Source organism: Chelonia mydas, chromosome 27 (assembly GCF_015237465.2).
Source record: "Chelonia mydas isolate rCheMyd1 chromosome 27, rCheMyd1.pri.v2, whole genome shotgun sequence".
NCBI classification, from domain to species: domain Eukaryota; kingdom Metazoa; phylum Chordata; order Testudines; family Cheloniidae; genus Chelonia; species Chelonia mydas.
The window spans coordinates 9144664-9287137 of NC_057860.1; the positions used below are offsets into that span (position 1 = coordinate 9144664).

A 142474-nucleotide genomic window follows, 5' to 3' on the forward strand; every position below is an offset into this window, starting at 1 on the left:
TGCTTTCTACAGGTGTACCAAGATTCTGCATTGGTATTTCCCAAACCTCTGGCTTTAGTCTGAAGAAAAGCAAATAGAACATCCCATGCTGCTAAATGCAGGATGTGGTCCCTACACAAATCCCTAAGCAGAAGGCAGAGCTATGGAAAAGGGCCTGTTGGAGTTAAGGGTTTCTTTTTAAAAGGGGGAGGGAAGAGAACATTCCTTGTGCTGGTGCATGTTAATGGAAACACAGCAGATGCTCCTTTTTAAAAACACGAGGACTGAGAACCTGCAATGCAGTCTAATTGTAGTATTTGTAGATTGGGGCGGGGGGAGGGAGGGTGATTCATCTGTGGGCATGTGATAAGCCCTATGTGAGGGTGGGGAAGGTGGCTATGCTTCAGGGTAGGATGTACACCTCGCTGAAGGTTAAGAGAACTGTCAGAGCTAATCCCACTTGCACCCCACCTGCAATAGCCCCTATGCACTGCTGGCGAACAGCTCTGTCATGAAACCTCTCCTGTGAGGTGTCTCGGGAGGGGGGGGGAGAACAGGCCCTATGCCTGCCCAGGCTCTCCCTTATGAGGGTAATGTCCTAGGGCTGTCTTATGCCTGTTTTGTGACCCCAAAATGAACATCATGTAAGCAGGAAATCCCTTCTGCTTCATATCTATTTTCAGTTGTGTAGGGGTTTAAAGCCCAGGGTTAGGATTTGCCTCTGTTCATTTGCTTTCTGGACAAGACCTGATGCTATACATGAATAGGGTAATATGTACCACTTCTAGATGTACTGGACTAGACTCCTTACATAGGTAATGATGCTTTGTCTTTAGTGCCAGTAGCCTCTGCTTTTGGAATAGGAGAAACTAGGTTCTGACCCCAGCAAGACAAGAAGTGAGTAGTGGACTGAACTTCAAGTGACCTAGGTTCAATTCCTCTCTCAGCGAGACTTACTGTGTGAGGTAGGCAGGTTACTTTATTCTGCCCTGATTCTTATCACCAGGGGAGAACTATGTGCAACAGAGGACTTTGTTTTGGGTTGTTTTCTAAATGTCCCCCGTGCTCTGGCTGTAGTAGAGATGGCAGCCTGCAGAAGTGCACCTGGCAGTTGGGGTAGAAGATGGTGCGGGTTGGGAAAGTCCCTCTTTCCTCAGGCAGTTCACACTACAGCCTCAGAGCAGCTGCTGGGAAAGCTCTTGTTTTCTACATCAATGAGCTTACTGTGCTGGCTGGAAAACTTCCATGGAGCTGCTGACCACGGGCCTCAGCCTGCTGCTTTAGATGAGGTGGGCTTAGTCCACAGGCGGGGCTTGAAGGTGACTTGCTCTTCTGTGAGGAAACTACTGCGGGGGGCAGAGCCCAAGTTGCTGAGGTCACAGGCTGCAGGGTCCTGTACTACCTACCCTGCCCCCCCAGCTGCAGCCTGGGGGCTAGTGCTTCACTCCTTCACAGGGATGCAGGGGAGGCTGAAGTTGTGGCCCAAAGTGCGGTACGGTGAATGTGGGGGCTGGTGCTGCTGGAAAAGGATGCGAGGTCATCCCTGCACATGCTGGCCAGGGCATCTCACGTTGGCGGGGGGGGCTGTCAGGGCATGTGGTTCTACCACTAAAAAAAAAAAAACACACCCAGGCCCATGCACTAAATGGATTGTGGCCCAGACCACAGGGGCCTTCTACAAGATCTACCGCCCCCCCCGCCCCCGCCTGCCTCTTCCTCTTCCCCCCCGGCTTTCTACCGCCCCCCCCGCCTGCCTCTTCCTCCTCCCCCCGCTTTCTACCGGCCCCTGCCGCTTCCTCCCCCTTACAGGCTCCCAGGACAGAGGCTTCCCCGTAGCATCGCCTCTAGTAGCTGCTGCGGCGCATGCGCCCGGGCGGGGTCAGAGAGGCTCCGGCAGCCTTTGCGTCCGGCTGACGCTAAAACCAAGCCAGGAACCGATCTCCTGGTTCCGCCTTCGAGCCGGGGGGGCCAATCCGTGAGCTCCACATGCGAATACGTCACCACAGCGCCCTTGCGCTATGGAAGGGCCCCCGGGCTTTAGGGAACCTAGGCGCTGCCTGATCAAAAAGCTGCTGTATTGGGGCTCGGCTGCGGGGAACAGCAGGCAGTGACGGGCGGATTGCCCCGTGTGGGCCAGCAGCGCCCTCTCGGCCCGGCAGCCGGGACCACCGCCCCTTCCCCTCCCGCTCTCCCTGCCTCGCCTGGGCCGGCAACGCCGCGGGCAGCCCCAGCCGGCCGCGGCGGGTCCCGGCAGACTGGCTGTCCCGAGCAGCTTTTATGAGGCCCCCTGCGCCGCCGCTGCGCCCGGCTCCGCTCGGCGATGTGCGCCTGGAGGTGCCGCCTGCCCTGAGCGGGCCCCGCGCCGCCGCCATGGGAGCGAGCGGGAGCGGCCCCCTGCTGCCCGAGCGGCTCCGCCTGCCGGTCTGCTTCCTGGGCGTCTTCGTCTGCTACTTCTACTACGGCATCCTGCAGGAGAGCATGTGAGTGACCCCCCAGCCCCCCCCCGGGCCCCCCCCGGCTCCCCCCCCGGCATCCTGCGGGAGAGCATGTGAGTGACCCCCCCGGCTCCCCCCCCGGCATCCTGCAGGAGAGCATGTGAGTGACCCCCCGGCCCCCCCCCGGACCCCCCCCGGCTCCCCCCCCCGGCATCCTGCAGGAGAGCACGTGAGTGACCCCCCCGGGCCCCCCCGGCTCCCCCCCCCCGGCATCCTGCAGGAGAGCATGTGAGTGACCCCCCCCGGTCCCCCCCCGGCATCCTGCAGGAGAGCATGTGAGTGACCCCCCCCGGCCCCCCCCCGGCATCCTGCAGGAGAGCATGTGAGTGACCCCCCAGCCCCCCCCCCGGGCCCCCCCCGGCTCCCCCCCCGGCATCCTGCGGGAGAGCATGTGAGTGACCCCCCCGGCTCCCCCCCCGGCATCCTGCAGGAGAGCATGTGAGTGACCCCCCGGCCCCCCCCCGGACCCCCCCCCGGCTCCCCCCCCCGGCATCCTGCAGGAGAGCACGTGAGTGACCCCCCCGGGCCCCCCCGGCTCCCCCCCCCCGGCATCCTGCAGGAGAGCATGTGAGTGACCCCCCCCCGGTCCCCCCCCGGCATCCTGCAGGAGAGCATGTGAGTGACCCCCCCCGGCCCCCCCCCCGGCATCCTGCAGGAGAGCATGTGAGTGACCCCCCCCGGCCCCCCCCCGGCATCCTGCAGGAGAGCATGTGAGTGACCCCCCCGGGCCCCCCCCGGCCCCCCCCCGGCATCCTGCAGGAGAGCATGTGAGTGGCCCCCCCCGGCTCCCCCCCCGGCATCCTGCGGGAGAGCATGTGAGTGACCCCCCGGCCCCCCCCGGCTCCCCCCCCCCGGCATCCTGCGGGAGAGCATGTGAGTGCCCCCCCCGGGCCCCCCCGGCTCCCCCCCCCGGCATCCTGCAGGAGAGCATGTGAGTGACCCCCCCCCGGCTCCCCCCCCCCCCCGGCATCCTGCAGGAGAGCATGTGAGTGACCCCCCCCGGCTCCCCCCCCCCGGCATCCTGCAGGAGAGCATGTGAGTGACCCCCCCCGGCTCCCCCCGGGCCCCCCCCGGCTCCCCCCCCCGGCATCCTGCGGGAGAGCATGTGAGTAACCCCCCCGGCCCCCCCCGGCTCCCCCCCCCCGGCATCCTGCAGGAGAGCATGTGAGTGACCCCCCCGGGCCCCCCCCGGCTTCCCCCCCCGGCATCCTGCGGGAGAGCATGTGAGTGACCCCCCCGGGCCCCCCCCGGCTCCCCCCCCCGGCATCCTGCGGGAGAGCATGTGAGTGACCCCCCCGGGCCCCCCCCCAGCATCCTGCAGGAGAGCATGTGAGTGACCCCCCCCCGTCCCCCCCCGGCTCCCCCCCCCCAGCATCCTGCAGGAGAGCATGTGAGTGACCCCCCGGCCCCCCCCCCGGCTCCCCCCCCCGGCATCCTGCGGGAGAGCATGTGAGTGACCCCCCGGGCCCCTCCCCGAGCCACCCCCCCCGGCTCCCCCCCCCGGCATCCTGCAGGAGAGCATGTGAGTGACCCCCCGGGCCCCCCCCGGCTCCCCCCCCCGGCATCCTGCAGGAGAGCATGTGAGTGACCCCCCCCCGGCATCCTGCAGGAGAGCATGTGAGTGACCCCCCCCCGGCTCCCCCCCCCAGGCATCCTGCAGGAGAGCATGTGAGTGACCCCCCCAGCTCCCACCCCCCCCGGCATCCTGCAGGAGAGCATGTGAGTGACCCCCCCGGGGCCCCCCCCGGCTCCCACCCCCCCCGGCATCCTGCAGGAGAGCATGTGAGTGACCCCCCCGGGCCCCCCCCCCCGGCTCCCCCCCCCCCCCGGCATCCTGCAGGAGAGCATGTGAGTGACCCCCCCCGGCATCCTGCAGGAGAGCATGTGAGTGACCCCCCCCGGCATCCTGCAGGAGAGCATGTGAGTGACCCCCCCCGGCATCCTGCAGGAGAGCATGTGAGGGGCCCCCCCCCGGCATCCTGCAGGAGAGCATGTGAGTGACCCCCCCGGGCCCCCCCCCCGGCATCCTGCAGGAGAGCATGTGAGTGACCCCCCCGGGCCCCCCCCCGGCATCCTGCAGGAGAGCATTTGAGTGACCCCCCGGGCCCCCCCCGGCTCACCCCCCCCCCGGCATCCTGCAGGAGAGCATGTGAGTGACCCCCCCGGGCCCCCCCCCGGCTCACCCCCCCCCCGGCATCCTGCAGGAGAGCATGTGAGTGACCCCCCGGGCCCCCCCCCGGCTCCCCCCCCCCCCCCGGCATCCTGCAGGAGAGCATGTGAGTGACCCCCCGGGCCCCCCCCCCCCGGCTCACCCCCCCCCAGCATCCTGCAGGAGAGCATGTGAGTGACCCCCCCGGCTCCCCCCCCCCGGCATCCTGCAGGAGAGCATGTGAGTGACCCCCCGGGCCCCCCCCCCGGCTCACCCCCCCCCCCGGCATCCTGCAGGAGAGCATGTGAGTGACCCCCCCGGGCCCCCCCCGGCATCCTGCAGGAGAGCATGTGAGTGACCCCCCGGGCCCCCCCCCGGCTCCCACCCCCCCGGCATCCTGCAGGAGAGCATGTGAGTGACCCCCCCGGCTCTCCCCCCCCCCCCCCCCGGCATCCTGCAGGAGAGCATGTGAGTGACCCCCCGGGCCCCCCCCGGGTCGTCCCCCCCCCCCCGGCATCCTGCAGGAGAGCATGTGAGTGACCCCCCCGGCTCCCCCCCCCCGGCATCCTGCAGGAAAGCATGTGAGTGACCCCCCCGGCACCCCCCCCCCCCCCCGGCATCCTGCAGGAGAGCATGTGAGTGACCCCCCCCGGCATCCTGCAGGAGAGCATGTGAGTGACCTGCCGCCCGGCTCCTGCGGGACAGACCGTGAGTGACAACCCCGCTCTCAGCCCAGACACTGGGTCCTGCAGTGACCTGTATTTGTAGATTACACTGGTGTGTGTGTGCGGGGGGGGGCATCTGTCTTTCATTTGTGGGCATGCGCTGAGCTCCCCCTATGCAAGGCCTGAGGGTGGGAAAGGGGTGAGTGTTTCCCCTAGCCTGGAGCTGCCAGGGGCGATGTACTGAGTGACCCCTGCCTAGTGCCTCTTCTGCCCAGGCACTGGGGAGCCCCTCAGCCTGCATCTTGCAACAGAGCATGTAAGAGCCCCTCCCAGCCTGGACTGTTTACAGCAGAGCATGTAAGTGACTCCTATTCCACGGTATTTGGGTCTTACATGAGGACATGTAAGTTGCACCCTTCCATTGGGAAGTCCCCTCGCCCAGTCTGGGGACCTCCCCCGCTTTCTGCACAATGGCAGAACCTGGACATTTCTTGCTTTCTGGTAGGATGCCCAGAAGAGAGGACATCTTAGGATCTGATGTTGGGCTGGAGTTTCTTTCCCAGCTGTGTGACTAGGGTTTGGAGAAGTCTCAGTCCACTGCAGGCTGAGAGCAAGCACAGCTGAGTGGAAGGTGGGGGGACTGGCAGGTAAAACTGAGGGCACCGTTTGCTACACGTTTGTGTAAAAAGGTTGGTAGCTGTTGGGCTAAGTCACCTGGGAAGAAAGCCTGAGTAAATGTGTGCCATGCCTTATGCTGTAGTCTCACTCGCTGTATCTCTCACCCTCCTCAATCTCCTGCTTCGTTCGTTTGTTCCCACAGAACTAGAGGTAAATATGGAGAAGGTGCCAAGCAGGAAAAGTTCAAATACGCTTTGTCCTTGGTCTTCATTCAATGCGTGATTAATGCCGTCTTTGCCAGGTTAGGTAAGTGTTCCAGAACAACCGGTATGTCACCCCTTGCTTTTCCGCACCAGGACCTCTTTGAGCCTGACTCCCATCCCACTTCCTTCTCCTCTGGGCTGGGAAGGGACTCTCTTCCAGAGTCGGGGGGCCCACCTAGTGGTTACCTGTAGTCCAGGTCACACTCCCAATATCAACGGTTGCCGAAGTCACAGCTTCCAAGGGACTGTGAGCTTTTGCTGAGCACACAGTGGCTTTTCCATTTGTTTGCAGAAACATTGCACTAGTGCTGGCTAACTTGATTTAATAAAGAATTTTATAAATGAAAGACACTGCATAAAACCAGATTCTAAATTTTTTTTCATTCAGTGTGGTTTTATTGTTGGGAAGGGTCAGAGTAGACCACTAGGATGTCCGAGCTTGTGTCTCCTGTAAGAGGTTCTATACATATTCCCTTGGTTTTTTCCATCTTCTTTCTGCCCCAGCGGGTTTCAGGAATTCAATATACCTCCTTTGCCTCAGAGAGCATGTGAGCTGAAAAGATGGAGTGGTCTTAAACTCTCCAGATCTCCATCTCCCCTCTGCTGTAGATACTTTGTGGCTTTTGTATCTCGATGGCATTATAAAATAACCTTATGATGCCAATGTCCAGTCACATCAGCTTGTGTGTGTTTCTAGTACATTTTGTCTTCTCCACAGTGATCCAGTTTTTTGACGCCGTCAGGGTTGATCGGACCCAGAACTGGTTGTATGCAGCTTGCTCACTCTCCTATCTTGGTGCTATGGTTTCCAGCAACTCAGCTCTGCAGTTCGTCAACTATCCAACCCAGGTGAAGAAAGGCAGGAGGACGAGTGTTAGGGAAAAGGTTGCGTTGTAAAAATTCCCTTTTACAGATTTGCCCTTTCCTTATTGAGGACTATTCCAAATTCTAATTCTGCACTCTTGGTATGGAGGATGCTTACATGATCCATCAATGCACTGTGATAGGAAACCGTTCTAATTAAAGAGTAAGTCACTAAAAAACATTGACCGTGGAGGATGCTGCAGTTCTAACCCTTGTTGCCCTGCAAGAGTGGCAATGAGGAGGACGGTGTTCTATTGCTTTTCTTTTTACTCTATCCCCACAAGGCCAAGTGGTGGTGGAGTTAGTGATTCCAAGAGGGACTAGCCATCCACATGGGTAACAGGAAATGCTTAAAAAAACAATCTGGGAGAAGGAAAAATCCTCATGTTTCAGGGCTTAAGCCAGTGTCAGAAACCTGCACTGGGGAGGGGGTAGCTGATCCTCCATCTGCCTACTGCGAGGTTTCTGATGCTGACCACCATCAGAGACCGGATACTGAACTAGATGGACCCTGGGTCTGATCCAACATGGCAGTTCCTGTGTTTCTGTAGCCGTCTTGCCTGGTGTGGGGGAGGCTGTAGCATGCAGCTAGTTAAGACACTCTTTCTCTTACAGGTCCTTGGGAAGTCCTGTAAGCCCATTCCAGGTGAGCTGTGTGTGTTTCTCATGCCATGAGCAGTCTATGGATTGCATTCCCAGAAACAGTCCAGCTGCTCACACAATAGCTCCACGCCAAGTAGCGCGGATAACAAACTATCTGTGCACATCCCAATTAGATCCAGAACTGGACACAGAGTCATTAGATTCCTAGTAGAGGGGTTTTGGGAGCACTTTACCATATCCTCTTTTCTTTTCAGTCATGCTCTTAGGGGTGACGGTGCTGAGGAAGAAATACCCATTAGCCAAATACCTGTGTGTCCTGCTGATAGTTACAGGCGTGGCTCTGTTCATGTACAAACCTAAAAGGGGAGGTGACGGTGAGGACGGCCACATCTTTGGCTATGGAGAACTCCTCCTGGTAAGTACTGAGCTGTCGAAGCATAAGTAGTTCCAAGGTTTTGTCTTGGTGAAAGGTACAAGAGGAGAAAACAATTACTGGTGCAGACTTCTGTCTGGATCTACCCACCATGAGGGATTGGCAAAGCCAGCGTTGGAATGCTTGGGTACCCTCTGGTGCAAAGAGGGACATCCTTGCACATTACCACATCGTGATGTGGGGTGAAACACTGGTGCCTCCTCAGAATGCCCTCTGAACTGTTTTTAAATAAGCAGGTGGAAGCAAGAAACCTATAGAACTTAAATGCTACTCCTGGGGGGATTCTGCACCACTGCACATGTGCAGAATTTATGTCCCTCGTAGATTTCTTGCTTCCCCACAGAAAAATGACTTTCTGGCAGGGAAGCAAAGGGAAGCCACAAGAGCAGTCATACAGCCCTCCCCAGCAGTATGTTTTGGGTGCCCAGGGCAGCCGGCAGAGAGGTAAATCACTGTGAGGCAGGGGGCGGGACTGGGAAAAGATCTGGCTGGTGGCTCCTACCCTGCACCAGGCTCAGCTGCTAGTCAAGGCTGGGCTGGGGAGGATGGGACTTCCTCTTCCCCTGCATGGCATCTGGGGCTAGGTCAGATCCACTCCCAGATTTCTCCCCCAGCTGCAGGAAGCTCTTGTGTGTCTAGACTCTCCTGCCGAGCCTCAATGCCTCCCCCACTCCCCCTGCACCTGGACCACCCCAATGAGCCAGCCAGCTCCCCACCCTAATGAGCCCCAACCAGTTGCATCTGGACCCCCCCCGACTGAGCTCCCCACTTCCAGACCCCCCTGCCGAGCTCTCTCCCCCCCAGACCCCCCGCTGAGCCCCAACCACCTTCACCTGGACCCCCCTGCAGAGTCCCATTACCGTTGCACCCAGAACCCCCCTGTGCATCCTGATTTCTCCCCACCACACACACCCAGATTCCCCACAGAGCCACCTGCACCCAGATCGCCCCAAACAGAACCCTCAACCCACACCTGGATCCCCCCATACTAAGCCTTCCCCCTCCCCCTCCACTTGGATCCTGCTTTGCTGAGCCTGCCTGCACCTGGCATGGAGGGGCAGGGCTGGTCCTTGTGCTGTGTCAGGGTTGGGTGCAGCCTCAGTGCTGAGTCCATGTCCTGGGGCGGGGAACTGCAAAGTGATCTCCCACCTCAGTGTAGCCAGTGGCCAGTGCTCCCCAATGCCATGCTGGAGCCTCCTCATTTATTTGACAAATAAAATATGCAGAATTTTGCAAAATTTTAAAATACCGTGCACATAATTTTTAGGCACAGAATGCCCTGAGGAGTAATTAAATGCATGTGCCAGGAAGGGAGTAGGTGGCAGAGAGTTCTCTTCTGGTTTTCAATCTTTTTTTTTTTTTTCCCCCCCCCCTCCTCTTAGCTGCTGTCACTGACATTGGATGGACTGACAGGCGTGTCTCAGGACCATATGAGAGCTCATTACCAAACTGGTTCCAATCACATGATGCTAAATGTTAATCTATGGTCCACCTTATTCCTGGGGGCTGGTAAGGAACATCTGAGGAAGCCCTAGCGACCTGGCCTGAAGACTGATTTGTAAGATCCTCTAGGCAGGACCCTCATCTCTTGTTCTAAAAAGGGCCTAGTATGTCTTGCAGAGCTGCTTTTTGTTTGTTTTAAACCTAATCTGTGGAGATTTTATTGTAGTTTCTTAAATTGCCACCAGGGGACACTGCTTCTCCTAAAGCGCTATTACCAAAACTGCATTCACTTCTGAAACGTTCCTGCTTTCAGGCTGGCTCAGTAGCATAGATTGTAGCTTCCTAGGCTACAATTTGGTGGCTCTCTTGTTTTGGCAAAGACTGGGATCACATCTATTTCTATTTAAGGAGTGTGTGTGAGTGAGATTGTTGGTGGCTGTCTTGAGAATCGGGATACATAGTGCAAGGTACAGTCATCTTGTCATGAGAGTAACACTGACTGTGATGTTTGTTTCATCTGTTCCATTCATAGCTGAGGCCAAGTTTAAAAGTGTAGATGACGTGGAATGTGAAGGACATGTTCCTTGCTAAGATGACATTCTTACATCCTGCTGTAGCATCTGATTCCTCTCACTGATCTCCAGGCACCCCGTATGCTGGCTGCAAATGCAATGAGTTTAGGCTAAGTGGGTACAGGAAGACAGCAATTGTGCATAGAGCTGCAAAACTGAGGCAGCAAAGTGAACTTAACTCCTTGATGTTACTTGTTTAAATCCTGAGGGGGTAGCCAACTTGCTGTTTTCTCTTCCAAAACAAGTTATCTGGTATGGTGCAATGACTGAAAGTTCTTTGCCACTGGTATTCTCTGGGTGGAGATTAGTCTTCGCTGTCTGTATCTGTTGTCTGATCAGTGAATGTGAGCTAGGAGTATGATTGCTCCAGCCCTGTCTGCCCAGGATGTCTCTGGCTTGAGTTCATCCTGCTCTCTTAAAACTTTCTGCAGGTATCTTGTTCACTGGAGAGCTCTGGGAATTCGTGAGTTTTGCTGAACGCTACCCCAGCATCCTCTACGACATCCTGCTGTTTGGCCTGACAAGTGCACTGGGTCAGGTAAGTAACTTTCTGGTTCCCTTACCCCAGGCACTTGATGACCAAAGAACATTGAATGTCCCAGATATTGTTTACTTGTGGGACAGAAATATGAAGTTGTCTGGTCTTCCTGCCACATCTGATTGTTCCTAGCTCACTGTTCAACCAGCATTTTCAGATGAAGAATGTCTAGGTTGTGTACAAATTCTTGTAAGTCGTCTTCGGGTTGTGGTTGGGATTTGTTCTTTGCCAAAAGATTCCCTTAAAATGTTTAAGATGGATCTTCCTGTTGGAGATCTTGCCTTCTCAGACAGACTGAATCTCTCTCTCTCTCTCTCAGAGTTTCATCTTCATGACTGTGGTATACTTTGGACCCTTAACTTGTTCAATCATCACCACAACCCGCAAATTCTTCACCATTTTAGCATCCGTCATTCTATTTGCCAACCCAATCAGCATGATGCAGTGGGTGGGGACTATCCTGGTATTCATGGGTAAGTCCTGGAAGCCTGGCTTTTTTTTTTTTTTAAAGTCTTTTCCTTATCCATTAGAGTGATGGAGTATAGACTGGGGGGATGGGTTGACAGGATTTTGGACAATGGATTTTCTTGGACAAGCTTGCTGGCAAAAGCACTATCTCAGTGTTTTGGGGAGGGGAAGTGGGAGGGATGGGGATATCTTTGAGGCTGTTGCTATGGTCACAGATCCAACTGATTTGGGAGACCTTTTTTGGACTCTTTAAAAAAAATTTCAGTTACCCACTGTCTCAGGTAATTCGGCATCAGTTAGATCTGGAGCTATAGAGAGGTCTGATTGTACTTATTTAAGGAAGGTCTTGGGCTTTCCCTTAGAATTTTTTTCTCATTTATCTGCAGGTCTTGGACTTGATGCCAAATTTGGGAAGGGATCAAAGACGACAACACATTAGGAAGACTTTTGAACTCTGCAAAATTGGAATGAACTCTTTAACTTATTGTCTTGTACCTCAGCATCTGTTATGAAACTGGACTCAGGATGGGTGCCTGGGGAAAGGAATGGGTATTGTTTTTTAATTACGAAGTGTTTTAAAATATGTTAATTTTAATCAAGAGTTTAGTGCTTTTTTTTTTCTGTAATCAGAATTGCATTAATGGATCCCAGTAGCAGGAAGAAATTCAAGTCTTAATGGGAGAAACACTTCATACCTTTATTAAAGAAAAGGAGACAAGTCACTTTTTTGACCTTTATTTCAAAGCAGTCATCTGATTGTTCTCGGAAAGCCTTGTTCTCTGCAACCTTGCAGCCTTCTCAGTGTTTAGAAATATTACAGTTAGCATTCCTCCTCCACCATACTCCAAAGGAAAGTGCCACTCTTTGTTTCCTCGGTCTGAGTTTGGTGCAGTGTAGCAAAAGCACAGGATTGACTGACAATATTGAAAAGAGAAATCCCACCTCCCCCTAGGAGAATGGGTCTCCAGAACATGGTTGGTGAAGCAATCAGAGAGGTTCTAGTTATTAATATACCCAACTTGTACAGCCTGTAATCTTCTCTCCATCAGCACTATTTAAAATAGAAAGAGCAAATTTAGGTATATGTAACAAAGTCCTAGGCTCTGCAGTTTTCATCCCATCTGCTTAACCACTTGGGGCCAAATTAATTCTCTTTCATCCCACCCCCTCTGCTGTTGAAGAAACAAGACCCTCTGCTGCTAAAACCATGCCAAGGTTTTGCGACAGCAGCTTCTAAATGTCGAAAGTGCCCTTGTTAATTAACCAGCATCACTGAGAGCTGTGGAACGCCTGCTCCTGAGTGCACAGGCTGTCTCTCAAGTGTTGTAGGGGGAGGAGCTATTAGCATAATGATGCCCTCAAAGTTGGAGAGCAAAATTCTCCAAAGAGCAAACTTTACACATGAAAGCGTGTTTCCACCAGCTGTTGCTTCGTTTCCATCTGTTCTGTGACTTGGCCTCTTGCCCCTCCAGATGGGATCTTGATCGGCTTCCTGAGTGACTGCTGCAAGACTGTTCTTCCCCACACCCCCTGCAACCTTTCTGGCCGCAGCTTGGCTTTCATTAATCTTTTTAATGTCCCACGGCTCTTCCCAAAGGACAGGTTTCTTTCAAAACTGAACTTTTTAGGAAAAGATATTAAAATTCATCTGGAAGATTTTTCCTCCGTCACCCACTCCTCAGTAGCTTCCTATTTCCTTAAAGATCGACTGATGAATAGCAAACGTTCTCTGTAGTGGAGGATCCCTGATCCAACTCTCCTGCCATTTAACTGCGTGAGTCCTGTGCTGAACTTGATATGCTGGTGTCTGGTCCTACGTATATGGCTATTCTTAGGCCCTGTGTAGACTCTGACATCTCCCATGTAGGTACAGCTTTATCCTCTTAACACCCCATTTCTACAGTTCAAGAAGTGAGCCATAAACTGACTCAGTTCATTTAGGGAGCCTCTAGCAGAGCTAGAAATTGGACTTAGCTCTCCTGATTTTCAGTCCAGTACCTTAATTACAAGGCCATCCTTCCTCCTTTTAAAGAGAAGACAAGCATGAGTGGTGGGAGATGGATATGGCCTATGCACCTTGAAGAAACCTGTAGCTAAAACTCCTTACATTTATGCTGGAGGAAACTGGAGCAGCAGCAGAATTGTTCTATGTTGGCTTCATGTTCTGATAAAACAGTTTCTTGCACTTGCCCCTTTAAAATTACTGTTTAGATTGGTGCCTGAACTCCTTGTGCAAACAATGCCTTATTCCCACATAGCTCAGGCCCACGTAGCTGTAGGGGTTTGTACTACTAACATAAACAGGGTTTAGTATCATACTGCTTGCTCAACCACTGAGCTCAGTCCAGTCAGGGCTGACGTTCTATCAGACAAACCCAGCCCATTTTTGGGATATACAAGAATCAATCTTAGTAACAGTGAATTTATGCCTGGTGTACACTGTAATTCAAAGGAAAACAAGTCAGTTTTTACCATACCTTACCTAGACACCAATTTGTTGTCAGGACAATGGAACATCTTTAAAAACAAACAAACCTCTTCTGCAAGGCTGTAAGCATTACTCTCCACCGCCCAACCCTGCAGATAGTTTGATCGCTGGTGTAAAGAAGTCTATTTACCTGTTGGCTGACTTGTCAGAGTTTACTGAAGGAGAGTCACAGAAGGAAGACCTGTGCCTAAACTCAACCTTCTTCAATGTATTTGATTGTCCTGCTATACAGCTGGAAGAGGCTGGAAATGGAAATAGCTTTTAATAAAAGGGTGATTTTGCAAAGGTGCTGATAAATGCATGATTTAGACTAGAAAAAAAACAGCAAGTGCAAAATACAGTGAGAGCATCTGGTATCAAGGTGACAAGTTAGCAAAGGCCACATTATCTTCCTCCTGCTCCTCCCTTGTCTGCCTGTTCTGAGATTCATGTACTAGAGAGAAAGTAAAAAAAAAAATTTTATTTTGAGAACCAGCAGTTGCCACTAGGAGGCACTCATTTCAAGCATGTCAATATTATATATGAATAAAACAGCCCTTTTGGTTAATATACTTTTATTTCTAAAGTCTGTGGGCTCACAGCAGAAATAAAATTTGAGAATCAAGATCTTCCTTCATTATTATTCTGTTTGTAGAGTCTCTGACCCCCCCCGCTTGAGATGCAATAGTGAAATGTGTTAAGACCAAATACTGACTCTTCACTACATTTCCAGATGAGAGCCATTCTGGGGGTGTGTATGTACACTTGCATGTTGTCTTATTGTATAAGACAAACAGGTGGTTTCATTCACAACAGCAGCCACAGGCATTGTTTTTAAAAGCACTTCTAGCAGAATCCTCTTAGGAACCTTATCAGTTCTTGGCAGTTCCTGGGAGATGAGAAGAGTCATGCACATACACAGAATAAACAGCAGGTTACATTGCTGCAATGTTTGTGTGCAAGGTCCCTCTAGGAGCAACTGGTTGATGCAGCTAAGAAAGGTGAAGTTTTATTTTACAGCTGCCTGAAACACAGCATCCCCAAGGGGGGCAGCTTTCCTTTTCATCCTTCCCTGCTTTACTAGTGCCCCCTCAACGCCATCAGCCTTTTGTTTAAATAGTTACCGCTGTAACCTCTCTCCAAACAATGTGGTGGTATACAAATATACAATTCATTAAGGGTACATCTGGCTGTATAGAGTAGATACTTTTCCAGGCACAATGCAGTACATCATTAAATAGTCTGACAACTGTTTAAGGGATAATGAAGAGATGATTACCTCTGTTTATTAATTGCTATCTGATGGTTGCCATTTTTCAAAAGTGCTTAGTGATTTGGGGATTTATGCACTTATGTCTGGCATCACATTCAACTAAACAGGAGGCTAAATTTTTTTTAAAGGGAATAGTGATTTTGAGTTCCCAACTTACATGTACCTGATTTTCAGAAAGTACTGAGCACCTGAATTCTGAAAATCAGGCCCCTTTTAAAGTGTCTCAAGTTGAGCACCCAAACTCACTCGTCACATAAAAAAAAAATAATCTTACCCTTACATTTATAGCTGAGATGGGGCCAAGACTAGTAGTGACCAAGAGGCCCAACACAGAGAAGGTGATCCTCTCAGGGGCTCTGCAGTAGGTGAAAGAATGCTAGTGAGTCCTTGAAGATAGATGTTATAAGTGTAAACATATTTCCTTTTGTTAGCCATTTAGTGGTCAGACAACATACTGGTTTTAGATAATTGGCAGAGTTCCTTCTCTGCAGCCCACCACCTTCATCATGTGTACACAGATACACAAATACACAGATTACAGCAGCTGGGACTAAAAGGCCATTTGTGGTCCCTGGGAGCCATTTCAACCCATTGAGGCTCCCATTGGTTAGATCCATGCTCAGCTTATTCTCTGCTAAAATTGTAAAACTCTCATCCTGTCCCCCTTCCATTAATCTTTTACTCCCAAGGAGCTGATCCTTTAACCCTTTCTCTTTTAAGTGACTTGTGGTGTTTACTGCCCCAGTTGTGGACTAGAACCCCGTTGTGCTAGGCGATAAACAAATACAACAAAAAGGAAGTCTTTGCCCCAAAAAGCTTACAATCTTGCTGCTGTGCCATCTGTAAACAGGGTCTGTGTTAGGTATTTAGGACGAGGGACTGGTGTTGTCATCAGCTACCTAACCCTCTATCAATAGTGGCGTGTGCAGTCACTGCTTCCATTCCTGACAGTTCCAATACATCACACTCATTCCAGTTTTATTTTCTGAATTTCACTGCTTCTTATTTCAGAACCCTTCACACCTCCAAAGCTGGCAAAATTCTATACCTTTAAGAGGAGCAGCAGAGAGAGAGAATCAAAAAACTGGCACCCAGGACAGAGAGTGCAGAGAATGGAATTGTCTCTAATTTACCAAATTTCTCTTGCATATAATTCAGCCGCTTTGCTTTGCAGTAAGTGGTTGTGAGATGCCTAAAAAAATCTGGTTTAACTTTTTAATGGAAGTTTTTCCTATCTGAAGTTCAGGTTAGCTTTTAAGTGGCTCAAGAGTTAAACAAATGAAGTTATGTGTTGGTTCCCATGGTTCTATCAAACAGCTTCCTCACCACCATGCTACTGGGAGACGGTATGGAACTCCCTTTGGACTCTCTGTGTTGACACTTAAGAGTGATGTGATGCAGAGTACTTCCTCCTCAGAAGGTGTAAATTAATTGCTGATCCAAGAAATGAGAGACTGGGAACAGCTACCAAATGTAGCTATCCCATATGGCTCTGCAGAACAGTAACGTATTTTTTAAGAATTCCTATTTATTTCCACAAAATAAAGAATGCAGATGAGATCTTCAAAACAGCATGCAAAGGAAAGATATAAAGCAAAAGCCCCAACCGTTCCCAGAGAAGGCAAGATTGAGAGTCCAATTTCAAACTGGAATCAGTATTCCTGGTGATAGGGAGTACTGAGCATCTCACAGCAGCAACTGGGATGGGGATATATGCTTGAAACAGGTACACTCAAATGGAGCAGTTTTGTGCCTGGATTTATAGTATGCAAACTAATAAATATATGATTCAAACAAGAAATAATGAGCCAAGGGATGCATTTAAAATAGGCATGACAAAGATAATACCACGTACTTAACATCATACTGAGGTTGTGACAGCTGGATGTCACAGAGATGAGATATTAAAGGTTATAAATATTTTAAAGAAAAGTGAAATCAATCTATATTAAACCTCTCATAATTAAGAAACATCCTTTTCCTGTTTTCTCCACATTTTCCTGTGGTGTTTGTGTCTTCACTTTAAGAGTACACCTGCATGTATGCAACCCTTTAGTCTTTTTATTCTTCTCATTCTATTTTAGGTATTTATACATTAATAATGTGTTTCCATAGAAATTTGCCAGGCATTGTACTTGGTTCAGAGTGGTCATTTAAAAAACAAACTCAGAGTATGTTTTCCACATACAGTGTAAATAAATATACATAATTTAATATCAACTCACCTTTACCAGCAAAAAGGTAGAAGATATTCTGCAGGGGAAAACATATATATTATTATTTCTTACTTGTTTTCCCTTAGTGCCTAGGAGTCTTAGTCATAGACCAGAACCCAATTGTGCTAAGCACTGTACAAAACACAGTGTCTCACATAAGATACATCACAGGGACAGTTCTGCCAGTATGACAATAATGAGCTCTATCCCACCACATCTTAGTGGGAGGAATTCCATCACTGCAGAGTGGTGACTAGAGAAATGTGTTGGTTAGCCAAAGGGGCAAGGTCTGTGAAGACAAACTGAGAGAAGATTTCGATAAGTGTACTGATGAGTTTATATAAACAGTCACAGTAAAAAGTTTTGGGGATGACAAAGAAAGGTTTTTGTCTGGAGACAAGGTGTCCTCATATAATGTGAAGTCTTCCTAGAAACCCCAACTGCAACCGTCATTTTGCGTTTTCTCCTTTAAACCATCCCCATGGAGGAGCAGGACTCTTGGATGGGGGCTTGCCTCAGCCTTGGAGTAGGGGCCAAACTATGGCAGCATCAGTTGCCAGCAGAAAGCAATCCTATGAAGGACTACCTTCCATCAAAGTTAGCCATTTGGCAGCAATGCACTTCTGCTTTCTCATCTCACCTGCACTCACAATAGCTGAGTTCATTACCTCCACCTACTATTCCAGAAATGGGAAAGAGAGAATGGGAATTGAACTTGTATGATTTTACAGGCTTTTCACCTAATCCTAATCTGCTAAGAATTTTTAAAGCTTTTCTTAAATTTCCACTGAAGACAATGTATTGCTTCCCAGGTAATGCCCTGTCTTCCTTGCTTCTTATTAGCTGTGAGGATTTCTGCAACTTGTTGCCATTTTAAAAAGAATTTGATGGTTCCTGCTCAGGTTGATAGTGACTGGTGCTGTTTAATTGCTCTTTGGCAGCCTATGTGAATCGAGTTGTCAAATTTCTCTTCAGTTGCTAGTGGACAAATAGCCACATATACAAGCATCCTAATAGGCTGTAAGCTCTCATTTACTGAATGTATTATAAGCTGTCATTTACTGTATATTTGTACAGTGCCTGCTACAATAGGGCTCAACCCTGGTTGAGGCCTCTAGGTTCTACCACAAAATAAATGTAAAATAATAATTGGCACTAATTAACCCTTCCTGTCCATCTCAGAAGAATTATCATCCCTAGAGGCTGTCTCCTTAGGGCAGGAATGAAACATATAGGCAGGGCATTATGGGCATCCTTGCACTATTGCCTTCTCAGCTGAACCTGCTTAGAGGGTTTTATTCTCAAAGACTATCACTAGGTAAATCTTACATGCCAACCAGAGACTGCATGGGCCATCCCTGTAGAGCAACTGAACATGCTTCATCCTGGGCCTGCAGGGCCTGAGACTTTCCTTGCAATTGCATCTTCCAACAGCTGAGGGCCCACTACAGTGCCAAGCACTGGAATTGACAGCCATGCTCCTGTTCTCTGTGTTCTCCTGTGCTGGCAACCAGGACGTGTGGAGGAGGTGGTGACAACTACACTGGAATGCAGAGAAGCAAGGAAGGAGGGAAGAGGTGGAATGCCACAGTATGGGTAGAAGGACAGGGGGAGGAAGGAGAAGCCAGTGGGGGCTGGAGTTTGGCTAGGAGCAGAGAGAGACACGGTGCACAAGAGCTTTTAATCACTAAAGCATGCTTCCCCTACAGAACCTGGAATTGAGCCTGGGGGTCCTTAGTCTCTACATTCCTCTGCTGTCAGCAAATACTGCAAAGCCCACTGGCAAAGTATCTGTCTCATCTTCTTCTAATGACTATTCCATCTGATCTGGGAGATAACAGCCTAATACAGCTACCATTTAGTCCATGAGCACAAACAGCAGAAGTCTGAGCTGTGAATCTAAAGGTCCAAATCCTACTGATGACCCAAGCTGGTGAATATAGTTTCACATGATGGAATTTCTGTTATTGGGTTTTTTCAGTTTGTTTGGTTTTTTAAATTAGGAAACTACATTAGAAACATGACATTAAAAGAACATTAAGGTTGTGAAGTCATCCGCTCAAATATTATGAAATTTCAGAAATAAGGTTCCCTGTGAAAACTTAATTCAGCCTCCTGATATATAATATATATAGGCGCATGATGATAGTCTTTAATTACATGACTCCCTACTACTTTTTCCATAAGACCCCTTCCTCATTTAGTGCACAGGATGGAAGTTCATCTCAGCATGAATCAGGATTGTGTAGTCAGTGAGGCTGTTGTATGAATAAGGCAGGGAAGAGAGAGAGGACAGTCTCATAGTTAAGGAACTCAAATGTCACCCTAGAGAACTGTATTCTATCCCTGCCTGTGCCAGTGTTCCTATGAGATGCTGGGAAAATCACTTAAACCAAAATTTTCACAGGTGACCACTAACTGTATGTTCTTCATTTTACAGGTGCTCAATGTGAGACCCCTGGTCTAGAGTTGCAAAAAATTCTGAATGCTCACAACTGCAACTGGAATCAACTGGAGCCATGTTTTGAACAAAAAGTACTATGGAAATATTATGTACTCTGGAAAATAAGGCCCTAGGTGTTTCAGGCTGGCTACCGAAAATTCATGTACACGTTTAACAGTTTTTGACTTTAATCTCTCTCTGTGCTTCAGTTTCCCAGCAGTCAATTGGGATTAGTACTATTACCTAATCTCACACAGGTACTGTGAAGATAAACTCATTAATGTTTGTGAAGCACTCAGCTACTATGGCCTGAGCACCAAACAAAGGCCCATGAAGAAATTATTAATTTTTTATTCAGTTAAAAAAGCATGTATGATGTGTGTTAAATAAATCCTGAGGATACACACTCAATGTGGAGGATAAAAAGAAATATTAAATAGCTGCCCATTCACTGAAAGAAACAGGGTACTTGTGGAGAAAAAAATATATGTGATCATGTAATTAAAGATCATTCAAAGTGTATATGTGCATAGGGGCCAAACTGAAGTTGCCTGGAGAAATTTAATTCTGGCATTTCCGATCTTTAGAGTGCTTGACTTTGCAACCTTAACATTCTTTTAACATAATTATTTTGGATGTCATAGCATGTCATTTAACCTCTCAAGTTCTCTATTAATGAACTGCATTCTGTCGTGCGCAGAGGTATTCTTTCCTTAAGCTACGTTTGATAAAGGTGATGAACCGTAACTAAACATCTGAATGTTATATTGCCACCTTTTGATGGCAACAACCCAATGCCATTCCAGATCTATTGTAAAACATTGTTCTTGAGGAAGCAGAAACAAGCAAAAGCAACTGACTAGTTGAACATGGGGAAAAAAATCATATAGAGTCCTCTTAAAATGCTTTAAGATGGATGCTGCAATTCATAGTGCTCATTATAATTTGTACAAGAACAAATAAGTGGAAATTGATTGTTAATATGAAGTTTCATTGTTTTATTCTCAGTTAAAGGGTGTACATTTGCATACATGAAGCTTTTTCCATTAGTGAAAAAAAGTGGAACCCAAGTGTGCTCCTTGCATAGCTATGTACCTTGACACTATCACTTTAGGAGTTTAAAACCAAACTGAGTAGATTGTGGAAACCCTGCCTTCTTTCCATCCTGTTGTCCTTTATCCCTTTTTTGGTCCTGTTCCCTTTCCCTGCAAGGTGACTAGTCAGATTTCATCTTTCTCTTCCCTTAGTTCTCTCCACTGTCTCCTCCTTCTCAACCTAGATGAAATTTTAAATAATTATTACTCCTTTCCTAGATCCTCTCTCTTCATTGTCCCCTACTCCCTTCTCATCTCGTTCTTCATTGTTTCTTCTCTTAGCCGTTAATCAGGATTAAAAAAGGACAAGCTACAGAAGAGGGTTTCTGTTTAAGCCCCCTTTATCATTTTGTTCATTCAGGTCTTCCTGCCTCTTGTTATACTGGCTAAATCATTCTCTATTTCCAAGTCCTTTGTCCAATTATCCTTCTGTACCTGCAGAGGGGGAAAGAGCAGTGATAAAAACCCTTTAGATTCTTCTCCACCCAGTTCTACTTTTCCACTAAAATCGACTCCTTTTCTTTTTGCAAATACAGACTAACACGGCTGTTACTCTGAAACCTGTGATAACATTGAAGATTAATTTTTGTTTGTGGAGAGAAGCAGGTTTGAATAAATTGGAGGACTTTTGACAACATTTTGAGCTCCTCTGCTCTGTAGGTGCTGGCAGAGTTAACAGCATCTTAGAGAAAGAGAAATAGTTTTACAGACCATTAGGGCTGGTGGGAAGCAGCAGGATCAGGTTTTAATGAATACAGGATCAAAAGCATCCTAAAGAAAACCAGCCGTTGAAAACAAGAGCGAGGCTCATCAGGGAAGACAGGAGACACTTCTAACAAGAAACAAAGCACTGACTCAAAGACATCAGGGAGTCATTTCCTCATAATGGCACATTTTAAAGTATGATTTCCTCCACTAAGAAATTAACTTTCATAGTTTTCCAATAGGTGTAAAAATAGAACCATAAACTGACTGCCTGCAATTAAAATCTCAAAATCAGATTTTTCTCTAAAGGAGACTAGCGCTAACAAGATTAGCCCTCTCACAAATAAGGCTGCCAGTTCAAAACATAACACTAGTGCACTGGTTTGGGTATCCTGTGGTGTTCTGCAGCTAGGAAGGTGAATCCTTACAAGCAGTAGTGCACTCACATCTGGGTGTGTGATTTGGTACAGGGATCCTACTATTATACTCTGACCTAAGAGAATAGTGTGTATCTCATATCAGACTCAGACTACAAATCCTTTTGGTTTGTATTTTAAATGCATTTTTTGCACCAAGACATAAGCAGTTCTGTTTATTGCAAAGTAAGCTGCTGCAGCCCACCACATACTGTAATATTTTGTCATTATACAATGCCTTTAATCAGATAATTTCAAAGCACTTTAGAATCTGTTAATAAATCACAACAATCTTGTGAGATAGCTAATAATCCCATATTAGAGATAGGTAAACTGAAACAAGAGAGGTTACATGACTTGCTCAAAGTCACAGAGCAAGTTGGTAGAAGACCTGAGAATAAACCCTAGGAATTGTGGCTCCTGGTCTCATGCTCAAACATTAAAATAATGCAAAAAGAAAAGGAGAACTTGTGGCACCTTAGAGACTAACCAATTTATTTGAGCATAAACTTTCGTGAGCCACAAGTACTCCTTTTCTTTTTGCGAATACAGACTAACACGGCTGCTACTCTGAAACCTGTCATTAAAATAATGGAGTACTTGTGGCACCTTAGAGACTAACAAATTTATTTGAGCATAAGCTTTCGTGAGCTACAGCATCCGATGAAGTGAGCTGTAGCTCATGAAAGCTTATGCTCAAATAAACTGGTTAGTCTTTAAGGTGCCACAAGTACTTCTTTTCTTTTTGCGAATACAGACTAACACGGCTGCTACTCTGAAACCAACCATTAACATAATGTTGACCATCTCTTCACACATATAAAACCTCAGAACCTCTTCTTCCTACATCTAGAGTCCCAGATGAATGTCACCCATAAAATGCAATCTAGTGGTCTGTGCACAGGACTAAGTGCCAGAAATTCCTAAATTCTAAAGAAATCCTGAATCTGGTAATGACTTGCTGAGAGGCCTTGAGTAAGTTTCTGAATCGCTCAGCGGTTCAACTTTAAAAGGATAATAATATTTAACTTCCTGCCTCATGGGACACTGAGGATTAGTTAATATTTATACAGCATTCTGAAAATACAAGTGCTAATTACTATTCAGCTTCCCATGAAAGAAATGTTGGAATACAGGAGCCCTTCTATCTCACTATCAACTATTCTCTTATGAATTTAATTTAGGGGAAGGAGGGCTACGGAAGAAAGAGTTCACCAGTTTCCTTTCCTTTGAAAATCTAGTCTATAAAAGCTACAGGCTTGCTTGGGACAACCAGAATCTCAGCAGCTCTTTGTTATATCACAGATTGTGCAGACACTTGCCACATCTTGGTGCATTCAACCAGTTCATTAAAGCTAATTACTTATCTTGCCCGAAATTGTATGATGTGAGCTTTGTCTAGGGGTGAGGAAGGATCCTGCATTTCCAGAAGGATGGAGTGGACACCCTAATGGATGTTAGATTAAAAAAAGATCTATGAGTCTATGTTACTATTACCAAAATTTCATTGTGAAATCACACAACACCAGTAATATCAAGATTCATTTTTAAAACCTTTACTTTAAAAAACAATAACTGTTTGCTCAGAGCAAGGAATAAGCCCATCGCTGCTCATGAATACACTGAAGCATTCCTTTGGGATTACATTTGGAAAATGAGTTGTGCAGATTTCCCCCGGCATAAGGAGAAGTGAATGAAATAACTTCCATTGTGTGTTTGACTGCTGCATAGATAAAAGCCTCATTAAGTCTCTCCAGTGATTGGAGGTAGGTTTTGTTTGGAATGGTTTTGTTTGGTTTTGTAACAAAGATAGCAAATAGAGGAAATAATTAAATAACTGTTTTCATACCCTCCTGATCATCAGGAGCCTATATGAGTTTTTAATTAGTACTGCATTTTCAATCAGTTTGTATCTGTATGTGTTACCGATTATTTCCTGGATAACATGGAGATAATGATAAGAATCCAGTTTTTCAGTCTCACAAAAGATATATTTAATCATGATGTAGAAACACTGGCAGCTTTCCCTGAGCCCAGCCTCCCTCTAATTACATTTCTACATTTTAGTAAATTGAAAGGGAAAATATAGGAACACAATAATTAAAACCAAAGAGGAAGTGAATATTAAAAAGCAGAACTGTTTAAGATTCTTACACACAACTGTTTCAAGGAAATCAGTTTTATCAGCTTCATATCAAACCAAACATCTATGTACACAAAGGCTATAGAAACAGCACCTCCAAAGCCATTTCTACATTGTTTTTTCTGCATGAAAAGGTGCAGCAAATGCTAATCTGTTTCATATCATTCAGATGATCACTGGGAATTTATACCCCACACTTGTGCACTGGAGGGTTCTGTACTCCCACATGCACACTAGTGTCAAAACTCACATCAGTGCACCACTTTTCAAATTCTCAAGCTCTGAGCAGTTACAACATCTGGGAAATGTCCAGCACTCTCACTACAGTGTCCTCTTTTGAATATGTGCATATTTACTTCCACATGCACAGCCACAGCAGAGGGCAGGACTGACCTAAGTTAACATTTCATATGAAGGATAGAGGGAATTCCATCTTTTTCATTATTCAATTGGATTTAAATTCCCAATTATAAAAAACTGATATTTCAAACTTGTTTGACCACATGAAGAATCCATGTTTCCCAACATTTCCTAAGCTATATAAAAAGGAATACCTATCTAAATGACATGGATAATCCTGAAAGTGTGAGAAATCCATGTCTGCTTGATCTAACCAGAAACCTTTGGATCCAAATATAGTTGCTCAATCAGGTGATTGAGAGGAACATCTCCATTAGCTTCCACTATAAAGTGAAAGAGGCAAGCTTTTGAGCTTACACAGAGCTCTTCCCTAGCTCTGTGTAAGCTTGTCTCTTTCACCATCAGAAGTTGGTCTAATAAAAGATATTACCTCATCCATCTTGTGTCTCTAATATCTTGAGACCAACATGGCTACAACAACACTGCAAGCAATTCACTAGTAGTATTTTAGTCTTTCAGCACTCCCACTACAAGAAATTGAGATCATCACTGGAGACTCAGCATTTCTAGACATATTTGGAACAAAAGTCAGGTATCGGTCCATTGCAAGATGGAGATGATAAAACTGTATTCACTGCTAGTGTTATTCAAGCTACCTAGCTAAAAGTTAGCTCTGTTCTACACATACTGCAGTCACACTTTTGATGGAAGTGTAGACATACCCTACAATTAACTCTCATGCATCAGCCAGTCAGCAGGAATCAGAAAGGAACTCTTCTGCCCCCTCCCATCCCCCCCCGGCCTACTCCCTTGGCCAAATGTATTCTGGGTTTCCCCCCACCCTCCTTCTTCTGAAGCATCTGATATTGACCACATCTGGGGACAAGACACCAGATGAGGTGGACCAGTGCTCTTTAGTGATACAGAAAATCCTTTTTCTTAGATGCTTGACAGAGGTGTCTTGGTCATATACTCAGGGTTATAATGATTGCCAGATGTAGGGCTTATAAGGAATCTTCCCCCAGAGAAAACTGACAGGGACTCTGGGGGAGGGGGTTCGCCTTCCTCAGCAACCTGGGCTATTGTTTACCTGCTAGGATCATCTGAACACATCTCACTTAATTCCGCACCTCTGCAAAGGCCTCGGGCACTGGTAGTAGTTTGGTCTCTCCTGTTCTCTGCACGGGGCACAGAACAGTTTAATCTATTGAGAACTGAAAAGCTATGGTCTAATTAAAGTAATCAGGCTCAATATAGGGGAATTTGGATGATATTTAATGACCTATGATATGCAAGAAGTCAAATTAGATGATCTAATGGTTCCTTCTGGCCTTAAACTCTAAGAAACCCATCAGTCTTTACTGGGCATGTAGAAAGCGGGGCAAAGGGAAGGATTATAGTTATAAGAAAATAGTTCTTGGGGAAAAAGTAAGTGTGTCCTTTCCACATGTTCTGAATGCTAATTGCAATCCCATGCCATTCAGAATGCAGTTTTATGGCCATTTCTTCATAACAAGCAGCATGACCTGATGCTTTGTCACCTTGGGCAGCAGCTTGTGAAAACAAAAAACAAACAGGGTCCAAGGACTGATAATTACTTGGATGAGACCCCTGCAAAGAAAGGAAAGCCCAGCAGGAAATGATACAATAGACGACACTCTGAGTTAATACTGGACAAGTGTCCTAGTATGGGGCACTGTGTTGTTGATAGAAAGAAAAGGAGGACTTGTGGCACCTTAGAGACTAACCAATTTATTTGAGCATAAGCTTTCGGGAGCTACAGCTCACTTCATCGGATGCATTCAGTGGAAAATAGTGAAATCCACTGAATGCATCTGATAAAGTGAGCTGTAGCTCACGAAAGCTTATGCTCAAATAAATTGGTTAGTCTCTAAGGTGCCACAAGTCCTCCTTTTCTTTTTGCGAATACAGACTAACACGGCTGCTACTCTGAAACCTGTGTTGTTGATGATACCATCCTTCAACTAAGATAAAATGCCAGTGCTCTGATAATTTCCGTTTAATACAGAGCTGAAGTACTTTTAACGATGACAGGCACATTAGCCATGCAACCTGTTTTGCGGAATTACCTAATTATGCTTACAATTTTAATTAGAAACAGAATTCCTTATTTATTGTTGCTTACAATCCATTTAATCTCTGATAAGCACCTGCTGTGTTCCAGTGCAGAAGTACCTGCATTTCAGTGATAGAATAAACAATCCCTATTTAGAATAATCAAAAATGATAACTTACAACATTGTAGACTCTGTCTTAGCTGGCCTTCAGCTTTCATCTAGCCATTCTCTCCATTCACTGAGAAGTGGAATTTTTAAAATAGTCAGATAAGGAACTACATATTTCAGAGAATTAGAAACAGGATACAAAAGTGTATCCATCTGTAGGATTCCAGTTCAAATCGAGCCTGGGTTGGTAACTGGAAGCCTTCCTTCTCCTTGCACAATATCTCCCATCAAAAGCTTCCCTGCTTCCTTCCCTCAGGTGACGCCACAACAGATTTCAAGCTGCACTGTAACAACTTATGAATACGCTACATTGGGGTTGTTTTCCATATGACTGTATTAGTTTACAATAACAGGAGATTGTCTTAAAAAAAAATCACCCAGGCAGGAAGGAAAAGAATGGCTCAAGATAAGTTACTTCTCTGCAAATGCTTGAGTTGCTAAGGGACAATGACAGGACTATTAGCTTTGTTGGTTCTGCCGCCTCTCTAACTAAACTACAACACTAGTGTGGACCAACTCAGGAAAGGGCAAAAGATCTAAAGTCCTGGGGCAGGTTTATAAGGGAACATCGTCTGAAGAGGAGGGTGGTAATGGTTTGGAGGGAGATACACAGACCCGCTGGGGGTGGCTAAAGAAGTCGGGCCTGCCTGCGTTACCGGCAGCAGACAGGGACGCCTTTAGGGAAGGGCGAAACGCAGGTAAGAGGGTGGTTTTAGAACCCTTCTCTCTCGAGGTCTCGTTCCTGCCGCTCCAGCGAACCCGGCGTGCAGACCGCAGCCCGCTGGGCAGACTCCTGCAGGGAAGGACTGCGGGCGCCCGAAGTCGCTCGGTAAGGCAGGTCGATACGCGGGGGGACTGTAGCCCAGGGCCCGGTCGAAGGCTGCGAAAATCGGGGAACTCCCCCTAGCTTAGCTGGACCCCGGGGAGGGGACGCCGGTGCCCCTTGCCCTGGAAACATGCCAGGCACCTCCCCAAAATGGAGCCCAGCAGCCTCCCTTCGCCTCAAGGGCCACACCCCCAAACAGCAGCTTCCCCACACGATGCCCCCTCACCCCAGCCACCCTGCTCCCCCGACGCGCCCGCCAACAGCGGCCTGCCCCGCACGCGCGCCGCGTTCTCCCCGCTCACCCTCACCCCCGCGCGCGCGCCTCGGCCTCAGCCGCCACGCTCCCGCTTTACTCGACGCCCTTCCCGCCGCCCGGCACGCTGCGCATGCTCAGTGCGTCCCTCTCTCCAAACACACACACCCCCCCACCCCACCCCTCCCCCTCTCCGTCTCCCCGAGCGTGGCGTCGCGGCGCTGAGGGACGGCGTCGCGGCGAGGCCCGGATGTGTCGGTTTGGGGCAGTATGAGGAGACCACAAGGGGACAGCAACAACCAGCGGCGCAAGCTCAGGTGAGGTGGGAGGGGGAGACCGGATGGCGGAGTGGGGCGAGACCCGAGGATCTCCCCAGGGAGGTGTTGGTGGCACCACACCCCCTCCGGGAGTCGCATGTAGGGCAGCCCCAAGCCGGGACTGACCAGCTGGCTGGGAGTGAGAGAGCCGCTCCGGACTGCCCCTCTTTCCATACTGGCTCTTCAGATGGCACTGCGACAACGGCAGCCCGCTGCTAAATAGTGAGCTCTCAGTGTGGAGGGGAACAGAAGGAGAACAGCGCATGCGCCGCAGCGCTGCCAAAGTGTGAGCCGCTGAGAGCCGAAACAGCGGGGAGGCGCGGACGCATTTGTTGGGAGGAGGGCGCGCGAGCGCGGAACTCCAGTCGGTGTTGGGAAGGCGCGTGCGCAGCAACAGGAGGCATCCGCCAGAGTCCGAGATGAGGCAGTGTGCGCGCGCAGCCTCGATCAGGGTGCCGGAGGAGGGACAGTCAGGATACCACGCACGCGCACCTTGAAGGGAAGAGCCAGGAGCAGCAACATCCTGCTGCTTCGTGTGCTCAGCGCCTGCGCAGAACGTCGCTGCAGGGACCTGCGGAATAATGATCCTCTGCACCTGCGCGGGGAGCATTGGAGAAGGGAGACATGCTGCCAAATAGTGAGCTTTGGCTGCTTGTATTCTCACAGGGGGCTGGCTGCAGAAAGTGTGGGTAAGAGGCCTGGGGGAGGGGCTTTATCCTTTAGCCACTGCACCTGTCTGGGCCTGGGCCAGGGCCCCTTTGACTCGTTACTGTGCTGTAGAACAAAGCTGCCTACAGCAGTAGGGGTAACTCACTGAAGCCAGGAGGTAAGAGTCTTGGGGAAGGGGACCAGTAGTTAAACCAGTGAGGATAATGGCGAAGGGGGAACAAGCTGTTGAATCAGCAAGGAGCAAAGTGAGGGAGAGAGGTAACCACCCACTTAAGGTTTGGGTGGCAAGACCAGTAGTTAGGAGGGAAATAGTTCAGTCAACGAATTCGAGTTGGGAGAAGGGGGACAAGGATTAGCATAAGGAAAGTGAGAGGACCAGCAGCTAAACAAACAAAGAGAGTGTGTTGTTGGGGGTGAGGGGGTGGAAATGACCAGTATTAGCTAAACTAATGAGAATTGTGAAGAAAACAGCTAACCGGCAGGGAATGTTAGTTTTTATATCTGCTTAGTACTGCATCGTATAGGTATTGATATTTCTCTTAGCAGAATGTCCCAGGCCTCAGACTGTATTAGTGCATCATCACAGTTGATGAAGAGGCAACAGAGTTCCTTTTGCTCATGTTAAATATGTTTATAATATAAGCTGATTGCTAGATGTGTTGGTATTTGTTACTGGAATACCTTGATTAGTGACGTATGCTATTACAAGTGTAAAATAATTATCTGCATGGCTGTGGTCTGTGAGAAGGAAGGTATTTTTGTAAAAGGAAAATTTCCTTTTTAAAATGTGTGTCACTTGATCGTGTCTTCATATGTCTGTTACCAGAGGGTGTTAGATGTGATGTGATTTTGTGATGTCAGGACATCATCATGGCTTATGAAAAGGAATGACTTTTTTGTAAACTAATGTTTGCTGGTTTCTATGTGTTGTCAGTCTGAGATGGCTTGCTGTAAGCAGTGTGACAAATTATCGTTAGCACTGCAGATTTGTCATAGCATTTTTTTAAAATAAAAAAATCGTACTGCAGTCATGGTAAATCTAATACATGTTCTGGGTTTAGGAGGAAATGGTGTATAAAGTCACAGTGTGGGGAGGTCAGGTCCTGTCCCTGGGTTGGGAGGTCATTGGGGGTGAGGGAGGGGGGAAGAGAGGTGGTTTTCAGAATGAGTGCCCTGCTCTCAGCCCTCAGCAATGGCTCCTGTCCTGCAGAACTGACCCAGCTCTCTGCTCCAGCCCTTTGGTTCTCGCCACATTGTGCAGGCGGGATGCTCCCCCTAGAACATGTTGCCCCCACCCTTCCTGGCCATGGTGCTGCCAGATCACTTGCCCCAAGCTATGGTAGTAAACATGATCAGGCTGTGTCCCAGAGTTAATCAAAGACACAAAGAAAAGTCACAGACAAACAGAAAAATCACAGTATCTGTGACAAACCTGCAGCCCTAATTATCAATATTCATGGTCATATGCTTTATGAAAATGAATAGTTTCCTCTGGAAAAGTCAAGTACAATGTGTGGGAGCCTTGATTCTGTGTGTGTGTGTGTATGGTAGAATATATATTCTAACACCAAGTGATAGGCCTGAAAATGGCTTGGTTTGATGATGTGACTTGCATCATTGTAGTTTATGGAGTGAAGATATGTGGCTATGGGTGGTTTGTTTGTTTGTTTGTTTGTTTTTATCACTGGTGTATCTAGAGGCCTCAAACTTTGGCAGTATCAGTGCATCACTGGCAGCCTGTTACTAAATCAGAAATGGTCAGTAATAAAAAACACACACAGTATAAGCCTCAGTAACTACTGTAAAATCTGATGTATGGACTTCAGGAACGCTTATTCTTTATTCTGATAAAATTTGATATTGAAAAATCAACTTTTATAAACCACGTATTTTACTCTTTGGTATTTCTATTATCAAGGTGGTGATATACTTTTTAAAGCCATAATAGAAAGTTACAAGATGGTTTTGGCACCTTTTTTTAACATTACAATTATAGTAAATTTCTAAATTTCTTAGGAACATGCCCGATCATTTTATATGTGGTCAGTGTAGTCAGCAGTACCCCTCTTCTGTAGCTGGAGCTTTATGTATGATGTCATTGTACTTTATATAATGGAACTTCATCTTCAAATTGTGGTGGGAACTGTAGTTGGGACACTTTTTTTTTTTTTTTTTTTTTTTGGAAACAGTTTCCACGAGTGGTACCATTGCTGATCCTCATGTTAAGGTTGTGCAGTGTCAACAATGGGAACACTTACAAAAAATTCCCACTAGTTCAGTTGAATGGATGTTAGAACTGGTCCATGATCTAATGTATATAAGGCTCTAGCCACGAGCCTTTTTTTCACTACTGTGTCAGTTAGACCTGCTGAAAAGTAAAAACAGTTCCAGCTACCAGAACCATCCCTAGATTAGTGTTCAACTGAACCAGTGTTGGCGCTAGTGGAATTTTTTGGGGGGTGGGGATGGGAATGTACATTTCTGTAGCATAGCCCAGGCTTTAGATGTACAATGTTAGATTTGTTGTGGGCTGTGTGTCTGTCCTCTGTGAATTTTCTAGATCCAAATACAGTATACAATTGGAGGGACTTAGTAGCTTTATTCTTGGTATTCACCCTTCTGTTTAGTATTTGGCTCGTGTGACTTGCCATTCCACTGCCTCACACGTATTCTCAACCTGTACACTTCAAACTATCTGGTTCAGTTCTTCTTGGGTGTTTTATTTCTGTAAAAGTTTGACCCAGAGATGGCAAAAGGTATATTTATTGAACTAATAAGAAACAGTGTTGATCTTTGCTTGAAAGAGTGATAGAAGGCTCAAAATGACTAGGTTCAAATTGGTGTGTTTGGAAACGTGTGTTGATGAAGATCTGCACAGGTTTCTCTCCTCTTCCCCCCCCACCCCCAACCTTTTGGCTTAGTTCTCTGCACAATTGAAGTATTACATAAGATCCTGCTGTAATGCTCCAGCCTCTGATTACTGCTGCTTGCTGCTTAGCATGAAAAGGGAATCAAACAGAAATTTATTTATAATAGAAATGATTTATGTACTCAGTTTCTGATGCATTGCTTGCTGCCTCACTTCTAATTCAGAATCTAGCAGGATGCTACTGGGTTCTAGCAGGAACAGTGAACTCAAGAGACTTGTTAAAGCATCATGTATCCCAAGTTCTAAAGACACATGACAGTGCAGAAGGATAACATAAGATTAAAAATACTCAAGTCTGGGTTTAACATATGTCCTTTGTTGATCAGGCAATTTTAGTCTTCTATTTCAGAAACTCCTCTCCAGAGATTTAGCAGAGGGTGTCTCCTCTTCTTGGTTTCACATTCTTACTGTTGGCCCTGTACTGAAATCTGTTGGGACTGGGGGTGGAAGAAAGAGTGTTCTGTAAACCTATCTTTCTGTGCTTGTGATATGACGACGAATCAAGAAAATACATAGCAGACACTGAATGTGCTGTTTACTTTATTTATTTTTCCACATGTCTAGGACAGAAAAGATGCAGACCCACTGACTGTGCAGCAAATGCCCAGGAAAGACTTGGGAGTTCATTTTTACACTGTGAGTAAATTCTTTTGCTGATTACAGGAGTTGCATAGCTGCATTATGTGTGGCAGAGCTGGTCTTACAGCTTTGGGAGTGTTGGGTTAATAAAGAAGCTAGCAGCACAGAAGGAATCAGACATTCAAACAATAACCCTTAACTGGACACATTGTTCTAGCTACTGCTTTGGAAGAGGCTAACAAAATATTGCTAACTGCAGTGGTGTCTACCACTGTAGGAACAAGTATTAGAATTTCTATACTCTTCTGTAGACATTAGTGTTTTACTTCTTAGCCTGTAATGTGTATCATATTCTGTCCATTACACAGTACGGTTATAGTCGCTTCAAATTGCATTAGTAATAGACCCAGTGTGTACATTGTTGGTGTTGACTATCGTTTTTTGGTACAGAAAAGGTTGAATTAATTTGACCTTCTGTATTTCACATGGTCCATCTAAAGCAATTTCCAGTGCTCTTTTGACAAAGCTTCAGCTTTCTCTAATAACGTCTACATAAAAGGATTTTTTGTTATGTATGCAGACATTGGGAGAATGGACTACAAAATAAAAGCAGAATATTTACACTTAAAAATAGCAGATGAACATGCTCACTAGTTACTACTACAACCATTTTAAATATTTTGGAATCTCATTATTCATTAAATTGCACTTTGTCTGAAATATGGTAGAATCTGAAAAAGACTGAATTCTTGCAACTGTTACACTTTCAGGAGCCTCATAACTCAAATGTCGTCAGAGGTATAAATTTATTTAAATTATGACAAGGACTTCGAAATTATGGTATACTTAAAAAAGACACTGGGTTTGGGTCACTCTGACCCCATCACACATTCTTCTCTGTTGGGATTGGTGCAATTAAAATTGACAGTTGTACTGCTAGAGGGTCAGACCTCTCTGAAAATCCACAATAGATGTCTGCTATCAAATCTGAAACAACCCCCCACTGGCAACATCTACACCAGTGGTTCTCAACCTGCGGGCCACTTGTGACCCAGTCAGCACACCGCTACGGCCCATGTGACATCCTCAGGGCCATACGGGGGGGGGTGGGTGTGTGTGTGTGTGTGTGTGTATATATATATATGTTTATATTTTTAATTTTTATGAGTGCAGCCCATGTAACACACAGAGAGCTGGATATGCTGCCCACAGTGGTAGGCTGAGAGCCACTGATCTACACGAATAAACAGGCTCTTACAGATAAGTGAGGTGGTAAGTGAGACAGCTGAACTGTGATGTAATGGTCTTTAGCACTAGCACTTGTCATTTAAACATTGAAAAACCATTTTATCTTCCAGCAGAGTCAGAGATATAGAAGAGTTATACCATCTTAGAAACAAAGAATAATAACAAGTTAACTGTAAACCAATGCATTTTGAGCTGACACCCCCCCTTCCCCCCCTTTGAGTTACAAGTTTTGGTTGCACCCTCCCCCCACATCCCAGCCAAAAATAGACACATGTAAGGCTGGGTGGCCCACTGAGGTGAGTTAGGGGTTGGAGGTGGTGCTCCCTCCCCGAGCCCCCCTAGGGGACACGCCCCACAGTTTGGAAACCTTTGCCCAAGTAAAACCCAAGAAGAGAACCACTTGTGGGTTAAATATTGCTACTCTAGTGTCCTGTCTCTTCAGTTTCAGGATTGCATTACATGACACAATAGTCTTCGTGTTTTCACCACCTAAGCTTACACTGTGTATAAAGTCAGACCTCAAGCAGTAGTGCATAATAATTGAATCAGTATCAAAACCAGTCAGGTAAAGAGATTTTTAGAATCCATTGTGGAGCGTTTACAAACATCTGAAAACTGTATTGCAGTTTTTAGTTTGAATTTGCCTGCCATTTTTCACACTAGCTATTAAATGTCTGTCATTACATTCTGAAATATCTTCCACTGGGCAGAGAATCTTGTCTACCTTTTTTAGGTATGAGGAGCATAGTTAGTCAGTACAAGTGTTTGGAAGTCCAAAGGTTTGGTTGGAGTCTTGCTGGTACAGTTATGTAACTGCCTTATAGATATTTGCTCTCCTTCAGGCAAGACTGCAGTGCATTTGTATGCAAATTAAATTTCCAACTCAGAATGAAATGACATCCATTCAATTTACGCTACCTTTAGAATTAAGCAAGAAAATTAAAGTAAGTTCTAACCTGACCTCCTGAATAAAAGCATTTTAAAGTAACCTTAATTTTAGTGACTGCTCCTTTAAAAGGCAAATGGAACGTTCAAAGTATTTTGAGACTGTTTATGATGGACTTGCCCGCTATTGTCAAGAGAGCAGAAAGAGAGTTACAAGTCCTACTGCAACTGATAGTGAATGGAAACTTTTCTTTTAACCTATGTTTAACCTGATGTTTGCAAAAAGAAAAGGAGTACTTATGTGAGCTGTAGCTCACGAAAGCTTATGCGCAAATAAATTGGTTAGTCTCTAAGGTGCCACAAGTACTCCTTTTCTTTTTGCGAATACAGACTAACATGGCTGCTACTCTGAAACCTGATGTTCACAGTTGTAATATCTAGTCTCTATGTTGCATGTATGTGGTTAGCAGACATCTGGCGTCTATAGTTCTATATAACATGCAACATGGCTATATAACATTGGGACTTAGTGGGGTGTGAAAGAGAAGTAGGAAGAAGACATACAAAAGTAAAAGTAAAAATTCCTTCTGCTTTCTGTTTGAGAATGATGGAGAAATGGACTTTGAAGCCTTCTTTTAAAAAAAGAGCAAGCTGGATTGGTATGGGGCAGTCTTTTGAGGCTAGACGTAAGAAAAAAGGAGGAAAGTTTAAGTGTCACCCTTTCCCCCTTCCCCACCCAAAAAGAATCTGACTAAAAGAATATCACAATGATCTCCATGCTGTCTTTTTTGCTTTAGAAAGGTGAACTGAATTCTTTGTGCAGGCAAAAACTTAAATATATTTTAAAATAAAAATAGCTGGAAAATCAATTCCCCATAATTTAAATCTTGGCAGGTAAGGAAAGTCCCTTATTGTTTTCTATCCCTTCTACGAGTGATAATATCATTAATGCCAAATGCAGTATACAGATTGCAGCACCAAACTCTGCTTTAAGTGTTAATGATATAAACAGTTGCAGGAGAAATACAATAGTTTCTCTTGTGCAGTGTCTTTTGTGAAACTATCTAAAAATGCATTAAAGTAATACACACAGAGCATGTACTTCCTGAAGTCAGTTCTTACCTTTGTCAAGCCAGTTGGACACAACGTTGCTTGATTAGTATCTGCAAACTTGGATCTGTGTGAATGCCACAATTTTGTGTCAGTTGCAGAGTTCTTAATTCAGTTCTGAAATGTGATTATACATATAAACGTGTGGACTGGGCATTATACCCTAAAGTCTCGTTAGAAAAATTCAGGTTTTTTTAGCGAACATGGGCATACTTAAGATCCTTTGTGTAAGGAAAGCAAGACTACTGATATGAAGTAAATTCAGGAGGTTTTGAAGTGGAAAGTACTGGCCAATTTGATATTTTTCTATCTTGTGACTGATAAGGTCACATAAAAAAAAAAAAAAAAAGTACATGCAACCTGGGAGGGTGCCGCCCTCCCACCCCCCGGAAGGAACTCTTATGTCCTGTAAAGCAGAAGGGCCAACAAAGTGCTAGCTGATAGCAAATTGCAGAACTCTGACAAGCTTAATTTCCAGTCCCTGAAAAGCTCTGAATGCTTTTGATTAACGTGACATTGAGGGGTTTTCAGTGGCAGGAGTTTGTTGGGCATCTTGAAGGCTGATGTGTGGCTGAAGGTGGTGATCTTGCAAGGGTAGAAAGTTTTGGAACAATATACTGGAACCAGAGGAAGAGGCTGCTGCTACAGTATGTTTCCATACAAGGCCTCCCTACCACCTTGGGGAATATTGTGGTAGAAATGTGCTCTGGGGAAAACGAGTATCCTAGGCAATTTATGGACAAGATTTATTAAGATTTTTGTTATAAGCTTATATATAACATGGCAACATCAAGTAATGAATGTGTGTACTCTGCCCACACTTGATAATTAACAGCTAATGTCTTAAAACTTAATTAGAAACCATAGTAGCATTTTGTAGATACATTCGCTCACACATTTAACAGTAACACAGAAAATAACACAGCCCAACCCAAACTCTTTATTATTTTTTGAAAGATCCAGTCTCCTGTTAAACAGGATTCTCGTTTTTAATTGACTGCCCTTTTAAGAGGTGGATTGATATGTTGCTTAACAAGAGAAGAGAAACAGTCTGAGAATAGTTTGTGCCTGTGCAAGAGGAAGAGAATGTAACTAGAGAGTGTGAAATAGGAGACAAAAGTGAAATTGTCTCTCTTTAAAAGCCCTTACGGTCTGATCTCAGAAATTATGAGGAAGACTAAATTATGAGAGGGAAACAGTTTTGAGAAGACTTTAGGAGAAGGAGGCATTTTCCTGAGAGTGTTAAAAAGATTCAAGTGGATGAGCGTAGAAGAAAAAGGCAAATACCTGGTAAAAACAAAATAGTGAGTAAGCCCCAGAAATTCTTTAATGTTAGTTTTGAAACTTTCTTTTAACTTTTCACCATTCTTTAGGTTTTGATTTCTTTTTACTTATTTATTTGTGAGAGTAATGATTATGGTTTTTACTTCCTACTATGGTTTAGCCCAACAAAGCAAATATCTTCTAAGTTAACATTTCATCCTTCACTTTGCCTTCTTGTTCTTAGGTCTAGAAGAGAAGCTCGCAAGATTAGTGATGATACATACCATACGAAATTTACCTTTTCACCATTAAGAGCCTGAATTATTAAAAACATTATGTTCTGGTCAGAACTTCCTCCATTCTGGTTTATACCTAGAATGCCTAAATTTTACATTAATAATGTTCTTTGTACGTTTTCACTGGCTTTGGGCATTGCAGTTTTGCTATATGTTCGCTCTTATTGGTAGTTAAAGGCTTTTGTGTTTTATGTGGGGTGGTTTCTTGTGGCTTGGATTCCAAATATGATTTCTACTTCTTTCTGCTTGATCTGAGTTAAGGGTATATGTCACCTCCCCCAAGAGAAGGACTCAGTATTTTAATTCAGGTTTACTAGAATTCTTCTGGGAGCCAGATGTCATTCACTGTTAATTTTAGTAGAATGTTTCTCCAGTTTTTTAATGTGGTTTTTCATTTTTTAATAGTGCTACTATTTGATAATATTAACTTCCTTCTCTTTACTATATAAAATGAGACTGTTGCTTCTCCACTTCCATCTGAAGGAGCCACTGACCCTATGGTTTTCCTGGGCTTGGTTGTCCTGTGTTGTAGTATAAAATGTTTCTAAGAGATGCATTGGACATGGGTTACTTAAAAATATGAACACATTCTTTACTGGACTAATACATAATCAAATCATGAAATGCTTTGGGCCAGTGAGTCATTCCTGTGTTAGGTTTCAGAGTGGTAGCCGTGTTAGTCTGTATCCGCAAAAACAAGGAGCAGTCCTTGTGGCACCTTAGAAACTAACAAATTTATTTGGGTATAAACTTTTGTGGGCTAAAACCCACTTCATCAAATGCATGGAGTGAAAAATACAGTAAGCAGTATATGTATTACAGCACATGAAATATGGGAGTTGCCTTACCAAGTGGGGGCCAACGAGGCCAATTCGATTAAGGTGGACATTGCCCATTCCCAACAGTTGACAAGAAGGGCTGAGTATCAACAGAGGGAAAATTACTTTTTGAAGGGACCTGTCCACGCCGAGTCTTTATTCAGACCTAATTTGATGGTGTCCAGTTTGCAAATTAATTCCAGTTCTGCAGTTTCTCGTTGAAGTCTGTTTTTGAAGTTTTTTTGTTGAAGAATTGCCACTTTTAAGTCTGTTATTGAGTGTCCAGGGAGATTGAAGTGCTCTTCTGCTGGTTTTTGAATGTTACAATTCTTGACGTCTGATCTGTGTCCATTTATTCTTTTGCGTAGAGACTGTCCGGTTTGGCCAATGTACATGGCAGAGCGGCATTGCTGGCACATGATGGCATATATCACATTGGTAGATGTGCAGGTGAACGAGCCCCTGATGGTATGGCTGATGTGGTTAGGTCCTATGATGGTGTCCCTTGAATAGATATGCGGACAGAGTTGGCAACGGGATTTGTTGCAGGCGTTGGTTCCTGGGTTAGTGTTTTTTGTTGCGTGGATCTACAACCTATCCTGAAGGACGATCCCTCACTCTCACAGACCTTGGGAGACAGGCCGGTCCTCACTTACAGACAGCCCCCCAACCTGAAGCAAATACTCACCAGCAACCACACAACAAAAACACACAGCAGCTCTGGTCCTTCCTCTTAAAGGAAAAATGATGCCTTCTGTTCTGTTTCCCTGCTCTTTTCTGGCCCTTCTACAAAAGAGGAGCAGTTCCTGCAACCCTGATTTCTGCCTCCTTTCTGAAAAATAGCACATGGCTCAAGTGCCATTCTGCTCCTTTCTTCCTCCCATCTTTCAAGGGCGTTGATGGCTTCTCTAGTCCAACTCTGCCCACTCACCTGGGTTTTTCAAACTCTTGGTTAGCTAGGATTTACCCAGTGCTCAATCTAGTTATTGAAAAGCACTCAAACAATATAATCCAGATCCCACATCATAAGTGTAAAATGGATATTCATTTTATTTTGAACAAATGTGATGAAGAAACCACAATCTTTTTTTTGTTGTTGTTCCAAGACTGATCACACATTCTAGTTCCTGATTTAAAAGTTGTGATAAAATTGGTTTTGTGGACTGTTCTGTTTTTGTACCACTTCATGCAGTTATCTTGTTTGGTGCTTGTTTGAGAGAAGACTTGAGCTCTTGCAGATAGTTTTGCAGACACTTGCAGGGATATTTCTTTAGTTTGTACTCTGATAATATTTGTTTTGTTAGATGTTGATCAGCTCTGCCTGAAACTCGCTTAAATAGAAGATCTATTGGAAACTAATAGAAGGAAACCAGCAGCAATACCTCAGTTTGCTAGTTAGGTTTTGTTTGTTTCTTTGTTTTTCTAAATATTATAGACTTATTCTGCCTAATATCAATAGACTTCTGAAAACTCCTTTGTTAGTAGAGTTCAGTAGATCCCGAAGTTATGACATTGCGGGTGAAACAAGTGGCTTTAAAATTACCCGGCTCTTTGCAAAATTATCGTTCACAGAAAAAGTTTATAACTGAATTATTAGCTTCTAAAAGAGGCTGCCATTGGAAACATTGATGTAGTCTTAAGATCTGACTCTTTTGTGTTCAGATCCAACCTGGGAGAAAGGTGGGAGAGCCTCTTTTTTCTGTACTACATATAAGACTTACCACAGAATTTTAGGGAGTGGTAGAACAGTGCAGTAGCAGAAGGTAAACATCAAATTCTCTTAATATGTAGCTTTAGTTTGACTTGATTGTATCTGAGCACCTCCCAAGCATTTCAAAAGAGAAATAATCTATCTTCCTATTCTGTGGGGGAAATAGTTCAGTTAGTTTATATGACTTTCTATTTTGTGTGGGGAAAAATTCAAAGAAAAGTCACATCAATGAAATTAGTTTTAAGTTTAGTTCTAAAAATGGTCATGTTCCTGGTCATTCTTGTGCTGGAGTAAGTTCATGTAGCTCAGCCCCTGTAAATTCTGTCTCCAACACTCGCAAGCCTCCACCCTGTTGTTGTGAAATGTAGCTGTTGGGAGAGGTGATTTATTGGGTAACAGAAGCCAGTCCCAGGGAGGGGTTTGAATATTGGTACAGAGATCTTGAACTGGACTCTTAACTGGAATCCCATGCAGAAGACAGAGGTGTGGGGAGATACTTTAACAGTGAGTTGTGTTCTCATTTTGGACCACTGGATTTTTTTTATAGTGTTTTGCTTCATTCCTATATATCACTTTTAGTATTGTATTCCGAAGATCTTGAATGCATGCTGCATCATTGCCAGGTCTGTGTGCGATTGGAAGTGATGCACTTTTCTAGCCCTCTGCAACCAGTAGCATAAAGGAAACCAGAAAAAGCCCAAGGCTGTGGCTTAATTTAACAACTTGAGAAAAAAGCCCTTGCTGGCAGGATTGTTATAAGGAGGCAGGTTCCTTCTTCGTACCATCGATCTCCTCAGTCTTGCCTTAGTTTAGCTTTAGTCATCTGCTGTTCGCCCAGTTTTGATTTTAGTTAAACCCCAAGGAAATGAAGCTGTGGTGCTGTTTCCTTTGATGTAAAAGAGATATGGAATTTGGTCTTGTCTGCATACTCTTGTCTGCACGCTCCAACCTATGGTGCCTCCCCAGTTCTAACGAATTCATGTGACTTTTGAGAATTGAGCCTTTTGGGACTCTACAGATGGGTGCTTTGAAGGAAGAGGAGCAGTTAATAGAAAAGCTTGAAAACTTTTTAAAAAAGGTTTTTTGACATTCTTAAACTAAGTTTTTAAAGGTGGAAAACTAGCAAATGAAATTATAATGGGCTGTCAGTCTTTAGGACTGTCCAAGGAAACCCACATGTTTGGGTTCTGTCTTGATGATATTCTGGTAAATTCATCCTCTTTCCCTTCCTATGCTCTCTCAATAAAAAAAATAATTCTGTGTGTCCAGACTAGGTGGTGGCAAGAATTTAATGCAATGTATTTAACCAAATTACATGTGCTTGTTGCAGATTTTATTTATCTTAAAGTCACTCAGCTTCCAGACTCTCCTATTACCTCAGTAACTCAGCTGACTAGTTAATAGAGGAGGGAAACGTCTATCGCACACTACGCCAGGGACTGTTATAGAAATGAATTGGCATGGAGTTACTTTAAATAAATTAAAATAACAACAGGGTGTCTAGCCAATGCTCTTAAAGCACCGTTAACAATACAGAATAGCATGTATGAGCAGTTGTGATTTAAGGGCGCACCTTCAACTTAATCACATCTCTGAATATTTTGGACCTGGATAACTGTAACTGAAAGAAACTAGCACAAAAACAAACACATTGTGTAGTTTGTTCACTCTTCCTCCTGTATACTCAGTTTCTCCGTTGATGAAAAATCCTGATGTTTGTAGGGTCATTAAGTGTGTAAAGAGGAATATCATTAGCAAATGGTTCTGATTCGCTTATACATTCAGAGAGACTATTGGACTGAGACTGGCAACCAGTTCACTGGAACCTAGAGTGACGTGCAGAGGTTTTTGGTCTCTGAGAGAGCATTCATGTTTTGATTAATGCAAATAATCAACTGAATTTATTTTACATCCCAAATAGGAAGTAGTGCAATGCATCAAGGTGGAATGAATTTTCCAAAGGACACTTCTCTCCTTACTATGATGATATCACTTTTCTAATCTCTTCTTCTGCCTGTGAACATCACTATTGCCAACCTCCAAAGATTAAAAATCAAGAGATTGACCACAAAATTGTTTGTGTGTGTGTTGTCTTTTGATTATTTTTTTAACTCCCTCTGCCAATCCTGTGTGTGTGTAACAATTAGTGTTGCCTTCTCTTCCAAATTTATTGGGTAGGTGATTTTTGACTGTCACTGCAGGAGCTTTCACCACCTCATCCGCCTGTCCTTTGCCGAGAATTAATTTTGCCCCCCCCCCCCCGCCTCCAAATCAGTCCTGTCCCCACCGTCAGTTCAGCCCCCCAACCTCACTGCAGCACCTCCTGCAGGTTCTTCACCCCCCATCTCCCAGGCCTGAAGGGTGCTGCAGCAGGGTCCCTCTCCTCTTCTAGGTTTGGGGGGCAGCAGTTCCAGAGACTCTTCAGCCCCTTCTGACTCTTCCCCTGCTTGGTGTTGCCAGGAGAGAGTGAGGATGAGCAGAGGAGCCATGCTGACAGGCGTGGGGGAGGGAATAGATGTACTTTGAACTGCTTTTTCTCCTGCTGACTCCTCTTCTGTGAGAGAATGGCTTCAGGCTGCTGTGGGGATGGGGAGAGGGAGAGGAGGAGAGTTCTTCCTACATCAGTCCTGATTGGTGGCTCTGTTCCAGCGGGTGAGAAGTTGAGGAAGGCAGCCAATCGGAGGATGTTTTTCCCCCTCCCAGGCTGGGCTCAGATTCATGTTAGGGCCAGAGTTGCTCACGTAGTGATGAAGTGGACTCTAGCTCCAGACAGAATCCCAACACTGGTGGAAAAAATCACAAGAGTTGCCAGTACTGGAACACATTGGATGCAAACTCTGTATCTGTTTGCCTTTTGATTCCCAATAATTCTTCCTTGGTACTTAGTTAAGAAGAAGAGATCTGTAAGGTCTTCAGTGTTTGATTGTTACAGAATGCAAAGGAGGCTGAAGTGCAAAAAAAAAAAAAAAAAATTAAACTGGATTATCCAGCTCCTGTTTGACATAAATGGATCCCTCCCTCTACCTTAGAAAAGGAGGAACCCTAGCTGACATGGAAAGAGTTAAATTTCTGCACATCCCAGTTCCCTTATTTCTCCATAATTGGCATGTTTAATTCATAGAATTTTGCGCATTACTGTATTTCAGTTTTCCAGAAGGAAAAGTCTTTGGTTGTTAAAGGATGTTTTCACCTTTCTGAGACGTAGCTTTATATTAGAAGGAATAGTCTGTCTAATGTGGCAAGTGCTTTAAGGTGAAAAACTATCCATTTTATTAATTCAAAATGCTCACTTCCCACAATTTTCTCTGCATACCACCGTTACAAATGTTTACATGTCATGAACTCTAAAAATTACACAGCTAGAGGCTTACTACAAACTATTTATTCAAATCTGCCTTTTCTTTGCAGCAGGATTAGCCTTCCTGTCTGGTAGGAGAGGTTGTAATAATCATCGGCGGCAGCAGTGTCACTTGAACAGTCATTAGCAAAGACCGTATGAAAGCTTTGCTGCTTAATCCACGGTTGCTTTCTTCTGTGTGCACTCCAAGTGGGGAAAAGCTGACATTGTTTCAGCAATGTTTAAGAGCTACATTTAATTCTGAAAGTTCCTTCTCTCATTAGATAATATTGCATCCCACTTTCAGTCTATTCCTTGGCTTCTTGTTTTTTTATGGCACCAAGTTCAAGCTCCTCCTCCTTATTTTCAAGTCTGTGCATAATCTTGCTCACAATTATGTGTCTTTTCATTTGCTCCTACTTCTTCCAATCCTCTTGTCCTGTTGCTCCTGTTTTCTCCCATTCCTTCCTCTTCACATTGTCATTCTTGGAACATCCTTCCTCTTCCTGTCCACCAAGCATTCCCCCTCTAATTAAATCCATTTTTTATAAATCCTTCAGTTAATAGTAACTGTCCATATCCTCCCTTTTGGGTCATTGTTTTTTTATATAAAAACATTATATATAATATATGGAGGGGATTGGATTGGAATCTTCTCTGGGCTGGGAAATCTAACTGTTTGTAAACACCTTGTAAACGTATAGTGCCATAGAAGTGATTATCAGTGATAATTGATGTCTAAAGAAATACAAACAGAAACTGTTACTTGAAAAACAACCCCTTAGAGACGTTTGGCAGCCTTTTCTGGAATGATTGATTCATTTTGTTTGGGTTTTGTCCTCTCCCCCAGTTCAAACTTCCACTGTTCACAAAGTTAGTTTTTCTGCATGCTCCTCAGTAAATGGGTATGAGCTGCTGGGGTTTCTAGACACAGCCACTGGGTCAGGAGATGATCAATAGGTCAGGATGGCAAGGGAACACTTCTTCATGCTTTGAAAGAGATCAGTTTACAATTGCCTGTGAAAGTTTTTGCATCTAAAAGCAGTTGTGTACAAAGTGAGATCTATTCTGTATCTTAACCGTTGCACTGATTGTACTCTACTAAACTGCAGAGGCAAGTGTTGCTTGTTGTCCTTCTATATCCAAGAAAGAAGGATACTGACAGATTGTAAACAGGCAGCTCACAGGGGTCTCTAAGGCAGCATGAGCATTCTGCTGCTAACTCCTACGACTTGCCATTTGTTTGTGCGCCCTCCTTGTCTATCCCCTCTCTTGCCTGCCAGGGAAAGATTTGATGTCCAAACTGTTTATGAAGTGTCTTCCTAAAATTTCTGTGTAAGCAGAAGCTGATCCAGGCTTCATGGTGTATTCACAGCGCAAGAGACACCAGCATTGTTACTAAGCAATAGTGTTACATATTGGTGAGTATTTGTATAGAAATAAGCGCAATGAATGTTCTAAATGTTTAAAGATTTTGTATACTAAGTATATTTATAACATGTAGTTATAGCTCTTTTAAAAACTAGTTTTATATCTGGCTATGTCAGAAAACTGTTTACCATTGAATTTAAAGAGCTTGTTCCACCATCTGAAATAGGTAGACTTAAGGACATGTTTGGGTATCTTTGTGTGTTTTGTAAGCAAGAACAGTGGCAAGATTTTCTTACCTTTTTAACATCTGTTACTCAATTTTGTGGAGATTGTACCTGTTTTTGTGTTTTTTTTTTTTCTTTATGGTTTGCTACAGAGTCGATAAGTATGGGTATGGTGGGTTGAGCTAGGGGTGAAGTGCACTGACCCTGGGAAACTGGCTGTCTTTAAACCATTTAATTGGCATGCAGAGTGTCTTTAGAAAGATTCATATTTACAAATACCAGACTAAAACTGTTTCTGAAGTAAAGAGAAATCTAGATCCTTCTCCCCCACTGAGCCGTTTTAAAAGTATTGCAGTCTAGTAGAAGGGTTCTCAAGATGGGGTCGTGACCTCTCAGGGGGTCATGAGGTTATTACGTGGCGGGTCGTGAGCTGTCAGCCCCCACCCCCAAACCTCGCTTCACCTCCAGCATTCAGAATAGTGTTAAATATTTAAAAATGTGTTTTTAATTTATAAGGTGGGGGGTCATACTCAGAGGCTTGCTGTGTGAAGGGGGTCATCAATACAGAAGTATGAGAACCACTGATCTAGTAGGCCATTTGTTACAACTCATAAGAACACAAGAATGGCCATACTGGGTCAGACCAAAGGTCCATCTAATGCAGTACCATCTTCCGACAGTGGCCAATGCCAGGTGCCCCAGAGGGAATGAACAAAACACATAGTCATCAAGTGATCCATCCCCTGTCGCCCCTTCCCAGCTTCTGGCAAACAGAGGCTAGGGACACCATCCCTGCCCATTCTGGCTAATAGCCATTGATGGACCTATCCTCCATGAATTTATGTAGTTCTTTTTTGAACCCTGTTATGGTCTTGGCCTTCACAACATCCTCTGGCAATGAGTTCCACAGGTCGACTGTGTGTTGAGAAGAAATACTTCCTTTTGTTTGTTTTTAAACCTGCTGCCTATTAATTTAATTTGGTGACCCCTGGTTCTTGTGTTATGAGAAGGAGTAAATAACACTTCCTTATTTACTTTTTCCAAACCAGTCATGATTTTATAGACCTCAATCATATCCGCCCCCCTTAGTCGTCTCTTTGCCAAGCTGCGAAGTCCCAATCTTCTCAATCTCTCCTCATATGAAAGCTGTTCCATACCCCTAATCATTTTTGTTGCCCTTTTCTGAACCTTTCCCAATTCCAATAGATCTTTTTTGAGATGGGGTGACCACATCTGCACTCTATTAGCATCTTGTCATAACTTTATTACCCTGCTTGTCTAAGCTTTATGGGGGGAAATTATATCGTGTAAAATTAGCAGCTTGGTATGTAGGGCTATTTCACCTATATTTAGGTTCATGTGTTTGATGTTTAGTTTCGTGCTCTCTCTCTCGTATAAAGGCTACTAGATCTGATAAAAGATAAACAGTTTTCTGTAATAGGAGTGTACAAATAGCGTGTGTAATAGCAAAATCTGGTAGCATAGAGAATGACCAAGGTGGAACTTACTCCTCTCAAAGAGAGAAGGTGTAGTCTATACTTTGAGAAGGGGATTGGGAGTAAGGATTCCTGAGTTTTATTACTAGCTCAGCCACAGAATTGCTTATGTTTTTGAGCAAGTTGCTGATCCTTTCCCTATTGGTGAAGTGGAGATGAAACTGATTAAATTCATTTTAGGAATCATTTTGAGATACACAGATGGAAGATAGCTATATACGTTCTTGGTGGTGGTGGTGTCTTATATCTTTGCCCCTCAAATGGCTGATGCTTCAAAATGTAATTCTGCTTTTGGTGTTCATTACCTGGAGACTGTGGAACAAAAATGAACTTGAGCAGAAGAGCTTTAAAAAGTATTTCTGTGGAAACTGTATAACCTTAGAGGGGACCTCTACCATTTCTGGTGGACTTTACTAGCCATTCAGTTTTTTTTATCACATGAAAAGCCAAATCAGATCTATAACCCACTAAACCTCTTTTTTAATCTGGAAGGCCTTGCACTGAATAATACTCAATACAACAGGCAAATAAACAATGTTTCAAACTTAGATGCCTTATGACTATCAGAGATTCAGTAGCCTGCTACTTGTAAAAGAGCTGTTCCCCCTGTACCTGCCTTCTGTGTTTAATTATGGAGAAACTTACCAACCCCTTTCCCAAAAAATGCACATTGATGTTTACGTAGCTTTATGACACATTTCATTTTAAACTAGCTCTCTGGTCTGCAGCCTACGTTTTTCAAAATGACTAGTGATATTTAGGTGCCTAAATTTCTGGGTGTCCAATTTAAGTCACTTTTAAAGGAATCTGATTTTTCGGAAAGTGTTGGGCACCTAAAATCACTCGCCACTTTTGAAAATTTAGGACCACTTACTATAGTATCTAGAGGTTAATGTGACCTGTTTGCAAACTAAGAGGGCAAATAAATCAGTTCACCACCCAAACTCTCCATTCCTTTTAACTTTAAGAAAACACTTTTCCTTGTATCTAACCAGTGTAACTAATATATTCATAATATATATATCTAGATGTATTCTGCATGATACTCTCACATACAATTTTATCATGTTGTATCCACACTGTTTTCTTCTTTAAGAAAGCAATAAAATCTGTAGATAAAAAATTACTGTAACCAATGCTTTTCTCCACAGTGCAGATCTGTCAAAAGCACTCTCCATATTTAGTGTAACAGAGTTGAAAATAATTTTTTGACCTCTAGGGCCTCATTTCTGTCCTCTCCACTGTAGTTGGGATTCATGCTGACATGTTCCTTTTCATGTTGGCATCATCTTAGATGATGATTTTCTTAATGTCCTACAAGGCTAGCAGCACCATGGCCTTGTAATGTCACTGGAAAGCATTCTTTAGAGATACTTGTGTGGAGATTTCTGTTAACCTACAAGTTAATATCTTTACACTGTGGCTTCCGCAGTTGTGCTGTGAAGGTATATACAGAATACTATAAACTGCTTCTGAAGTCCCTTTGTAGAGAGGGGGAGCTATCTAGAGGCAGTAAAATGGATCGTTCTGGATTGAAGTTTGATGCTTAGCACTGAAATGTGAAATACTGATTTGGAGAGGGATGTGTAGATGTTCTTGGTGTCAATATTTAATATCAGTATCTGCTGCATTCCACAAAGTTATGATCTCTGTTTAAAAGGAAAACTAAACTGATTCTTTTTTCTCTTACTGTTTCAGAAGTGTGTTGGTCTTGTCTCAGCATGCCTTGAGCCTGTAGTGCATTTTTTATAATGATTGTTAACTTACAGTATTTCTCACACTGAGTTAGGAGGAAACCTACCCTTTTAAAAAAATTTCCTGCATGCAACTTCTGACAGAGGCTACTAAGGAATTAAAGTACTGTCAGTCTCTGTAGAAGCACTTTACCAATGGTGTCCAATACAAGTGAAATTAATTAGTGTGATTGTAGTCAACTTCTCCTCACTGAAGGCAAAGTGTTTGTTTCAGTCTAGTGAAGCATGCTTGTTTCATCAACTTCTGGCCTGAACATGAAAAAAGCGAGAGGATGAAGTCTTAAATTACTTTTTTTTAAATTACTTAGCTGTGTTATTTAATAGCATCTTAAGCTCTTGAAACTGAAGCGATTTTAAAAATCTAATTCTAATCACCTTTTTTATGTTGCTCTGTTTACCTTTTTCCCTTTCTTCTGATTGTATTATGAAATTAGACTGGTCTGTTAGTTTCATTTCCCATTTCTCATACATTAGAAGAATGCTACAGAACTTGGGTTGCAAACACACTCTAGAGGAGTGCTTAAAAGTGGGAGGGAAAAATTTGGAACTCTCCCTGCCCTGCGCCTCCCCACCCCCCCCACCCCTTTTATTCTGTATAAAGAAGGCATGAGAGGTTGCTGCTTTTTCAGAAAAGAATGGACAGGGTGTTTCTTGTTTCTTGTTGTTGTTACATTGGAATTTAAGGTTTTATCTGTCCTCAAACTCTATGGTGACTGGAGATCAGTGGTGCCATTACCAGAGTCACGTGAAAGTTGAGCAATTGAGTAAGGAAGGGCTGTTTAGCTACACTATTCAAAAATTATTTTTGGTTGTTAACATGTTTAATTTCAGTGACTGACCAACATTTTGGAGATATCCTTAATAAAGACTCAATCCCAGTAACCCTTTAATTAAGATGTGAGAGCACACAGTATACATCTTCTGAGACATTGGGGAAGTCAATAGTATGCAAGTCTTTAGGACAAATTTTGAAAGAAAGAATGAAGAAAGACATGGATGTAAATGAGATAAAATGCAATATGGGTTTACCAAAGTTGGGTCACATCAGACTAAACTGATTTTTTGATAACTGATTTCTTAGACAAGGAAAATGTGGTAGACTTAATCTATCTTGACTTCCATAAAGCATTCATATAGTAACACATGGGTAATTATTATTTAAGATGAAGAAAATAGCATTAGTACAAGTGAGGAAGTAGCTAAAGGGGGAGATAACAGTGGGTTTTGCTAAAAGGAGAATCATCAGCTGGAGAGACATTACTGCTACTCCCCCCCCTCCCCTTTTTTTTCAATGCTGCACTACACAGTGATCCCTTCCAACCACAATCATGGCACGTTTGGGAAGGTGTGGTTGTGTGACCCAGATTTCACCAAACGGGGCAGATTACTTGTTGAATTGTTTGCGGTTTAAGGGCCAGCATTGAAAACTTTCCCTGTTTCCCCTAGGTGACCCTGTGCGATATCACTCTCCTGGGGGTAACAGACACAGCAAGGGAGCAGATGCTGCAAGTGTCTGGGTACAGACCTGGTCCTTATGCTGAAATGCTGTGTGCTGCAATGATGCCAGCAGATGTAATACTGGAGTGGTGCCGGAAAGTGTCCTACTGTGGTGGACAAAGTAAGGCAGCCCTTCCCAGAGACCTTCTGCAAAGGATTGCAGAGTACCTCCATGAAAGCTTCCTAGAGATCTCCATGGAGGATTCCCGGGCCATCCACTACACCTACTTTTTTGTTCAGATTAATATTAAAAAATAATAACATGTAACCCCTACAGTTTGATTGGAAATGTTTACTCACCAGAGCTGCCTTCCCCAGCATCATGCTCCGCTGCCAACTGGTTCTATGAAGGGATGGGCTCCAGGTTTAAAAACAATTCCTGGCTGTCTGGGAGAATGGATCCTCTGCTTGCCTGCCTCACGTTCTTATCCTCCTCCTCTTCCTCGTCAACAATGTCCTCCTCATTGTTGCTCAAGATCGCCTGGGGCTCCTGGGAGGTATCGACGGAGCCTTTCGGGGTTGTGGTTGGGTTTTTTAATGATATAATCAGACTGATTTTTGTCATATTTTGGGTGTCATATATGGCAGACGCTGCTACTGAATGAAACTAATGTTGAAGAGCTGCTGGAAGCCTGGAACAGGGACGTAAATTATTATGTTGGTTGTCTTTGATTACAGCAGTGATAGTCAATGTGTCTCACTTGAGGCTCATCAAACATATCCATATTTTGTTCTTCTGCTTTAGTAAACAATTTTGTTATGGCGCATTTGATCTTGAATAAGCTGACTTCCTGCACTTCTTAAAGTGAGCAAGAGTCCCTTTTTAAGCTTGTTATTTAACACTTGACAATGTTTACATTTTACATTGCAAGAATTTTTTTTTGACTACAGTAGAATCCACTTATTAGCAACCTGTTGGTTCCCAGCAAAAAAGCTGATGATCTATCTAAAGGTTTCCAGTAAGATGAAGATAGATTTGCATGGCTGCAGCTAGTGAAGGAAGCGCTAGGGTGTGCTTTCCCTGGCTGCAGCCCTGCAGACTTACCTGCAGCTGGAAGGGGAGGCTGTGAGCAGGGCAGCAGTGAGGTCTGTGGGGCTGCAGTCAAGGAGGGCACATAGATTCATAGATATTAAGGTCAGAAGGGACCATTATGATCATCTAGTCTGACCTCCTGCACAACGCAGGCCACAGAATCTCACCCACCCACTCCTACGAAAAACCTCACCTATGTCTGAGCTATTGAAGTCCTCAAATCGTGGCTTAAAGACTTCAAGGAGCAGAGAATCCTCCAGCAAGTGACCCATGCCCCATGCTGCAGAGGAAGGCAAAAAACCTCCAGGGCCTCTTCCAATCTGCCCTGGAGGAAAATTCCTTCCCAACCCCAAATATGGTGATCAGCTAAACCCTGAGCATATGGGCAAGATTCATCAGCCAGATACCCAGGAAGGAATTGCTGGGATTTGCCTAACCCAAGGCCCAATTGCAAGAGCAGGATGCAGCACAGAGAGGTACTGTGTAGCCCTCTGGATCCCCAGCATCTGCTCCCCACAGAAGGTCCCAGCATCTGGGCTTCAGTCCCCCTTCCTACTGCTGCCCGGCCTGCAGCCTCAGGCAGGTTTGTAGGGCTGCAGCCAGGGAAGGCACATCAAAAAGTTGTCAGTTGGATACTGGCGACAGGCATGTGACTTAAGTCCCATTAACATTAGAGTCAATGGGAAGGGATTGGTTCCCAGCACAATGTTGTTCTTAATCAGTTGTTAATAATAGGATTATTATTAAGCACCGTCCACTATATAATCAATTGTTTTTGTTTTACCGCTTCCTTCAATTTCAGAGATGTTAAGTCAGATACATTCATATACTGTTTAGTGATTACTAAACGCTAATCTTCTGTTCACTCTGTTGACCAGCAGCTTCCATGTTTACTGCAATTAGAATGAGAAACAACCGCGTAGTGAATTCAGCCATACGAAAACTGAAAAATAAAGCCAGCTTTAAACAGAACTGTGGTTTCAAGTGCCCTGACCACCTTCTGGAAGCTTATCGATCCTTGCAAAGCAAGTTCTTGTAACATTTCCCACTCCTCTCTTGTGAACATTCAGTAACAGTTGAGTCCACAAACTGGCCATGCCCCTTCTCCAATCACTAGTACCTCCATCCCTTTTCTCTAAATTTCTTGTTAGTTGTACAACTTTCTCATTGTTTTTAATAAGCATAAGAACCACCCATATGTCATTACCACTTCTCTCTCAACTTTTCAGAATAATTTCAATCTGTGAATGAAAGCTAGATCCTATTGTTTCTAGTATTAAAAATAAAAAAATGAAATACATGTGTTAATGCAAATGTTTATGAAGTAAAGTTCTGGTGCATTTTTTTTTTTTTTAAATGAATCCTACCAACTGGGTCCCCTCCCCACCACACAAAAAAAGAGAAAATCCTAATTAAAACCTAGGGGATGCAAAACAAGTGGGTTGTTCATTTACAGAACAATTCTGGGTTTTTTCATAACCCTGTACAGCAGCTGAGTAAATTCTGCTGACCCATCATGGTGGTTGTGAGTTGTGAACTTCACCAGCATATAAAGGTGGGGGGGAGGGTGTCCCTCTAAGCAAAGCTTTGAGAGAAAGCTTAGGCTGAAGTTTTTTGTGATGTTGGTGCTTCAACCACCAATAAAGCCAAACCCCACAATTGGAATAAGTTTGGACTATGTACTAACTTCTGTATGTTCTACTCAGATCAGGAACACCATTTCTCACACAGCCGTGTATCAGTTTGGGACTGTGCCAGAAGAAAAATGAGGAGTAAATGTCAGGGACCTTAACTGATAGTCTAGGAGAATCATAGAATATTAGGGTTTGAAGAGACCTCAGGAGGTCATCTAGTCCATATGAACAACAGTAAATCCAGGTCAAGCAGGGAGTGCCGTGCCCTAGTCTAGGAGTAGGGTCCATATTCTGGTTTTGTTCCTATCAAGAGTTCATATATTGAAAGCACGAGTGAATATGGTCTTTGTCTCAGATTTCTCTCTCTAAGCGTATGTCTACACTTCAGTCAGAGGTTTAATTGCAGCTTGGGTAGACATACCTGTGCCAGCTTTTTCCGTATCTATACTGCTAAAAATAGCAGTGTAAATATGCTAGCATGGGCTTCAACGTGAGCTATACAAGCACGCCAAGGACCCTGGGTATGTACTTCCATTGCTAGTCCACGCTGAAGCTCATGCCACTGCATCTACGCTGCTATTTTTAATAGTGCTGATATGTCTACTCAAGCTGCACTGACACCTTGGATGCTACGTAGACACCCTAACCATGCTTCTGTCTAAAGATGTTGAAAGGAGGGGGTGAGTGTGACTTCTTGTTTTGTTTATACAAATGTCCGGCAAGTTCTAATGGATCGGCAAGTTCTAATGGAATTGCCCTTTTCTTCTTTTGGGGGGCCAGGTAGAGTGAAGACAGTCTAGCTATTTCTTTCACTGAATTGTGAAATCCTGTTTAATCTTCAAACTGGCGATGTCAAGGGTGCCGAGTCCTCCTCCTCCGGCAGAAATGTCGAGTGGACCTGTAGCAGAAAGCTGGTGCTACACTCAGGTAAATTCACAGTGTGCTCAGATGGTCAGTTTACTAAGATTACACCATACAAAAAGAAGCTTGGTGATCTAAGCAAATTTAGAGCCCAGGTTTTCAGAGGTGAAAGTCTAATTACCAACTAACTAAACCAATGCAGCTAGGACTACATCCGATTTTAGATACAAATATTTAGACTGCTTCATCTCTAAACTCACTGTTTTTTCTTGTGGATCTGCCTGTGAATGGAAGCAGCATGGGCTGAGTCAAGTCAGAGGGAGACTAATGTGTCTCTGTCTCCTTCCTTCTTTCCTGTCTCACTTTTATGGAACTTCCTGAGGTAGACTGAAAAAGTTGTGATGGTCCATTTTGGACATGCAGCTATTATAGAATTAGATTAGTTTTTGCTTCCCTTGGGTTACTTTTCACATACACAAGAGGAAGTCAAGTGCCTTGGCAGAATCCACCGTAGGTTGCTATGCAGTGCAGTCATGGGTGTGGGCAGATCTTAATGATGTCCTTGGATTAGTAATATAATGATGTGGTTATTTCAGTTCTTCTCCTATACCTGTTCATTGTGCATAAGCATGAACCTGAATTGCTTCCTTGTTTTGAATCTTCAGATTAAGGTGGTAAAGTTTTCATACATGTGGACCATAAACAATTTCAGCTTCTGCCGGGAGGAAATGGGTGAGGTCATCAAAAGTTCAACCTTTTCATCAGGAGCCAATGATAAACTGAAATGGTAAGAAACATAGCAGAAGATACTCATCACCCAGCATATACAGACCGGAGAGATACGTTAATGCCCTTAGCAGACTGGGAAACATCAAGCTTATCTAAACTGCAGAGAGGTCCCGGTTCCTTTGGGCACACACAACATACACTCAGGAAAAAGAGAGTGTTGCCTTGGCACAGTGTTTGGGTGCATACAACATAGACATCAGGATCTGTCTCTGTAGTTTATGGTCTTTATACTTTGCTAATGGAGACCGTTAATAAGTATGTAGCTCTTTCATGATTTTGAATTGATTGTCTTATAGATAGGTCCAGAAATATGAATCTATCTAAGTGCCGATACAGGATTTGTAAATTAGAAGAAATATCACACAGTGTTCTTGTTTTGTTTACCGTAGTCAATGATCAGTGTAGCAGAACTTATTTGCTGTACACTTTATTGTGTAAACTTTATAATACTCTTCCATTGAAAGCTGTGAAGGTTTTGCCAGAAAACTGTTCCGAACATCTCATGCAGATGTCTATTTCTACAGGTGTTTGCGTGTGAACCCTAAGGGCTTGGATGAAGAAAGTAAAGATTACCTGTCCCTTTACCTATTATTGGTTAGCTGTCCAAAGAGTGAAGTTCGTGCAAAGTTCAAATTCTCCATCCTCAATGCTAAAGGAGAAGAAACAAAAGCAATGGGTATGTGTAGCTCTTATCTGTTTGGGTCACTTACTTGTGTTCTATGTTTGTTCATGCTAACAGCGCCAGCAGTTGTTTGAATCAACATATCTGTCTTTCAGAGAGCCAGCGAGCATATCGATTTGTACAGGGCAAGGACTGGGGATTCAAGAAGTTCATTAGAAGAGACTTTCTCTTGGATGAGGCCAATGGACTTCTTCCAGATGACAAACTCACTCTCTTCTGTGAGGCAAGTCTCTTTGTTCAGCTGAAATACTAGCAATTCTATTGGCTTCAGATACTTACAACTGTCTTTCAGGATTGGTTTTTTAGGCGTCACAGGTGGACCCCCTGTGGGGGAGGAGTGTTGGCTATGTTTACAGTGCTGTATGGGATTATTTATTTTTATTTTTATTAATTTGTGACTGACCACAATATTGCCCCTTCATTTATTTTTGGTTGCTGTGTTTCTGAGGTTACCTGCAGAGGTAAAGGACAACAGCCAAACACATTCAGATGCTCCTTGTCATTCCAGCTCTGGTTCTATATCAACAACACATGATTTGACACTCACTGGAATAGTAATCAACTCAGGGGTTTTTTGGACCCAAATACTTGATGATATAAGTGAGTCCACGAATAAATTTGGTGATGGAGCAGACGTAATGTGAAGATTCCTAAACTTACCCACCATACATCACTCTTACAGTAGGAAACATTTCTTTATAGCAGTGTGTAGTTTTTGATTGTTAAATATATACCTTGCTTGGGTCCCTAAGAACTTAGCCTTTGCAGAGGAGACTGTCATAGAGTAAAACCTCTGATACCTGTCTGAGTCAAAGGGAGAACTTCAACTAATGACTGATTATTGCCCAGTTCTGTGGGAAAATGTTTCAACTGGTAGCTACGCAGGAATAATATTCTGAAGGTCTGTCACTATGAAGACGAATCCAGTGTTCAAACTGAGCAGGGACTCCCCTTGTGAGTTAGAGTGCATTTGAATTAAAAACTGCAACTGTTTGGGACTGTAGCAGAGCAAGAACTGCACACAAATATCTTGAAACTGAAAGATATAGATATCCCTTTTGGAGTTCAAGAACAAGCCACATGGATAGTATGTACCTTTGAAGAGGACACAGCAGTGGTAATTTATGTAAACTGTCAGGGACGCATTGAACAGCTCTTAGACTGATCATGAATAGCTTGAAATTTTGCTTTATGTGCAAAAGGACATACTCTTCCAGAGCCTATGCTTGCAACACCAAACAACTAATCTTTTGCTGTTGACTTGGCTCATGAGAAATAATTTTTGGAGAAATGAAAGATTTCCAAGAGTGTTATGAAGACCCCTCTCTAAAGAGTATATTTAGGGAGGGTCTCTTTAAAAGTGCTCAGTGTTATCCTAGTTCCAAACATTTTACCATTAACGTCAGCTGGAGCATTAATTTAAATGGGAGCAGACTTTAGGTTAATACTGAGAGCGTTAGAAAATCCTACTTCTAGTATATTACACGATCTGTATTGTATTTGCTTAGTGAGATTTTCAAAAGTGCCTCACTGATTTAGGAACACAAGTTTTGTGGACTTTCATTGAAACTTCTACTTTTAAGTCACCCAGGTACTTCTGAAAATCCCAGTCTCAATGTTGTGCATCCAAGAGTATCTCTGATAAGAAATGGGCATTCCAATTATTCACTAGTGAGATTTAGAAAAGGGCTTCTCCTTTAGTTTTCTATGTTTTCTGAGTGTGTTCTAGCCTCCCTGAGGAAAAGAGTGGGGAATTTTCAAGTGGGTTCTCTGTCCTCTAGTTTCCTGTTTTCTGTGGGCAGTCTCTTATCTACAGCTATTTGGAGGCCTCCAAAGCACTGTAGAGCCATAAACCAAAATTAGGAGCCTAAATACAGTTATATAGTTTTATTTGACATCCAGGCTTGAAAATGTTGGTCTTTAATCTAGTTCTTAAAGTGTCTCTCTTTGAGCCCCAGCAGTCTGTTTCTGTTCATCCTTTACTGGAAATTAGTGTTCCTGGTACCTATGGACCTTTGCCAGAAGGCAGGGACAGCTGGACCCCTTTTTCTATGTATCATGGACATGATTTTTCATGAGGGTAAAGTCTTTGCTTTTGCTGCAGGAGCCTCCTGAACCAAAAAAAGAAAGACTTCAATTACAGTTGTACAGGGTGGCTATTTTCCTCTGCATATTTTTCTTCCAACATTATAGACTGTATCTATTTGCCTCAGCAGACACCTCGTTTAAGAGACTTATTCAATCAGTTATGTGCTAACTGTTGAGCCATTAGTGTCATGGTTGGGATCCATGCTTTAATTTTTGTGGTAATGTTTTTATGGTTGGGGAAAATATTTTGGATGAGGCCTGTGTAGCTTTAGCAATTTTTGTTTCTCTTTCCTTTTATTATTATGAATGGCTATGAATTGCCATGAATGACAATGAATAGTCAGTGGGCCAGGGAAAGAGAATGAGTGTGACTTTATAGCCTGGTAGTTAGTGCACCCGCCAAGGATGTGGGAGATCTGACTTCAAGTTCCTGCTTCAGTTGCTGTGTAATTACTTCTAAAAAGTGGAACAGCTTCAAGAGACAAGATGGAGAAAGACCCACACCAGAAAATCCCATAGCTGGTGCTTGGGGCATTGTCCTGCAATGTGGGAGACCCAATTTCAAATCTCTTCTCCATTAGGCAGAGGGAGGAATTGAACCCAGGTTTCCCATGTCTCAGGAGAGTGCCCTAATCACTGGGCTAAAAGTTATAAGGAGGGTACCACCAGCTCCTCCTCCTCCTCTTCCTGTTCTGTGAATCATAGGGTTAGAAGGGACCACAAGAGTCATTTAGTCTAACCCCCTGCCAAGATGCAGGATTTGTTATGTCTAAACCATTCAAGACCGATGGCAATCCAGCCTCCCTTTGAAAACTTCCAGGGAAGAAGCTTCTACAACCTCCCTAGGCAGTCTGTTCCATTGTCCTACTGTTCTTACAGTTAGGAAGTTTTTCCTGAGATTAAATCTAAATCTGCTATGCTATAGTTTGAACCCACTGTCTCTTGTCTTGCCTTCTGTGGCAAAAGAGAACAACTTTTCTCCATCTTTTTTTATGGCAGCCTTTCAAATATCTGAAGACAGCTAGCATATACCCCCTTAATCTCCTCTTTTCCAAACCGAACATACCCAGTTCCTTCAGCCTTTGCTCACATGGCTTGCATTCAGTCCCTTTTGATCATCTTTGTTGCTTGCCTCTGGATCCTTACCAGTTTCTCTATACCCTTTCTATAAATTGGTGACCAAAACTTGTTTTCCTTTGACATGAACTGAAATTTTTTTCAATTTTTTTGAATGGCCAGCGAACCAAAAAAATCATTATTTGCCCAGCTGTCATTCCGTATCGTTAAGCCAAGTGTCTGCATTCCCCAAGAGAAAAAGAGAATTTGTTCCTGGTCTCACATGGCAACCTTTTTTCCTGTTGTCTGTTCCATGGTTTGTTCTGTCTGTCTATATTCATTGTGCAGGAGGAGAAGCTTAAGTTTATAGGTTGCTGATGTTGGAGGGGAAGGGAATGTAATTTGTAAGCTTAAAGTTGTTGAGAGGGAACTTTTGTTGGCTTTTGCTGATGCTGTAAGTTTCTTACCACATAAACAGGTGTGCCATATGCTCTTCTAACACTTCTCTGCTGGCCACAGGTGCTGAGTGCTACTCTTTGCATCTGTGCTTTCGTTCAGCAAGAATATTACCCACTCAGAAGCTCTCTAAGGAATTAGGAACACTTGGTGTTGAGAGACTATTGTGTGGGGGTTGTCAGTGGTATGTAGGGTTTTGGGGTTGTTGGGGGTTTTTGGGGGGGGGGGAGGTTAAAGATCAGTTCTGTATAGACCAGAAGATTGCTTAATTGTCTGTCTCTCAGCTGCACCTTCTCTGTTTTGTTACTTTTTCTAAAAAGTCCCCACTCCTTTGTTCATCTCTAAGGCTGACCCCTGATATCAACTTATTGAGAATGCCGTTGGGGAGGAGAATAATGGTCCTTGTCTAGCATTTTCAATTCACACCCCACTTGCTCATCAGTTTGGCGATTCTCTGGACTGTCTGTGCAAGTGGTGTTTCACTCTCCAAGACTGCATTACCTTTTGCTGTTAAATCGCTCTCTAATTCCAGGAAAGTAACTGGCTACAGAGGATTGATACTTGCAGCCTGGAGAGAATGGATGGTTTAGTCTTTACTTGATGAGTCCTTTGGTTATTCTTTCCAGATAATTTATTTTCTTCATTCCAGGAAGGAATTCACCATGCAGATATCTGGAAAATCTTATTTGGCTGATTCAAAGTCAAAATTCTGGACTCTGAGTATTCATTGCTGAGCTCGGATTTGGAATTCCTCTTACATGAGTCTGAGAAGGGCCTCAGTCATAGCTCTTTGAGTTCAAGTCACTGTTCTTGAAGGCCTCTTTTTAACAGGTCAAGAAGACATTATAGTTTATGTACTTAGGTGTCTGCTACTTCCTGAAAGCTGTCAAGAAACTGAGTCCAGCCATCAGATCCTGTAGCCAGTTGGCCCTTAATTTGGACCTAATGCATTGATGAAACCTTCCTTTTGAGTTATCAGGGAAGGTCTTCCTCTATTTCCTTAAAGCTGGTTCCTTGAGTCTATAATGCTTGTCAGGAGGATACAAGAATTGAGGGTCTTCTTTTGCAGAACCTTGTCAAGGAAAGACTGGAAAAAGGTTTATTAAGGCATCTCCGACATTCACTCCAAAAGCTTAATCTCCCTTTCTTCTTTACTCAAGAAGCTTCCCTTCCTTGAGGTCCATCTTCACTTGTCAGATATTGTTAGGGTTCTGAAATTTACCTTGGACAGGACAGAACAAAACAAGTACAGCTGCAGCCATCCAAGTTTCACTTGTGCTGCCCCTATCAGTGTTCCTCAATTTTGTAGTGCTATGGGGTGAAAGTAATTTAATCTCCATGGTCCATTCAGTCTTTGCCCAATCTGAGTCTGCCAAAAAAGGTGTCATTTGTCATCTTGCAGTATGGATTCCTATCCACTAGAAATTGGAAAGATATCACTAAGGTTCACATTTTGTCACGGTTATTTTTAGTAAAAGGCACAGACAGGTCATGGGCTTCTGTGAATTTTTGTTTATTGCCCGCGACCTGTCTGTGCCTTTTACTAAAAATTGGGGGGGCAGCTAACAGGACCATAGCCCCCGCAGCTGCTGCTGGGAGCTCCGGGGCACCCGTTGCCCAAGGGCATAGAGCTGAAGTAGAAAATATCACTGAGGTCTTTGAAAGTCACAGAATCCGTGGTCTCCCTGACTAAATCATATCCTTAGACATTACTAACTCATTTCACATAGGCTTCCACAGCCATCACATGGTAGCTACTTTTGGTTCCTACCTAACTTGGCTGAGATTAGAGCTAGTGACCAGGGATCCTCTCCAAATCCCCTGAGTTCTCCAATCCCCTCACTAGTTGTAACTATTTTTCTTACCCAAGATAACACAAAGAAAAGGAGTACTTGTGGCACCTTAGAGACTAACCAATTTATTTGAGCATGAGCTTTCGTGAGCTACAGCTCACTTCATCGGATGCATACTGTGGAAACTGCAGAAGACATTATATACACAGAGACCATGAAACAATACCTCCTCCCACCCCACTCTCCTGCTGGTAATAGCTTATCTCAAGTGATCATCAAGTTGGGCCATTTCCAGCACAAATCCAGGTTTTCTCACACACACCCCCCCCCACACACACACACACACAAACTCACTCTCCTGCTGGTAATAGCCCATCCAAAGTGACCACTCTCTTCACAATGTGTATGATAATCAAGGTGGGCCATTTCCTGCACAAATCCAGGTTCTCTCACCCCCCTCCAAAAACCACACACACAAACTCACTCTCCTGCTGGTAATAGCAGGAGAGTGAGTTTGTGTGTGTGGTTTTTGGAGGGGGGTGAGGGGGTGAGAGAACCTGGATTTGTGCAGGAAATGGCCCACCTTGATGATCACTTGAGATAAGCTATTACCAGCAGGAGAGTGGGGTGGGAGGAGGTATTGTTTCATGGTCTCTGTGTATATAATGTCTTCTGCAGTTTCCACAGTATGCATCCGATGAAGTGAGCTGTAGCTCACGAAAGCTCATGCTCAAATAAATTGGTTAGTCTCTAAGGTGCCACAAGTCCTCCTTTTCTTTTTGCGAATACAGACTAACACGGCTGTTACTCTGAAACCTTACCCAAGATAGAAATTCATTGCTTGTAGATATGTATCATTGTAAAATAAGTGGGGTTGCTGAATTTTGCAAGAGGAATACTGGAGCTGAATCAGAGACGGCAATGGTGGAAAAATTTGTAGGGTAGACAACTCATTAGGTACACAGAATATGTCTTACGTTGGTCAGACTCTTCTTTTGTTACGAGCTCTGTGGATCAAGTGCTAGATTATAGAAGATGTTTGTACATCTGTGACTTTTCCTGTGTGTCACTGTCTCTGACAACTGCTTGTAGCATTGTCTGTGAAAAAGCTTCTCTGTTGGGTAGACTCCAAAAAGTTGATCTAGAGAAAGAACTCGGTCAGGAGTGGTGTCCAGAAGATGGGGACTGTTTTCCAGCCCTATTGAGGGTGTTGCCGAATTGGATGGAGGTGGCTTTAGTTTGGGATCTAGCAGGGGAGGACTTGGATGGAGACTGTCTCTGATATAGATGGCTCTTCAATTGGGCCTATATCTAGTTCCACTGTGTTTCATTTGGGCGATGAGGGTTTGATCTCTCAGTCTCCCTTCACATGTCCTGGAAAGTGAAGCCTGTTGTGGACAAATTAACACTCTGCTTCTTTTCAGGTGAGTGTGGTACAGGACTCAGTCAATATCTCTGGCCAGAACACCATGAACATGGTGAAGGTACCTGAGTGCCGCTTGGCGGATGAGTTAGGAGGACTCTGGGAGAATTCTCGCTTCACGGACTGCTGTCTGTGTGTTGCAGGCCAGGAGTTCCAGGCTCACAAAGCCATACTGGCAGGTCGGTATTGACTTGTGCAGGTCTTAGCAGGATGGGAGACAGCAGCATCATGGCAGATGGAGTGCTCTCATAATAAGTCTTTGAGTTACTTCTGCTTTTAGGAAAATGCTCCAGGAAATAGCAGCAAACGGTGCCTCAGATCCCTGCCAACTATAGTTCTATAGTGAAAGATCCTGCTTTGAATATGGCAGCTAATTTACTGCCATAATGGTGCTGCGGTGGGGGTTCTCTTCCCCTTTAATGGAATTGCCTGCTTCCTCACTAGATGAGAATGGTGGGGAGGGATGTTTGTGACTGACACTGTAATGTGTCCCCCAGAGCAGCTGTGGAGGGAGGTTACCAGCTTTTTCTGAAGTATCTTTGCTCAGTGCCATGAAATATATTTGACTGCATTAGATCTCTGCATTTGCTCTTCAGCCTTGTTTGAAGGGCCACAGGAAACCCTGACTTACACATTTGGAAGTTACATTGGCACTGGGTCACCAAAGAAGTCTATAGGTGTAATAGTATTTTGAGTTTTTGACTGCTGCTATCTTGTAATATTTCCTGTCTTAATACCAGGGAAATTGGGGAGGGAAAGCTATTGGTTATTACCCCTTCTCCCCCAGAGGAGCTGAAGGTTATATCTCTAGTATTTTAATTGTATTTGTTTTATTTTTTCCCCCACCCCACCCCGCCCAGCACGTTCCCCAGTTTTCAGTGCCATGTTTGAACATGAGATGGAAGAAAGTAAAAAGGTAAGTGTCTAAAGAGAGAAGGAGCTTTCTCAGCTGGGTGACTAGGTCTCAGGTCAATTCTTAATATCCTTGATGACTTGAGAATGTCAGGTAGCAGCTGATGTAACTCATGAGTGCAAATTTTTGAACATTTTGGGTTTTTTTCATATTGGATACAGGACTCTGCTTTAGCTGCCCTGGAGGGAGGAAGAAAGATCAATGAGACAGTTGTGATCTTTGTTACCCTTGAGAAAGAGTGTGCGGTAGGAGAGGGATAATTAGAGGATATTAAATAAAACAGAACCTTTTTTACTCCCTCTACACACTTTTGTGAGTAGTACATGTTGCTTAAGAGTTCTCTGTATAAATAATTTCAAAATTCAGAAAACTCTAGTGTAAAGAGATCTGTCTCTAGCATCATGTCAGGATCTTAATAATCTTCATTCTCCTCCTGAAACAGAATCGGGTTGAAATCAATGATGTGGAACCTGAAGTTTTTAAGGAAATGATGTGCTTTATTTACACGGGGAAAGCACCAAACCTCGACAAAATGGCTGACGATCTGCTGGCAGCTGCAGACAAGGTGCAGTTGGGATTTGTGGTTGTTCGGGGGATTGGCAATGACATATGCTCTGTTTTACATGATGAGCCTTGGAGATGGCTGCATTGATGTTTTCACAGAGATCCTTGAACTGTACTAAGGGAGTGTTGGGTGAGGTTAAATGAGCGTGTGTGTGAACGTGCTCTCATGCACATGTGTTTATTGCTGAAAAATACACCTAGGCAGTTCTGTTGAACTGCTCCTATTAGCTGGACCTGGTCTTTATATAACATAGAAAAAATGATAGAAATACAAAATGTAACTCTTAAGAGGAATTAATGCAAACCACTCTGTCCTCAGCTCAAGTAGTGAGAGGAAATAGAGCACCTCTGTTCTATTAAATTCGTGATGGTCATAAATATGTGTCCCAAGTGCTCCTTTGAAAAACTGTCCTAGAACTCAGGGTTCATCTCTGTTTGTCATAGTCTAGCGTATGAGCTGGGGATGAGGTAGGAGGCAAGTTCAGAATGGAACCAGAAGTAAGTGGCCAGGGCCCCTGAATCTCAGAAGTAGCATTCTGTTTTGCCAGACAGGGATCATAGTCTTAGTCTTTGCTTTTTCCCTCTGGGCTGGCTGGTAGTGGCAGCTTCTAGCAGGGATGCTCTGAACATAAGGGAAATGGAGAATGATGTTTGCAGTTTGAGGAGAAATGGGTGCACTGGAGGAAGCTTCTTGCCTTAACCCTGCTGTGACTTTGCAGGGCTAATGCAGGGAGGTATGGGGGATATTTTGGCTAGAGGGCTGGTGGTAGTCCTTGTCTGGCAAGAGCACTGCAGTGGCCTAGCCTGCCAGCCTCTGTCCACCTCCCTTTGGAGCACCAAGGACAGAAGATGCGTTGCTGGCCTATGAGTCATATTTACTGGTGGAAATTCTTAATCTATAACCAGAATTTTTATTTCCTTTCTTTTGCTTTTAAAAGTGAACTTAGTGCTGGTGAAAGGTGCCAGTTTGACAGCACTGGAGACTAAAGTCCTCTATTTATCCACCAAACAGGTTCAGCACGGGTAGCAGCAGTGCAAGATTCTCCACACTGCCCTGCCATTGTGCCTCAACTCTGACCTGGAGGGACCACCTCTAGGGGTGAGAGCGTAGTTCAGTCTCCATGCTTCTTCAGTCCTTGGATTCTCTTGTGGGTGCCAATTAGCGTGGTGGATTTTAAGATGTGGATGCATGTAACTTTGTTCCACACAAACCACCATGCAGCCATCAAATAGTAACTACTTCCTGTCACTACTGACCAGGGCCTAACTGAAACCGGTGATGTGGAGGTGAAATGCTCCATATGGGGGCTTCGTAACGGCATAACTAGAATTAAAATGGGGAATAATACAAGCAGATCCGCGGGCACAGTATAACCATTGCCATGTGTTTTATTCTGTATTTAAAGAGTATTGATTGAAAGCTCATATATCATCTTTAACTGAGGCAAGAGTAAATAAAGAGCAGAAGTATATTGAGGGCAGAGAGTCAGCTTTACGTTTGAATTTCTTGGCTTTTAATATAGCTTTTCCTTTTAAACTCCTCGTGTGTCTTTTTTAAAAGCAGAAACAATCTTTCGTGAAAGCATATAAAACATCTAATATTTGCCCAAGAGACCTGAAACAGCTTCTTCTGAACTCTTCCAGTCTCTTGGGAGAAAATATGTAATTAGACACAAAACAAAACAAAACATGTCTTCTAAACCCAGGAGACCCTATTTCAGTCTCTTGAGTAAGGATGCTATTAGGCAGTTTTTTCAAAAGTGTAAGAAAGAAAGAAAAAGAAACTAACTAACTTTGTACCTGAGAGACCAGAATGTCTACTTTGTGTCCAATTACATAACTGGGAGCTGTTATTCGTAGTGAAAATCCATATGAAAATTGTATGGGGGGAAAGAAATTTATTCAGTATACACAATAATTTTAAGCTTCTATTAACACAGACAGTAATATGGAATAACTGCTTGCAAAATGTCCTCCTTGACCCCTAGTTGAAACACTTTCAGTTAGAATTTACTAGATTAATTTGTATATTTCCCTTTCTCACATAGAGGTCAAACTATTAAACAGACTTGCCATCCTTGCTTAGATTCTTTGGCAGGGGAAAACTGTCCTTGCTGTGAGTGCCATGGTTCAAACTGAAAGGACCATTATGATCAAGTTTTTTTATAAATGAAAAATGTCGTCTTCTCATATGAAGCCATTGATTTTAACCTTAACTATAATGGAATAAATTCCACCAGAATGTCTAAAAATTAGTTTTACACAATGCCTTTCATACTGTGAGCTTCAAAAATGAGGTGGACACCAGCACTGTAGTGACTGTAGGTAAACTAAGCAGTCCTTATGAGTCCAGAAGTAGTTCATACACAGTCTCTCACATATTAATGAGGATCTGCCATTAATACAGCTTCTCATCCCAAAGGGTTCCAAAAAGCATTATAAACTATACACAAGGATCACTGTATCCACCACTGAAGTGTAGTTACCTCTCAGATGAAAAGCAGCATCTCTTTAACAACACTCAGTAATGATATTCATCATTTTCAGATAAGAAGTGAGGAAACCTTACCATGTTTAAGTATTAGGAGAATTTATGTAGTCTGAATGTAACTACGCAAGTTAGAATTTGGTCAGAATACTGGGATTGCTGGCCTTATACTTGTGAAGGGCATCATGAGAGTCATAATGAGTCAGGACCTCAGTTTTGTTTCATCCAAAAGACATCAACTCCAGGATCAGATCACACAGGCCAAGATTTTCAAAAGTAACTAGTGATTCTAGGTGCCTTAACTTTTTGGTGCCCAACTGAAAGACTTTAAATTAAGTCTTATTTTAAGAGGCTGGATGCTCAGCACTTTCTAAAAATCAGATTCTTTTAAGCTGTCAAGTTCAGCACTCCAGATCACTGATTGCTTTTCAAAACCTAGATCATAGTGTCTACAGATTGTTTCAGATTCAGGTGCTGCAGAAAGTGGTGTGTGAGATTTGATAGCTGCTTTTCTTCTTAGTGTTCCCTTTCAGTTTCTTATCAGACTACTGACCTGGCCCTACTGAGACTGTTGCAACACAGGATGACTAGAAACTGTTTGAGAAACAGAAGCTAGAGTAGGGCTTTCAACCATGCTTTTCAGACGTGCTATGATACTTTCAGTTTCTACTTGGATTACCAAAAGAAACAGGTAGAAAGGGCCTCTGTTTAACATCTTAATATAAAAGTAGTACTTTGTGTTTGAGCAAGGTTCGTCTTGACTTGCAGAGCATTAATGGCAAAGAAACTGAGTGAAAGCTGCCAAAGCATTACTGGAACATAAGAACACCTATGGAGCATTTACCACAGAATAGGTTTGTCCACTGAACAAGAACCATATGTGTAGCAATGGGGTAAGAGAAGCACTAGGTTTCAGCAATATGTGGTGTGAAATATCTGAGATAATAGGAGTTTAAAATTAGAGTTCCAGGTCATCCTTAAGCATGACAACGACACCAGTAATGCTGTAACACAAGAAGGCCGGGATAAGAGTTATGGCTGATATGATGCCTGTCCATTCCTCTACTCAGGGTGGACACATAATTACTCTACTCTTTTGCTGATCAGAAGCCTCTTATGAATACAGATTGCGTGTGTAACTAATAAAGTGGAGAGGTCTGTGCAGCATGATAGCATAGTCTTTGTAACTGAAGGGAGAAGCAACACAAATAAAGCTTCAGTGCAGATCTAATTAAGGCTTTCTCCATTGTAACCATAATTTGGCTTCTTTTTTACAGTATGCTCTGGAACGCTTGAAGGTGATGTGCGAGGATGCACTGTGCAGTAACCTGTCTGTGGAAAACGCAGCTGAGATTCTCATCCTGGCTGACCTACACAGTGCTGATCAGCTAAAAACTCAGGCTGTGGACTTCATTAACTAGTAAGTTTGCTCCAGTCTTACCCTTGGGGCAGGAATGAAACAAATTTGGAGGAGAAAACAAACTCCTAAATTTACTCCAGTCTTCTTGTGATTAATAAACCCAGAGGATGGGACTAGTGATCTTCTTTAACCTTATAGGTCTGTAGTACCCAAATACAAACATAAATTTGTCTGGCATCCTAGAAAACGCCATTTTTTCTAAGGATGAATTAATGAGTTCTCTCTGGGTCAGTTCAGGGGAGGAGTTTTCTGTAGACTATCGAACTGTCTTGCCATTTCTGTGTTGGTGAGAACTTAAAATATAAAATACCACTAGAGGGAGACAGAAGTCATTAATATTTGTAAATGTTAATATAGCAGATATTTTCCTAAGTAAAATTGACTATATCGATGTGTGAAATCTCTTGTGGTGCTAGCTGATAATTCTCTTGTCTCCCAGCTATGTGGAGAAATCGTATCTCTTGTCATGAATGGGGGTTAAAAGAGAGATGCATTGTGTCTTTCTGGCCTTGGAACATTCATGTTTGAATCATTAAATCTTACCATGCTGAAGGGACAGTGCAAAGCAAAAGCTAGACCTGCAGGACCAAAACTTGTGAACATACTGTAAGTGATAACATGTGCACTAAACAAGAGAGATTCCAAAACAAGAGAGAGAGAACATCCTCAGGGCATGTGAAAAAAATCTGTTTTAATATTGTTTACCCAGCAAAGTCAATAACTACAGATTTATAATGTTCTGTTTTCTTTCTAGTCATGCTTCTGATGTCATGGAGACCTCAGGCTGGAAGTCCATGGTGGTATCACATCCCCATTTGGTGGCTGAGGCATATCGCTCTTTGGCCTCTGCACAGTGTCCCTTCCTGGGACCACCACGTAAGCGACTGAAGCAATCATAAGGCCGTGCCTGTCACATGACCCCATGTTTTTCTGGAAGCAGCAGCAGCCATTGCTGCTCTGACCTTGACCATCAGGTAGACAGCGCAATCTGAGGAGCTTTTACTCTGTTGTGGGGGGAAAGACTGCTTCATGACACCCAGACTTTTAAAAACAGCACCAAGTAACTTGGGGAGAGGGGGGAGGGTGGGCCTGGGGCTCAGGGGCTGTTCAACTTAACGAATCCCTGTCGCTGCATCGTCTGTGTGTTCCCTTCGACTTGGCTGAGTCAAAAACTACGGGGTTCTGTATAAGCACCTGCCCACTCAGACTATCCCAGTAGTGGTACTGGCGGGAAATAACGTTTCTGTGTCTGACAGCACAGAAAAAATCGTCAGACACCTGGAGCAAAGAGGACGTTTTAGTTTTGGAGAGAGTAGGAAAAGAAGAGAATTTCCAGTGAGGTTCCGAAGAGGAAATACATGGTGGGAGCTCCAGTAGTATTTATATAAAAGAATTTAAGTCCTTCCAGTTGTGCTAAAAACTGGACATTTGTGTAACTCCTTAATGCCATTCAGCAACAAGAAGATCAGTTTCTCTGTTAGTAGCACTTGTATGTTGATTGCAAAAAAAAAAAAAAAAAAAAAAAAAATCTTTATACTGAATGACAAGTTGAAGTGAAAAGGGACAGCAAAAAGCTGTGTGCTGAGGAGGATGTGAATAGACTAAAGGCAGCCTTTGCAAATCTACATTGGCTTTCCAGGACCGGGAAATCCTTGCTCTGAAGTGTGCTGTCTGACGAGGACAATGGTTACCTGTTTTTAGATATTGTGGGAAATGTTTTTGGCATTTTTCCCTTCTTTATTTTTTCCCCCTTTTTTTAAAAAAAAAAAAAAAAAAGGAGAAGTTTTATTGTTCATGAATGCTGCGTCAAAGGTCCCTGTCCTGAGTTGCTAAATGATTCTTATCAACTGTTTGTACCTGACTTGCTGACTGTCTAGGAGCCAGTCCTGTTCCTTTCTATTAGTCACTCTTCTTACAGGGAAGAAGTTCCAAAATAGCTGGTAATTTTTTTCTTTTTGAAAATATAAATAATTACTATTTTGTACTGTGTGGTATCTTTTTTTGTCTTTCTTGTTCCCTCTATTTTTAGACTCTTCCCAGTTGAAAACCAATTCCCAAAGGGTTCCGTTTCAGTCTGCTATAGGGTATATACTGACATGCCATTCCCAGAATTCAAATGGGATTTATTAAGGGAGGTTGTGCACAGAGCTGCAATGCCAAATTACATTTTATTCCTCTTCTCAGGTATTTTGACAATATCTGCTAACATTTTGTTTTAACACTAGCTGCATAAAGTTGATCCCTAGCCTTACCTGTGTCTGTATTTATATATAAATATGGGAAGGGAGCGCAGTTGTTCAACTGATCTGGTTTATAACAGCAGTATGAAAGGCTGGATGGCTGAATGCAGGGGAGAGAGGTTATCTGTTTGGGCCATCTTTAGGCCCAGATATCCAGGGAGATTAAATTGAAGCACACTGCTTCAGGATGGTGGGAAACTGTTGTGACTTCAAGATGTCCAGACTAAGGCATGAAATATACTATAGAGAACAATTTAGCTTTGTCTGGGAAATGGATTAGATGACTTTTGTTTCTAATTTCTGATTCTATTATGATTCCCTTTCACAGCCTTCGTCCCTTGTGTGAAAGAGAGAACCTCCACTCAAATGCTCCTGTTTTTTTGTTTTGTTCTGTTTTTTTAAAATCCTGATGCTGTCTATATTTTTATCAAATGGTGACTTGCAGGAAAGTGTTTCCCCCCACCCTCCCCTTTGCTAGGTCATTACCATACACGCTGCCTTTTCCACATTTTAGTTGGCTCGTAAATTCCCATAATATATCTGTTGCTTAAACTCTGACTCAACCTGTGTGTGGGATTTAGTATGCACTTCCTTTTTAGGTAGAGTGAAGCATGGAGCCAACTGTTCACATTCTCCCCACTGCTCCAGCCTTGTAAGAGCTGCAAACTGGCATCCCCAAGTTATAACTACATTCTAACTTCAAAAGTTTGCTGCCAGCTAATTGAGAGGCATAAAGCTGTCTAATTATTCTAAGGAAGCTTTATTGTTTACTGAAAAGTTAAAACCACAAAGCTTTCAACCCTATTGGGATAGCATGACCAACTGTTCTGGGAGTCTCCCTGGCTCAGCCTTTCCTGGGGATTCAGACATGCCTACCAGAAGGTAAATGGGTCTTGGCGTCACTTGTCCCATCCCTTCTTTGGGGAGGTACTTACTGGAAAGCAAATACAGATTTGGCAGCCTCTTTCCCAGAGGGATGAAGATATACCTGCAGGAAGATAATCAGTTCTGGGACTTGTCTGTCCCAGCCTTTCCTGTAGGGCCAGATATGTCTCCAGGGTACGCTCCGTGTCATGAAAGTTCTCTGAATTCGGATGCATGAAAGAGGCTACTTGTTCAGATTGTTCCAGTTGAATTAACACTTTATTTGTCAACTTCACTCTCTCTCTCTCTTTTTTTTTTTTTTTTTTTTTTTTTTTAAATTGTAAATGATACAGCTGAAGCCATCTGGTTATAACAACATCAGAGCTGGAGCATACTGTTCATAAACCTCCCACTGACATCCTCCCCTCCCCAAATCTGAAATGTAATTTGAGTTAACTCGCAATCTGTGGCATGTGTCGTTACTGCAGAGATGTTGGTGCCAGTGGAACAGTTGGAGATTTGAATTCCACAAGGAGAGGCATTTTTATCAAAACAATATTTCAGAGACGTTTTTACAGAATCTTCTCAGCCACAGTGCAGCTATGCTGAGGGCCGAATTAAGTCTTTGGTCTTGGCCCTGTGGCCCCAATTTCTTCTTCCTCCCCCCAACTTCTCCCACCTTAATACAACGTTACAGGGATATACCCAAGCTTTTGTATAGTCACACATCTGTTTCCATCTGCGTGTTATCTCCCTTCTCATACTTCCTCCAGTTGCTTCCACACTGAGCTAGAGGCTGCTACTTTCTCAGGGGGAATGAGAAATACCTGCATGAACTTATTAGCTTCTTCAGGCAGCAGTAAGGTATACATCAGCCTAAGCCCAGAAGCAGTGTCTGCTTTTTCTGAGCATCCAAGCACCGAATAATCCGTTGCTGGCCAAAGAGATCTCTCACCGACTGCCCCTTGGGCTTTCTGTTTATTATAGCGTCAGAGTCTGCTGACAGGTTTCAGAGTAGCAGCCGTGTTAGTCTGTATTCACAAAAAGAAAAGGAGTACTGTTAGAGACTAACAAATTTATTTGAGCATAAGCTTTCGTGAGCTTCAGCTCACTGCATCCGATGAAGTGAGCTGTAGCTCACGAAAGCTTATGCTCAAATAAATTTGTTAGTCTCTAAGGTGCCACAAGTACTCCTTTTTCTTTTTAGAGTCTACTGAGGTATTTTTCTCCTTTTTGTGTAAGTGTTCGCAGACAAGCTGTTTCCTTTCATCTGGAAAAAAACAACTGAGCAGGGAGAACTGCTGTGCTTTGAAACTGTCTCTTGCTTTGTTCTGGCTCTAAAACTGCTGTTAAGGATAACATACTATCTTTGTAAAATATCTGTTATGGTTCCTTCCACTTTCCTTTGTTTCAGAAGACTTCCTCAAGTTCAGTGCCATGTTTTCTGCAAAGACTTTGCTAAAATAATTATTTTGTTTAATCAATTTGGGCCCTGCAGATCTCCCCTCTCTCTCTCTCGTGACTTCCTTCAAACTTGTGATTCAGAATTACTTAAATTCTTTATTTCTAATGACTTTTCAGTTAATTTAATATGAAAGTATTTAATTATACAAGGTGTCTCTCTCTGCTTCCCCTCCTCCCCCAACCTCCTGCCACTTGGAGCTTTGCCTTTGATTCCAGACACATGCAGCAGCAAATTCTGACTTGGCAATTCTTGTTTGTGTTAATTATCACGAAATTAACCTTAAAAGCACCAGTGGTGCTGCTTTAGTGTGCACAGGAATGGGTGGTTTAAGCAGATTAGTGCCAAGTTTGACTGTACATTAAACTAGGCCAAAGAAATTGGGAGACAGTGGAAAATGTCATGGAGTTGGAGAAATAATACACAGGGGTCTAGAGAGGCTAAAAATATAGACATGAAATAACCCAATGAGAACTGTGAATTAGACTTTTTTCCAATAGAAGTTGTCCCTTCAGGTCAGAGTTGAGATTTGTTTGGCAGAGAGTGGTTTGAAGAAGTTTGCATTACTGATTTTTGCTCTACTTATTTGGTACCTAGGATTTTAGTCTCCAGGACTCAGTCACTAAATTCACTGGAAGAAGAACTGTAATAGAAGTATTGGGAGGGGACAGAGGCAATTGTCATTCAGTCAGGGGTAATACAAGAGAATGCACCTGGGCAATAATCATCAGAAACTCGGAGATTCTTTGGAAAGAAGATAATAAGATGCCAAAAGAAAGCTAGGGGAGATGGTGAACGGTATATTGGATAGGTTTCAGAGTAACAGCCATGTTAGCCTGTATTCGCAAAAAGAAAAGGAATACTTAGATAGCAGCTTACAATGCAGTAAGGAAACCAAGATAAAGACAACTTTGGGTTGCATGAGCAGAGGTATTGCTTCATGGGCTATGCCCATGGTGTTCCCTCTGCACCAGCATTGATGAGACAAAAGCTAAGAATACTATATTTACCTCAGCTACTAGAAACACATTGATTTGGACGGAATTCCAAGAAGAAAACTCAAAGATTAGCTAAAATTATTGCCATTTGTCAAGGGAATGTTGGGAATGTAACTGTTTACTGTTTGTACAAAGAGCAAGGAGGAGATGAATCCAGTGTTCAGACAGGCAGGGGTGTATAACTAGGACTAATGGGATGAAACTGAACAAATTAAAACCTCGTCTGACTATCAGGAAACCTTTCCTGTTACTGAGGTTCTAGACTAGTCTCAGAAGCGGTGGGTATCCCATCGCTTTTAATTAATTCAAAACTAGACTAGACAAAGCACTTCAGTATGCAGTGGGGAATGGATGAAGCTGGCTTGGGGATGGACATAGTGACCTACCTAAAACAGTGGTCCTCCGGTGATTTTTTTTCATACTGTGGAGCTCATCCTTTTATGCATCAGCCTCCTGCCTTTATCTTACATCTTTCCTGTGATGGCAACAGTATTTGGTTATCTGGAAAAATACCAATAGGACAGTCGTGGGGAGACAATGTGAACATGAACTCTATTAAGATGGTTATGGCTCCTTGATTTAGGGTATTTTGTTACCTCCCCGCTCCATTTTTTACTTGTATTATTTTGTCCTTCCAGAACAGGACTGCATTTATTAGGGCTGAATCTCCTTTCATTGCCTGTGGCCCCTCCTGAACTAATCTATCCAGGCCATGTTACTTTGGTCCTGCTCCCCCACCCTTTTTTCCCCCCACCCTTCTAGTCTTGGTGTCATTGGCAAATTTCCTCATTGTTCAACTTATGCCAAGGAAACACATGACAGACACAAACCAGCTACACAGGATCTTGAGTTAATTAACTTCTCTGAAAGAGTCCTGCACTGGGTTACAACTAGCAGGATGAATCACTCATTGAAGTTAATGGATACTTCACCACTGCAATAGATGTAACATTGCAGGCACCTGGCAGTACTTCATGGACCAGGGTTTGAAAATTATCAGCCAAATTGAATAGGTATTTTCTGCCTCTAACATCTATAAAATATATTAGGACTATGGAACTTGACAGAAGTTCTCATCTGATTTGCAAGATGAGTCTAGACGAAGCATGACACTTTAAAGTGAGAGCTTCAGCGTTAGTATTTGGAAATGGTATAAAACTGTAGCGTATAGACAATAGTTAAAGAGTCCAGATGACCCCAGAAATGAAGTGTGCTCCTCTGTATTAGCTAGCACATTGGTAGTAATGACACTATGATATAGCACAACTTCTGGAGTTGGCGACTTGTCCGGCAGAGAGGCCAGGGATCTTGGGCAAACTATTTTGTTTCATACCTCCATAAGAAAAATGGGGCTAATGATACCTTTCTAAAGCCTTTAGAGGTCTGCGGATGAGAAGTGCTGTAAGTGTTGCTGATCATAATCCTTTCCATTCCTAGTGGTCCTGAAGTTTATATTTCTTCGTGGCTGTCCCCCGTCTCCTGCATTGTTCTGGCTTAGGTAATGCCACCACTTATCCTGCTCAATTTAAAACAAAAGTAAAAACAAACAGACTTGCAGATCTGATCTCTAATGTGATACGGCAGATGGTAAAATCTGAAATTAGGCAGCAGCAGTCTCTTATCTGAGGCCTGTAAACAAAGCTGAACTGCAAAATTTTCTTTAATGAGCTAAATGTATTCCTGGGTGCTGAAGCCTCAAACAGTAAAGATAAAAGGGGGCATTTAGCATGCAGTGAGTTTCTAAACCAACCTTTTTATTCATTTCAGCCCCCCCAGAAATCATTCCATCCAACTCCAGGGCTGTTAGAATGCCCTAGAATGCATCATTTGGTGATGTCATAATTATCCCTGGGGCCATGCTATGGCATGGAGCCAGGCTATTTGTAGCTAAGGTAAGTGGCATTTTTATTATATTGATGTGGTTTTTGAAAGATGCCATATACCCTTTGTGGTTAGAATTAATTTTGCAAAACCGTCCTCTATAATAAATGCCGCTTACCTGAGACCCAGCTCTGCTCTCCACGGGGGCTAGAATGGAAGTTCTGATGATGCAGAATTATGTATTCTGGAGTGTCAGCAGAGCAGGACTTGGCAGTGGGTAACATCAAGGAGATGAAAGTGTTGTGTGAGTTAAAAAAACCACAGCTGTTTGGGCTGGCACATTAGTGTTGGCTATGGCAACTGCTACTCAGGGTAGCACTCTCAGCTCATTGCAAACAGAAAAGGAAGCTGTCTCCCAAATTTTAGCTCTAAGAAAACTTATCCTGTGCGTGAACAAGTATCAGGTATTCGTGCCATGTGATCTAGGGGTAATGTACATATGGTGTGTGTGTGTGTGTGCGAAATTGAGAGGAAGAGAAATAGATGCTAAATCAGAAAGCAGCAGGAGAGCCTAGGGAATTGGTAAGTAGAACGGGAAGGAGTACAATTATATATTTGCAAAAAGAAAAGACGTACTTGTGGCACGTTAGAGACTAACAAATTTATTCGAGCATAAGCTTTCGTGAGCTACAGCTCACTTCATCGGATGCGTTCAGTGGAATTCAGTTTTCCACTGAATGCATCCGATGAAGTGAGTTGTAGCTCACGAAAGCTTATGCTCGAATAAATTGGTTAGTCTCTAAGGTGCCACAAGTACTCCTTTTCTTTTTGCAAATACAGACTAACATGGCTGCTATTCTGAAACCTATTATATATTTGTATTTTACTGGTATTTGATACTCAGTTTCAGCGCCTTAGTGGCTTACCTGAAATAATTTGGGGGTCTCTGTCCTTGATAGGTCACGGAAAACTGCTGGTGCTTAATGGTCCCCTTGAAATCTCAGCAGAGAGGCCAAGTTTTGAATGGATCATGGTGACCGTTACCCACTCCTTGCAATAGATAAGGTGGGGGAAGCTTGTACTGCTACTGCCCAAAGTGCACCTGTTCCTGAAAATGGATGGTTGCGTAGATAATATTGCAAAACAAAAGTTGGCAATGTTCATTTGGCCAGTATGCTATTTCTGTAGGATTGAGTGACGCAGAGTTCTGTGCTAGCCAAATCTGAGAGCCAGAGGCTTTCAACCAGTGATGTGCATCCTCCCTCCTTCTCTTTCTATGCCTTATTTCTGGTATGAAATAAAAATTTTAAATTGAAGCATAGGGGGACAGCCCAGTGGTCCCAGCGGTAATTCTGAGTGTAGCAGAGACATCACTCCCAGCTCAAAACTTGTAACGGAGGCTGGAAGCAGAAGGCTGGCTACCAATTGTATAAGCAAATAGCTTTCCTCCAAATAGAGGCTGCCAGACGTCCAGAGGACTACAGAGATCAAAAAAAGGAACACGCAAGGTAAGCAACACTTTCTTGTGGTAACAACTAGGAGAGCAGCTAGGCCTGCTCGGGTCCTGTAAACCGACATTTATTCCAGCTGAGTGCAGGCGTGCTCAGAGAGAGGCTCCTGTAGTAGAGACTAATGGAGATGGCACGGCCAGTAAATCTGTCAGACAGCAATGGGTGTATTTCCGCATTAGACCATTGTCTCAGTGGGCCAGAGTCAGATTTGAGGTGGAAAATATCAACCACTGTTTTTTGCTTTCCTCTCTCTTCAGGTAGCCTTTCTGAAAAACTCATAAACCACTGGCAAACTCTTGGGCTGGTATCAGGTGTGATAGGCTCCCAGGCTATTTTACCTTGTGCTGTCTTCACTCATATTTAGCCCTCAGTCCAACATCGCTTTATAGAATTTATTGAAGAGACTCCTCTGGACACCTTGTGTTCACTGTCTTTCAGATGAGAGAGAAAACTGAGAGTCGGTCTGCCTGCTGATAAAGATCTCTAACTCGATTTATGCAGTGCCTATCACTGTGGTATCTGAGCAAAACTCTCCCCAAGAGATGGTATTAACCTAGCTGTCCTGGCTAAATTCCAATATAGGTAGAATGTGATTAATCATCTAATTTCCTTCCTATAGTTTCAGTTGGATGCAGTGTTCTTTGTTTCAGATCCTAAAATGTTGTGTAATGTTTCCGTAATCTGTTAAAACAGCTGCTTTGTTACACTTCAGAAGTGGCTGCATTTTAGTAGTGTATGAAAGTTTATTCCTTAATGTGTGCAGTTTGTGCAGAGATTTGATCCTTTTTTGATGAGAGGATCTATGTAAACGAGATGATATAGACAGGCCCACTTAAAAGATACTGTTCCTGACTGTAGGGAAGCCCCCAGGTTGTTTTGTGGTTTGTGTGAAGCTCCGTTTCTGACTTGAGAGATTCAGATTTGGTAGCTAAGTATGAGCATATCTACTGTCTGGAGTTCTCCTGTTTATAGCTGTGTTGGCCAGAGGCATAAAGAGGCATGATCCCTGACCGACATAACTGTGCAAGGAGAAGCCCATAGTGTAGATAGTTGTAACGGCAAAACTGCTTTTACTGGTATAACTTGTTTCGCTCATATGGGGGGAAAGGGAGGATGGTTTTACTCTATTGGTACCAACCACAGCGTTGTCAGTATAGCTGTGTCTACAATAGGAGCGTTTTGCTGGTGTAGTGTACCGGTATTCCTACACTGGCCAAGAGCTTCTAGCATAGACACAGCCTACGTATTTCCTAGGGATTTAACCCAGTGCAGTTCTCAGTGTGCTACGGTGTTAGTGCTTTTCCCCTTTGCTCTCCAGTTTGTCCCTGTTCTGAAGCAAAAATCTCCATCCTGTTGTCAGTTTTGGAGGGGAATCAGCCTTGGTAGAGAGGGTGGTCACTACACTGGGGTAGGTGGTAATTTGCATCCCTTTGGCACCATTTGGTCTGACCATTAAGTGGTCAGGCTTGACAAAGCCCTGGCTGGGATGATTTAGTTGGGGATTGGTCCTGCTTTGAGCAGGGGGTTGGACTATATGACCTCCTGAGTTCCCTTCCAACCCTGATATTCTATGATTCATTGAATCAGTGTCTAGTCTTCAGGAAGAACAAATTTAAGAGTATCCACCGAGGGATTTCCGGGTGGCCTGCAGAGAAGTGTTTTCAGGAAGCAAGAAGAGGGTAAGGGTGGGATCCAAGAAGGGGATCTTTCTCTTTCAGAACAATTGGCAAAAGGGCAGGGAAAATGGAGAACCACTGGGCTAAAACAACATAATAAAGGAATGTGTAGAAGTTCCAGGCACATGACCTTGGAGGCAAGATACTTTGAGTAGACTGTCTTGGTCCACACTTAAATTTAAGGTTGAAATACTTAGGGCACTCAGGAATGTGAAAAATCCGCAACCGTTCATGCTGTAGCTGTGCAGACTTAATCCCCAGTGTGTAGGCACAAGCAGGCTGACAGAAGAATACGTCTGTCAATATAGTTACCATTGCTTGGGTACATGGTGTTCGTAGGATGATGGAAAAACCCTTCTGCTGCTGTAGGATGAGTCTAGACTACAGGATTATGTTGGTGTAGCTATGTTGGTGTCCCCATAGAGTAGATGCAGCCTAAAGAAGAGAATTTTTTTTAATGTATGGGAATATTTCCCAGTGAGGAAAATAGATAAAAGTGGGCATTTCTTGATGCAGTTGAAAGCAGAAACACATCTGCCCCAGATCAGATAAGCCTGGCAAGTGGAAAACACGAGTCCTCCCTACCCTATCTGCTTTATCATATGCATGATACATCTCTACTCCCTACATGTGTAAGTCACCACACTGATGTGGACATCACATAGCTTGTCAGAGAACAGCAGGGAAGACAAACCAGTCTGCTGGCATAGATCATTTTATTGACCAGATGCATTGACTCTCCCACCCCCTTCACCCCAGTGAAAAATGTTAATCGTTTATCCAGTCTCTCATCAAAACACTGCACAAGCATCCAAATGCATCAGGAACTGGGAGAATTCCACAGCTCAAGAGCATACAAGGAAAACTGAATTATTTAGCATGTTGGGGGGGTTTTTTAGTGCAAGCAGGTGCATGCTGTGAAACAGTTTTGGGTTTGGAATCCTCTGTGGAGAGGTTAGTGCCTTGTGGGGTTTCAAAGAACAGGACAGGTTTTTCATCCCTGCCTTCTTGACTCCTCTTAGACAGCCTTTTCTTTTGAATTCTCCTTCCCTATCTTCCTCCCCCACTCCCCACCATAGCTTCACACTCTTTGTATTTGCTTCTGATACTTCACCTGCTGAGACAACTCTTCTGAAGCTGTTGTAACTATCTGTTGAGCACTGACAGCATTCGTGACGCTTTGTACAAACATTAGAAGATGTGGTCCTTGTCCCAGCGGGCTTTGCGATCTAATGCAGACTCTGACAGTGCAGTTCAACTGCACACTCAGTGCTAGTTCAACTAGAAACTGAGCAGATATCAAAAGGCTTGGCAGGAGGAGTGGTGGTCTTCCCTCTCCTCCCTTAAGGAAGGATTAGAAAAAAGAGGGAGGTCATCTAATTTTGTGAAGGGAGGAAGCACTTCCAAAGACGAGATGGCTTGGAAGAAGTGTCTTTTATTAACTGAGTGCTGGTAGGGGAGGAGTCAGGGTGTGTGTAAACACCTTGTTACATTTTATACCTTGTGGGGGAGCATCTTGGAACCCCCATATTCCTTATTTGAATATAATTGTGATCTTACCTTACAAGGCATGCTTTATATGTATCAGGGGAAAGGTTATACCTGCTGGAAGTCATTTCTCTATCCATATACATGTATCATTAATGCATATGAAGTTGTGAGAATTGTGTAGTATGGTGGTCACTAAAACATGCTGTAAGTTGTGGAATCAGCCGGACATTAGCTCCCCAGAGGCAACAGCAAGGAAAGTCACCAGCCCCTTGGCGGGGTGTCAAACAACCCATCAACAACCATTGTCCAGCAAGGGAGCTACAATGCAATGACTCACCTGCAAGAGGCCACACCAGGGGAATTGCTGGACCTTGGGTGGAGAGACTCAGCAATGCCCCCAGACATGCCTGGACTTGTGTTTTCCAAGCACATGGACTGAGGGTATAAAACAGACCGTGGACACATACTGGGCCCTTCTCCTGCCCCTACCTATGCTGCACGCAACCAGGACACTGAGAAGAAGACAAGACTCCCAACAGAGGAGATTGGCCCAGGTTTAAGGAGCAAATCTGTGTATTAAGGACTGCAATATCCAGTGGAGTGAGAAAAACTGCTTCATCTAGTTACTGCCCAGTCTAATAGGGTTGAGAGTTTAGACTGCGTTCTTATATTTTATTTTATTTTGGTAACTACAACTTTTTGCCTATCACTTAAAATCTATCTTTTATAGTCAATAAATTTGTTTAACTGTTTATCTTTACCAGTGAGTTGGTATGAAGTGTGGGGGCAAATCTGCTCAGGTGTGACACAGGCTGGTGTATGTCCACTTTCCATTGTTGAAGTGGTGAACCAATTAATAAATTAGACAGTATATTCCTGAGGTACACGGCTGGGAGCTGGGGGGATTTGGCTGGTGCCTTTCTCTGTGAGATTCATGAGTGGCTGTGGGAGCATTCATGCAATCTAGCTGAGTGTGGGGCTCCAAATGCAGTTGTGCTGAGTGATCGCAGCACCTGGAGGGGTTTGCTGCTTGTCACTAGCAAGGCATTGGGAGAGACACCCCAGGCTGGAGAGTTAAGGGGGCACAGCGGTCCCACAGTCCCAGGCTGGACCGCGGTGGGATCCCGTCACACACCTAACGTGCTTTAAGCAGTAACTGGAATACTGAAGGCAACACACTCTTCACCCCTTGTCGTGCCTATTTGTACTGGAGTACGGAGAGGAGCCCTAAAATCTGCGTGATGCAGATGCCAGTTAAACAGGATGCCGAGTGCAGCTCCACTGTGGACCCGTTCTAATTGTCCAGGAGCATTGAAGATCTGTTGGAGTTGGCTCTTGTCCAGTCCCATGGGCAGGTTTTAGCTCTTGTGTGACAGTTTTTTCTCACTTGATCTGCCCAACCCATGTCAGTTCCAAAGCTTTCATACAGTTTTGTTAAAGACAGCGTGTTACAATTTAAGGGCTGGCTGCTACCTCTGAAAGTGCTTAAATAGGGATATGTCTGTATGGAAAATCACAGTAGAGGTGATTTTTACACACACGCACTCTTCAACTGTTAGTTTACAATGTAAGAAAACAAGAGAACCCCATGCTACAATCCTGCTAACACCACCTGCTCAAGCCGTTATTTCTAGCGTTGTTTAAGTCACAGTGCAGCTGGGGATCTAAAGGAAGAGCCAGGGGGCACGTTTCTGAGCCTCTCCTCCCTCAACCTCCTTGGGCACAAGTCACCAGGAAGAGGAGACTCTGGTACCAGATGGGTGCTCTGTGAGGTCTGGGAATCCATCACAAAAAGTGAATTCTTTCCTCCCACCAGGAGGGTTCCAATCCTCATTTTGCAGAACAAGAAGTACAAGCTGAGCTCCCCCATGGGATTAGAATGCCCCATCCCTCTAGCACTTGGATGAGTGCCATCATGCCACCAGTGCATTAAACAGCAAACAGGCTGTTTTCTTAACTGTCAACTTCTGTCCCTTCTGCCGCAGAAATTGGCAACACCCCAGCTTCCAGGTCAGAGTGTGGTGGTTTGGGGTGGCATGGCGGGGGATTGTTCTTTCACCCTGATCCTACCCAACAGTGGGTATGTTTTTTGCACGGGAAGAAATTCCAGTGATGGGATGATTTGTTTTCGTAATGCGACCTCCTATTTTCTTTCTCAGTGAGCAGTGTGCTCGGCTGTTAATTGGAGAGAAAACGATCAGAAACCTGCTGCTGCTGGAGTTTGTTTAAAGCATGAGGGGAAGCTTGTGTGTGTGAGACAGCAGCTGGTGCTAAGCGGTGTAGTGGAAGCAGTCCTACTTGGGGACTGTACCCCAGTATAATTGGCGAACGAAGCCATAGTCATTTCTTTAGATCAAACGCCATACTTCCAACACACAAGCACGTTTCGGGTCTGACGTGTGGAATAGCAAGCCACCGTGTTTGGAATCTTATTAATAGAAATAATTTGTCCTTGCATTTCCCCCCTTTCCTCTGAGGATCTGTAAAGTGCTTTACAAACGCTAAAGCTCACCACATCCCTGGAAAGCAGCCAAGTATTATCCCCATATAGATGGGGGCCAACTAGAAACACACAAACAGAATGACTTGGATCAAGGTCACCTAGCAAGCCAGTAGCATAGTCAGGAATAGGGCCCAGGAACTGTGCTTTTTGAACTACTAGACGGCACTGACTTAATAAAATGCTGTCCTGGTTATGCCTAGGTATTGCAGCAGATGTATATGAAAAGGAAGTATATTGCCTTATTAGAGACAATGCAGAGGAAGAGGGTAGGGATGACATCAAGTAACAGGGAAGACTCCAGAATTACCTGAAAGAAACTTTCACCATTTTGTCACTTCACCAAAAGTAGAGTATTTAGCCTTACAATTAGATAAATTGAGTGTGGTTTAGTGGCTGGGAATCAGGCAACATGGGTTCTATTCTCAGTCCTGCCACTGACCTGCTGTGTGACTTTGGGCAAGTCACTTCTGTTTCCCCTCCTACCCTTTGTCTCTTTTGTCTGTAAGCTCTTCAAGGCAGGGACTTTCTCATTGTGCATATGTACAGTGCCTCACACAACAGGGCCTTGTTCTGGTTGGGGTCTTAAAGCACTATGGTAATATTAATAATAAACAAACTTGGCCACAGCTGCTTTATGCAGAGTAATAAATGGGTAGAATAAGTTACCAGAGAAACAACTGAAGCAAAGAATATAAATTCATGGAGACACCTACAGCTTTAAAAACAAAACAAACAAAAAAACCGCACAATTCATAAATACAAGCTAACAATCTCAATGAAAATACTGGGTTATATATTTCCTACAGTTCTCATGGACTATAGATCTTCAAAGTCTGTCTTAACCATTGGATATTTCAAGAATATAAAACAGTCACACACATTGATTTGTGTTGTGGTAGCACTTAGGAACCGCATTCTGAACCAGGACTGCAACATATTACATGCTGTACAAACGCAAAACAAAAAGCTCCTGTTCCAAAGAGCTTACATTGTAACAACGGCTCTCCAGCCCCAGCCTGGTCAAAATGGAAGGGGCAGCGACTACTGAGACTTGGACATTTCCCCCAAAGAAATCTTAAGTAATAAATTCAGTGAACTTTTTAACTGCTTAGAAATCTTTCAATATTTAAAATGAAATTAGCATAACTACTCCTTGCTGAGGTTCAGCGAGCTGTGTAGTTTGAAGTTGTGCTACTTTGAACATAAGAACGGCCTACTGGGTCAGACCAAAGGTCCATCCAGCCCAGTATCCTGTCGGCCAACAGTGGCCAATGCCAGGTGCCCCAGAGGGAGTGAACCTAACAGGTAATGATCAAGTGATCTCTCTCCTGCCATCCATCTCCACCCTCTGACAAACAGATGCTAGGGACACCATTCCTTACCCATCCTGGCTAATAGCCATTAATGGACTTAACCTCCATGAATTTATCTAATTCTCTTTTAAACCCTGTTATAGTCCTAGCCTTCACAACCTCCTCAGACAATAAGTTCCACAGGTTGACTGTGCGTGGTGTGAAAAAGAACTTCCTTTTATTTGTTTTAAACCTGCTTCCCATTAATTTCATTTGGTGGCCTCTAGTTCTTATATTATGGGAACAAGTAAATAACTTTTCCTTATTCACTTTCTCCACACCACTCATGATTTTATAGACCTCTATCATATCCCCCCTTAGTCTCTTCTTTTCCAAGCTGAAAAGTCCTAGCCTCTTTAATCTCTCCGCATATGGGACCCGTTCCAAACCCCTAATCATTTTAGTTGCTCTTCTCTGAACCTTTTCTAATGCCAGTATATCTTTTCTGAGATGAGGAGACCACATCTGGGACGCAGTATTCAAGATGTGGGCGTACCATGGATTTATATAATTATATAATTTCAGGCTTTTTTTTTTTTTCTGCAGCCATCAGGGCTAAAAACTTTGGTTTTTTAATTGAAAGTTGAGATTCTTAGACAATAAAATGACTCCAGTAGCCAGAGTTGTGCCAAAAAAACCCCAAATACCGCAAGACTCATGATAAAATTACAACAACTGGCAACACATCAACTTTAGGATTATAAAAGGAAGTTGTATCCCATTAACTATGACGCTTGTGGCAAAAAAGCATTACTTACAAATTAATACTAATAATTCCTTCTCATTCAAAATCTTGGCATCTGGCTGGAATATTTGTAGAACATTTATTGAAGAGTCTTGAGGACATTATGGGCTATAATAGGAGCCTTGGTGTTTCAAGGGATTCCATATTTTTGTTAAGCTTCAGAGTCTGCCATCCTTACGTTGAGATGGGCCTTTCTTTGTGACTAGTCCCATTGTAATCAATTTGACCAGCATTTCTCAACCTTTTTGGTACTAGGGACCAGCTTGCTGCCTTCCTAAACTGTGTTGGGGACATCTCTGGGACTGGTGTTGGTCCACAGACCAGTCGTTGAGAAACATGAATTAGACCACTCAGAGTAAGGAACTACGGTAAATATGACTTAGGGTTGCATAATCAGTCCCTTAATGTCAAGTAAATATCCCATTTAACATATCCAAAACTAGCAGTGGCAGAGCTGAGTGTGGTGACCTGAGAGGAAAGACCAAAAAAATTTAAAATGTGTCGTTGATCAGATGATGGCAAGGGAAAGGTACGTCTACAAGTATGTAAAGGGACTAAATGCCCCCCAATAAAGGAGATGGATTTAGGGTTTGGTTTAGGCAGGTACCCTGGGATGTAATTAGGAGTAACGAGAAGAGAAACTAAACAAAGGAACGTTTAGGCTGAATGTAGGGATGGGGAAGACGTACTAACTCTTCAAGTGTAAAATAGTCTCGTAAGGGAAATGATGGAAGCCCCATCATCTGAGCCACTGAAAATGGACAGGATAGAACCAGAGAATTTACAGTGCACAGAAGAAGCCCTCAGTGGCAGGGGGAATAGAGAAAATGACAACGCTATAGGTGGTCTCCATCTCCAATTCCTGTGATTCTGTAGTCCCTTTTCCTCAGCGAAAAGTGTCATGTCGCTGTTCTGTAATAACTACATTTGATTTGTTTCTCAGTAGCTTCTGATTTTCCTGATTCTTCTTGTCCTTGGAGCAGTGGCCAGCTGGCTTCTTTCTCCCCTGGAGTCCTGACCGTGTTGACTGTTGAAAAAATGAGTTATGTTAATAGCAGGGCAAGGGTGGTTGACTTTGGCATGGGGCAATTCATTCTGGGAGGCTGAGTTTCTGAACAAGCCGAGGCAAAGGTTGAGACGCATCTTTGAGACTCATTAAAACAATTTAGAAGGATTTAGTGGGGAAGGAAGAGACTCTATTAGCCAACTGGGAATTCCATACTGGAGATGGAGGAAATCACTGCCATGTACTGTGTGGTTCTACATCTCAGCCAATAGCAGATGCAATCGAGAGCTGTTCTTTCTCCTGAGACACAGATATCAGCTTCCACTCCCATTGAGTTACTCTGCATGGTGGGAGTCTGTTTATAAACAGAGATGGATGATTAACTGCAAAAATGTTTCATAAATATTGCTATGAATTTTTTTTAATGAACTCCCCCTGTCATGGATGCATGACTTTTGGTTTTGCTTTCCACAGTTGTTCCTGGAACTGACTTTTTATTGTTCGCATTTGCAGTAATAATAGTGTCTTTCAAGTGTATGTACTCATGGGAAAATAACTTACACTTGCTTTTTGTATGCATTTGCAGCAGAGATTCCATCATGAGTGCTAGACTCATCTCGTCTGGGAACAAGAACAATATTGTGTGGCCAATCTCCACTTCATAGCGCAGCTTGAAGAGTAAACCACAGAGCAAACCAAATTAATTACAAAATAGAGCTCAATAAATTCAAGGAAATCTCCGTGTATTCTCAGACATTTCCTTGAACATAAGGTGAATAAATTGTTACAAAGGGTCTCATTCGGATCTAGTTGGAACAAAGAGGGGTGAGCCACATAGTTGATAGAATGCGTATCTAGCTTGTGTGTTTTACCTTCTTTTGTTTGCCGTTTAGTTTAGTGAAATTCTCTTTTGAACATCTTGTGTTGCTTGGTTAGTTGGGAGGAGATGATTCTAATCTAGAATAATACACGGTGCTGGTCTCCTAGTAACCACCAACTGCCCGATTGCTTTCTAAAATACTGCATCCCGTATAGCCTGGCTGTCTGTTTTTGATGCTCTGAAAATTTTAATTTTCAGAAATATCTCCAAGTGAGCACCTTTTGTGTATTTTTTTTCTCTTACGGTGGGAGGGAAGGGGTTAACAGATTTTTCTTTATTTCTTTTCAAAGGAAGCATGAAACCTTCTGGGGATGTACCTTAGCTTGTTCCCCATGAGATGAAAGCAATCATTTCAAAATATCAGATATTATGACTGTTTGTTTTTTGTGTTGTTTTTTACAACTGAACTTCCAAGGTATTTTGTGCTCTGGTTTGTGAAGAGTAAAAATTCTCTGGTTATTCAACTAAAGCAAATTTTTTTAATTTTTTTTTTTTGAGTGATGTAGTCTGGCTGGCTTCTCTGTGTTACTCTGTAAATGTTCAGATACATACAATAGAGCCTCGCTGACTTTCTGTAATAACCAGAAGATCCATTTTGAATTAGCAACCAGGTAAAGAAACATTTAAAAACAAAAGCAAAACAGCACCACACTGGATAACAAAACTTACTTTAACTGTCATTCAGTTTCAATGCATAATACAGTAGTAAATGTACTTGGATAGGAGTTTACTGATGTGATAAAGTCTTTGTAATGTGAGACCTTGGCACAGTGTGGGGGTGGGACAGGACAGAATGGAGAGCTCGCTGGGTCTGCGTGTTCTGTGCGTCAAGGTGAAGTTTGTGTGGTTTTAATGTATGGGGAAAGGCAGAGAAATTTGAGGCTATGAAGCCCCGTTTAGAAACTCAGAAGCAACACATCCACTGCAGAGTTTCAACCCCATACTGTGCTTGATTTAAAATGCTAAAGGTCACACATTCAAGTCCTGCAGGCTAATAAAAATGTATCCAATGCTCAGATAGTAGAAAAATGAGTGTAGGGGAAGAACCTGAACAGAATAGTATATATGGGCAGTGGGGTTGGGAGAGGGCATGCTAGGAGAATGGATCATGCATTTTGCATTTCTCATTCATAACTGTGAAGATTTTGTTTTTTAGCCAGGGAAGAGACTCTCTTTTAAAGACCAGATGGTTCTCAGTGAAAACACTTACCCTGCCCTCTTAGCACTGGGGAAACTTTATTCTCCATTTCAAGGACAAGATTTTTTTTTTTTTAAATAAATTAAATGATACAGGCAGCACTTGACTTCTCACACACACGCACGCACGCACCCCTCTTTTCACCAAAATAATAATACAGAAGCTACATAGTGTATAGGTCTGAGATGCTATGGAGCTCAGTGACGGGTGGAAGAGATCTGCTGGAGGTAGACCAATAACGGAGAGCAGGAAGAATGTGGGGTGCTGATGTGACTGAGAATGCAGATACAAGGGGAGAACAGGAGTGATGTGGGCCATGGATTTGATGAAGGGAAATTCATGAATCCTATATACTGTGTCAGCGATTTTGACTGAGTTGACCAGGCTTTCTTTATCTGTCAATCCATAGGGCTGAGATTCTGTAAAAACTCCAGCGGTCAGGAGTGCCTAAGTCTGAAAACCCCCCAGGGAGGAGAGATGACACTTCATCTGGAAACTTGTCATCCCCAGACAATCTAATTTCACTTCTTGGTTACTGCCTAGTTGTGGCAGAGGATCCTCCAAACGTTTCTACTTCTGAGCTTTTAGCTCTTAGTCTATGGAGGCACCTGCACTCCCAAATACAGATTGTACACATAAGACCCGATCGTCAACTCCAGCTCATACTTTGGTAGAGTTCTAAGTACATGGTTACCCCCTGATGTCAAACAGCCATCTTTAATACACTAGCATGAGTCCCCTTTAATATCCTCATCTCCAGCGAGACCTCTTACTCTAGAGCCAGGCCACAGTTTGTTTGGTTTTTAAGCATGTGTCTGAAGATCCCTTGACCCAATGTCCAGGCCTTCGTTTCTTGGCCATGTGACCTAGGTCCAGGCAAATATTCTTATGTTGAGAAACCCAAATCCTGATGTTGATTTCTGTACTTCATGTCCAGGCGTCTTCTACATAGCCCAGTCTCTAAAGACCACAGCTCTGGGTCAGGTTCAGAAACGCCAGTACTCTGAGTCTAGAATTCCTTTCTTCAACGCTTAGGCTTTTAGGGAAAATCAGTACTCCTTCCTTTTCTGTCCTGCATCAGAACTCTGGTTTCTAGAGACCCCTGCACTCTGCTTCAGCTTACAAAACCATTTCCCCAGGACATGGGTCTCTGGGCTATCCTGAGATGGAAGAAGTCTATTATCCAGAGGGGTAATAAGGTACATCGCTGTGGTAGTTATAGTCAGGACACACCTTCTGCACTAGCCTGTAGTCTATGCTGTAGAAGGTGATGTAGATGCAAATGACTTTGAAGGGTTTGGAACAGACCCAGGAGACATGACTCTGGGTGTGCTCATAGTAGCAGGTTTTGGAGGGGTCGTAAGTACAGAGTGTGGTTTTCTTGGCACGATCCACTTTCTCATAATCCACCCGGCAGTTGAAGATCTTGGATTCTTTGGCCTCAATGAAGATCTGCTGCTCCAGGTCAAACTCCACTGTCTTGGTGGGAGGGACGAGGCTGACGGAGATAGTCCCCTGTCCAGTGGAGTTGTGCCGGAAGAAGACATTAACGGTACCGTTACCATGATCAACGACCTTCCCAGTGATCAAGAGGTTCAGTTTTACTGTCTTGATGTTGGAATAAAAATCACCCCAGCCAAAAATTTTCTTAAACTTTCCTGTGTTTGCCACGGGTTCTCTGCGTCCTCGAGAGTGTGGGCCCTGGTCCAGCTCAGACAGGTTGTTCAGGACTTCCCAGAACTCTTGTGAACTAGAGACCAACTCTAGGTGAGTCAAATTCTGCAGTGGGGTTTGAGTTAGTAGGGACTTCAGGGAGAGGTGCTCCCTCTTCTTCTGCAGTTGAGATTTGTCTTGAACTTCATTTTCACCTTGCGCAGCATCCTCCCCTTGTTCCTGTCCACAGATCACCTGAACAGGACAAGAGGTGAGAATAACAGAGATGTATTTTCTTCCTCCTGCTGTTCTTGTACTCTACCCTCTTTCCACTTATCTCTAGACATGTCATCACAAGTCTCCCCTCTTTCTCCTTCTTGGTTTGCTGCTCCCCTTTCTCTTACATGCTTCTTTTTTCTCTGATCCTCCTCTGAATAACCTTGTCACTCCATCTACCCTATTCTCTCTCTACACTCATCCTTCCTTTCTGCCCTGAGTAACTCGCTTTCTTCCCCGTGAGACGCTGGGATTTTGTGTGCCCTTTTGCTTGGCGGGAAGCCTAATCCCTCCGACTTTCCAAAAATGTCAGCTGAGGTCAATTCCCTGGGATCTCTGCTTAAAGCTGGTGGAGAGGGGCGTAGAAGAGATGGGCAGGGGATTGGGTTAGTGCTGGCTGGATGTAATGGACTAACACCAATCACTGTTTTAAGAATGCTGGTCTTATAGCCTTTCCTCAGTTACCGAGATTTCCCCCTCCTCCCTCCCCCACCACCCCTATGGTTCAGCTGACTATAGCCCCATCCCCTGGCCCTTCTGTGGCCCAGCTGCTGTGGCAGTCAGGCAGTGGGTGAGAGGGAAAGACAGAATCAGGGTCAGCTGTGGACAGGCAGTGGCAGGGCCAGTCCTTGGCAAGGTCCAGTTCTGAAGCCAGGGGGCCAGTGCCTCTTCCCCCCCCTGCCCCCCCCAACCCTCTGCAAGGTCTGGTGACAGCTCAGCCCTAGGCTGGCTCTCTGCCCGGGCCGGGGAGCTCCCTCGCTGGTGGGAGGGGAGGGCAACATCTGGCCGGGAGGCAGGTGAGAGATGCAGATGTGGCTCCCCGGGGCAGTCAGGTTGCCGTGGTGATTTCAGCCACGCCGCTCGGTGTGTGTCCGCCGGGGGAGACGGGGGGGCTGGCTGGGACCCTGCGGGCTTTCCGAGCTCACCTGGCGGAGAAGGATGCCCGGGATGGGGGGAGCCACCTAGGGTCAGCGCCCTGTGCCGCCCCCCCCCCCGCCCAGCGGGCAGGCAGGGGGGGCAACGGGGCACGCTCCCACGGGGGAAAGGTGCCCTCCGCCCTCTTCAACCCACCCTCGCCCCCTCCCCCTCGGACTGGGGGGCGGGGAGGGGGGGAATTGGTCACACGAGTCCTTGAACTCCCCACACTTTGGGGGAGCTGCCTCCTTTCCTTTCCCCACAGCCCCCTCCCCATCAGCCAGATTCCCTCCCCCCTTCCACGCACCCCCCCACTCCAATACCAGCTGCACCATCACACAAGTTTTTGTTTTTTTTTGAGGGGGGGGGGGTTAAAGGCTTCTTGCAAATGCCTCCTTATACTTTTAAAGAGTCTCTCTCCCCCTCCCCCCCATCCCCTTTCCCCAGCCGGCCCCCGGGAGCTTCCCCCTGCCCGCCCCCCCCCATCACTCACCAGCAGGGAGATGCTCCCCTGGACCAGGAAGAGCAGGCAGGAGCCAGACAGCTGCATTTTCAGCCGGCGCCTGGAAGTGAAGGGGGGCGGGGAGGTGTGGGTCCTCTTATAAGCGGGGCTCCTGGCTCCTACGGCCCCCCCACCCCCAATCCCATGATCGGTCTGGCAACTCCCCTCCAGATCTCGCTGCTGGGCAGAGGCAGGCGCCAGCGGCCGCCCCTTACACCTGCTGCCGCCGCTGGCTCCCTCCATGTGACGATCTCTCCACCCTCCCCCCCCCCCCCAGCCCACACCCCCCCAGGGCACTGTTCGCCCCCTCCCACCGGCAGGTACCAGCGGTACCTCCAGGCTTAACCCTTCCCTGCCTGCACCGCAGCTGGACGCTCCAGAGGGCAGGGTTCCTGGCAGGCTTGGGGCGCTCAGTGTGGGGAATGCTCCCAAATATGACTTGAGACCAGGCTTCCCTATCAGTGCCTGAAACAGCTGGGGAGCCAGGGGGGACACGAGAATCAGGAGCAGGAAAGATATTTGTCCGCCTGAGCTCCCCCAGGCACTATGAGATCAACAGGCCAATGCTGAACAAAGGAGGATGAACTGTGAAAGGTAAGGAAGCGAATGAAAGTTTGGGGAAAGCAAACCCAGGACAACGGATTGTCCTCCAAGCCAGGATTTTATCTTTAGGCTCTGTACTTGGAGGAACTGGTCTCCCATTGCCCTGCTGCCCTGACTTCCAACCTTTTGAGTCCTAGGCCCACATAACAGGAAACAAAGTTTGGGGCGCCCCTGGGGGAAGGGTAGTCATGACCTGGCTGGGACCTTTTTCATGAATTCAATGATCACCGTTAGAACCGGTGGGGAATTTTTTCAACCAAAATGTGTTTCATCTGCAAACGGGGATTCACAGAAATGGACACTGTTCAGGAGAAAAGGTTGGTTTTGGGTGAATGATTAGGCTTGGGGGGAAAGTATCAGTTATTCAAATGTTTTGACATTTTCATAATGACTTTTTGTTTAGAGGTTTAAGCTAATTACGGTAAAAGCAGGTTATTTGTTTAGGTTGTTGGTTCATGAAATTTTTTTGAGCTTTATTTCTCTGTCCCATTCAGGATAGTGAAAAACCATTTAACATTTTTGCAGGACTGGAAACCTGTCCCCTTTGGGGAGGGGTAGTTGTGTTGTTTAGAAGCTATTTGACTCATTCAGGGGAGATTCTATAGGAATGGAAAGAGGGGAAATGTAAAGAGTGCTTAAATAATAAGAAATCAACTTTCCTCTAAAATCACTGGTTCTTGAATCGCCACTGCTTTGTGCAGCCACTCGCAGTGTGGATATAAAATGCTGTCATTCTGATTTCTGAGGTATTTTAAACTCCCCTTGCATACAGGTGTAAGTGACTTATTTAGGTGTATGGAAGTGCAGAACTGGGCCCAATATAATTGTTCCTTGTCACTATTTCTTGCACAAGAGTGGATAAAGTCGGGGAGGGAAGAGATGTGAAAAAATAAGCGTGGAATAAATTCAGAGAGAAGATCTCCAGGTGAATAGTCCAGGAATGGAACCTGTATTCTTCTAAGAGAATTGAGAAGCAGTGCGGTCCAGTGCCTTGCCCATTGGGCTGAGAGTCTGGAGATCTGTTCCCAGCTGTGTCACTGACTTATTGTGTGACCTTGAGGCAGTCACTTCCCCCTCTGTTTTCCCTGCCACCCCTTTGGGTGTCTTGTCTATTTATAAACTCCTCAGGGCGGGGTGTCTCTCTTTTATGTGTACGTACAGCGCCTAGCCTTGATTTCAGGCACTACCATAATACTACCACTAGAGAATATATTGCCTATGAAAGCCCTGGTCCTGTACTATCAAAGTCCAATGAGAGCTTTGCCATTGTCTTCAATGTGCATAGGATTAGGTCCAAAGTAGGCATCTATTCAACTTGTCATTTAGCTTGTCAGTTGTTCATAACATATGAAGTGCTCTAAGATAAAGCTAGGAGAGCTTAGTTTACCATATCTTCCAATGTCCAGAAACCTTGAAAGAACAGTAGTTAACTTTTGTGGTGTTTTTGTTTAGTTGACCTGGCCCTGGAGGTTCACAAGACTATGTATTTTGAATTTCAGCTGTAAGCCCTGCTGATCACTGGAAAACACCACATGAAATCAGCATAGTGAATAACCTACTCCAATGCACAATCATAACTTTGACTCCTCCTCTTTCCATTTTTTGTTGTAATTTTAGCTCTGGCCTGATCTCCTCTCCCTCCTGTGTCTGAAATTCACAAGAGGCAAGGAACTGAAGAAATGTGACTTAATTCCCCCAAAGCCACTTTATTTGTATTTATATTATCCCAAAATTAAAGCAGCCACCCCAGACTCTGACCCTCTTTAAAAAATATAGAATTCCCCAGTAAAATAAACAGCCCCCACTGATTGCTTCCAGCCACAACTAAGAGAGAAAAAGGAGCAGTGTTTTAAATCAGTAGATCTAGGTGGTATTATGCACATTTCACAGATGAGGAAACTGAGGCACAGAAAGGGGGGGAAATGACTTGCCCAAGGTTACTGCAGCAGGGCAGTGGCAGAGCCAACAATAGAACTCAGGTCTCCTGAGTCCCAATCTAGTGCTTTAGCTACTAAACCACAGTGTCTCCCACAATAATCCCACCAGAAATACCTCTCTCTCCCTCTGCATCCTCACTAATCTCCCTCCTCCTCATGAACCAGGTAGAAAAGATGAGCCTCGCAGCACATCCTGATGGTTAACAAACTATGGCTCAAGGAGGGCGAATTCCAAAGGCACTGGCAGGGGGTACTTGTGGAAAATGCCCTGCCAGCAGCCCCATCTTTATACCAATGGGGCCCCAGCTCAGGTGCTGCCTTGTGGCAATGTGACACAGGAAGAGAGGCTGTCTCTCCAAAGGTAGGTCTCAGGCCCTTTGGGGCCAGGGGCAATCAAAAAGGACAAAGATCTGGCATAATTTTTAGCAGATGCTGAGTTAGTCATGCATTCAGGGTGCTCTTTCTGCTGCTTGTGTGGGGATATATAACCTTGTGGGTTTTTAAACCTTAAATGAAGGTGAATAAATAAGGGACATTTTAATCTCACCTTGATGCCTAGGGAGTTTCACTGGGGATTGAGTCATCCTGTCATCGATGTTTAGTTAGGGTGACAACTTGTCATGGAAGCTTAATGCCCCATGTTATGGTTTTGGTGTTGAGTTTACAGACAGTGTTGAGATTTTCTTTTGGAGGAAGGAGGTGGGCGAGAGCACCCTCTAAACTGAAAGGGGAGGGAGGAATTGTGTTGGATGATCCTAGTAGATATAACCAGGAGCAATGGGACCCAACCAAGGATGAATCCTAGGGGAAATCTTCCTAGCAAAGATTAAACTGCAGAATACTCATCCAAGAGAAATGGTGGAAGTGTGACATTTAAAACCTCGTTGGACAGAACATTTGTGAATGATCCTGTCCTCGCCCCTGGTGGGCGGATTATATGTCCTCATGGCTTGCATGTCTCTAACCACTATGATTCATATGGAGAATTGTTGCTCTTTCCTTGGTGGGAGTCCGTGGAGAGGGGAGGTGGAGGACGTTGAGAGTGTCCCCTGGCAAGCAGGAAGAGCTGGTGCAATGTTACATCCTGAATCATTTCACCCGTTGTGTTTGCAGAGTTGCAGCATAGAGGCTTTCGCTTTTCAGAAGCGCTGGTTGAACAGGGCTCAGGACCAGTTTGTCTAATCCAGAGCTGCAGAGCCACCTGGTGGGTGGTCCAGAGGCTTTCTGGAATTAGTCCTGATGGATTCCTCTAATGTGGCCAGTTCTAGTGGCAACCCACTCCTTCCTCGTCTAGAGAAAGATACTCCTTTCTTTTTCCTGCTGAATCCATTTCACACCGTGGGGCCTTGACCCTCCTCACAGGGGACATTTTAAAAATGGACAGAGGTGTAGAAGTTGGAGATGGAAAAGCTCTCTTAGGAGAGGTAGCTTGCCCAGTGGGAGGGGTGCTGGCCTGGGATTTTGGAGACCTAGGTTTCATTCTCAGCTTTACCACTGACCTGTGTGACAGTGGGGAGGTCACTTCCCCACTCTGTGCTTCTGTTTTCCCCTCTCTGTCTTGTCTATTTCAACTGTCAGCTCTTTGGGCCAGGGACCATCTCTGACTATCAGGGGGTAGCCGTGTTAGTCTGTATCCACAAAAATAACAAAGAGTCCAGTGGCACCTTAAAGACTAACAGATTTATTTGAGCATAAGCTTTCGTGGGTAAAAACTCCTTGTCATCCCTTGCTATGTGTTTGTACAGTACCGAGCACTGTGTGTGCTACTGTCATGCAAATCGTAATCATCCAGTCCGTGTCCCTGGAGCTGGTGCAGCATCTCTCCCTACAACGTGTTTCTAGTATTTTGTGCAGTCTGGTTTTACAAGCAATTGGATATTTCTTGTGGGACGTTCTGACGTTGCTTAGGCCAGGATTCACTGAAGCCTGGCCTGTAGGAGAGTGGTTGGTTGATTACTAGTGGGCTTGTTGAAAAACTCCAGTGTTTCCTATTCTCTGCTCAAAATAATGTCTCCGCTCTTGCAAAGCCTGGCTTGTGGTTGGAGGCCTTTTCCTGTGGGGTGTAATAAAAATGGGGCTTGGGTGAGGGATCAGAGCAACAGTGCCAGTTCTGGGTAGCGAAGAGATAATGGCGAATGAAGTGTTTGTGACCACGGTAACAGTGGCAGCTGGATGACGGAGGGATGTCAGTTGCAATGGATTATTTTTTAATGTGTTGATCGTTGCAGAACTGTCCGGCCATGGGTTCCCTTTTCTGGGTTTAGGCTGCCCTCTAGTGGATCTCTTTTATTTGGGAAAAACTTTTCCACTGAATGCATCCAATGAAGTGAGATGGAGCTCACGAAAGCTTATGCTCAAATAAATTTCTTAGCCTCTAAGGTGCCACAAGTACTCCTTTTCTTTTTGAGAATACAGACTAACACGGCTGCTACTCTGAAACCTTTACCAAAACAGGTTTCAGAGTAGCAGCTGTGTTAGTCTGTATCCGCAGAAAGTAAAGGAGGACATGTGGCACCTTAGAGACTAAATAAATTTGTTAGTCTCTAAGGTGCCACAAGTCCTCCTTTTCTTTTTACCAAAACAAAACGCATGGAGGTGCTATGGGAGACTGGAGTGAGGGCTTGCAATGGGTGGAAGGAGCTACCTTGGGGAAATAGTGGAGAGCAAATTAGACAGTTAAATGGGGTAATGTATTGTCTTTTCTGTTGGCACAATATTAGTATGAGGAAACCACGCGGACACAGTTGGGACCCAGATAACTGTATTTATTAACGCTATACAAACATACACGGCCTGCCTACGTATACACACTACTGCTCTGCTAGGTTCTGGTGGCTTCTGCCGTAGAAGAGAGGGAGGCCAAGTAGAAGGCTATACTACCCAAATCCTATACGCTGGGCAGTGGAAAAGGCGCGTGTGGCTTTGGGCTGCCGAGGCAGAGGTGCGTCATTACAAGTAGTCCCCTTCTAACTATGCACTCCTCGTGCAACTGCATCGGAAGTATTGTCTTCAGTCCAGGGAACCTCGCTAACCAGAGGCATAAAGACAAGATCCAGGGAGTTCAGCGAGAGGTCATGAGGTTGGGAGGGCTCCCTTGTGCGAAGGTTAAAAGAGCTAAATATGTCTGGCTTGGCCAAGGGATTCCTGGGGTGGGAATCTAAGCCTTCAAACATCTGAGCGTCTACATGCTGAGGAGGGCAAGGAATTATTGAGGGGGTGGTTCAAAGGGATACAATAACATCGCCTCGCTCCTACATAGCATTTTTCCCCTCCGTTGATTTCAAAGTGCTTTCCCACGCAGGTCAGTATTGTTATCCTCATTTTACACATGGGGAAGCCAAGGCATGGGGACGAGAAGTGTTGCCCAAGGTCATCCAGCAGGCCAGTAACAGAGATGAGACTAGAACCCAGCTCTCCTGAGTGCTGGTCCTGTGCTCTGCCCACTGGGCTGTACTGCCCCTGAATGAGGCTAAAGTGGCGTAATGCCAATTGGGGAAGGGCCGGGGGGGGGAAGAGAGAGGAGGATATTGTGCTGAATGTTGCGAGGAGGGAAGAAATTCCTACCAGCGAGAGCTCTTAAACTTTAGACCAGTCACCCGGCCAGTGGTGGCAGCCCAAAGGTTTTGAAAATTTAAGACTAAGCAAGAATATGCACTACATATTGTAGAGAAGAATCCTGCACTAGCCATTGGGGTGGGGGAGATGGGCTGACCGATTTCTCCATCTCTCATTTCAATGACTCTGTGAATGTGCCTTCTAGTCCTCCTCAGAGCAGGAAGCCCAGTCTAGGGGTCACAACAGAGGGTTGAGAGGTAGAACTTCTCAGAACTAACACCAGCCTCCTGTCTGGCCTTGGGCAAGTCACTTAACCACCTGAGTACAATGGGTATAGTTATTGCCACTCTCCTAAAGGTGATGGATGAAATAATTAATGCTAGTAATGCATGCTTAAGACAAAAATAGCCAGTAATATGCCTACTAAGAAATACATTAAGGCTGATGGAATGCAGCCTGGTTAACACCTAGCTCTTTTTGTGCTTTCCATCAGTAAAGATGGAAGCACTTTACAAAGCAGGTAAGTGTCATTATCCCCAGCAATGGGGACACAGAGGTGAGCAGACTTGCTCCAGGTTATCCAGCAGGTCAGTGGTGAAATGAGGAATAAAAGGTTTCCAGAGTCCCAGTTCACCCACCACACTATATTCTATATTGGATATAAAACCTGAGTGGGTTTCCTTAGCTGAATCTTCTAACCTGTGCACATGTTTCTGTGTGTGTACTCGTGGACATGTGTGTGTGCATGCATGTATATATAGGTTTGTACATTCCAAGACCAGAAGGGACCATTGTGATCATCTAGTCTGACCTCCTGTATCACACAGGCCAGAGAACTTCCCCCAAATCATTCCTAGAGCAGATCTTTTAGAAAAAACATCCAATCTCGATTTAAAAATTTTGAGTGATAGAGAATCCACCAGGACCTTTGGTAAATTGTTCCTACGATTAATTACTCTCACTGTGGAAAAAATTACCCCTCATTTCCAATCTGTTTTTATCTAGCTTCAACTTTCAGCCACTGGTTCAGGTTACGCTTTTCTCTACTAGACTGACGAACCCATTTTCAACCATGTGTTCCTCATATAGGCCCTTATCGATTGTAATCAAGTCACCCCCCTAACCTTTTCTTTGTTAAGCTAAATAGATTGAGTTCCTTGAGGCTGTCACTATAAGGATGTTTTCTAATCCTTTAATCCTTCTCGTGGCTCTTCTCTGAACCCTCTCCAATTTGCCAACATCCTTCCTGAACTATGGATACCAGAACCGGACACAGGATTCCATTAGTGGTCACACCAGTGCCAAATCCAGAGGTAAAATAACCCCTCCTTGAGATTCCCCTGTTTATGCATCCAAGGATTGCATTAGCCTGTTTGGCTACAGCATTGCACTGGGACCTCGTGTTTCTCCCAAATCTTTTTCAGAGTCTCTGCTTCCCAGGATAGAGTCCTCCATCCTGAAAGAATGGCCGACATTCTTTATTCCCCAAATTGACTTGCGTGTATAATCTGTCTCTCACACGCCACTGGGGATTTCCTAAATGGGATCAGAATCAAGTCCATAGTTTTCAGCTGGCAGTGGGCCTTGGACTTCCCATTCTAACCAGAGGCTAGAGGGAGTTCTCATAAATCCCTTGTCTAAATCCCACCACCAGATTAAAGGGAGGCTTGGGGCTGATTGCCCTGTCTCTGACGGCATTCAGCCCTTCTCTGGGTACAGCTAAATCATCCCAGCGAGGTGTGATTTGTATCCACAGGGCTCATTTAAAAAAATAATCTCTGAAAAGCAATTTGTAGCCTTTGGCCTGCACCGGTGTCAGGGATTTTAGAAAAAATCATGACCTTGGGAAGGTTATCCTAGGTTTCCTCTGCAAGGTCTTCACCCTCTATTTCATATGGCACATCTTGAATGCTGTGCTCTGTCCTCGATATACATTGTGGGTGTATATGTAGGTATGTGACCTGTATGAATGAATGAATGAAATTTAAGCGTTTCCGGGCACATGGCACTTAAATCAAGTGTCTTTGCCAAGTGGTTAGGTCTCCCTTCTTGGCTAGGCTTAAGAGAGCGTGTTTGGATTTTAAGTGGCAAAACCAATTAATAGAGTCCTCCCTGCATCTTCCCTCATCTTTGCAGGGCGTGCACACACAGATCCCAGGGGTTACCATAAAGGTGAAGGGGGAGGAGGAGATACACATCTGGGGAGGGCCTTGTTAAAATACTGGTGACCCATCACCTCTTGTAATTCTGCAGGCAAAATGTCACGTGACATAGATGCTGCCCCACATACCATGCAACAAGATGGGGCACTGCCCCATTTGCCACCTGTAAACTCAGTGTTACTCTCATTGGTGCTAGTGTGGACTTAACACTAGTGTGACTCTCCGTGGACTTCAGTGGACTTTGGGGGAGGGATAGCTCAGTGGTTTGAGCATTGGCCTGCTAAACCCAGGATTGTGAGTTCAATCCTTGAGGGAGCCATTTAGGGATCTGGGGCAAAAATTGGGGATTTGTCCTGCTCTGAGCAGGGGGTTGGACTAGATGACCTCCTGAGGTCCCTTCCAACCCTGATATTCTATGATTCTATGAACTCATGGCTCACAGAGATGCAGTGGCATCAGAAGCCCAGCCAGTGATGGGCCTTCCCAACTTGCGACTCTAGAGGGCAGCAGGGAGCTGCTGTTTGGCTACATCTGGGTGGATTGCTGACTTCAGCAATGGACCCAGCTGCTGATGGAGATGAAGATCAGTGAACGGTAGCTGGATTTCTTTATGGTGAACTACTGATAATGTGCTATTGGATTTTGGATTGCTGGCCAAAACTACTTCAGAAACATGGTATTATATATGACCTGTAGCAGCTAATGATCCCATAGCTTTTTTTTTTTTTTTTAAATCGGAAAGGAATGTTTATGTTGGTATCCTGGCCAAATTCTCACATGGGTAACTACATTCTATCTACCCCAAAATTCCCCGTGCAACGTCAACTGGATGTAGCACTGATTTGTTGTGTAGAGTGGTTATGCACTGTTATAACCGTTCCCGTGTTCCACTCCAGAGACAGCTGCATTGTTTGTTCTGGTAGATATGTAATTAACAAAGTGCTTTGGGATGGAGGTAAATTTAAGGTATTAATCTAGTAAAGAGAATGATTTGCTATGCTGGAGAATGTTTCAATTATTTCTCCCCATGGGTTCCTCCCCAGATTGGCTTGTTTGATAATCTTGGTCCAAGAAAGCTCTAGAGAGAAGATTTCAGAGTAGCAGCCGTTAGTCTGTATTCGCAAAAAGAAAAGGAGGACTTGTGGCACCTTAGAGACTAACCAATTTATTTGAGCATAAGCTTTCGTGAGCTACAGCTCACTTCATCGTGCATGCATCCGATGAAGTGAGCTGTAGCTCACGAAAGCTTATGCTCAAATAAATTGGTTAGTCTCTAAGGTGCCACAAATCCTCCTTTTCTTGTAGAGAGAAGAGACTTCTTGCTTCTGCGCCAAGGTGGTTGCGGATCTTACTTCTCTTTCATCAGGAGCAAGGACTCTAGGAAAAGCCCTCTCGCCCCCCATCTCCATGCCTGGAGGCTTCCCAGCTCTGATCTGAAGGGACTTATATTTCACCCCCCATACTGAGGGAACAATGTCTCTAATTTCACCTCCCTCCCTCCACCGAGGCTGAGGATCATTTCATAAAAATAACACAGAAAGCAACTAGACTCTCTGGGAAAAAATAATTATGGGAAAAACAAATCAGCACCAAAGGGGCTTTCATGAAAATATCAGGTTTGGAGAGAAGGCTGCTGAGTTTGGAACATGTGCCCTTCTGCCCTTTCGCTGAGTGGGTTAGGGCTGCAGTACAATCTCCAGCATGTTTATTTCCTTTCAAATCTCTGGCTTCCCAATGGAAATGCTACCCTCCCCCATTTATTGGGAAGTGTTTGGGTACCTTTTCCCTCTTTGTGTTCAGTGAGGGAGGCAGGAGGGACACATTATTATGTTTTATTTTCTCAAGGGTTTCTCTCTCAGCCCTGTGGGGTTTTTTTTTTATGTGCTCCCAAACTTCATCACTTGAGCTGTCTGCCTCTGCTAGCCCCTTTATCCCACTCTTAATCTCATCTGTGAACTGCAGGATTTGTTTGTTTGATCCTTTATTTGTAAATACTTCCATGCAGGGCCTCGGGTCTGTCTCCCTCTCTTGTAAGGCAGCATGTCTACATTGATGGCACTAACAATAAACCTATAGGAGAGGGAAGTTTGATCTTGCTTGGTCAAGCCTTGGTCTCTCTGCTGAGATAGTGCCATTTGTGATGGGAGTTCATGTGATATGGACGTGCATTCATCAGGAGTTGGACAGTGACTCACCAGCTGACTTCACGCCAGGGTCAACAAATGAAGGGTAATACCTTTTGGTTATGAGGACAGATTTGAACCAACAAAGTAGAGAGGAAAGGGTTCATGTTTTATTAGCAATCTACCAAGTCAGCATAGTCACGCCTCCGTAATGATTAGCGCTGATCGATGAAACAGTTTAGTTTGAAAGTGCCAATTCATAGAACCCACAATGTTTCTTGGAACCATCTTGGATTCAATGGACTTTCAGCGAATCAAAGGCAGGGTTCCATGGGAAATTTGCTTGGTTTCCTGCCAACTCACTGGGTGGGCTGCTGGACAGCTTCCTCTCCCAGTTTTCAGGCTCTCTGCCATGGAGTAGAAAGTGTGGAAGTCCTGGGATGAGCTCCCACAGTCCATGGGTGTGGGGCTCGGGGGGTCAGCGAGGAGCCCCAGCAGCCGCTGAGTGAAATGGACATTTATTACTGAAACAGGGTGGATGAAGTAATAGCCTTTGCTGGACCAACTTTTGTTGGTGAGAGAGACAAGCTTTCATTACTGCTAATTCAGAACAAAACCACATTTCGAAATAACAAAATTTCCTGTGAACCGGAAATCCCACATGTCAGCCAGCTCTAATAAAGATGCAAGGTAAGCATGCACAGATGCAATCTAATGGCCCCAAGATGCAAAGTTTGCAGATATCGGCATTTCTTATGCACCTCCCATGGTGATAATGAAGATAATGCAAAAAATTAAATTGGACTTGCCAGTCAAACAGTGTGACGCTTTCATTGGGGAAGGTTAAAGGGTTGTCTGTGTTCTCCTGGAACTGGACAAGAAAGGTCAGTTTCTTGGAAGGCAAAGAGTGATCGGTGCCAGTTTAGTCTGGAAGGGTAAGAGGCTGAAATCTCTATGGTTAGCAACTTGGAAACTTGATCTGGAGTGAAAGGCTGGAAATAAGAAGGTCTCTAACCATGAGAGGAGGGAGGTTTTGGAAAAGCCTCCCAACAGGACTAGAAGGGGCAAGAAACCTACCTGGTTTTAAGATGGAGCTGGATAAATTTATGAATGGTTTTATATGATGTGGATGCCTTCAACAGCAGGGGACTGCACTCTGACTCGGGAGTCCTTGCCGGTCCCATGTTCTTATGAATGGAAAATGCCTAGCAGTAAACCTCAGAGTTGAAGGCTTATTTGGGCCCCAGAAGTTTGGATGAATCTCTTCATACTGTGGCGTCAGGATGGAGGTTTCAGAAGGACAGCCTTTCTCAGGGCATCTTGAAATGTAAGTGAGCGTGTGCGGAAGCTAACCAAACACTTCTGAACCTGAACATCAAACCAGTTCTAGTGTGGAGAGTAAAGGTCCAATACGTTTTCTCTGATGCACCAGCCCATGTATCTGTCTGTCTTTCATTGTATCAGAATTGCAGAATCATAGTAGCTAGAGATGGAGAAGACCAATAAGATTCTATTCAGCCCAGTTCCCAGACGGCCAGTGCAGGATTGTTCCCTCTGGTATGGTTTTTTCAAGTAAGTAGTCTGGTCTGGTTTTGTGTCTCTTGTGGGCTTCTACCACTTCCCTTAGGAGACTGTTCCACACCCTCCTCGCTCTCACTATTAGGGAGAATATTTTCCCTAATATTTATTCTTTATTCCCTCTTCTTAATTTCATCCTAGTTACATATAGTTGCTAAATAAGGTCAAGCAGCACCAGCCAGAACCAGTTGAACTGCATAAAATAGGGCTAGGCTTGGGGTTTAATTGCGGATCTCATGCCAGGTAATGTTCTCTTTAAAGCTCCAGCTGCTGGAGTCAAGTGACTATGTTAGACATAAAAAAAGTATTGAATTCTCCTGGTTGCAGAGAGAGGCCTGAACATGCAGCCAAGTGCACCTGAGAGGTTTGGAAACCAGAAGTCAAATGAAAGACCCCCAATGTACAAATATTTTGGGAAGTCTCATGGTTTTTATGCCAATCTCCTGACTTTTGGGGGGCCCGACTCAAAACATTTGAATGTTGGGGTTGATAATACTGGGGCTGTCGGAGTGGGGTGGGAAGAGGTGATCCTAAAACCAAGGGTATGTCTAGACTGCAATCAGAGGTATGACTGCAGCTCCAGGTAGGCACCCACTCTAGCTAGTCTGGCTTAAAGATAGCAGTGAAGATTTCCCTATGGATTGTACAAGCCCACCTGGAAACCTGGGTACGTACTTGCTTTGCTAGCCCATACTGGGGTCTGTGCTGCTGTGTTTTCACTGCCATTTTTAGCTATGCTGGCTAGGTCAAAGCTAGTGTGGGTACGTCTGTAAGAGCTGCAGTTTGCACTTCCAGTTGCAGTGTAGACGTATTCTGAGTGTAGCAATCCTCTCCCCTGCAAATGACGGCTCTGTGTGGTGCTGAGGCAGGTCAAACAGCAGCTGAGGTTTCATAGAATTCATAGAATATCAGGGTGGGAAGGGACCTCAGGAGGTCATCTAGTCCTACCCCCTGCTCAAAGCAGGACCAATTTTTGCCCCAGATCCCTAAATGGCCCCCTCAAAGATTGAACTCACAACCCTGGGTTTAGCAGGCCAATGCTCAAACCACTGAGCTATCCCTCCCCCTAAGGGGTGAGGTGATATAGCCTTGTCCCAGCCAGAGGCTGCAATGAGAAATACCACTCCCCCGCTCTCTGCTCCTTCCCTTTCCCCTGGGGCTGACAGCTGAAGCTAAGCTGTCAATATTTGATTACAGCTCTCTCTTCCCCCTACCTAGCAGGTCCTGTCAGCCCAGGGAGTGCCACTGTGGTCAGTGAAGCACAGCGGAAACTGTCCATCTGTCTGGATTAAACAGCACGGACGTGCTGATCCATGGAGGGCAGATTCTGCATCTCCAGCATCCTGGCTGAGCTGGTCCAGGCCGGGGATCGTTTTCTGAACAAACACATTAGTGTGTTTTTGTTTCTCTTAGCCAGAAGGTGGCCTCCAATGAAAGTCGGCTTCACACTCTCAGCCATTAGATAAGCGGAGAAAGGGTGGGGGTTTTGCTGCCCCCCCTTTCATTAATCTCCTTTCTTTGTCTCCCCATCAACCCCCTGCCTTTCTCTGTCTTTTTTCAGTCTCAGCTGCCAGTGTCGGTCCTTGGTGTTCCCATCCCTCCCTGAGCTGGCTGCAGAGTGAAGATAAGCTCTGGACTGGGAGCCATATCATAATAATAAAACTTAGTGCTAGAGTGGGTCAAAAATGGGCATCCCTCCCCACCCCCACCCCAGGAAAATTTAGACTTTTTGTTGAAAAATCAAAAACCGCAAAAGAAAATGTAGCTGAAAACTGCCCAAAGATGCGGGGGAGAAAGCGGGTTTTGGGGTCATTTTTCCAACCAAATAAGTAAATAAACCTACATTTTTTCTGGACAGGCCTTCCACTTAGTCAAAAACCCAATTTCCCATCCAGCTCTTACAAATCACCTTTCATCCCTGGATCTCAGAGCGCTGCCTCTGAGAATTCGTTTGCCCAGTCCACTGCACCCCATGTGTCTTCATTCCTGTGCTCTTCAATCCATGAGCAAATCGGTTTATTTGTGATTAAATTTGCATTTCAGTAGGAGTTAGAGGCCCCAGCCCCATGTGCTAGGTGTTGCACACACGGTAATCCCTCCTCTGCTTGCTTTTTCTGCTCTTTGTTAATGTCCATCTGCATTTGACCCTGCAGGGCCGTGGAAGCATAAAAGTGACTAATCCACAGGATTGACTACATGGTGTGGCCTAGTAGATAGAGCTGAACTGAGACTCAGGAGACCTGTGTTCTAATCCTAGCTCTGACTTTAGGAAAGTCACTTCACCTCACTGTGCCTCAGTTTCCTCGTCTTTAAAATCAGGTAATGATTCTGATCTCCTTTGTAAAGTGCTTTGAGATCTACTGGTGTGGAGACAGTAAATAAGGAAGTGTTATTTATTCTTCATAATGCAAGAACTAGGGGGCACCAAACGAAATTAATAAGCAGCAGGTTTAAAACAAACAAAAGGAAGTCTTTCTTCACACAACGCACAGTCAACCTGTGGAATTCCTTGTCAGAGGATGTTGTGAAGGCCAGGACTATAACAAGGTTCAAAAAAGAACTAGATAAAGTTCCTGGAGGATACGTCCATCAATGGCTATTCGCCAGGATGGGCAGGGATGGTGTCCCTAGCCTCTGTAAGCTGGGAATGGGTGACAGGGGATGGATCATTTGACGATTACCTGTTCTGTTCACTCCCTCTAAAGCATCTGGCATTGGCTGCTGTTGGAAGACAGGACACTGGGCTAGATGGACCTTTGGTCTGACACAGTATGGCCGTTCTTATGTTCTATCTAAGAGCTAGGTATTACTATTATTTCCTTGTGCTTCTCTGATTCTTTCGCTCTGCATCCACCTGTTATCCCTTGTCCTGCTTAGATTTTAAGCTCTTTGGGGCAGATTGTGGTTTTTGTTCTTTGTACGGCACCTAGCACCCGGGGGTCCTGGTCTGTGACTGGAGCTCCTACATGCTATGGCAATATAAATAACAGTAAATCCAGGTAGGCTTGTTGCTCAGATCTGGTGCTATTGATGGCAGGAGAGGGGAAGACGGGTGTTGTGGGGTAGAGGTGTTAAGGGTTGGTGAGGTTGCGTGGCTGGGTGGTCAGAAGTGCTGGGAAGAAAACAGACAGACAATGAAGGTGGCGAGACCCACAGAATACCTTCTGAACTCCCACCCTCCCAAAGCACTTTGCACTGCAGTGGATTAGATCCTGCCGATTATTTTTGATGTATCCATGAGACAAGGTTCAGGCCAGGGAAGAACAATAACTTCTGACCCCAGTAAGCAATTCCTCCTGTGGCTTGAGCTGCTTTGGGGGATTTTACAGGCAGGGTTGCGATAATTGTGCTGTCTGCATTGTCCCATCCCCTGTTTTTGCACATGGGGATGCTAGAGCGCTTCGTGCTCATGGGATCCTTTGGCATGCCTCATTTGCGGAGTTCAGGATTGAATTTTTCTGTGGCTTTGAGACTCAGAGATTCGATATGCAAAACCATGCTCTGATGTGTCCCTAGCTTCTGTTTGCCAGAAGCTGGGAGTGGGCGACGGGGGGTGGCTCACTTGAAGATTCCCTGTTCTGTGCAATCCCTCTGAACCACCTGGCATTGGCCACTGTTGGAAGACAGGATACTGGGCTAGATGGACAATTGGTCTGATCCAGTATGGCCGTTCTTATGTTGATATCATCCGGGGCTCCAGCAATACGGATATCCCGGACCCTGACTTAACTTTCAAGTGCTTTCCATTCTCTTTCTAGCAACAGAGCTGTTCAGGGGCAAACCCCCATCATGTCGCCTGCAGTTCCAATTTCCTCATGGCCTAGTCTCTTCTCACTGTTGGGAAACCTTGAATCTAGAGGGCTGACAGCTTCCTGGAAAGCAGATTCCCCTTCACTCCCTGTTGAGGTGACGCATTTTGAGGAGAGGCTGTCTGTAATATGCAGGGCCAAAACCACAGTTTGGTTGTGTCTTGCTCTTTACCCAATGCAAGCAATATGCACTTGGGCCCAGTTGTGTCCCCAGTAACCGTGTTAAGTAATATACACAAACGTGCTAGGCCTAGCTACAGACACATTGCTGCTCTGACTGGTTTCTGGTGGTTTCAAAAATATGTCTACACTTCACACTAAATCTGGGCTCTGACTCAGGTTGGAGCCCAAGCCTCTCTTCTTTCCACACACAAATCGGTCTGACTCAGGTCAGGAAGCACTAAGGAATCAGTCCTAGGACCCTGCTGGGGTATGTGTCAGAGCCCGAGTCCTGTTGCACCTTGGGTCCAAGCCCTGTTTTGCAGTGTGGATGCAGCATAAGCCACAGACCCAAGTCAGAAGGTCTGGGCAGTGCATTGTGGATGCACTAGCTAAGCCCAGGTTTACAATGCGTCCTGGATGTTCAAGTGCGGGCTTGGAAACACTGAGTCCCCAAGCCCGCGTCCCCCAGACCTGGGTTTACTAGACATATAGACATACCCAGAGTGAGCAGCTAGCACGCTCACAAACTATTTACAGGGATTCGACAGGTTTCCCTGTACTTTTCCCTGTGAAGTGCTTGCTTCACCTCCACTTGACACCGAGCTCCAGACCACGAGTGGAGAATTACTCTCCTGGAGCAGCCATTAGGTGTTCATGCGCAGGCTGGAACGTTAGCAGCTGTTCCATTCAGCGCCGGGATGTTATCCAGGACATGCTCCTTTCTGTTCTCCTCCCCGCCACTCCTTCAGAGGCAGGAAAACCATTCCATTCTAAAGGCTTTTATATCCTAATAAACGCCGGGACTCGGCAGGCACCGAATCCATTTACAGAGGCCAGAGTGAAAGCGGAGACAGGCTCTCTTTCTCCTGTCTGCTTTAGCTCAGGTGATGTGGGGGACAGGGCCCGAATTGAAGTAGGGCCATTAATAGGTTTAATGGCCCTGTTTTCCCTTGATCTGGAAGGGCGGGGGAGTGAATCATGTGGCTGTAAACTCACTGTGTTGGCAGCCAGCTGCCTCTGCCTTGCTCGTAAAAGTGGCCGTGGGGATCTGCATTTTGTTTCAAACCTGGGAAGCTACTTGTCTTTGAAGGGAGCCAGAGTGAAATGGATGGATGCTGCGCACGCCACATGCTGGAGCTGCCATCTCCACGGCACACTGCGCTGGGAACCTCACGGGGCACTAGAGGGCTGCGGGGGGTGGCACGTCCAGAAAAGCCCTTTACATGCTGGGTTTTGTTTTTTTTTCCAAAGCACGCCACTGAACTTTTAGTGTGAGGTAGCAGGATCTGCATGGCAGCAAGCTAGGGCACTGTCAATCAAATTGTTGTTTAGATAAACCCTGTGATAGCAGTTGGGAGGGATGGGATCCTACCAGGGACCAAGGCAAGACTGTTCCCTCTACTGTGTTTTGAAGGGTTTGGGATCATAGGACAAAACCAGATCAGACAATGGCCCATCTAATGCATTTATCTGTCTCCTAGAGCAGACAGTATCACATGCTTCAGAGAGAAATATTAAATCCCTCAACAAGGGCTTTACCCAGTACGATATTTAATATAAGACCCTAAGGTTTGCCCAATTGGTCTATCTAGTCTGGAACCACGCCTCTTGCTATTATTATTATTAAATCTTCATGTTTTATTAGCATCCCAAGGCCCCAGATGGGAACGGGGGCCCATTGTGCTGGGTGCTGTGCAAACACCAAAAGAGATAATCTCTTCCCCAAATGGCTATACTGGCCCCCACACTACTGATCTGTTCCCCGGACTGTAGTCAATACACAATGCTTCAGAGGAGCTGAGACACCCGAACCAACCCATGATGTAACAGTCCAGCTGTGCAGCGCCTAGCCGATTTCTGTCCAACCCCTCTCGTGATCGGTGTAGATCCTGAAGCCGAAGACTTACTTACTTATCCTCATCTTAGGGTGTGTAACTGCAAATGAACTAAGTGATCTCCGGATCCATCTGTTGTCTCTTGTCTTATACTTGGAGTGTAAGAGGTCTGGGGCAGGAGCCATCTTTTGGTTCTCTGTTCGTGCAGCACCGAACACAGTGCGGGGGCCTGGTCCATAACGAGGGCTCTTAGTTGCTATGGTAATCCAAGTGATAAATAATGATGGAGCTTCCACATTCTTCCCTTGGACAGCTGTCTGTTCCGCAGTCTAGCAGACCTCGCTGTTTGGGATCTTTGTTCTGATATTCACCCTTGATTTCCCCCTGCTCAGTTTCAGCCGAATGACACCTGGCTGGGTCCTATAAGCTGCTCGTGGGGGGGGTATCAAAGGCCAGGGCAGGCTAAACCTCCCCTGACCTAGGCCGTGGCCCCATGCATGTTCTGCCCCGAGGCCCCGCCCTCCCGCCCCCTCTACCCTGAAGCCTGCGGGGGCTCAGCTCCAGCTGGCCGCCTGGGGCAGCCCAGGGCAATGCTGGAGGGGCTGGCCCGGCACTGGGGGGGGCCAGCTGGAGTGGGCAGGCTGGGGCTCCTCCAGCTGTGGGGGAGGGCTCCAGTGGGCGTGGCCTCAGGCAGAAGGGGCGGGGCCCGCGGGCTAGCCTCCCCAACGGGTGCGAGGGGGTTCACCTGCTGCCCATGAAGCTGATGATGTGGGGGGATGTTTTGTTTCATGTGATAACTATTTATTTTGGCAGGGGGGGTATTGCTGAGTCTTCTCTTATGCTGTTATTTCCCTACCTCCCCCCACCCCCAAAAAAAGGGGAAAAAAAAGAGAGAAAAGAAAAACTTCAGAACAAAAAAGATCAGAGGACTGTGGGCTGCGGGTGTGGCTTTCCCAGGGAGTGTGGCAAGGGGCCCGTGAGTGAATGCAGGCAGAGGGCTGGTAGTGCACAGGCCCATGGAAGAAGCGGGTGCAGCCTGCTGCAGGCTAGCATGGCCTTTCCAGCACGCAGACCCCAACAGCGGGCTGGGTCCAACACGGGGGCAGCTTGGCCCTGGCTGAGCACCAGGCTTGGAACTCTGTGGACTTTGGGACAGGGCGGTTTTCCGTTCCGGGGATCATGTTGCTTGTAGAAAGGGCTGGGTTGGCCAGGTGTCTTGAACGCGCACCTTGGAGGGAGCGGGATGGATTTTTCCGTCAGCGTTACTGGCATTGTGTGCCGAGGACTTTGTTGTTGTGGCCAGGGGAGAGTGGGGCAGGTGCCTTGTGCCTAGCAAAGATCTGGACGCATCCTTGTTTCCCGGGGATTAATTGCTTGGCATGTGCGTCATTCAGCAACCTTGCTGGCTGGCGTCCTCATTCGCCATCCTGCCCTGTTATTTAGGTAACAGTAACGCCTATAAGCCTTAATAAAGATGGGTGGGGTGGCCACGGCATGGGTGCTATACAACACACGAAGCAAGAGGCGCTCCCGCAGGAAGGTGAGAGCCAAAGGGAGGGAGCAGCGACACAGAGAGGGGAAGTGACTGGCCTGAGGTCGCCCTGCGGGTCGGTGCCAGGGCTGGGAACAGCACCCAGGGCTCCTCACTCCCAGTCCCGCTCTACGCCTTGTGCACTAGCGTTTGGTTGAAATTTTCAGAAGCGACTAAGTCCCACTTTCTGAAGCGACCTGGGGCCACTTAGAAACCTAAATCTCAATGAAAGTCAAATAGCCTTAGACTCCCAAGTGGCTAAATCACTTCTGCCAATAGGACTTAGGCTCCAAAGGCCCAGATCATCGGGAATTAGGCACCTAATATATAAAATAAAATAACTTTGATCTGTGCCTAAGTTACTAAGGCACTTCTGATAACTTTACTTCGGCTTCTTAGCAGGAAGCTCTCTCTGTTCCTCCCGGCCTCACCATGAAAGGGGGCTATCTCCCATACATAAGGGCCGTCTTCATGAGTTGCTGCGGGGGGGGATGCTGGACCCCTGCTCTGCCCCAGGCCCCACCCCCCACTCCACCCCTTCCCCCAAACCCCCGCTCCACCTCTCTCCACCCCCACCCCACCCTGTCCCTCCCAGCACCTCCGGTATGCTGCTGAACAGCTGATGGCCGGCCGGTGGGAGGCACTGGGAGCAGGGGCGGGGGGCTGATTGCGGGGGGCTGCCGGTGGGTGCTGAGCACCTGCAATTTTTTTTTTCCTGTGGGTGCTCCAGCCCTGGAGCACCCACGGAGTCAGCACCTATCCTCCCATATAAGGAGGGTGCTGCTTGCCAGAATGTTAGCAGCAACTTACGAGGTTTGCGTGGTATTTTCCATACAAGCAAGCCCCGAAGTCATGGCTCCATGTGGGTCGCTTCCCATAGTGACCGGTGCAGAGCATCTGAGTCAGCCGAGAACTCTATATCTGAGACCCGGGCAGCCCTCCTGTGCCCCCACACAGGCAGAGCACAGCTAGACAAGTTTAGATACGCACATTTTGACAGACACACCTATGCTGAGCCATGCAGCATGTATGGTGCCACGTTAGTTTCTTTACCGATCTAAGGCGTTGTCTGAAGCGTAAGTAGCTCACGAGTTAGAGAAAAAAACTGCAGTGTAGGAAATGCTGGCTTTTAAGTGCACGGGGCTGTACGTGGATACTCGGAAAAACGCATAGAAATGTGCATCAGGTGACATGTATCCTCAGGCATATGCCGAGTCCCTGTCAAGAGCATAGATACACACACAGCTAAACTTCACACAGGCCAGGAGTTGCTGAGAGGCAGATGTTCAACAGTACAGTATTTCATACCTAAAACCCCCTCTAGTCAGTGGTCTCCAATGTGCTTTACAAATGCTAATGAAGCCTTAAAACACCCCTTTTACTCAGTAGCTATTGTCCTCTCGACTTGGGTAGACAGGGAAAGCCAGGCACAGCAAGTTAAGCGACTCGTCCAATGTCACGGGGGCAAGTGGCAATGCTGGGAACAGAGCCTGGCTCCCAGACCTTTTTTACCCATTAGACGTGCTCCCTCTTTGACATGGGAGCCTGACACGCTCAGAGGTGTATCCAGTGTGGTGCATGGACGCCCACGTTCTGGCACAAGCAGATACGAGTGCCCCTTTGCACATCTAAGCCCTGGAATGCTAGTGGGGTCGATGTGGCGCAGCCCCAGGGAGGTGAGGCAAAGAATCGGAATCGCTGCTTGTTTGCGTTCCCTGAAGCTAGGGTATTACTGTATGAATAAACATGAGAACGTAGGTGCTGGAAGTAAGGGGGCTGCCGCCTCCCCTGGTTTGAAGTGGGTTTCATCATATCCAGGGTTTACAATTGGGGTTAATGACTCTCAGCAGTGCACCCCCACTATCCAAATTGCTCCAGCGCCCTTGCATGAGAACCATGTGCCGAGAGAGCACAAATGTCAGTAAATATTTTCCCCTCGAGCTCCTGAATGCTGGGGAGTTGTGCAATTCTGAACAGCTCCTCCAAAAGGAAACATTTTAATTCCATGCAGTTCATGCAAAGGTTAGCTAGACAAATGTTACTCTTGCCATGAAGCCGGGACCCCACTGCACCTTCCCTCCCAAAAACTCCACTCACCACCCAGGGTTGGGGCTAGTTTATTCCCTCTGACGTACGGTAAATCTGACTGCGTACATCATTCCCCTGACACCTGCACTTCCACCTTCACGCTTACTGCTTTGTTGTGTCTTTCGCTGAGAAGTCCGGTCAGGTCCGGGAAGTGGAACAGCTGGGGTGGGTGGGTTGAAAGCACATTTCCCACCCCTGATTCTCTTCCCAGCTCTGCTGCCTGTGCGTGGACGTGGCTTTAAGAGAGCTATGCTTGATGAGTGACTCTCACCCAGCCTCTGCCCTCTCTGGTAGGTGTTGCGTGGGCAGTAGAGACGCTCAGTTTCAGAACTGTTTGTTGAAGGGTTTCCGGGGAATCCTTTCCTTTGTTCCCCTTTTTGGCTGACTTGACTTTTAAACCTTCTTGCTGCAAATGAAGGGGGCCAGGTGGGGTGTGAGTCACTGGGGAATCGAGCCTCGGCTTAATAGGCAAAGACATTTCAGAGTTATAAGCCCCTCAGATTTCCCAAGTTTAGCTGCAATTAGCTGCCTCTTGCCTATATGTCATGTGGATTTTTATATTTGTTTGTGTTGTTCTGAAAGTGGAATTCCTCAGTCTGCTTGGAAACAGGACCACCCTGGGGCTGCTGAACTTTGCCCCAGTGGTCCGGGCCTGGTAGCAGATATCTGTGTATGCGTGTGTGCATTCTCGGCTCTGTGCTGCATGGGGTTTTTGTTGACAAAGCCACCACGCTTTAGGCTCCGTGGGGAATAATCCAGATGGGGTCACTCTTGGAAAACCCCACTGCAGAAAAGCTGAGATGGGGGTTTCCTGGTTATGCTGAGAGCCGGTTCCACAGCTGATGGGAAGCAGCCCAGGTCCATTGCAACCACTGGAGTAACGCTAATCCACACCAGCTGAGGAACTGGCCCTTTGGTGGGTACAACGGCCGGGCAGATGACTTGATGAAGGTTGCCTAAGGGTGTCTTGCCACCACTTACACCTTGTTTTTTGTGAACGGCACCAAAACCTGCTCATGAATCGAGGAAAACGATTTACTTTGACACTTCATAGAACCCTAGGACTGGAAGGGCCCTCGAGAGGGCATCTAATCCAGTCCCCTGCACTCATGGCAGACGAAGTATTATCTAGACCATCCCTGACAGGGGTTTGTCCAACCTGCTCTTAAAAATCTCTAATGATGGAGATTTTACAACCTCTCTGGGCAATTTATTCCCGTGCTTCACCACCCTGACAGGAATTTTTTCCTAACGTCCAACCTAAACCACTCTTGCTGCAATTTAAGCCCATTGCTTCTTGTCCTGGCCTCAGAGGTTAAGAAGAACAAATTTTGTCCCTCCTCCTTGTAACAACCTTTTATGTACATGAAAACTGTTCTCCTGTCCCCTCTCGGTCTTGACAAAAGACAATTGTTTTTTTCCGTTTTGACTGAAACCGTTTGGTGAAATTGACACATGCTCGTGAACCGTTTTGGTCAATGTGAATTTCCGTTGTTTTGTCCAAAAAAAAAAAAAAAAAAGTTTCGGCCAAAATATCTTCGTCCAGCTCTGTCTTAGCAGTAGCGAGATGAATCGCAGAAAATAAAAATGGAAACCATCCAACAACACTGTAAACGTTGGACCATCCAATCCATTTCCTTGCGAATGCAGGATTGTTCCCCGCAGTTGGTAACTGATTGATTGAAATGAAAGGCAAGGATAAACTGGAGATGGGGAACAACTACCTAGTAATGAGATCACAGACTGAGGAATAGTCTCCCAAGGGAAGCAACGGAAGCTGCATTTCTTGAGACAAATAGATGCAGAACATACCGTGGTGGTTGGAAGCAATCCTCCATTTACCGGGTAATGGAGAAGTTGTTCAGATAGAAGATGCCTATCTCTGGTGTCTGTAATTCAAGGAGCTTCTAGGATTCTAACGTCTATGGGTATACTTACATTGCAATTGGACACCTGCGGCTGGCCTGTGCCAGCTGACGTGGGCTTACTGGACTCTGGCTAAGGGGCTGTTTAATTGCCATGTAGACATTCAGGATCAGGCTGCAGCTGGAGCTCTGGGATCCTCCCATCTCTCAGGGTCCTAGAGCTTGGGCTGCAGCCCCAGCCCGGATGCTACATCACAATTAAACAGCCCCAGCCTAGCAAGCCCGAGTCAGTTGGCATGGGCTAGCTGTGGGTTTTTAATGACAGTGTGGACGTACCCTATGAGAAGGAGGAGTTAGCTCATTAGCTCAATAGGTGGTGACCAGTTGGTGACCAGTAGAGGTCTTCAAGGCCAAAAGCCCCCCTAGCTAATTTACCTACTTAATCTAAGGGGATCAGTGATTCACAGCTGTTAACCCTCCCCTCGTCACTTCTGAAAATGCAGACCTACTAGCACATTGGGGGGCCATCAAATTTTTGGTGCACAACCTGAGATTCCTTAAAGGGAGCTGATTTTCAGAAAGTGACTGCCATAGGCTGTTAGATGTGAAGGACAGACAGGGACCATTATATCATCTAGTCAGATCTGCATTACACCAGCCAGAGGACCTCAGCCAGTGATCTTTGCATCAAGCCCGTAACTTCCGGTTGAGCTGGAGCACATCTTTTAGAAAGAGACCCAGTCCTGATGTAAAGACATGGAGTGATGGAGACTCCACCTTGTTCCAATGGCTACTTGCCCTGCCTGTTAAAAATGTGTGCCTTTATTTCTAACTTGAATTTGTCAAGCTTCAGGTTCCCAGCCAGTGGATCTCATTATGCCTTTTTCTGCTAGATTAAAGAACATCCACTGGGAGAAATTTAAAGTGGCTCAAACTGCCCCACCAACAGTCAGGTCCCCTCACCGCAAAAAATCAATAGTTGCTTTTGAAAAAGCAGGCCATAATTTATAAGTAGGCCTCCATCTCTTTGTTTCAGAGTAGCAGCTGTGTTAGTCTGTATTCCCAAAAAGAACAGGAGGACTTGTAGCACCTTAGAGACTAACCAATTTATTTGAGCATAAGCTGTAGCTCACGAAAGCTTATGCTCAAATAAATTTGTTAGTCTCTAAGGTGCCACAAGTACTCCTTTTCTCTTTGTTTGTCACTCTTATGCTCCTGGGATGGGCTCAACGCTGGCTCCTGTCAGTTATCACCTTTGACCAGAGACAGGAAAGAAACAGTTTGTAGAACTGAGCCACATTGTGGCTTCTGAGGTTTTTGAGAATTAAAACAACAAATTGCCCATTTCTGTGAAACCTACACTGTGCTGGAGCTCCCAGAGGAATCCTAGCTCCCAAGCCAAAAATCCGAAAGAGCTGTGGGAGAAAAATCAATCTTTTTTTTTTTTTTAAATACTAACCTCGGTACTTTTCCTTCCGCAAATCCCTTTTTGGCTCAGATTTTAACATTTCCTTTTGCAAGTGACAAAGAGATGCAGACAACCAGCTGTCTTTTTTCCCACTCCACTAAGTGCAGATTGCAAGGACAGGGCATTGTGCTGGAAACCAAACTCTCTCCTCTAGTCATTTTAACAGAGAGAAATACTATGCTGGTTGCTTAACTAAAGACCTTTTCCAACCCAGCAAATTTTTTTGAACTTAATTGGATTTGCTCTCTCTAGTTCTATGCTTTTATGTTTCTTATTTTGTTTTTTATAGGAAACATCTGTCCAAGTGGGAACCTGCCTTTGCTTAAGAGCCCCTCTGAGAAATTCTGCTCCTAAATTATTGGGAGCTCCCAGCAGATCCAGGTTTGTCTTCCATTTTTCTATGCCACAGAGGTGGATTAATCCCCACCAGGTACAGGGTTAGAGCAAGTGAGGGACTGAAACATTAGTGGGGGATTGGTGTTGAGGCAACGGGTCTGGGAGTTAAGGGGGTAATTGCTGGGAGCAATTGGCATATGATGGAACCTGCAATTTCTTCTGGGTACTAGATACATGGGATGAAATCCTGGCCCCACTGAAGTTAATAACAAAGCTCCCAATTATTTCAATGGAAGCCAAAATTCACCCTCATGGGTTTCATGTGGTTAAGGAATGGAAGCTATCTATTGATGCTTTTGCTGTAACTAACTAGATAAGCCATTGTCAAACAGCTGAAGAAAGCAGGTGCCCATCATCTTATTGTATCTGCAAATGAGTCTCCGAAGGAATGGTGTAGAAGCTCCTGTTGCTTGAGTCATTTAATTTAGATGGGAGAAAGCACTGGAGAATAGACTGCAGGGGTAAGGAACAATCCAGGAACAGATGGGGAATGGGCTAATAATAATAAATAGTTACATACAAGTAATCTACACAATTAGCATCTATAATTAATCTCAACTTGATTAAGTACAGTAGGATCTGAGATTTTCAAAGCCAGGCAAGAGACTGAGCTGCGTAGTTCCCCTTGAATATATGAACTCTCCTAGCTGACTTTGAAAGTCTCAGACCATGTCTTTTCCATCTTTCGCTTCTGCAAAACCAGCGCTCGAGTGTTTTGTACCCGTGATGACGATAACATACGTAGACTGGGCATCTGCCGTTTCCTCCCTCTGAGGATCTTCCAGCCCTTTACAAACAATAAATTAAGCATCTTGCATGGTTACAAGTGGGGGAAAGCTGAGCCCAGGGAGGTGAAGTAACTTGCTCTAGGGTCATGCAGCAAATCTGTGGCTTGAACGCAGGTCTCCTGACTATGCTTTAACCAAAACATCATCCTTCCTCATTCTCCTGGCAGCTCAAGAGTATCCTCTGGTGTTTTTTCAGGATGTGCTGGGTGCTATGCAAACATCAGACAGCCCCTGCCACCAGAGACCTTATAGTAGAGGTTAAAGACAAGGAGAGTAACACAAGCAAATGTGTAGGGATGGGCCCACCGGCCCTTTTTAGCGCGGTCTTATGCTTGTGAAACCACTAATGGTATAGGCTAAGATTTTTAAAAGTGATCAGTTTTGTGGCCTTGGGTTTTGGATGCCTAACTTGAGCCACCTTAAAGGGGACTTCATTTTCAGGCTGCGGGTCCTGAGCGCTTGCTAACAATCGGGTCCCTCCCTGTGCCTCAGCTTTCCTATCTGCAAAATGGGGATAATGAACCTTGCCCACCTTTGTAATATGCTCCAAGATCTACTGATGACAAGCACTAGATAAGAGCTAAATATTGTTTGTTTGTTTTATTATTTGAAGGCCTGTCAAGTTGGACACTCACAATCACCAGTCTTGGCTACAGCAGTTTCCTCGCCAATCAAAAACAGCAAATCAGCTTCCTAAGGGGGAGATAGAATTTTGTAGGCTGCTTTATCTGCGCATAAAACCAGTTGTGTGCTGCACCATTTCCACCTGGAACTTTGAAAGCATCAGAACAAAGCGGTGGCATATCAGCTGTCCCTCCCCAGGCTGCTAGCCAGTAGGCAGCGTGTTAAAAGATGATGAATAGCAGGACGCCGCCCGCATTTGCATGCGGGAGCTCTAACTGCCCGCTGGGTTTGTGTCTTACTGTTGTATGATGTTACACAAACGTTTTAATTTGTATCGTGAAGCACGGCTGACAAATGGACAGATCTGTCTGTGCAAAGAGGATCGGCTACCGATGATTTACAACGAGGCTCATGCACGCCAGCTCAGGAGCGTTTCAACATGACGGCCTAATGGTTATTAATTCGGCTGGAATTTACTGCAGTGCCTTTAATCCTGATGGACTCGTTGGGTATTTAATATAAATATTCTAAGTGCTTCTGTGGGATTTTCTCCTAGAACTTGGCATTTAGCTAAAAGGCCCGTGTACGGCAGCTACTGTTTCGTACTGAGTCTTCTCTGCATTTTCTCTTGTTGGACGATCGTTGGGCCAGATTCTGTGCTGCGTCTCCAGAGAGACGGAACGCACAGAAGGCACAACCCAGGCAGGGCCAAGGTGGCTTTATGTCACCTTTGCTGCCCAGATACCAGGCTGCTGCAGGGACCAAAATGGTCCCTGGCATAATTTAGAGCAGCCCCCAACTGCTCCAACTTATGGCAGCCTTTTCTGGGAGGCAGTGCAGCTCAGAATCTCCTTAGCATTGAGGACTATGGTTACTGCCCCTCCTGCCCCAGTGTAGCTTCTACTCCTGGACTTGTGAGGGTGGCAGTGAAAAGTCAATTAAAGCAGCTCTGCTGAGTTCTGCCTGATCACACAATGCTCTTTGTGGCTCCTGTCCACGGCTGGACCAGTGCATGAGGGTAGAAGTGGGGGTCTGGAATGGGTCTCGTTGACTATTAGGGTGCAAGAAGTCCGGGAGGGGTGTCTGAATTTTGAACACAGACCACTCCTCCTAAATCGGCTCTGGGGATCTGGGAAATCTGTCCCCCGCTTCATTTGGCCTAGTTCACAGCTGTGTGTGTTTTTACTAAAGGTTTTAATTTCCTCTCCTTTTTGTGCTCTGAAAGTCATTTTTTTGCCCACCCCCCCTTCCCCCCCCCAAGAGCCACCGAATCTCTCATATTCCAGGTTAGCTCTGGCCCTGTCTAATCGATCCCTGATCCAGGCCTTTTCCTCACACAGGTTGATTTGTGTGTGTGTGTGCGCGCACGCTCCCTGGCAAGGTGAAGCTCAGCCATGTGTTTCTGTTTAGAGGAAGTTGGCCTGACAGTTCCAGCCCTCCTCCTTGGTGGGAAGCGCTGGGTTCCAAAGCCCTGGAAACGTGTGAAGGCTGCAATTTGACTCCCTTGGCTTCCACTTCCCGGCAGAAAAAGAACCGCTGGTGCCAAAATTCAATCCTCCCGGGGAGGCTGGAAATATTTAGGACGCCGTCCAAGGATCAATAAAATAAAGAACAGGCCAGGATTGTGGGGCTCCTTCAAACAATAAATTCCCAGCCCTGGGGATGCAGCGGCGGTGAGGAAGGCCAGTCCAGAAGGCCGAAGTCGCCATGATTCTTGGGGCGTCACGGTCGTGCTGGAGAATTCAGGCCCCGATTCCTTAGAAAGCCCGTTGCTGCAGAAGGGGAGAGACATGATGTGGAGTTAATGCTGGGTGAGTATGTGTTCCCTATGGACATCCAAGGGCAGCAGTCCCGGTCCCCGGTTCCTACCGAAAGGGGGTAATTAGGTTAACCCCAGGTGTGGGATAGATGTGGCTTTCTCAAGTGTTCACTCATTATTTAGCGGTATTAATGGAACGCCTAGGAGTCCCAGTCGTGGGCCAGGACCCCACTGTTCTAGGTGCTGTATAAAAACAAATAGTGCTTGTCCCAAGGGTTTACAATCCAAGTATAGCTGGAGGCAACATCCCAAGGACGGGATCCTTGCGCGGGCTCAGAGAGCAAAACCCCTTCCAAAGAAAGAGAGGATGGGGCTGCATGTAGCATCTCCTCTCTGTATGGGGAATAATTCCAGGCTCTTTGCCCTCCGGCTGCAACTGTGGCATTAGTGGATTGGGCTGGGAGTCGGGAGACCTGGGTCCTAGCTCTGCCACGGACTCGCTGTGTGACCTTGGGCAAGTCCCTTAAGCTCTCTGTTCTTTCATTGCCTCAGCTGCGTACTGGGGATGCTTGCTCTAGAATTGGCATCTTGGCTTGGTCCCATCTTCCTGGCATTCTAGACTTGCCAGGTGCCGTGAGCATTTGCTGGGAAGTAGCAATCAGAGCTAATGCCCTTTCCTTGGTTCTTCTGATTTGCCATCATTCTGTTATATTCGTCTAATGTTATGTTCACAGGACGATTAGATAGTGGATGAAAACATACACACTCTTGCTGGAAGATTGCCATGTAGCACAACTTTATTTCTTAGAATTCGAATGATAGCACCCAAGAAACCAAAAACAGAGAGAGAGAGAAAACAGGCTGCTCCCTAAGACGGTGAAGGCACAACTCACCCCACCTTGCTTTAAACCCATTTTTTCCAGACTGAATCAGATGACCCAGTTCACATGGCTTTTGTCAGAGCCCTGCAAGCAGGACCAGGAAATTCCTCACACGCATTGATTGTGTGTCACTGTTCACCAGTTTCCCAGTATGCCACCTTTAGGAATTCATCTCTACCCAAACTGGGGGGCCATGAGGTCTCCGAGTAGCCCAATGCCCTCGGTCATTCACTTAAGGAATTGGTCTGAGCTGGGATAACCCATGCTGGAATTTGATGGATGAGAAAAAGAAATGGATGGTGATGATGATACATTGGAAACAAAGGATGCTTTGAAGCTCTTGTGGCTTGCCAGTTAATGTCCCGGTCTTCCCCTTTGACGGATAGAGAAGGGTGACCAAGTTATCTTTCTTCTGAGTTAGCAGCTTTATTCCTTTTCTCTGCACAATCTGGAGCTCCTTAGCCAAAAGTGAATCCAGATGCCAGGCAATTTCATCCATTTATCCTGTAGGATCACAGCTCTTTCTCTGTCACCAACCTTGACCACTGTCCAACAACCTGTCCCCCAACCCCCGGCTGCTCTCTGTCATTCCCCTGCATCTGTTTGTCTTCCACCCCCCTCGGTTTACAGGTTGTGTGTGTGTGTGTGTGTTTGCACCAGCCCCCTTTGAAGTTGCTTGGTTGTGTGTTTGGCCTCCCCTTCCCTTTTCTCTCCACACCCCTTGCCTGCCCCTGGTGTGTGCATTTCTGGCTGAACGCTGCCTCTCTGTCTGTGTTGGCTGAAATGAAGAAAATGGGTCACCATCTGTGACCTCTTTTATGAGCCAAAATGTTGGCGTTTGGCTCCTGTTACAGCTGGTCTAATGCAATTGCTTCCTCCCTGTCCAACAGACACACCCTGGGAACGAGGCGGAGAAATGGGCTTTTCCCAAAACCTTTGAGGATATGGAGCCTGAACGGGTCTGGAGATTATAATCCAGAATTTGCATAATTTGCCACTGTCCTTCCTCCAGCTAGGAGATCTGCGCCCAGGGAGAAATTGACAGGAGTTGGAGGTGAGGCCTTTTCAGCACTTATTTCTGGGGCCTTATCTGCACTGGTGTTTTAGCCGAGGCTGCAGCTGCTGCACTGGAGCAAACCCCTAGCGTAGGCCCAGTTTGCACTAATGAAAATTCTGCGGCACCAGTGTAAACTGTCTGCGCTAGGGCTTCGCATTGGTGTGTCTTAAATCTTGCTGTAGGCGAGGCCTCCGGGCATGTCTGCACTGGAGCTGGAAGGTGTCAATTGCAGCTCAGGTAGACCCTACCCCCGCCAGTTGTGATCGGAGCTAGTGCGCTAAAAACCAGCAGCCTAGCCATGGCTGGCTGTCCCAAGTACGGACCTAGGATCTTGGACAGGATTGTCCTGAGGACGATTCACCCCTCCTGCCATTGCAGCTATGTGGCTATTTTTAGCACACTAGCTCCATCCCAGCTAGCATGGGTATGTCTGCCTGAGCTGGAACTTGTATCTTCTAGCTCCCGTGTACACATTCCTTAAGTGACGTGGTCTCAGACACGATCAAGACCTACTCTGATCAAATTACCTCTGGACCCCAGGGCAAAAGCCATCTATGATGATAGAAGCTACGAAGAATGAGGAGGGAGATTAAGAGGAAGCAGAGGAAAGAGACACCCCTGAGAAATCCTTTAAAGGGCCATCTGCCGTCAAAACCATGTTGCTCCCTTGGCCGGCTTTCTGTGCGCACAACTGTTAAACAGCTGCCGAGCCTCTCCCCAGAGGTGGCTGCACATTCTGAAGTTTACAGCCTTGTAAAGGCATTTGGGGGCCCCCTCTGGATGAAAGGCCCACCGTTAAATGCCAGCTCATTATCACTAATATTGTTGTTAAATTCCAAGTGAAACACTTAAGGCTGAGCGTCCTCTAACGATGGGATAATTAGGGAGGCGGCTCCGTTGCTGTAGTTTTACAAGGCTGTAACGAAGCTCTCACAGGGACGGGCTCTCGCTTCAGGCGGGGTGAGGGAATTGGGTGCTTGCCGAGGAAATGGTGAACGGGAGCCGTCTATTATTATTATGCTGCCGCTGTAACAATGGGCACCATTAATAAGAATCCAGCTTCTTCTCCAACCCACCCCCTTCCCAGCAGCTTGGGAGGAACCCCCTTGGTTTCGTGGCCAACCGGGAGATGCGTGGAAGAGAATTCATCTAAGGGTCACTTCCGCTCTCCCTGCTGTGGCTGCTGCCTTTGGGAAGAGGGTGGCCTTGGGGCGTAGCAGAGCGGAGGTGGGGATGGGGCAACCGGGATAGGCTTTGCGGAGGAGGAGAGAGCAGTGGGGATAGGAGAGGGGAGGAAAGAGCAAGTGCGGAGCAAGAATCCGGGGTCAGCATAGCCCTTCCGTGCCCCCCGCCAACGTTAAATAAGTGGGCACTGGAGTGGCACATGTTGCTACAGCACCCGCTGCGTCGAGCCTGCTGTCAAAGCTCCCCGACACCAGCCACTCTTCTGCTGACCCAGCGCTGCCAGCCAGTCTGCCGTGGAGCTCTGGAAACCTCTGGCTGTCTCTGCTCTCCGCCAGACGTTCTGATTCCAGGCCACTTTGTTTCCAGCATTTGGGCCTGATGTCAGTGAGGGCTTCAAGGCTCGCTCCCTGCTGGCAGGAAACTCACTGGCACATCCGGCGGTGCCAAGAATAATACATGTCTGTGCTAAAGGCCTGGGTCTCATCTGAAGACCTGAAAGTCTCATGACAGATAAAGGACTGTGGGAGGAAGGAGGCTTAGAATTACTGTTAAGCCTTGGATGGGAATATGAAAGAAGCATATGTGGGAAAGAGACAGGACTGTCCATCTCCTGGGGGCAGGATCCACAGGCAGTGAGAGTTTGAGATGTCTATCTTAGGTACTGATATGGCCCTCATCTGAGCGCCTCACAATCGTTAATGCATTTATCCTTGCACAATCTCTGTGAGACAGCCCAGTTATCCCCATTTTAGAGATGGGGAAACCTAGGCACAGAGAAGCTAAGTGACTTGCCCAAGGGCACCCAGCAAGTCTGTGGTGGAGCAGGGAATGGAATCTGGGTTTCCCTAGTTCTAGGCTAGTGCTCCTAATCACTGGATCATCCTTCCCCTCTTTAACCTGCTAAGAGAATGTGCCTTTGGGCCGAACACAAATGGCCAAAGATGCGTGTTTGTGCCACACTGAAAAGGGAAGCTGCAGGGTAGTGTAAAGGAAATTGAATGTGATGTCAAAATACATTGTACAGATTGTATCAATCACTGCTGATGAAAGAGGGATCAGATGTTTACATGGATAACAAGAAGAGTCGGAGTTAGAACCGTTATACTAACAAAAAGATGTAGGGAAAGAGAGAAACTTCAGGGTTTGGATTTTAAAGCCATCTCTAAACCAGTCTCTCAATCCTAATCTAAAGTTAGGGTGAGGCCTTCATGGGGGGCAGATTATCCCACATTTGTCTAGTGCATGATTCTTACATCTGCCTCTGAGCTGGCATCTGCTGGTGGCCACTGTCAAAGACAGTGCCTGGATCTCATCCACCCTGGCAACTCCTCTGTACATCTTAAATTCACTGGTTTCAGAGTAACAGCCGTGTTAGTCTGTATTCGCAGTATGCATCCGATGAAGTGAACTGTAGCTCACAAAAGCTCATGCTCAAATAAATTGGTTAGTCTCTAAGGTGCCACAAGTACTCCTTTTCTTCTTAAATTCACTAACAACCTCAATTTTAAACAAGATGTCATACACTGCCTCCATTCCCAGAATTGCCTCCAGTTTGCCAGGGTCTAGGGACCCTGGTGCTGAGTGTAGGTATCAGCATGTCATGGAGTGCACAGGGCGAATGACTGAGTTTTCCAAAAAAGATTAGCGACTGTGAGGGCTCCAATTTTGGGGGCCCAACTTCAGCCACCTTTAAAGGGGTGAGTGCTCAGGGCCTTCTGAAAACCTCTTTAAGATGACCTCAGAGGGGTCCCAACATCATGAGTCAATTCTGGCTGTGGTTTATGACTCCCTGTCTCAGACAGGGTAATGCATGGGAATGCAGCATGGATTAGTGAGGATATTGCGAGCTGCACTTCCCCTACACCTGGGGAGACCCGAATCCCATCTTACGGTTCTTTTCCTGCTTATGAAGCAGTGTGATTTCATGGTCACTGGGTGTCAGCTGTCACTGGCTGTCTTGCAAGATGCCAAAATTCTATCCCCATCCCCAACTTTGATGTCTTGTCTTTATCAGCCTGGCGCTTTCCCCTTGGTCTGCAGCCTCTCACACGGAGGAATGGCTCGCTGTAGCCATGTTACTGGCTCAAGGCTGTCAGCTAGCCTGAGCCCTGCTACTGGTGTGATGACCGTGGTAGGCCTTTCAAAACACGGGTGGTCTCGCTGGAATTGTTGCTGGCTATCAAACAGGGTCTGCTTGTCCGAGCTGGTCTCGTTAGAGCTCCCAGCTGGCTTCCTACAAACCACAGATCTGTCCTGAACCCTTTAAAAATCCCTTCAGATGGGAACCGGGGAGGATCTGTGCGAGGGGAGGCTGGGCTCATGTGATGATCTGCCAGGCAATCAACCTGGGAAATCGGAGACATTTCCAACAGGAAATGGAAAAATTCAGGCAGGTGTCAGTCCGGGAAGGAAAATGCAAAATCTTTAATGCTGCACAGTGCTGTCCGGCCAGGATCCATATAATAACGTATGGATGCCTCTTTTCCGTACCACCCATCTTCTGAAGGAGGCTATGTGGGCTACTGCAAAGGCACCGGACTGGGAACCAGGAGAGCTGGGTGCTATCCCCAGCTCTGCCACTGACCTGCTGCGTGACCCCGGGCAAGTCGCTTCCCCTCTCTGTGCCTCTGTTTCCCCTCCCAACCTTTGTCGTGACTCTTCAGGTTTTCTAATCCCTTCGGGACAGGGCTGGTCTCTCGCTGTGTCTTTGCACCGTGCCTGGCTCAATGGAGCCCTGACCGCTGCAGAGGTTTGAAGGTGCTATTGTAATACAAATAATACTAAATACTCACTGCAGTGCCTCCTTTATACAGCACTAGTCTGTTAGGCTCTAGCTACTATTCCACATGCAACCCCCCCCCCCTCCCCGCCCCGCTAGTGTGCGTACACTGATGCCCCGTCTTGTGCAGGGACACCCTCTTTTTTGGGGAAGGGAGAAAGGCTTCAGGCATTGAAGACTGGCTTGGGATCCTGCTTCAATTCCTGTCTGGGCCACAGACTTCCTTTGTAACCTTGGTCATGTCATTTAATCTCTCTCTACCTTGGGTCACCATCTGTAAGCTGGGGATATACTGGCTGTGTCTCATTAGATTGTAAGCTCTTGGGAGGCAGGGACTGTGTGTCTGGGCAATGCCTAGCATAATGAGGCCCTGTAGGTGGAAATAGTGATGTAGATAGCATGTGATGGGGCATGCACACCCCACACTGGCCAGGAGCAGGGTAATGATCAGCTCTAGCTGCAGTAAGTGTCCGTTTTGGGTGGAGGGGTTAAATTGGGAGGGGGCTGGTGAAGAGTCCAGCTCAGCTGGGAGCTGGCTGGCTGAGAGGGAGAGCAGACCACCAGCTCCTTCCTTATGAGAGGAGCTGGGAGCAGGCACTGACTCCAGACTGCGGCCTGCCAGAGCCTCCCGGAGGAAAGACAGGGGTGACATGGGGCTGTTGGTTTGATTTGCTCCCAGTGACTTTGTCTGTTGTTGTTGAGTAAGGACAGCAACAGCCAGATAAACACCAGCTGGCTTTTACACCCAGCCAGCAACACAGCAGAGAGTTTTGCTCCCGGACTTGCAACAACCATCACGCAGCCCTGTCTGTACAGGGCCTTGGTGTCCATGTACACCCGACACTTGTGCATCTCAGCCCACACACCTGCCGTCTTCCTTCCTCCAGCATCTCCTTCCCACGCTGATGCACGTGGCCCACTTCCATTTCACCCAGGCTGCATCAGAGCCCCCTTCCCCCACATTCAGACTCTGGGATGGAGACTTTATAGGGTCTCGTACACAGCTTTCTCCTTCTGCATGTCGTCGTGGGCTATTTCACAATGATTTCTTGCTTTCATTTGCTCGCTGGCTCCAGCGACTGTGTTTACTAAATGTATTCTAATGTAGTCACCTTTCACCCCCCGACTAGACGCCTATTGATCCAGTATAGATCCCAACGAAAGGCTGTTACGAAAACAAAAGCTCCCAGGCTCTGTCAGCACCATCAACAGCTTCACTGGAGAGAATGGGATGTGGGAATGGAGACTTCTGGGATGGCGGCTAGCAGCAGAGGGCACTCTTGCCAATCTTTAGTGTTATGTTCATAGCATACACCCCGAGAAGTTGGATAAAATTCTAAAATACTCTTGCTGGAAGCCCGCAATGGAACATGACTGTCGTTCTTGGAATTCAGGATGATAACGCTCAAGAACCCCAAAACAGAGCAAGACAAAGCAGGCTGCTCCCTAAGGCCCAACTCAGCCCACCTTACTCTAGGCTGGCTCTCTGCAGACTGACTGCGCGGGATCCAGATCACACAACCCTTAGCGTTCGAGCAGGACCAGGAAATGCGATGTCTCGTAATTTTAAGACAGTTTTCAGTGTAGCACAACTAGCTGCTCCATCGGAAAGGAATCCCAAAGGCTGAAGTAGGGGGGTGGAAATGCCTTCTCTTTGCCGGCTTGATCACTGTGGGAGAGCAGCCCCGAGGGCTGAGAGTACAGAGCATGGCCATGCTCCTTGGGGTCAATACAAGACATGCTCAGACGGATTAATGAAATGTCTTAATCATCCGAGTAACCAAGGAAAGGTGGTCTTATTCTCAGAGCCTGTGACTCTGGAGATCTGGGCTCAATTCCCAGCTCTGCCACAGACTCCCTGTGTCACTCTGGGCAAGTCACTTAATCCCCTCCGTGCCTCAGTTTTCCCCTTATCTGTAAAACAAGGATGATAACACGAAAGGGTGATGGTACCAAAGGAAACATTCAGCAGTGGTTGTGAAGGGCTCAGATGCTGCAGTGGCAGGCATGGTATAAGTATCGAGAGAGAGAGAGAGATCACTGAAAGAACCGTGCTGCAGAAGGGTACTGCAGAATGTGAAAGTGGACCAAAGGAAGAGACTGTGGGTGGAATAACTCCTCAGCCAGGTCACTGAAGAAGCCACTCGGGGGCTGTTGGAAGGCAGGGCCTGCCAGTTCCTGACATATACCGTATGTCACTTGCACCCTCCTGTGTCCAGCTCCGCTTGGGTGGGAGGGCTATTTTGGCACCATAAAACACAGCTTTCTGACAGCTGTTTCCTGCTGGAGCTGCAGTTGGCATGGGAGAGGGGATCAGTTTTCGATGGGAGACACCTCGCAAATTTTTAGACCGGAGAGCTCCATTGGTCCAGGGGAAGGAGCTTCCGGAAAACACAGCAGGGGTCAGGGGCCAAGCGGAGCTACTGGACAACGGGACTGCACTCATTGTGGGATGCTGAAGTGTCTCTTATTGCCTGGAGAGTGGGTCACTGCTCCACGCTGAAGTGGGCATGTGCAGGGGAGATTTATCAATGGGGTAATTTGTGATTCTCAGTGTCCTGGGAAGACCTAGCATTGCTAATACGCCTCATGCAAGCAAGGGCCCCTGGCTGTCTGATCCACAGCCCCTCCTGCTCCCACACATTCACCGACGACACACGCACTGCTGCGCTGGCCCCGGCAATCTGCACACGCCTGACAACACGCATGGCGCTGACCTTTCCACAGCAACCTGGCAGATCACCTAGGTGGATACGCTGCTGAGCCAGCCTGCCAGATCTGGAATTACTTTGTACCACTTAAATAGCCATTCAGATGCACAGGTTCAGGTTGGGCCCTGTAGATCAGCATCTGACTAGGCATGCCCGGTTGGCTCATGTAGGGGATGGGAGACACAAGAAGGCTGGCCCCACTCTTGGGAGCAGGGTATGGGTACGGTGGGGCAGCAGTCGAAGGGATAAGAAAGGTGGCGACTTTCTCCGGCTCAACTTGTGCGACAGTGGAAGTGAATTGCACAGCCACGGCCCCTCCATGGACCGTGTGTCCTCCCCACCCCCTCCGGCGATTGTGCATGGCAGAGTTGGACTCTTTGGATAAAAGTGCTGCAATAAAGGGCAGGAAGTAGCCGTCAATCGCTTTTTATTTAACATCCACTCCCCTTCTCTCCCCAGCTTCTCTAAGGAATGGCCGTCCCAGAGGCAATGGAGGGAACCAACAGGAGAAAGAAGGCTCCTGGAATATGCTGCACGGCTGCCAAACATCAACATGTGTGACCATAAAACGCAGCCCCAGGAAGCGGAATGCGATAATCTCGAACCTGAAATTGTGAGCCGGGGAGGTGAGAGGTAAGAGCTGAGATGTACCAGCTGCTTCTCCCCAGGTATCCTCCTCATGGCACTGGGAAAGGGCACTCTCTTGGGGTGCTAAGAATGGCGTCATGTCCAGGCTCCTGACTGTCTGTGGGGCAAGTAGGGGGGGGATTCTTCCCAGAGGCACTCGTATCCTAATTCCCTCCCCCTTCTCCCTCCCCCGCCCCCTCCATGCAAAGCCTCACTCAGCCTCCTGCCACACAGCTGGGCTGCAGCCCTGGGAGATGGGAGCACATAAAACCCCTTTCCAGAACGAATCTGAGGGGCTTTAATCTCTTGGCTCCTTCTCTGAGCTGCATCAGACACTTGACACATTTAAACCCTGTGACCCTCAGCCCCGCTCCAGTCTCCTCTCTTTAGCAGGACTGAATGCAACAAAGGGTGGATGTTAAAGGAAGGCCAAATAGGACCACTGAGCAACCTGGGACTTACAAGGGATGGTGTATGGAGAGCACAGTGATGCTTCAGCAGAGGAAGGAGATTGGAGAAATCTCTCTCTTTCTCTGGTCGAAGAATCTGTCTCCCTCGGCTGATGTTTTGAGTGACTTGTTGGTTGAGCCCAGCTACAGAAGAGCTTGTGATGAGCCATCTCCGCTCTCTCCGGCCCAAAAGATGCTGTCGTAGTGACTTGGTGCCTCCAGAGACCGAGAGGTTCACAGGAGAACTTAACCTTACATGAAAAGCATCAACGCATGTGAAAAAATATGCAGGGCTGCTAAACTGCAGAGTGAACTAACAGCTCCCTGGAGATCCGTGTGAGCTGAACCCTGAAGGGCAGCTGGCCAGGGATTTATCCCCACAACTACTTAAAAATCAAACATTTCTATTTTTGGGGAGGAGGGGGGAAGCCCTTCTGGGTGAAGTTTAATGCGGATGAATGTGAGACGGCTGGTGGGACTCATACCAGGCGGAGATTAGAAAGGGGCCATGTCACGGTTTTGCTTTCTTCTGTTCCTCTCCTGCCATGCAGCTGAGATGATACACCTCATTGCTGCCTGGCAGCATCCTAGGCTGTTGTTTCAATCCTTCGCCCTTCGGCAACCTGGTTAATGCCCCTCTGTCCTGACCTGCAGCAGCCGCGTTCTGTCTCGGGCTGGGCAGAAGAATGCAGCGATGCCGTCAAAGTGGCAGGAAAGGGGGGTTGAGCTTTGGCATTCCTGCTTGGACTCGAACGAGAAGCAGCAAGCGTGGAGAGAAGGGAGAGGCAGTGAGTGATAAATCCAAGAGAGGATCAAAGACCCGGACAAGAGATTTTAGTTGCAGAGGGGAATGAGTTGGATTTAGTGACACGAAAGAAGTGACAGGACTTCACGAGGGACAGACTATGCGGGGAGAAGGCGAGAGCTGGAAGTCGACCGTGGAGTTGTCAGTGGTGACAGAGAAGGGCAGCTTGGGATGAGGAGAAGAGTTTTCAGGTTTGAAGCGAGGGTGGCAGCATGTCTGGTGTGCCAGGCTGGTGAGAAAGTGGCAGGTGGGTGATGGAGAGGTTGGCGCTGTAAATAACACTCTGGGAACAAGATCTAAATGGAAAGAGCTGTAGGTAGAGTTGTCACGGACTGGAGGTGCAAAGGTCTATCAGGAGAAGCGTGAATGGAGGGAAGGGATTGACCTTAAAGTGAAGGTCCTCAGCAGAGTTCGAGCAAGAGCAGAGGGAGCGAATGCTGTGGGTTAGAGGCACAGAGGAAGCAAGAGGCCAGACTGTACATCAACAGGAGAAATTGATTCAGTGTCACTTTCCACACTATTTCAGCTAGGGACTCGTCTCCAGCCTTCCTGACCCTGCACCCCTGCTATTCCTCTCTCCCCACCCTTCCAGCCAGCCTCCTTTCTGACCTGCAGTGACCCCGGTCAAGGCAGGTCGAAACATTTTCCATCAACCCTTTTAATTTTTTTTAACGGGAAATTGGATTTTCGACTGAACGGGAAATGGTTGCAGAAAGTGCCTGCTTTAATTGAGAGAAATCCAAATGCTTTTTGTTGGGAAACTGAAAATTAGCGTCTGAAGGGCACTGAAATGAAAGTGTTTTTCACTGCCAAAAACGGAGAGGGGGGAAAAAAAAGATTAGTTTCTGAGTTCAATGTGGTCTTATCTGGGGGAAGCTTCCTTCACAAGGGTAGATCAGCCTGGTGTGGGCGTCAAACTTGAAACACCCAAGCCCCAGCTGGCTTTGCTTTTACCCCAAACTTGGGCTGGAAAGACCTAGCACTGCTCTTTGGCCTGAAGCCCCTAACCAACCTCTGAGGAGATGACCAGCTGGCACAACCGCCAGGGGGACACTTGAAGCTGGATCTTGGTGCGGGGGTCGGGGGGAAGCAGATAGTGACAAACGTTCAGTGAATCCCAACAGCTCCAGGGCATAGGCAGCGCTTCTAGAGTAGGCAGGATGTGCGATCATTGCCTTACCTGGTTCTTCAAACCTCCAGGGAAAGGGCGGCCAAGCGGCCTGAGACTTGACAGACCCCGCTTCTATCAATTTCTCTCTCACAAGCTTCCTTGGGCAAGTCGCTTAGTCACCCAGTGTCTCAATTCTTATCCCTCTGCCTATCCAGATCTACCCCAGGGCAGAGGCTCTTTATGGCCTGTGTTTGTACAGTGCAAGCACAATGTCTGGTTCGTGTCTGGGGCTCATAGGTGTGGCTATGATACAAATAAATAACAATCAGAGTGGCGATGCTGCGTTCGCAGTTGCGCCCCATTCTCCGCTATCACCTGCAGTCGCTGTGGGGAGCTGAGAGATCCACACTCCTCGGGGACCGATTGCATCCCTCGGCTTCCGGCACTGGAGAAAGCCAGGTGTCGCCCCAGTTTAATTTGTTTTAAATTAATTTGCAGAGGGGGGAGCTGGAGGAGGCTGAAAGGTGAAAAGGGCTTTTCCTGGAGCCTTGCCAACTGGGAAATATCCTTTGCAACTTCTTTGTGAAAGCTCTGGTGACTTCCCGGGGAGGGAGACCTAAATTCTATTCAATTAGGGGTAATAAAGCCATGTTTTCCTGCCTCCTAATCCCCAGCAAGGTTGGGAATTTACATGGGCAATCAGTTAATCCATCTACCAGTCTCATCGCCAGCCCCTCTGAAGCACGGTTTTGTTTTCTCAAGCCAGCACACAGGAGCGGAAAGCTTCAGGTTAGACGGACCGGGCAGGCTTTACGGTGAGGCTTGCCCACCAAAGTAGCCTGAGCTGGATATTCTGCAATGCGATTGTTCAGTCCCTGATCATACATCTGGGGCCTTTCTTCCAGGGAGACCTCTTTCCAGGGTGAAAAGAAGCACCATTCATCAATTCCAAGGCCAGCAGGGACCCCGTGATCATCCAGTCTAATCTCCTGCATAACACAGGCCAGAGAACTTCATCAGAATAATCCCTATTTGAATTAGTGCAGATCTTTCCAAAAACTGTCCAATCTTGATTTAAAACCTGTTAGTGGTGGAGAATCTGCCACAGCCCTTGGTAAAATTGTCCTAGTGGTTAATTACTCACCCTCACTGTTAAAAATGTACACGTTGTTTCTAGTCTGAGTTTGTCTAGCTTCAGCTTCTAGCTTTTGGATCCTGGTAGATCTTTGCCTGTTTGACTGAACTATTTGTAGGTTATGAAGTGGAATCAAGTCACTCCTTAATCTTCTCTCCCCCCCCCCCCCCCACAACGGCTAAATAGAGTGAGTTCCTTGAGTCTTTCACTAATAAGGCACCATTATAGGCAGAAAGCATCAGCTGGGAAAGGTCGGCCCAATCTTGGGTGGACTGAATCCAGGGTTAGAAGTGAATGGTTCTTGGGTTTGAATCCTGGCTCTGCCACAACTTCCTGTGTTCTCCGAGTCATGTTGCTGCTCGGTGCCTCAGTTTCCCTATCTGGAAAAGGATGATAATGCTGCTTCCCTACCTTATCTGTTAATGTTTGTGCACCGCTTGGGAAATATAGCATATCCCACAAATGCTAAAGATTATTTTGTAACAGATCCAAGACCATCTAGAATATCACAGCTGTCACTATACTGTATGGTGTGAACATCCTGACAGCAAGGTAGATAGTTCCCATATCCTCCTGCTCTATGAAGCACAAGCTCCCTCTACACCTGAACTTAAAAGTGACTCTCCATTAGCTATGAGCTGTATAGGGCCTATGAAACACCATTGAGCAATTCTGATCAGTAGAAGACAGCAGTGACACATGCTAGCCAATTAGTTACAACACAGATGCCAAGGGGTGTTGACTGTTGTTGAATTTCACACACACACATGCCACGCTATGTGAGTGAGGCATGAGATGGGACTGACACGGGAGACAAGTAGGGTCGGGAAGAAGGATGACGCCAGACCTTGCCTCTATGCAGGCGCTAGAGAAAGCCATCCATGTGCTCCAAAAGTCAGAGGGCTGGCAAGACAAACACAGCTGCAGATAAAGGGAAGGGAATGGTATCAACAAAGCAGGGCATTGACTTAGTCTCTGTTGCAAGGAAGTTGGTGTAAGCACCTCAGAGTTGAAACAGGAAAGGTCTCCCTCCCGACTAGTTCTCTAGTTCATCGGTATCTTCTAGGATAAGACTGTGTTGTGGTCCAAAGGCCTGTCAAGAGAGGCGTCTCTCAGCCAGACCATGGTCTGAGAAGAACCAGGGAGCTGTTTGTCTTTGGGAGACTCCTCCCTTGCGGTGGTAGCAGTGGGGAATTGTTGGTACGGGTCTCTGAGGTGCAGCCACAGCCCCCCAGCCGGGGACTGCACGGGTTTCATGGAGTGGGCTGTGAAGGGAGGCGAGAAACGCCCAGAGTCTCAGTGCAGGGATCCCCCCGCGCTCACGCATGAAACAAGCGCTGCTGTATTTCAAAGGAGCTGTGGGTGGAAGCTTTGCAGGGGTGAACTAGGCTTTGCTGGGCCCCGGAGAAGGGGTGAGAATGAGATGGGGAAAAGGGATTTCTCAGCTGCAGGGGCATTCCCGGGGGGAGATGATTTCTTGTTTGACAAGCACAGACCAGCGTGCCAGGAACTGAGGGAAAGTCGTCTGATAATGTGAGCTGAGGGCCGGGCGGAGAAGGTCACTGGCCTGATTGGTGAAGCATTGAGGCTTCCCAGCTGCTTCATCCCATGGGCCGTAAACAAGGGAGTCTCTGGGATCCATCCACAGCTGCTTTGATACTGGACTGTAACCTCAGGGCTGGGGTCCAGTAATTCCCATCTGCTTTAGCCCATGGACAGTAGAACTAAAAGGATGCTTTCAGTCCCTAGTATCAGACAGATCTGGGTTCAACAGAGCCCTGGGGCGGACAACAGGGGCCCTGGATTTAGCCAGTGCCTGGCTCTTATGCGCAGAATTCCCCCAACTCACCACCCTCTGCAGCATCCCCCCCCTCGCTGTCATTGACACGAAGCATCGCATGACTGTCCCTGCTGGTTCCCAGCCCGAGGGCAGAGATCGCCATCTGTTCCGTCCTCACCACGGCTTTCTCTTCATTAGGGACTTTGCCATGATCACCTCTCTGCCGCGGTTATCGTCTCACTAACCCCAGTCTGGCACTGATTTCTCCATCTCCTTCACCACCCCATCTGGCCTGCCACCACCCCCACTGTTGTCATCCTTGCAGCCGTGTGCTGACACATCACGAAGCAGCCTCTTGGTTCGCCTTAAACAAAGGAGTGATTTCCAGGGAAGGGGGAGAGAGCTAGCCAGCCTGGATGCTGCTCTGCCACTCCCCTTCTCAGCATTGCTTTGTCTCTAGAGGAGTTAATGAAAGCCAGGTGCAGGCTAGAACATGAATTGCAACAGTGCACATGTGTCTGTTTCCAGGCATCAGGTGTTCTAGTTAATTCATAGGCCACAGAATTGTATAATTAACTCTTCAGCTGCTGAATAAAAAATACAGTGCAAAAGTCATCTCGCTCTATCGCATGTCTAATTACAACCCTTACCATTTGCCCTGTGCGGTGTGCAATCATTCACACCCGTGCAAAATAGCTGCAACGTGCTCCCAGTCCAACCTGGTGGCATTCTGTGCTGGTGCAAAGACTACACAAGCTGGAGTGTGGTGAATCGAGATTCATGGCCTCTTTCCTTTCCCATTATTGTCCCTCGCCCACTGTTGCCATCAGCATCAATGTGTCTGTCGCTCTTGCTGTCCTCTCAGACGCATGGCGCGAATGCTGCCCGGTGGGGTTGCTGTGTCTGTGGGGTCCGCCTTTAATCTGCTACTCAGCGCATCAGCTCTCTCCTCTTTGAAAGAGGCCCAGGCTTCCAGAGGAGGTCAGCACAGAGTAATTATGGGGAGGATGGGGTTTCAGAGGAGGCTGTGATTTAAGAACGACTCTGATCCATTATTATCTCAAGCCATGATAATAAACTCAAGACGGGCACTTTGTCCCCCTAGAAACCTCTCGGTGAAAGGCAGGATGGGCAAATGGGAGGCATGAGATGAAATGAGGAGGTCCCCCGGGAGCCAGGGCTGCAGCGCTCTTCCTGGAGCTGATCTTTCATAATTGGGTTTCTAGATGCCGCCCGCTCAATGCACTCCTCCTCCAGACTCCTTGGGCCTAATTTCATAACGTGGCCGCTGATGGTGGGAGCAGAAGACAGAGTAACATCATTCCCAGTAACACTATCGCCTCCCATTTGATCTGTGAGAGAGGCACATAACAATCAGAATTAGGAAGTCGGAGATAAAGTTACCCTCATTTGATCCATGGATGGAAAAGATTTACCTCTGAAAGCAGGAAATTTCATATGCTTAAAAGTATATATAATGTGTAAACAGTGTTCGAGCTTTTAAATGCCTTCTGGCCCCTACTGATTCACAAGCAAACGGGTCCAGGCAGAGGGCCAGGGAGGGATTCCTCAGATTGGATCGATTTTGATGTCGCTTTTCAAGTCCCATTTTTGATTTCTCTGTGTGTGTGGCTGTGTCAAAGGCTTGCTGAGAAACTCAAAACCCTGTGAAACTTGCCAAGGTTTGGAGATTATGGTGAGCTCTAAGCTCAGAGCAGATTTGCGCAGACGGTTCAGTAAAGTTCACCGGCCTTTGGAGCAGAGTTAAACTCAAAACGGGGGCTGAGTTGCTGCAAATCAGCTTATTTTATGTAGTTTGGGGAAGAGTTGGTCAAAGAGCAGAATGACAAACCTGATCGCTGAAAACGTTCCCCAAGAAAGGAGCTGATTTTGCCTAGGGGGGTGTGTGTGTGGGTGGGGTCACATTCTGTGTGTCTGTCCAGCCAGCCCCTGGGTTTTTGTTAATAGTGAGTGTTGCACAGATGTTTGGTTGATAGAGAATTCATGTAAGAGGTTGGTCATTTGTCATTCTCCTCTTTAAAAAAATAGTAAGTTTGTCAACCAATCGGGGAGCAAAAAAAAACCCCCAAAAATAAAATAAAATAAAATTCAACCACGTGTTATAAACGAAGGATAAAGCTCTACACTGTTTGGGTCCTGTATATGACCCTGGTATCTGAGCCCTTCACAATCTTTAATAGGTTTATCCTCACAATCTCCCTGTGAGGTAGGGCAATTATCCCATAGTAATGAGGGGAAACTGAGGCACAGGGAGACTAGGTAACATGCCCAAGGTCATGCAAGAAGCCTGTGGTAGAGTAAGGACTTGAACTCTCAGCTTTCAAGCCCTATTGTCTGAGATGGGTCAGAACCCAGGTCTCCACAGTCCTAGTTGAGTGTGCTATCCACTAGGCCACATTGTCTCCACCTCAGTATCATTCCACCCCACCATGATTATTCTTTATTACTTGTAATGCAGTAGTGCCTAGGAGTCCCAGTCATGGCCCAGAACAAAAAGACGGGCCCTGCCCCAAAGAACCTGTTCAGAGAGCACAATTCTTCACTAATTTTTCACTACAATCAGTTGGCTTTTTTGAGCCCTTATTACAGTATGCTCCCATGTAGCTGAAACCCTATTGTGCAAACCCCATCTTATCTGAATCCCTTCCTAGTCCCCCAGCACGAGCTATAGGGGGATTGATGCCCTCTACAGCACGTATCTCATGCAAGGGGAAATGGGAGGGATATCAGAGAGGTTTGGATAGGAGAGCAGAAACCACCAGCCAGGACTGCGCAGAGAAGGGGGACCACAACAAGCCCATGGCTGCGGGGCAGGTCACTGCAGCCCCCTACTCTCATCACTGGAGTGAATGAGTGGGGCCATGACAAGGGAGCTGCAGAGGGCCCCCTGCGTTGCCGGAGGGCCGCCGTTACCTGATCCCGGCAGTTGCGGGGTGCAGGGGGTGGGAGGTCTAGGGAGGCTGTGCGCCTGGTGGACAGAGCAGCCCCCCCTGGGCAAGACTGCGAGGAGGAGGGAGAGGAAGACTAGCCCTCGGATGTGAAGGAGACCACCCTGCTGCTGAAAGGCTCCGAATAAAATCTGTCCCCCACATGCAATGCAGGTAATCGGGAGTATGCTGGTAATAGTGTAATATGTGTATTGTGATAGACACCCCCCCACACACAACCATGATGGCGGCCCTGTTGTGCTGAGGACAATGCCGAGACACAATGAGAGACCGTCCCTACCCCCAGGAGCCAACCAGCTCAACAGGCAAGACGGAGAAAGGAAGTACCGTTATCCCTGTTTTACACAGGTCGGGAACTGAGCCCCGAAGAGAGAAAGTGACTTTGCCCCAGGCAGATGGTGGGAGAGCCAGGAACTGAACCCGACTCCTTGGCCAGTGCCTTAGAACAGACGATTAGGGCGAGAGCGAAAGAACCACTGTGCTGATTTCACACAAAATTGTCTCTTCTTGTGAGAAAAGGCTTGTGTTCCCAAAGCAACGCCCGGCAGGCGCTTGGTCTGTGATAATAATAATAATCACAGTTAATAATGCTTGGCTGTACCATGGCTCAGTGCCTTCTCCCGGCCCCTGCTTTGAGCTTAAATCCATGTTATTGCAGCTGAGAAATAACCATTTAAAAAGCAGTTAAGTAGCCTGCTCAGGGAGTGTTTTTCATAGTTCTAGCAAATCAAGGGTTCAGTTTCACTAAGCGTGGTGGAAAAACAGGCTCTGGAGAGATTCCCATGAGCATCCACAGGACCTAGAGCATCCTATATAACCCAGGCGTTTGCCAAGTTGGAGGGGTCAGGCAAGTTCTTCCCGGGTTATTAGGAGTTGAAGATTATGCCATGGGTCATTTGGGAGTTTAGTTTCCATAGATCAGCAGTAATGTCCTGGATTCAACCCATGGGAACTTGTTCACTCGTACTGTAAAATATACAGGGTTCCTCACAGAGGGTACCGGAGAACACTTAATCAAGTGGGCACGAGGAGAGGAGGAGTCCAGAGCTGAGAAAAAGCAAGAGGAACTGCTCCGAGTGGGGTGGGAGGGGATTGTTGTGTCTAGTACAGTCATTTCCACAGTGGATACAGCTGAGCTCAAGGTTCCATTGGGCTCCCTGCTTGTCATGCAGTAAAACGCAGTCCAGAGAGTTGACAGAGCCATGGACTGAGGTCTCCTGCTCCCCACTTCTTCGCCTTAATGCCCCCCACTGGGTGCCACCTTTAGACTGAGCATCAGGGAATAATAATAGCTTCCCACAGTCAGGGGGCAAAGCCCCATTTCTTGGGAGCCTTAAAACCTACATTGGACAAACCACTAAACCAGGGGGTCTCAACCTTTTTCTTTCTGAGGACCATCCAACATGCTGTAAAAACTCCACGGCCCACCAGTGCCCCCAACAATTGGTTTTCTGCATGTAAAAGCCAGGGCCGGCATTAGGGGGTAGCAAGCAGGGCAATTGCCTGGGGCTCAGGACCCCAGGCTTCAGCCCTGCACAGCGGGGCTTCATCTTTCTGACCTGGGCCCCAGTGAATATAACATTGGCCCTGCTTGGTGGACCCCAGGGGGCCCCTGGTTGAAAACAACTGCACTAGGCAATCTTCAGCAGGGAATAATCTTGCATTAGCGGGGTATGGGGGTGAGGGAGATGGAGCAGGTGGACCAGCTGGTCTTTTCCACGTCTATTGAGACTCTGTGACACTGGCTTAGACTGTGCAGGTACCCAGGTTTCCCTTCCCACCCTTTGTCTGTCTTGTCTAATTAGACTGTAAACTCTCCAGGGCAGGGACGGCCTACCCCTGTGTGCCTAGCACAGTGGAGCCCTGAGCGAGCTCTGTTGAGGCTTCTAAGGGCAATTGCAATGAGTAACACTCCAGAAAAAAGCTGGACACAGGGAGCCATGAGGTCCTCTAGCCGAGTGGGTGGGGGCGGCCTTCGTTTTTAAAAGGATCTACTCCAGCCCTTCCAGAGGACAGGCTGACGTGTACCTGTGACTAATCACTGAACAGTGCTGTGCATTGTTCCAGGCAGAGGAGGAGTGGGAGTGGAGCAGGAAAGAAAGACTGAATGGGGTGCCCTTCTCTTTCTCCCCCTGCTTGAGCGGGAGCTCAGCATTGTAACCCTGGCCCTGATCCCTGGGCCTATTTGTGCAACATTAGACCAGGATGGTTTGATTGCCAGGAAGAGCTCACTGCAAGCTGTTGCCACACTTGAAGGGTGGCTGGTGGTACTTGTCCTTCGCAGTGGGAACGGGCGGACTCCTGAGGGCCTCAGACCCACATGTTATTGCTGACGTACTTGGCCGAGCTGCAGCTCCGCATCAGAGCGGGATGCAACCCTGAAGCTCTGTGGCAGCAGAGAAATGCAGCTGGGGGTAATGGGGGAAGCACATGGGCACGAACAGCTTGTGTGAGCCTTGCCTCTCAGCGTCCTGGTGGGGGTTAGAGGATGTCAAGCCCTCTGCGTTGCATAGAGCACTCAGCCGACCTGGGTCCTTGCCGGGACTCTGCCACTGAGCTCCTGGGGGCCCTTGGGCTTGTCCCCTAAGGGAACAGGGCTCCGTTGTGGGCAGCGCTGTACGCGAGACTGTTCCCCAAAGAGTTTACAGTCTAGGTTGGGCTGTTATTGAGAGGCAGTGTAGGCTAGCGGGCGGGCCAGCGTCCTGACTCAAACGAATGGCAGCAGCAAAAGGATCCCTCCCCCCACCCCCGGCCCCACCCAAGTCAGCAGCTGGTTTGTATCTTCCAGACTGGGTGGAATGGGATTGGTGCGGCTACACAGTCGCCCCCTTGGAGGATTCTTGGCATACAGGGAAAGCCACGTGTCTCCCCACAGGCCACGTGGGCTGGAGACACATTCCAGATTGCTCTCGTTTAACCCTTTCACCGCAACTGCCCTGCAAGGGGCCGGGAGCCAGAAAAGATACGAACGCGCCCACCCCCTCCTGCGCATTCGCTCGCCCGGCAGCCTGGGAAGTGCCGGTGTTTGAAGGGTTGCAGCCCTGACACTCCGCGGCTCTGATGGGTGGTGGGGATGTCTGTGGCGTCGTGCGCGAGGGGAGAAGGAAAAGGCTGAATTGTCCGAGCGCTCGCCCTGTGATTATGGGGCCATTTGAGGGACCCATGCCCTGTTCCCAGCAGGAGCGTCACTGAATCATTATGTTCTGTTCTCACAAGCCCTATATGCTGGGCAGAGGGGTTGCTCTGTGCCAGGGGTCCTCGGCCTTTTTCATACTATGACCTGACATTCAGCTGCTGGCATCGTTGGGGCCCCATCCCAGGGCCCGTTGGGCCAGTTCCCAAGAGATGCTGATGGAACCAATGCAGTGGGTTATTGGGCACAATGCGTGGCTGGGCAAGTCCTCTTCAGTGGAAGGTCACAGCTGGGAACACAGCTTGTTCCTCTTTCCCACAAAGACACTGGTAGGATTTCCTGCTAAGGACGTCGTGTGCCAGGGGCAGGACCTAGGAACGAGCGCTGAGGCTTCCCTCCAAATGACGGGGCCTAAAACAACTTGCTACCACTTCCCGCTCGGGGAGTTCTCCTTTGGCTTGAATGGCAGGGACCTGTGGCTTGGAACTGAAGGACGCGGGTGCTCGTCCTAACCTTGCATGTATGATCGGTAATGGCAGAGGCTGCCTACAGCAGAGCACGTACACGGGGGGATCGGGAGCCAGTCTGAGCTGTGCCACCCCACGCAATGGCCCAACAAGTGCAGGGCTGAGGCCAGGGCAGAAGGTGGAGCTGTGATGTTTTCTGGAGCATCAGCGGAGGCAGCTGATGGAGAAGGGGAGACGGATCTCTCAGGCTTCCCATATGGAGCAGGAGACCCTCTGGCTGCAGCTGTCCTGTCCAGCTTGAGGCGAGCTGGGTAATGAAAGGGCCAGGCCCTGTCTACCTGCTCCCTTCTGATCGTATCTCACCCCCGCAGTCTGCTCTGGGCTCCCCAGTCGCCATCCCCAGCTTCGCAGGGAGTGGATCAAAGAGCAGCCGGTGCTGACATGTCCTGGTTACAGAGAACTTGAGCCCCCTGTAGTGAGCTGGGCCCCATTATCAGAGGAGTAACCTTAGCCAGCGGAGGAGATGGCTGGAGAGAAAAGAGATCCGGGATGGGGATGGCAAGATGGGTGTAATTTTGTAAGCCGACCTCCTTTCCTTTCACTCCGGACAAAGCGGGAGAGAGCTCCGGTGATTACTGCCGCTTCATTGTCCAGGTGCAGACAGCCAGCTTCTGTGCTCGGGCCTGTGACCCGATTCCATCACCTTTAGGATACATTGTAACAACACGACTTCCTCTGTCCTCCATGGGTCTGAAATGCCTCCGCTCCCACCTGGTTTGTCTGTTGGAGTCGGCAGGATCAATACCCAGCTGTCAGGGTGATAATGCAGCCGGGGGCGAATGAACAGCTGATCAGAGCTCTGAGCCACTTGCACTGCAAGTCCCTCTTCCACCCTTTTTGTCGGGACACTCTCCTCCCCATGCCAAGCGATCTCTTGTCTTCAACTCCAGGGTCCTTGATCTTCCTCGCGAGTGAAGCAGCCCTGGTTGGAGGAACCCCACGCCTCCCCCTCTACTGTAGATATTGTCCACCATGGTTTAAAGAAGATAAGAACGGCCACACTGGGTCAGACCAAAGGTCCATCTAGCCCACTGTCCTGTCTTCCGACAGTGGCCAGTGCCGGGTGCCCCTGAGGGAATGAACAGACCAGGCAACCAATGAATGATCCATCCCCTGTCGCCCGTTCCCAGCTTCTGGCAAACAGAGGCTAGGGACACCCTCCCTGCCCATCCTGGTAAACAGATGTTTTTGTGGGTTTTCCCGCAGCTGTAAGGCACCTCAGAATGGCATCTCATGGCACCATCGCCCGTGTTGTCACTGGCTTCTTCTGCCCATCCACCCCAGCAGGCTGTGGACTGGCACAAATCATCTTTAGATGCTGCAGTGTCTGCGCTTGGGTCCTGCAGAGATGCTAGGAACTGACCCTGAAATAAGCTGCTGCTGTCCCGTCTCAGAATTCTGTGTCTTTCCCCTCGATTCCACGACCCAGTGCCCGGTAGTTCTCCACCGTTTCAGTCCTGTGCCCAGCAATGCCCTCCATCTCCTGCTGCAGCTACCTTTTATAGTCAGTTGAGCTGTTCGGCGTAACACCTCATCGTGTGCGCCTCTTCTGTGAAGGACATCTTGAAATGCCAAGCCGTGATAGTCCATCGAGGGCAGGGGAATGAGGAATTCCTGGGTGGAAGGGAGCCAGCTGAGAGGTCTTGGCAAAAGACCTCCTGTTATCAAGGATTCTGGCTTCTAATGCCTTTCTGAGCCACTAAGTTACTGCATCCAGCTTCAGCCAAGTGACTTGACTTCTTACCTGTGTGTCAGTCAAACCCAGATCAAACCAGACTAGAGAGAAGATGGGAGCATGAGAGTGTGTGTGTGTGTGTGTTTTGGGTGGGTGGAACATTCCTTCCATCCGAGATGGCACTTTGCCAGGGGGCCTATGTTTTGCTTATTTGTTTTGTACGAAACTCCTATATTGGATGCTACTTGTCAGCCTGGAGCCAATTCCTGTCTAGTAAATATTTAGGTTTGGAAGGATTTGACTTCTATCAGTAAATGTCGATTTCACCACAACACACGCACAAGCCGACAAAGAATATTTCCATCAATAATAATCAAACTGTCCAGACGGGCAAAGTAGGGGAAATGTATAGTTGGACGTGATGTTGACGCAGCAGAACAAACAGTTGGGTGTGGACTAGAACAGAGACACGGTTTCCCCTTCCCACCCTCCACCCATGGCACGTGCCCCACTGGACCAAGTGTCAGGGACGAAACCAGTTCTGCTCGTGGCACTTTGGTGACCCGCCTGAGCTGTGTTTCTCTTGACAGAAAGACACGCCGCTCTCTCAGGACGGAAGGACCTGGTGTCTGCTGGAGCTAGAGATGGGTCCCAGCTGGCCTGGCTAGTGATGTAGCTCGGGGTGAAAAACGGGGGAGGTTTGTTGTGGGTACGGAGTGAGCATCAAGCAATATGTGTGGGGACTATGGGCTGGGTGGGATTAAGGGATCAAGTTTGAGCCGAGAGAAGGAAATTCGAATCAAATCGGCTTCTGGCGTCTGCTGGAAACCAACAGGCCCATTGATGGCTTGTGGGGGCAGCTGAGGGCGCAGAAGGCCGAGCGGGGGATGCGGCCCAACGGAGACGGGGAACCGTAGCTCGTCCCCATCTCACTCTCTCGACCTTCCCCGGCAGCAGTGGACCCCACAGGATCCTAAAGGGCCCTTCTCTCGCTGCCCCACGACTTCCTCCTCCTTCCTGAAGATGAAGGGCACGTGCGCTTCCTCCCCACCCATCCTGAGCAGGGTGGGAAGTGGCTCCATGTGTTTATTGTTTCAAGAAGAAAGATGATCGGGCGAGAGCTGGTCTTTTCTTAACCTTCGCCGTCACCGCGTGTTCTCAGCGCCAATGGAAGTGGAAACACGTGGGCGGGCAGTAAACCCCTGCCAGCCATCTGGAGTTCCTCAGCCAGGAGCGGGGCTGTCTCTGGCTCCGTTGTTCTTTGTTCATCCCTCAGGCTGTGGGAAGCAGAGGGTGAGCGGGAAGGCAGACCCCCTGCAGAGCTGGGTCATCCCCTCTGCTCTGGGCAGAAGAGGGTGAAGGGCCTCTCTGTAATAATAATACTGTAGCCCCTTCTTCCGACACCGATGTCCTGCTCTGACACCAGCGGTAGCAGGGGCCCGGAGCCTTCTACAGCAGCTTCCCAGCGAAGGAGAAATCAAGTATATTCTAAGTGGAAGCATTTTCTGTACACACCCTCACCCAGTCCTGGAACAGAGGTGGTCAAACAGCATGCAGGGCCAATCCCTTCTTCCAGGAATCTCAGCTCACCACCAATGCGCGCTCCTCAGAGAACCCTTCTTCCTCAAAAACTGACTTTCAGCAGAGACCGAACCAGAGTGCAAACTCTCCTGCTGCTGACCCAGCCCCCTCTCCACACAACCGCTTATAACCGAGAACTAACCTTTCTTCCAAGGCTAAAATCTGGCTTGACCACTAAGAAAAAGAACTCAACAGGCCTACAGTATGTCTACACTACAAACCCCTTCTGGCAGAGAGTCTCAGAGCCCAGATTCAGTCGTTTGGGCTTGAGGCCAGGCTAAAAAATAGCCATGTGGAGGTTCTCGTACGGGCTGGAACCAGACTCTGAACCCCGGTGCAGTGGGAGGTTCTCAGAGCCCCCTGGCAATGTCTAGACTGCTATTTTTAGCCCAGTAACGCAAGCCCAAGTCAGCCAAGCCTGGCTCTGAGATTTGCTGCTGAGGTTGTGCATTTGCAG

The 142474-nt window shown here is 46.1% G+C and overlaps 3 protein-coding genes and 2 long non-coding RNA genes across 23 annotated transcripts; 4 read left to right on the forward strand and 1 right to left on the reverse strand.

Annotated features, from left to right (window-relative positions):
• The first annotated feature begins 1678 nt into the window (after positions 1-1678).
• SLC35B1 (solute carrier family 35 member B1) lies at positions 1679-13891 on the forward strand. The gene is made up of 9 exons (XM_037887173.2): positions 1679-2459; positions 6109-6212; positions 6888-7018; positions 7649-7679; positions 7891-8051; positions 9452-9578; positions 10516-10622; positions 10942-11095; positions 11477-13891. The coding sequence occupies exons 1-9, from the start codon at positions 2257-2259 to the stop codon at positions 11527-11529; spliced, it is 1071 nt and encodes a 356-aa protein (XP_037743101.1). The 5' UTR covers positions 1679-2256; the 3' UTR covers positions 11530-13891.
• Positions 13892-27620: 13729 nt separating this feature from the next.
• On the forward strand, positions 27621-68220 carry LOC102935383 (speckle type BTB/POZ protein). Of its 19 annotated transcripts, none has more exons than XM_043537027.1 (12): positions 27695-27849; positions 32012-32083; positions 48986-51144; positions 52484-52630; positions 53230-53351; positions 53878-54029; positions 54131-54258; positions 60853-61030; positions 61712-61767; positions 62207-62329; positions 66094-66236; positions 66991-68220. In XM_043537027.1, the coding sequence occupies exons 4-12, from the start codon at positions 52553-52555 to the stop codon at positions 67133-67135; spliced, it is 1125 nt and encodes a 374-aa protein (XP_043392962.1). In that variant the 5' UTR covers positions 27695-27849; positions 32012-32083; positions 48986-51144; positions 52484-52552; the 3' UTR covers positions 67136-68220. The 19 variants fall into 19 exon arrangements, with proteins under 19 accessions (XP_037743092.1, XP_007061970.1, XP_043392962.1 ...); XM_043537025.1 differs by having other exon boundaries at positions 48986-49533; XM_037887163.2 differs by having other exon boundaries at positions 48986-49157.
• Positions 68221-70455: 2235 nt separating this feature from the next.
• Positions 70456-75766, forward strand: LOC122463928. The gene is made up of 2 exons (XR_006287702.1): positions 70456-71613; positions 71674-75766. It is a non-coding gene; the product is annotated as an uncharacterized LOC122463928 (long non-coding RNA).
• An 8844-nt stretch (positions 75767-84610) lies between these two features.
• NXPH3 (neurexophilin 3) lies at positions 84611-89571 on the reverse strand. The gene is made up of 2 exons (XM_037887221.2): positions 89321-89571; positions 84611-87891 (listed from the first exon to the last, which is right to left on the reverse strand). The coding sequence occupies exons 1-2, from the start codon at positions 89375-89377 to the stop codon at positions 87163-87165; spliced, it is 786 nt and encodes a 261-aa protein (XP_037743149.2). The 5' UTR covers positions 89378-89571; the 3' UTR covers positions 84611-87162.
• Positions 89572-103389: 13818 nt separating this feature from the next.
• LOC119564540 lies at positions 103390-133770 on the forward strand. Its single transcript, XR_005223523.2, has 7 exons — positions 103390-103606; positions 114335-114426; positions 115843-116362; positions 117194-117664; positions 119384-119547; positions 126685-126858; positions 127218-133770. It is a non-coding gene; the product is annotated as an uncharacterized LOC119564540 (long non-coding RNA).
• Positions 133771-142474: the final 8704 nt, after the last annotated feature.

Excerpts from the sequence above, each read along its gene's own strand:
- SLC35B1 (XM_037887173.2), top strand. The coding sequence starts at position 2,257 with ATGAGGCCCCCTGCGCCGCCGCTGCGCCCGGCTCCGCTCGGCGATGTG. Across the intron at positions 10,623-10,941 it reads TGACAAGTGCACTGGGTCAG|AGTTTCATCTTCATGACTGT; the intron begins GTAAGTAACTTT and ends TCTCTCTCTCAG. Across the intron at positions 11,096-11,476 it reads GACTATCCTGGTATTCATGG|GTCTTGGACTTGATGCCAAA; the intron begins GTAAGTCCTGGA and ends ATTTATCTGCAG.
- LOC102935383 (XM_037887164.2), top strand. The coding sequence starts at position 52,553 with ATGTCAAGGGTGCCGAGTCCTCCTCCTCCGGCAGAAATGTCGAGTGGA. Across the intron at positions 53,352-53,877 it reads GCCAATGATAAACTGAAATG|GTGTTTGCGTGTGAACCCTA; the intron begins GTAAGAAACATA and ends CTATTTCTACAG. Across the intron at positions 66,237-66,990 it reads GCTGTGGACTTCATTAACTA|TCATGCTTCTGATGTCATGG; the intron begins GTAAGTTTGCTC and ends TTTTCTTTCTAG.
- NXPH3 (XM_037887221.2), bottom strand. The coding sequence starts at position 89,377 with ATGCAGCTGTCTGGCTCCTGCCTGCTCTTCCTGGTCCAGGGGAGCATC. Across the intron at positions 87,892-89,320 it reads AGGGGAGCATCTCCCTGCTG|GTGATCTGTGGACAGGAACA; the intron begins GTGAGTGATGGG and ends TGTCCTGTTCAG.